At 35.7% G+C, this 128,246-nt stretch overlaps 12 protein-coding genes, 2 long non-coding RNA genes, 2 other non-coding genes and 3 pseudogenes across 19 annotated transcripts; 10 read left to right on the plus strand and 9 right to left on the minus strand.

Moving 5' to 3' along the window:
- The first annotated feature begins 2,389 nt into the window (after positions 1–2,389).
- LOC103444238 (universal stress protein PHOS32) lies at positions 2,390–3,850 on the plus strand. The gene is made up of 4 exons (XM_008383159.4): positions 2,390–2,785; positions 2,921–3,033; positions 3,248–3,366; positions 3,512–3,850. The coding sequence occupies exons 1-4, from the start codon at positions 2,611–2,613 to the stop codon at positions 3,600–3,602; spliced, it is 498 nt and encodes a 165-aa protein (XP_008381381.3). The 5' UTR covers positions 2,390–2,610; the 3' UTR covers positions 3,603–3,850.
- A 4,900-nt stretch (positions 3,851–8,750) lies between these two features.
- GAD2 (glutamate decarboxylase 2 (pancreatic islets and brain, 65kDa)) lies at positions 8,751–16,940 on the minus strand. Its single transcript, NM_001293835.1, is given in 7 exon segments — positions 8,751–9,539; positions 9,767–9,819; positions 9,919–10,172; positions 10,346–10,560; positions 10,846–11,046; positions 16,353–16,557; positions 16,780–16,940. Coding segments are annotated over 7 exon segments (1,506 nt in total). The 5' UTR covers positions 16,866–16,940; the 3' UTR covers positions 8,751–9,047.
- A 2,011-nt stretch (positions 16,941–18,951) lies between these two features.
- On the plus strand, positions 18,952–26,245 carry LOC139187917 (ATP synthase subunit a). Its single transcript, XM_070804540.1, is given in 4 exon segments — positions 18,952–19,127; positions 25,689–25,948; positions 25,950–26,013; positions 26,016–26,245. Coding segments are annotated over 4 exon segments (648 nt in total). The 5' UTR covers positions 18,952–19,033.
- LOC103429406 (uncharacterized) lies at positions 19,552–22,468 on the minus strand. Of its 3 annotated transcripts, XR_011571257.1 has the most exons (4): positions 22,131–22,468; positions 20,567–21,385; positions 20,047–20,450; positions 19,552–19,960 (listed from the first exon to the last, which is right to left on the minus strand). It is a non-coding gene; the product is annotated as an uncharacterized lncRNA (long non-coding RNA). The 3 variants fall into 3 exon arrangements; XR_011571255.1 differs by having other exon boundaries at positions 19,552–20,450; XR_011571256.1 differs by having other exon boundaries at positions 19,552–20,450; positions 20,567–21,389.
- An 896-nt stretch (positions 26,246–27,141) lies between the features above and the next one.
- LOC114827201 (small nucleolar RNA Z103) lies at positions 27,142–27,228 on the plus strand (annotated as a pseudogene).
- A 123-nt stretch (positions 27,229–27,351) lies between these two features.
- On the plus strand, positions 27,352–27,454 carry LOC114827199 (small nucleolar RNA Z103). Its single transcript, XR_003776420.2, has one exon. It is a non-coding gene; the product is annotated as a small nucleolar RNA Z103 (small nucleolar RNA).
- A 3,115-nt stretch (positions 27,455–30,569) lies between these two features.
- Positions 30,570–32,938, minus strand: LOC103421962 (isocitrate dehydrogenase [NADP], chloroplastic-like; annotated as a pseudogene).
- Positions 32,939–33,699: 761 nt separating this feature from the next.
- LOC103444239 (glutamate decarboxylase 1) lies at positions 33,700–40,643 on the minus strand. The gene is made up of 7 exons (XM_029108643.2): positions 40,454–40,643; positions 40,027–40,231; positions 35,652–35,852; positions 35,160–35,374; positions 34,732–34,985; positions 34,570–34,622; positions 33,700–34,342 (listed from the first exon to the last, which is right to left on the minus strand). Exons 1-7 carry the CDS (start codon positions 40,537–40,539, stop codon positions 33,851–33,853), a joined length of 1,506 nt encoding a protein of 501 aa, XP_028964476.2. The 5' UTR covers positions 40,540–40,643; the 3' UTR covers positions 33,700–33,850.
- A 10,905-nt stretch (positions 40,644–51,548) lies between these two features.
- On the plus strand, positions 51,549–51,635 carry LOC114827202 (small nucleolar RNA Z103; annotated as a pseudogene).
- Positions 51,636–51,739: 104 nt separating this feature from the next.
- Positions 51,740–51,842, plus strand: LOC114827198 (small nucleolar RNA Z103). Its single transcript, XR_003776419.1, has one exon. It is a non-coding gene; the product is annotated as a small nucleolar RNA Z103 (small nucleolar RNA).
- A 1,141-nt stretch (positions 51,843–52,983) lies between these two features.
- Positions 52,984–57,284, minus strand: LOC103444241 (isocitrate dehydrogenase [NADP]). Its single transcript, XM_008383162.4, has 16 exons — positions 57,057–57,284; positions 56,155–56,198; positions 55,931–56,040; positions 55,768–55,805; positions 55,571–55,648; positions 55,439–55,492; positions 55,266–55,367; positions 55,028–55,119; positions 54,821–54,924; positions 54,646–54,714; positions 54,430–54,545; positions 54,300–54,334; positions 54,050–54,192; positions 53,825–53,947; positions 53,591–53,704; positions 52,984–53,327 (listed from the first exon to the last, which is right to left on the minus strand). The coding sequence occupies exons 1-15, from the start codon at positions 57,103–57,105 to the stop codon at positions 53,623–53,625; spliced, it is 1,239 nt and encodes a 412-aa protein (XP_008381384.3). The 5' UTR covers positions 57,106–57,284; the 3' UTR covers positions 52,984–53,327; positions 53,591–53,622.
- Positions 57,285–59,496: 2,212 nt separating this feature from the next.
- LOC103444240 (DNA repair protein recA homolog 1, chloroplastic) lies at positions 59,497–66,086 on the plus strand. Its single transcript, XM_029108646.2, has 13 exons — positions 59,497–59,939; positions 60,109–60,200; positions 60,277–60,352; positions 61,086–61,148; positions 61,267–61,396; positions 61,493–61,578; positions 61,660–61,785; positions 62,052–62,156; positions 62,292–62,348; positions 62,847–62,909; positions 62,989–63,065; positions 64,997–65,069; positions 65,511–66,086. The coding sequence occupies exons 1-13, from the start codon at positions 59,703–59,705 to the stop codon at positions 65,616–65,618; spliced, it is 1,293 nt and encodes a 430-aa protein (XP_028964479.2). The 5' UTR covers positions 59,497–59,702; the 3' UTR covers positions 65,619–66,086.
- Positions 66,087–66,434: 348 nt separating this feature from the next.
- LOC103411772 (homeobox-leucine zipper protein HDG11-like) lies at positions 66,435–72,308 on the plus strand. 2 transcript variants are annotated; one of them, XM_029108645.2, is made up of 11 exons: positions 66,435–66,882; positions 68,157–68,277; positions 68,982–69,099; positions 69,199–69,390; positions 69,530–69,979; positions 70,091–70,192; positions 70,284–70,490; positions 70,838–71,018; positions 71,157–71,425; positions 71,519–71,608; positions 71,791–72,308. In XM_029108645.2, the coding sequence occupies exons 2-11, from the start codon at positions 68,168–68,170 to the stop codon at positions 72,160–72,162; spliced, it is 2,091 nt and encodes a 696-aa protein (XP_028964478.2). In that variant the 5' UTR covers positions 66,435–66,882; positions 68,157–68,167; the 3' UTR covers positions 72,163–72,308. The 2 variants fall into 2 exon arrangements, with proteins under 2 accessions (XP_028964478.2, XP_070661246.1); XM_070805145.1 differs by having other exon boundaries at positions 70,838–71,003.
- Positions 72,309–76,099: 3,791 nt separating this feature from the next.
- Positions 76,100–79,919, plus strand: LOC103429383 (homeobox-leucine zipper protein HDG11-like). The gene is made up of 10 exons (XM_008367534.4): positions 76,100–76,308; positions 76,744–76,861; positions 76,966–77,157; positions 77,263–77,712; positions 77,821–77,922; positions 78,014–78,220; positions 78,514–78,682; positions 78,795–79,063; positions 79,149–79,238; positions 79,435–79,919. The coding sequence occupies exons 1-10, from the start codon at positions 76,193–76,195 to the stop codon at positions 79,786–79,788; spliced, it is 2,067 nt and encodes a 688-aa protein (XP_008365756.4). The 5' UTR covers positions 76,100–76,192; the 3' UTR covers positions 79,789–79,919.
- Positions 76,932–81,896, minus strand: LOC139188087 (uncharacterized). Its single transcript, XR_011571258.1, has 4 exons — positions 81,799–81,896; positions 78,042–81,115; positions 77,805–77,842; positions 76,932–77,687 (listed from the first exon to the last, which is right to left on the minus strand). It is a non-coding gene; the product is annotated as an uncharacterized lncRNA (long non-coding RNA).
- Positions 81,897–87,980: 6,084 nt separating this feature from the next.
- On the minus strand, positions 87,981–89,362 carry LOC114826784 (blue copper protein-like). Its single transcript, XM_029107540.2, has 2 exons — positions 89,161–89,362; positions 87,981–88,582 (listed from the first exon to the last, which is right to left on the minus strand). Exons 1-2 carry the CDS (start codon positions 89,360–89,362, stop codon positions 87,981–87,983), a joined length of 804 nt encoding a protein of 267 aa, XP_028963373.2.
- Positions 89,363–109,694: 20,332 nt separating this feature from the next.
- On the minus strand, positions 109,695–111,956 carry LOC103421912 (transcription elongation factor SPT4 homolog 1-like). The gene is made up of 5 exons (XM_008359954.4): positions 111,635–111,956; positions 111,433–111,524; positions 111,271–111,326; positions 110,880–110,941; positions 109,695–110,037 (listed from the first exon to the last, which is right to left on the minus strand). The coding sequence occupies exons 1-5, from the start codon at positions 111,731–111,733 to the stop codon at positions 109,987–109,989; spliced, it is 360 nt and encodes a 119-aa protein (XP_008358176.1). The 5' UTR covers positions 111,734–111,956; the 3' UTR covers positions 109,695–109,986.
- A 627-nt stretch (positions 111,957–112,583) lies between these two features.
- Positions 112,584–118,920, minus strand: LOC103444244 (UTP--glucose-1-phosphate uridylyltransferase). Its single transcript, XM_008383164.4, has 21 exons — positions 118,441–118,920; positions 118,291–118,338; positions 118,048–118,142; positions 117,854–117,944; positions 117,204–117,264; positions 117,015–117,092; positions 116,886–116,936; positions 116,699–116,772; positions 116,174–116,246; positions 116,028–116,085; positions 115,847–115,893; positions 115,701–115,766; positions 115,004–115,036; positions 114,755–114,807; positions 114,607–114,682; positions 114,480–114,536; positions 114,276–114,359; positions 114,095–114,193; positions 113,448–113,552; positions 112,897–112,968; positions 112,584–112,804 (listed from the first exon to the last, which is right to left on the minus strand). Exons 1-21 carry the CDS (start codon positions 118,506–118,508, stop codon positions 112,778–112,780), a joined length of 1,416 nt encoding a protein of 471 aa, XP_008381386.3. The 5' UTR covers positions 118,509–118,920; the 3' UTR covers positions 112,584–112,777.
- Positions 118,921–124,537: 5,617 nt separating this feature from the next.
- LOC103444245 (protein REVEILLE 1-like) lies at positions 124,538–127,776 on the plus strand. Its single transcript, XM_008383165.4, has 6 exons — positions 124,538–125,036; positions 125,344–125,466; positions 125,703–125,814; positions 126,015–126,076; positions 126,256–126,654; positions 126,756–127,776. The coding sequence occupies exons 1-6, from the start codon at positions 125,010–125,012 to the stop codon at positions 127,491–127,493; spliced, it is 1,461 nt and encodes a 486-aa protein (XP_008381387.3). The 5' UTR covers positions 124,538–125,009; the 3' UTR covers positions 127,494–127,776.
- Positions 127,777–128,246: the final 470 nt, after the last annotated feature.

Here is a 128,246-nt window from a genome sequence, read left to right on the forward strand (position 1 = left end):
CAAAAACTCTTTCAGTTTGCATATCCTTGCACATTTAATATTTTGTAATAGATTAGTAGTGTATGAATGTTTGTTTATTAGGCTCTTATTTTCGAGTGTAGATGTAGTACTTAAACGACAAATGTGTTTTAATGTTTTGAAGTAATATTTATGTGGCAATGTGTGGTATGTACAAATTTAAGAAAAAAATATATATTTTTCTTAACGGGTCATAACAGGTCAGGTCACTTTACCCACAGGTAAAGTGACCCGACCTGTTAAGGACCCGTTAAGATAAATGGTGTGACACGACATGACCCGTTAAGATAACAAGTGTTACATGAAAACGACATGAACACAAACACGACAGACACAACCAGTTTTCCAGGCCTAGGTAGTCTCCCTCCGAACTGCTTGACGAGGTAATCTCCATCCATTCCAGCATTGTTGCAGGTTTCAATGAAATGGGCAACATGTTGCTTTGGGTTTCCCTTTCCATCGAACTGCATGAACTTTGGCGGCTGATAATCTCTCAGCATCTTCAAAGAGTCAATCTTCTTGGAGTAGGGCTTTGAGTATAGTATGGAGTCATGCGAGCTTCCTTCGTATTGCGCCTTGATGGTGTTGGTGATCATCTCCTGCAACTGCTGGATAGAGAGAGATCCCATGAATGCCATTGCTTGGTCTGGCTCCGGCTTCTCTTCTACATCGACTTCTTTTTTTAATGGATTAACCATTAGGTCGACTTTCAAGTTGGGCTTTGCATCTAGTTGATTGACAAGTGCGGCGATTTGAAAGTCTTTTTCCTCCACAGTCCGTGTGAGTTTTACGATTGCTTCATTCATTTGAGCTAGCTGCCCCTCAATTGAAGTTGATCCTGTAGCCATGACTTGTATGGTTGTGCTGTCGCTCGAGTTGGCATCGGAAAGCAAGGACTCGGGGTACTTCCTCGGGCTTTCCTCCATTGATGCCTTTAGCGAAGCCAAGGTAATGACGGGCTTGTGCCTCGGGTGCTTTTGTTCCTTCGGCAGAGTTGATGCAGGGGTGGAAGAGACGGCAGAAAAAGCTATTGCCTTGCTTCAAGTTGTGATGCCTGAAGTGACACCGCCTGCGGTAAGGACGCTCTTGTTCTTCGCGTTGGTTGCGGGAACAACTTGAGCCTTCCTTGATGCCATTTGTGCTTTTTACGGATTTGCAAATAGAGATGAAAGGTAGAGATTGTCCCACTGGGCATGCCAAATTTATAACACGAATATTCTTGCAATGAATGAGACAAGAACACGTGTAAAAAATAATATTTATATTAATGATTTAGGGGTTACAATCGCTTCTACAAATTTAACCTCTGATTCGATCTTCGTAATGCGTAGATTTGTGGATTGTGCTATTGATCCAAGGGTCGTTGGGGCTTGATCTTGAAGGTTGACGAATGGATCTTCAATGGGCTTTTGGGCTTGATTTTGAAGAACGGTTGTGCGGATTTCTTCAAGTGCTTTTGGGCTTAATCTTGAAGGTTGATAGGTGAACGGATCTTCAAGGGCTTTAAGACTTGATCTTGAAGAACGGTTGGATGTGTGGATTTTGTTAATGTTGTTGATCCAAAGGGCCGTTGGGGCTTGATCTTAGGATGACCAGACGATGAATGATGAACATTCTCTTCAAGGGCCGTCGAGGCTTGATCTTGAACTAGTGGAAGTTCTTCAAATGTCGTTGGGGCTTGATCTTGAAGGAGGATTTGATGAAGAACGAAGAGAGCTTTCTTAATCTTTCGGGGATTGGCTTGGGAGCTTTAGAGTCTCAAAGCTTCAAGGTTTTGGTGTGATGTGAATTGTTTATGAATTGGTGTCCTCAAATGAATGAAATTGCCTTGTATTTATAGAATTTTTTCAAAGCCTAATTTTGAATATAATATTCAAATGAAATAAATAATTTCTGCCAGGTGTTGACACGTGTTCTTATTTGATGACTTTTCCGATTTATTTTGATTTTTCGTTTAGTCACACGCTACGTGTAAAACTTTATGTGACACGTGAGCGTTGAAATTGCAATTATTGGTCAACATTTATTTCACTGAAATTTCGATGTCTACAAAAAGTATTTGCAAATTGGGTATCAAGTAATTAAGTATTTTACCTAAATAATAAATGGAGTATTTTTGCTTATCACCATTTAGTGTGGTGTATGCTTACCACCTGAATTTCGAGATTCGTGTATTGAATAAGCACAAATCTCAAAATTCAAATTCATCTAAATGTGATAAATAGGATAGTAATCATACACTATACTAAACAGTGGGGAGCAAAAATGCATACAATACTAAAAGAAAGAATCCATGCGTGTTAAAGCAAAAAACAGTGGGCGCACACTGACTAAATGGTGTTTATAATGTACGTAAGACCAACTGGCAGGAGAATTTATGCTAATTTCTTTTTCTGTCTGTTTTCCTATTAATATTGTAAACCTTTGGAAGGACGCCAAATGGCTACTGGCTAGAGCCTTCAAGAACCTACTCCTCCTGCTGTAGCATCCACAGGAAAGGACCAATACCTAAGTATTTATAGATAAGCCGGATTAACCCAGAAAAATAAAAAGAAAAGTTAATCATTGAGAGCGAGAGAGGAGGCGAGATCGATGGGGAAGGAACGCAGTGTAGGAATAGGCATGGATTATTCAGCAACAAGCAAATTGGCCCTAAGATGGGCAGTCGATAATCTCATCGAAGAAGGAGATCGCATCGTATTAATCCACGTTGAGCCACCCAAAGCTGCAACAAGCAGGAAGCAGCTGTTTGAGAACTCTGGATCACGTACGCAGTCTCTCCCTCTATATATACACTTGTTAATTGTCATTAGTTACCTTAATGATTTATTATTAATTCATGACTTATCTATTAATTCATGACTTAATAATTTCTTTAGGTTTTTGGTGTTTTTGATTGCAGCTTTGATTCCTTTGGAAGAACTTGTACTGGAGACTAACGTCTCAAAGCAGTATGGACTTACTAATGATCCAGAGGTGCTTGATATTCTTGATAAAGTTTCAAGAAGTAAAGGGGTATGTTACTTTGTTACATATTAATCTCATTTTTCATATTCCTTTGGATACTTTCTCATATTCTTTTGCATATGCTAGTTATTTATATAGCAATTGGCGTACCAATCTACAGTAATTTGTATATACTATCCTTACGGTCGATATGATAAGCGTCGACATTAATTATTAGATAAGAAACTAGAGTATGATTAATTTGTATGTGGATTGTGATTAGGCCAAGGTTGTGGCCAAGGTGTACTGGGGAGATGCAGGGGAGAAGTTGTGTGATGCTGTGCTAGATCTCAAGCTTGATTCGCTTGTTGTTGGAAGCAGGGGATTAGGCCTTATCAAAAGGTAACCATTATTTGACTAATTATCTCCACTAAATTAATTCACCTTCTCATAAAAACACAAAATTAAAGAGAGAAAATAAAGGTTTTGTGTTGGATTAATTTTTTGTTCCTACAAAATGGATGATTAATATGTGATGAATTTGCAGGGTGCTGCTGGGCAGTGTTAGCAACTACGTGGTGACAAATGCTTCATGTCCAGTTACAGTTGTCAAGGGGGCGCAATCACCCAAACCATAAATCTCAAAGGAACTCCTTCAAATAATAACAAGTAGTTGTGAATTATAATGTGTTGAAATTCAAAGAAATTAGGGCTTGGGGGTATTTTGTGGGTTTTTTCTTCTTTCCTTTTCTTAATTATGCAATGTTTTTATTCTGTCAGCTTTGGATTGATGGGTATTTGTTATGATATGATATATGCTCTTTGGCAAAGATTTTCATTTTTTCTTGTAAAAGCAAATATATTCAATTTAATATCTTCCATTTTACTTTATGCATTCTATTAGAAAATCTAAAGACACATTTTTATTAATTTTTAACACATCTCTGTTAATTATGACCGTTGTTTTCATGATTTATTCAACCTAACCAAAAAAAAAAGTAAAGACGTGTGAGAAGCCTGAAGAAAAGTATGAAAATCACCCTTGTATTATTGTTTCATAGAATCTTATCTACTTGAAGGATTCGGCCCAGTCTTAAACGCTAGGGTGGGCCGGGTATAGGGAGTGGAAATCTAATTATGATGAGTTGTTCTCGTATGGAAGTGGAGGGAAGAAATCTAATTGCGTTATTTGGTGGAATTACTAAGTAGATTCTCACTCCCTCTATGAGAGGGTAGATGTCTCGCACACAATCATTAAGGAAAATCTAATCTCGTTTAATCTTTATTCATTAAAAAAAAAAAAAAAAAAGATTGTTAAGTTGGCCTGAATCGTCCTTCTTGTTTTTTAATGTTAAATATTGATGATTCCAGGTAATTGTTGTTGGCGTTAGTCAACAATAATACAATAGAAATGTAATTGTGTTTCCTAGTTTGGGTATAACTTTCTTTTTATGTCTTTAATAATATTCCTTGTAGTACAAGGATTAAGTATGTATATATATCATATATGTGTTGCCCCCTATGAGAGAAGTATATAGAAAAATATATTGAAACCCTAAAATTAATTTTATATTGGTATCAGAGCAGGTTTTAGCCTGTCTCTTTCTCTAAATCCTATCCCCGTTCACTACTGTTTTCAATGCTTCTCTTTGTTGGTTGTGTAACAGCTATTGAAACCAAGCTCAGGTCTCGAAACAAGAGACCACCAGACCTGTTACAACCCAAACCCCCAAAACATATAAACCTAAACTACCAAACTGTGTGTCTCGAAGCAAGAGACACACCTATTAGAAAAACCAAAAACTTGAAATCTAAAGCAAAGATTGCTTCCATGGCTGACAACCAAATATTGGTTCCAATCTCTAGCGAAAAGGAGCACGAGCTGGCTAATTATGAAGCCCACAAGATAATTGGACAACAAGGTCCATCTGGAATCCACAACCCAATTGTGCAGCAAGTGATTAAAGATGTCTGCAGCAACTTGGGCATAGGCCCGCCTAGCCCACTAGCGAAGACTCATCAAGATTGGAACCCGAACCCAGACAATCCGAGCCCACAACTGTCTCTATTGAATATGATTGCTTATCAAGGGCAATCTGATGATCCAGGTAACTCTGGCACAACTTTGATTGCATCTATTGATCTTGATACAGGTTGGATTATTGACTCTGGAGCCACTGATCATATGACTTATGATCGTACTTTATTTAACTCTACAACACCACCACCTCGGGATAGTATTGTCACTGCTAATGAAGGTGTTACCCTAGTTACACGGGCGGGTTCGATTGCACTCATTCCTACTATCTCCTTGCACAATTGCTTAGTTGTTCCCACACTCTCTAACCATTTGTTATTTGTGGGACAGGTCACCGAGCAATTAGATTGTGTTGTAAATGTTTCCGTCTTTCTGTTTACTTCAAGATATCAGAACTCAGGCGATCATTGGGCGTGGTACTAAGAGGAGGGGGTTGTACTATGTTGATGATGTTACACAAGACCGTGTTCATCAAGTTCAAGGTTGTGATAGTGGAAATTGAAGACTATTTAGTTATGGCATTGTCGTCTTGGTCATGCTTCCTTCAGTTACTTGCGAAAATTACTTCCGTCATTATTTGGTAATAGTTCAGATTCTTTGTTAAAGTGTAATGTTTGCACATTAGCCAAAAGTCATCGAGCTTATTATCCCCTAAGTTTGCATAAAAGAACAATTTCGTTTGAGTTAATTCATTCTGATGTGTTGGGGCCATCTTCGGTTACTACTTAACATGGTGTGCGTTGGTTTGTAATATTTGTTAATGATTGCACTAGGATGAATTGGTTATACCTCATGAAGAATAAAAGTGATGTAGGTGACATCTTTAAAGCATTTTATCACATGGTCTATACTCAGTATTCACTCCTTGTTAAAGTGCTTCGGGGTGGTGAGTATCTTAATCAGGATCTTTCTCATTTTTTTACGGAAAAAGGGCATTCTTCATGAAACTACGTGTCCTCAAACCCCACAACAAAATGGAGTTGCCGAACTAAAAAATCAGCATATCCTTAAGATTACCCGTGCCCTTCTTATCGGTAGTTATGCACCCAAGACATATTGGGCCGATGCAGTGACCTATGCCGTCTATCTCATGAACAGTATGCCATCACTTGTTCTTTCTTTTACAACTTCTTTGGCGGTACTCACTAACCATGTCTAACTTCCTTCCACCCTTCACCTCGAACCACAAATTTGTGGGTGTGTGGCTTACGTACATCTTCACAAAAATCAATAAAGCAAGCTTGATCCATGCGCGGTACGATGTGTTTTCATTGGTTTTAGTCCTCAACAAAAAGGGTATAAATGTTATCATCCTCCTAGTAAACATGTCTATGTTATAATGGACATGACTTTTTCCAAAGACGAACATTTTTTCCCTAGACATAACCTTCAAGGGGAGATGACTGATGTTGAAGATTATGCATGGGTGGATGTTAGCACTCCTGCTGTCCTTGACAACCCATAAAGCCCAAATGGGCGTGATAATCATGTTGTCCTTAACAGTACCGATAGCTCCCAAAGCCCAAATGGACATGATGATTATCTTAGGGTTGCATATTGTAGCGGCCCACATGATGGTGATAATGACGGCAGCCTAAATAGGCATCGTAGCACCATGTCATGCACCGAGTCGTGCACCGAGACAGCAAGTGAGCCTATGTGGCAGAAGGAACCTAGCCCACGTGATTTAGTTCAAAGTCTACAATAGCTCCCGAAACCTCCCTTAGTTCAAGCCCATGATCCTAAGGATATCCTCTCCGAGGTAAGTACTCATTTAGAGTTAGTTAAACCATTTTATGTATTGCCTCCTAGACAGAATCGAGGAAAACCACCATACAGGTACTCTCTGGAAGGGAAGGTACGATATTCAATTGCTAATTATGTCTCCACTCATCGACTTTCATCGAAATATTGCGCATTTGTTCAACAAATGGAAACTATTAAAATTCCTACTAAAGTAGAAGAAACCTTGAGAGATCCAAAGTGGACAGAGGCAATACAAATTGAGATGGAGGTGTTACAGAAGAATAAGACATGGAGTGTGGTTACACTTCTTAGGGGCAAGAAATCAGTAGGGTGCAAATGAGTGTTTACCATTAAGCATAAGGCGGATGGAACAATTGACAGATACAAGGTGAGATTAGTAGCCAAAGGTTATACACAAACCTTTGGTGTCAATTATAAGGAAACATGTGCTCAAGTTGTGAAGATGAATACTAATAGAGTTCTGTTATCTATTGTCCCTAACCATGATTGGCCTCTAAGACAGTTTAATGTTAAAAATGCTTTTCTACATGGTGATTTAGAGGAAAAGGTGTACATGAATATTCCACCAGGTTGCTGCGAACTCCAGTAGGAAAGTGTGTAAACTTCAGAAGGCATTGGCCTTAAACAGTAACCTAGAGCATGGTTTGGGCGGTTCACCCAGGCAATGAAGAAGTATGGGTATCGACAGAGAAACGCAAATCGTACATTGCTAATCAAACGCAAGGATGACAAGGCAACTCTGCTTATCATATATGTAGATGATATGATTGTCATAAGTGATGAAACAATGGAAATCAAACGTCTGCAAGGGCATTTGTCTTCTGAGTTTGAGATGAAAGATCTTGGAGGACTTAAATACTTCTTGGGAATTGAAGTGGCAAGGTCTCAGGAAGGAATATACTTATCTCAGAGAAAGTATGTATTGGACCTTTTGTCTGAAACTGGTATGTTAGGGTGCAAACCAGTGGATATTATGCAGAATCATCATCTAGCAATTTATCAGGATCAAGTCCCAGTGAATAAAGAAAGGTATCAAAGATTGGTAGGGCGGTTGATTTATTTGTCTCTTACAAGGCCAAATATTTCTTACGCAATAAGTGTGTGAGTCAATTTATGCATGCTCATAGTGAGGATCATATGGCAGCAGTAATGCGAATTCTGAGTTACTTAAAATGAGCTCCAAGAAAAGGTTGATGTATAGAAAACATGGGCATATGAAGGTGAAAGGGTATACTGATGTAGATTGGGCTGGAATATCACTGATCAGTGGTCTACATCGAGATACTTCACATTTGTAGCTGGTAATCTTGTGACATGGAGAAGTAAGAAGCAAAATGTGGTGGCAAGGTCTTCGGCCGAGGCTAAGTACAGAGGAATGAGACATGGTATTTATGAGCTTCTATGGCTTCGGATTCTACTCACTGAGATAGGGTTTACACCAAAAATTATATGTTATTGTACTGTAATAATCAAGCAGCTCAGGAGATAGCTAACAATCCGATGCAGCATGGTAGGACCAAACATGTTGAGGTGGATAAACATTTTATCAAAGAAAAGTTGGATGTTAAGTTGGTTGACATTCCGTTCGTGAAGACAGAAGAACAGTTAGCAGATATTCTAACCCATGCAGTTTCTACAAGAAGGTTTCAAGACTCACTCGACAAGTTGGGCCTAGGTGATATCTATGCACCAACTTAAGGGGGAGTGTTGACATGAGTCAACAATAATATAATAGGAATGTAATTGTATTTCCTGGTTTGGGTATAACTCTCTTTTTATGTCTTTAATATTCCTTGCAGTCCAAGGATTGAGTATGTATATATAAGTTTTGCCTCATATGAGAGAAGTATATTGAAAATCATATTGAAACCCTAAAATTAATTTTATCTATTGTTCCTTAATTATACTCCAAGTAATATTTAGTTATTTATGAGACCAATTGGGGTTCGACATTGGATTATTACTTAATACAAGAAACAACTTCAATGAAATGTTTAATCAGAGTTCTTTGCTGATTGCAACTTTAATTAAGTCTAGTCATCAGGATACATACTCAGGAGCCCCTTTTCAACTTTTACAAAGTAAAAGGGGGTTAGCAGCCGGCATCAACTACTTGAGCAAAAGAGATTGTCACACAACAAACAAAATGGAGGCTCACTCCCACCCGAACTATAAGGACAATAGTACAATTACAGAAATAATCCAAACATGGCCATAACACACATAATCTTATAAGATAGGTCAATAATTCATTAGAGGTAGCAAAATGGAGACCTTTCTAACAAACAACATTCATCTTCTGCTTCCTGGCCATAACAAACTTCCTCCAAACTATCGTGATCTCCCTTGTTTTCTCCAAATCACTCTTCTTACTCTCAAGTGTCGTCCCAGGTTTCTCACCTTCTTCATCAGCAGCCTTCACGTTGGAGCTAAGCTTAGATGGAAGCGTGTCAAGTTCTCTCAACACTTTTTTGATGTCATTCACAAGCCGCTCGGCCAAAGTGCGAGAGAAGTCTTCCCTAATGACAACACGTAGCACGGTGATGTGTTGCGCGTCTGGGGGCATAGTGTATGCCGGAACGATCCATCCGAAGCGGCGAAGCAAGTCGGAGATTTCAAACTCGTCGTGGCGATGGTTATCCTTCAAAGAGAAGGCCACCAAGGGTACACCTTCATCTTTGGAGACTATGTTGAAACGACCTGTCTTCTCCAATCCTTCTTTTAGTACTACCATGTTTTCACGACAATTTTCCATGACGTTCCTGTATCCCTAATTTACATATACAAGAATTAACATATTAGTATCACGTTTGAGACTTTCAGGCATATTTACTTGATCACAATTAGATGTCTAAATGATTTTCTATTTGATTAATATTTTATGCAAGATTGACCTATCAGGAAATTGGAGGTGTCCTATTAGCCATTTGACATGTACATATAATTAATAGTAAAATTTTCATGATTATTTCATTTAGAAGTTATTAGTGTACTCACCTCAAAACCCAAGCGAATCAGTTGATAATATTGAGCAATAACTTGGCTGGAGCCTGCATTGTGAAAAACATTTCGAAAGCTTAACATGTACTTAATTAAGTGAATTAATTGTTAATACTATCACAAAATTAAAGAAGTCTTTAAACTAGTACCTTTTGAGAAGTTGAGGGTGAAAGTAGGTTGGTCAGCTCCAAGATAGTTGATATGGAAGATGAGTTCTTCCGGCAAATCTTCTTTGTTCCTCCAGATGACCCATCCAATCCCTGCATACACAAGTCCGTACTTGTGTCCGCTAACATTGATGCTCTTAACAAGGGGCAAACGGAAATCCCATTCCAGTTCTGGGTATAGAAATGGAGCAATAAACCCACCACTTGCTGCGTCTACATGGATTGTAGTATCCCATCTGTGTACCCAAGCCGAAGATGTAAACCAGTAAATAATGTGTCACATCAGTTGGTAATAAAAGTTTAAAATACTACAATTCCTAATCTTGTACAAGTGCACCAAAGTCACAATGTATGTACGTACGCCTACACAGCGAACTTGTAAGAAAGAGATAGAGATAGAGATGCATACCCAGTTTCCTTGTTCTTCTCTATCAAGAGATCGTTCAAGAGCTTAACATCTTCGAACTCACCGTTGAGGGTGGAGCCGAGGATAGCAGCAACACAGATTGTGTTCTCATCAACCATTTCCACTGCTTTCTCAGGGTCCATTACATAGTAGCCATCCCTCAACTTCACCTCCTTCAACTCCACCTCAAAGTACCTTGCAAACTTCTCCCAGCACACCTTAAATTTATACAACAATATATATTTATTTAGTTCAGTATATATGTAGCAGAGGAAAAATGATTCACAGTAGTTTGATTAATTGCAATGCTAAAAGTACCAAATTTTTTGTGCACTAGTACTTAAATCACATTACATTACGCAGCAAGTGATGTTCGAGTACCAACTAGTCATCATAACTAAGGCAACAAGTCGACCACTCATGTCACATACCGTGGTTCATTAATGTAGTTTAAGAATGTGGTCTTCATAACATAAATTGTATAATGATAGCTATATGAATACCTGGACATTGGCTCCGGTGACAATGTTGGGTTTGTCAACGGGTTTGCCCTCAGCTCTCCTCTTGTTTTGCCACTTCCTCTTGAATGCCAAGCCAGCCAACATGATGGCCTCAGAAGAGCCCACCGTTCCCACTCCAATTGCTGCCTCTGAATCTCCCAATGGTGCATTGAACAGATGAGCTATCATGTTTACGCATCGATTCTGTCATGTTTTCATGCGCATAATATCAAAACACACATCAGTTTCATGTATGCACTAACTGTACGTGCACCATTTAGCTTTCAGAATTTATCATAAGGTTGTAAATTAATTCTATGAATTAGTAGAAAACAAATTACAAATTCGTTGTGAGTGGTTGATCGTATCATTCAGATTCTCAGAATGAGTGTCATAGTTGCATTTATCCTTCAATTTTTATTTGTCTCTCTAGATGCATGTCAATTACATTTAACCTTTGATTTTTATTTGTCTCTCTCCTCATGTAAGGCAATGCAATCAGTATAATTATGAGTTGTCCTCCATTAGTTGGTATACACAAAGCTTTAACTTAGAGAAACAAACGCAATGCTACAAAGATGGCAGTTGAAAAATCTAAAAGTTGGAGGTTAAAAGATAAACAAAAAGAAAAAATTCACTGTTCGAATTCTAATTCGATTCTGAAACTTTAAATGTATGACTATGCAGTCAACATTTGGAAATTTCTTGTCTAAGACTGATTCTAATTGTAATTCTAATTCAATTTTAAAACTGATTCTTGCATACTCGATCGTCAATGAAAGTTTGGTCCTTCCTTCTTGACCAAAGTCGAAACATGCATCCAATCTTTCACATCAACACGTTTTACAAAACGGACTGAATAATTTTTATGTAAACCATGCGTGCAATTAATTTTGACGAGTAAATTGTAGTTATGGTCCCTTAACTTTAACTCAATTGGAGCAATAGTCTCTCAACTAAAAATTTATTACCATTGGTCCCTCAACTCATCAAAACGTACAACTATAGTCCCTCAACTAAAAATCCATTATCATTGGTTCCTCAACTTTAATTCAACTGGGGAAATGATCCCTTAACTTTAACCCAATTGTAGCAATGATCCTTCCAACATAACTCATTTTGACAAAAATTTTGACGTAGTTGACAAAAAGGACCATAATTTTACTTTGATGAGTTGAGACATCCTAATTATATAAATGGTTATTCCAACATAACTTATTTTGACGAAATTTTGACGAAATTGATGAAAATGACTATAACTACACACTTTGATAAGTTGAGAGACCAATGGTAATGGATTTTTAGTTGAGGGACTATTGCTCCAATTTGATTAAAGTTTAGGGACCATTGCTACAATTTACTCTAATTTTCACAAAAAAAAAAAAGGTAGTAAAGACAAAACAATAATTTATAGATCTATCTACTATAATCAAATTGGCCTCATCTAAGAGTTTGATATTGTCACTTAGTACTATGGTATTCCTCTTCACTTGTAAGTGAAATGTCTTAGATTCAATTCTCTTCAAAGATGAATTTGAACTACATTATTACTAACTCATTGTGAGACTAAATTTATCCCCTCCCTTACAATGTAGTTTGCTCAAAAAAAAAAAAAGAGTTTGACATTTCGACTCATCCTTTGTGTCTCTCCTTGTGCATTGAAGTGAATCGAAAGAGAAGGACTTTATTTTGGAATCAAGTTTATACTAAATAAATCAAAATCAAAATAAAACAAACATGAAAAAATATATATTTAGTCGTCAAAATTCGCAGTCATTCCAAAAGTATTTTTAATATTCTCTTTGAATAAGACTTCTGAAAATATTGGGACAATAATGTAGGTGAACAAATTAAAATTGTCGGCAAATTGATTGAAAATTTTGCAGTTCATAGGTGCATTATTAAAACCAAATGGTCATAAGGTCTGACTATAAACACATGAGTCCCTTTCTCCTAAACCGTATTGTCCAGGAATATAATTTTTGGCAAAAGTCTAATCAGTGGAAGTTGAAAGCATAACAAGGCCGCAGATGGCCTTTGGTGATAGGCGGCACGGCGGCCCTTTCTTGTCCCCCCAACCAAACTTGTTGACTGATGAACGAAAATAAAGCTAAGAGGCAAGCATGAGAAACCCTACACCACTGCTAAGAATTCATTCCAAAGAATTCAATATCATATTTACCCACTTCCTTTGTGGATTTGTAATAGTGGTCCGAGTTTCCTAGTAACTAACTAAACATCAGAGTCAAAATATTAATTTTAAAACTAGAAAATTACTGAAAAATATAATGAAAAACTGTTATCTGAATTTTTATGATATTAAATACAGATTTGAATCCCATCCGAATTCAAATTGTAGAGATCTTAGAGACCCTCACATCTTAACCGTTCATCGTACATCGTGAGGCCATAAATTATTTTGAATTTTTTTATATAAAATTAAACATAAATAGTACGTAAAGAAAACTGACCACACAATATATGATAAACGGTTAGGATGTGAAGATCCCTAGGATCTCCTCAAAAAAGATCCGGAGAGGTCCTCATCCATTAAATACCACCACTATTGAGAACTCAATCAACTCTTGTTATCGCGTAAGTAGTGAATAAGGTTTTGGGTTTCTACGCATGCATTCCGAGTTCTAAATTCCTTTATTTTCTAAATCCTTGTAATAATTTTGAACATTTTTCCTTCTTTTAATAATAATAATCTTACTAGTTAATAAAACCCTCTTTGTCAACCAAAAGAGGGTGAAAAGATAGATTAGTCTTCTATCACACAAAAAAAATGATGGGCAATAATGTAATTTCACAGTTTTAAATTTTACATTTTTTTATTGAAGCCTCACCTAGAGGTGATGTTAAAATACCTCTAACATTAAAATAAAAAAATAAAAAAACCAAAAACCTCCAACTCCCCAACGTTCTCTCTCTCTCCCTCTCTCCTTCTCATTTTCTAAAAAAATATGTTCATACACACAAAGTGTGTAGGCAAATGCTAGTTTTTTTTTTTAAAGTAGTAATTGTTTTGGTAGTTATGTTTTTTGTTCAATAAATTGCTTATCGAGTTCAAATCGTTATCTTTCTTTCTTAATATAGCTTGGAGTGGTAATATCAACCGTAATTTTTTTTTTTAAAAAACGACTATTTTCATTCTCATTAAAAGAAATCCATTTTTATTTTCGTGTAAGATTTTCACTTCACAAAGCCTTACATGTGGTCCTAAGAGCAATTTTTTTATAACTTTGCAACTTAAAATAATTCTTCTAAATATTTTGGCCACTAAACTAAGTTTATAATTTATAACTTTTTTTAGTGAGAGAGAAAATAATTTTCACACTCTTATTAGTTTCTTACATGCTTTTTTGAATTTTTAGCTGTTAAATTGAATAAATCAAATAAAAGTAACAAACATAATTGAATAAAGGTGTGCAAAAAACCAAAATGAATTTATTTATCATGTTTTTTTCTTCAATAACAAAGACTATTTTCGTTGTTGGGGTACTTTGCGCCCGACACTGCATGACATTGATATATGCGGTGCTGTGAATCGATTTCACATTAGAAGTCCGAGTCCGTGGTTCTAGAAACTGAAATATCTATAAGCATGGCCAATTGGATTAGAATAATTCACGGGTCTCGGTCATATCACTAACACTATTTCTATTTAAATAATTTAACTCACGCCACTATGTAAAACTAGTGATATTCCTCTTTATTTGGAAGTGAGAGGTTTTATATTCAAATCTTGTAGATAGTGAATTTGATATCAAATTAGGTTGCTCATTGTGTGGTTTAATCAAACTTCATCTTTTACTAATGTAAAAATATTAATATACTAAAAAAATAAAAAAATAAAAATTTTAATTCACGAAAATACCTTTACTTTTTTAATGTAGTTAATATTGTTTGTTAAAAAAAATTAAAAAAAAAACTCACGAAAATACCTGCCTCGAGTTTTTCCTTCTTACCCATAAATTACAGATTGCCATGTTATTATCATTTTTCTTATTGGTGTTTTTATTAAACCACTTTAGGCATTACACATGTAAAAACAGAAAAATTCTTTCACGCTACATAATTTCGATGCTACAAAATATGGGCTATCTAGTTTTCCAAAAAAACAAAAAAAAGGGCTAGACTAGTGGTGAGGGTGTGGGTAAAGGGGTGGGGTAGTAAAAATAAAAAAAAATCATGAAAATTATACTAATTCAATGGTTGTGAATACTGATGAAGGTTGAAATTAATGAAGGATAATATTTGAGTATTACCTATTTTACTCGTTAAGTTAGGTGGCCCAATAAAAACAAGACATGTGTTGAATGCAGCGATTTGGTGACCGTTTCGTTAATGCAATACTGCTATGGCTTTGAAGTTTTTCTGTGGGATAATCGGGCAAAGAAGAGAAGAACGAAAGCGAAGAAGAAGAAGATAGACTTTTCAACTGACCAAGACCTTTTCCTATTTTTTCTGACAAGTAGAGAGGTTGTGGGACATAATATTTACCCAGTACCTCCTATCACTTTCTCCAAACCCGCAATTTTAATTAAAAAATAGCATCTAATAGCACAGAACATAGAAGTAAAATAGGTAAGAAACATACTAAAATATCCTTATTTTAAAGTTCTTCATCGAAATCAATTTGTTAATCCACATGAAGTTACCTTATTTGTTGATCCACATGAAAGAGAATAGATCTAGTTGAAGACTAGAAGCCTAGAAGGCATGGTAACTTGGCGAAGGATAGATCGGTCGGCTATCATACAAAAGGCATTTGATTGGAGGAGAAATATTTTTTATAATTTAATTTACTTTCATTTGATTTTTTTATTATTTGAGAAAATCGGAGCAGTAGTTCCTACACTTTAGTCTAATTTGAGGTTTAGTTTTTGAATTAAAAATACGTGAGTACTGGTCTATGAACTTATTATTATGTGTAGCAGTTGTTCTTTTTTTGCTAATTCCATTAGAACTTCCATCCATTTTTCGTCTCTTTAAACCCTTTATTTACTAATTCCATTAGAACTTCCATCCATTTTTCGTCTCTTTAAACCCTTTATTTAATGGAAATTTTGACGTAGTTGGCCAAAATGGTCATTGCTCAACATCATAACAAATTTAGAGATCAATACTCACTTATTGACCAAAAATCCAATTAAGCTAAAGTGCAGAAACCGTCAAAAAATAATATTGCTATTACTACCAATCATGCTCAGCGTGTGGATTATTAAACATCGAACGCAATTAACAACGTCGCAGACATGGCATCTACTTCTAAAACATCTAAGAAAAGATTAAGTCGTTGTTATGATATATAATAACCCTAATTAACGCGCCTACAATTAACATATCCTTACCCATTCCCACTACTAGGACGCACTAAATTATGCTGTTCTTATTACTTTAATATAATAAAAAATTGCTAAATGGGAGTGGATTCAGATTGACGATGAATGATATTGATGAAAAAAAGATGCGACTTTTTAAAAAGAAATGAGTTAATTTATTACCTGGAGCTCAGTGGTGACAGGGTACTCATCCATGTCGACGTAGTTCTTGTTGATGGAGGCCATCATAAGTTTATCACACTCAGGCTCCATCCATGTCGTCACAAACGAAGCCAGATTCAGCCTAGGGTTCCCATCCAACATCAGCTCATCGTTTATAATCTGGTACGCTGCCTCCTTCGGGATCGAATTTTCCGCCATTTTGAACCTTCATGATCAAAATTCATCCATCTCACGATCAAATCAATCGGTACGAATCATGCATATGTGCGTAAAGGGAAATTCGTTTTCATGCAAAATTGTACTATATAGTCCGACTGTAAACCTAAATTATGTAGTAAGAGTTCTTTCGCCAAATATATGATCTAGATTCACAGTACTACCCATGAAGAAAAACCACAAAATGAAGAAATTCAAGTGATATAATTACCTAGGAAGAGAAGTTCGGACGTATCGAGAAGCGAAGGTTGAGTGGACGGAGACGTCCGACTCCGACGCAGTCCTTGAGAGAGCCATGGCGGTGATGATCGATCTAGAGATGTAAATGTGGTATTGTGTGGGAGATTGGGGTTTTGGGAAGGAAGAAGATGGATAGTAGTAACAGAGAGAGACACATATTTATAAGGAAAAACATATTCGATATTTTTTTTTTTTTTAAGCGAGACAACTGATGGCAAGCCACGATTATCTATCATTTTCAGGGGTCAGGAAGACTAACGAGGCATTTCAGCTTCCCCTGACCAGAGTCAAGTAGACTCACCAACTTGGAGCCTCAAACCGTAACCTCCCTGTATTTTTGTACTTTAAGAGCCAAAATCCACGCTCTTACCACCGGGGCACTTCTTGTGGTTAACAAATTCCATATGTTAATTGGTGTTTCATTAAAAATGATTTGTATTGGAAACTGCCAGGTAAGCCTCTACATTTGGTCGGTGCGTTCGTCCTACAATATGGTTATTGAATTAGTATAATAATACATAGCCTAGAAGGAAGGGCATTCATAAAGTTCATGTTGAAATGTATTAGATTATCCTTTTCTCTGTGACCCTCGCCCTTGGTTTTGTACTTTACTTTGGAATCCATTCAAAATCAGTGGCTAGTTTTTCCTTTTCCATTCTTTGTTTCCTAAAACTGAGTAGGGTCAGTAGTTATAGACTTTCTGAGAGCATGTTAACTGACCTGGACTAGAAATTGAAATAATTTTGATTTGAATTTCTTCCGTTTACTAGAATATGGGTATTTGAATCATTTCATTTCTTAATTTTTTCTGTGTTTAGTGACACGTGTTTGATTTTCTGTATTTAGCTTCTTTATTTCTAAGTTCCTCGATTCTTTCATTCTCACATTAGTATAAAGTAAACATGGCCTAAATTCTTTTTTATTTATTCTTCCAACAACAAAAAAAAACTTATTCTTTGTTTTCTTTTAATTATTGTTATTAATATTAAAAACTAGAAATTGTATTAAAATTTTAAAAATAAAATTTAAAAATATAAAAAATATAAAATGATCATTAAAGCTTTTTAGTGACAACCTTCAAATAATTTTTCATCATTGAAGAAGCTATTCATATCTTTAATGATTGGTTCTGGGTAACTATTTCATCACTAAAATTTTATTTATTTGTGAGAAAAATGTGGAAGAAAAAATGTGATCAACTAATATGGTTATCTGGTTGTGAGGCTTTAGAAAGAAAAAAAAAAGTAAAATATTTTGTGTTTAATTAACTAAATTGCCCTATTATTTTTATTTTGGTTATTTTTCTTTAATTTTCTGAATAAATTTGGTCTTTTCACTTTTGTTTTGGTTGACAAAAAGAATTTTGTTAATAGAGTTTAGATTATTTATCTAAAATATAAAGCAATTTGTTATTGGCACTATGAATTTTTTATATTTAGAAAAAAATTATAAGAAGTGAAAAATAAAATTTTTAGAATGAGTACAACATTTCTCAAAGATAAATAGGAAGTGCTATTCAAAGCTCTCCCACAGAGTACCGCAACAGTAGTAGTGCCAAAAAATGGAAAGTTCTATTTGGAAAATTTGAAATAATCAATTTGACTGCGAAACTGAACTAGTCAAAACCCGGAAATCAACTCAAAATTGATGAAAAACGTGTAATGACAAGATTCAAATTAAAAATCAATTTGTGCACTTAATGCACAGGCTCGTTCTGGTAGCTTAGTTGGTGACATGATCCTGTTTGATTCGTCCCCCACCTTTACAGCTTCTCTGTTTGTCTTTTCTTTTGTTTCCTTCTTCAGCCCCTGCTGTCCGCTCTTTTATTATTAAGTTGCATTCTTGCGCGCGGATTCTCATTGTTGAGTTTCAATAATGTTTAGTGGTTAATTTTCACTAACAACTAAGTTTATTATGTTTTCACAAAACTCTATAAATTTGAGAAATTACGCTTGTCAAGCTGATTTTTATTCTGAAGACATATGAGGTCCTTTTTCATATGGGCTTTCATATTAATTTTGCAGGAAATTAAGTCATTAAATTCAATAATCTACATTACATTGAAACACAATAATTATGCAAAGTGATTAAGTTAAAAATGTTTCTTGCGTGAAACCTTATGTCTACCGTCTCTCTCCTCTATACCCCCTTCCTCTCTCCACCTCTCTCTCTCTTGATCGTTCACTCTCATTCTCTCCTCATGAGTTTTTTATTTTTTTATTTTCATGCCTTTTCGCAGAGTACAAGGTGAAGCCCATACGGAGGCTTTGGAGCTAACGGGGCTCGTCCCCAACCTACTTGAGCAATTTGCCAATCTACCATCACTAGTAAAAAAAAACACTTTGCGCGACGCAGGTTCTTCGTCGCACAAAGTCAAAAAACGTCGCGCAAAACTTTGCTCAACGAACCTTCGTCGCGCGCAAACCGTCACGGCAAGGCAGTGACAGAAGGCTTTGCGCGACGAAGGGGTTACATGCGTCGCGCAAAGCGCAGTTATAGGTCGCGCAAAGTGACTTTGCGCGACCTAGGACTGAGTCGCGCAAAGTGGCATAGGTGTCTTTGCGTGACGTAGTCATGCGTCGTGCAAAATGACTTCGTGGTTTTGCACGACGTAGGACATGCATCGCGCAACTTTGCTCGACGTAGGCATGCGTCGGGCAAATCCTTTTTTTTTGTTTTCGTCAAAAATATTTTTTTTTTAATTTTTAATAAATATTGTAATTAAATTCTAAACAATAATGAATTAACCAAGCAAAAGTATTTAATTATAAAATATATGAAAATGTACGTACAAGATGTTCGAACAAAAAAGAAAAAACTACAAGTAGTCTTCTAGGTTTGATATGTCAAGCTACTGGGTATCGACAAGGCAAGGTAGCTCTGAGGTCGAAGGTGGAGCAAAATTAAGTGCTAGTAGTGAGATTTGGAGGCTAGACATGGCTCGTACACAGTCTCTCACCGTCCCGGTATAGGTCCTCATCTCCTCGCCCTGGACCTACATAGTCAAATGAATACAACAGTCTAGGAGATGAAGAATCATCAAATTCAGAACATAGTCAACTAAATTTGGTCCAGTCGCAGACGTGATAGAAACAAGAGGCGCATCAACATCTTTTATGACTTCACTTTGTAATATCATCGCTTGAGGGACCCTGTAAAATAAGAGAGGCTTTCAAGAATTTAAAAAGCAACGTGATCGAAAATCGCCAACCTTAACAGTATTCAAATGAATCTATACCTGGTGGAGTTCATATAGGACTTGACCACATTTAGCTCTTCTGTGATTAAATTCACCCCATGAAATGGGAGAACTTGAGAAAAAGTTTCGTTCATAAAATTAACAAAAATTATCCCAACTGCCCCAGATCTGTAAGCCCCAAGAAATCTAGTGTTCTTCTCACATACAACTATCTTTCCCTTAAGTAAATCAGGGTCCAGGCAACCTTCCCAACATATACTAAAATGCAACAAGAAGTCAGTACTATAGTTTCATTTTTATTCCTTTATATTGTATGCAGTAAAAGTGAAACAGGGACAAGAATTACCAAGCTAGCTTTGAGAGCATTTTGTTCTTGAAGCATCTTTTCCATATATGAGAGGAAAATTTGTTCCATTTAATGTGAACGTGTTCGTAAAGTGCCCCTGTTTGTGATAAGAACATTAAAAACTATTGAAATGAAAACAATCTGAGCGACAGTATATACAAGTATTCATAAAATGTTTTTATTTTGTTGAAAAAGGAAGTGGATGAGACATACGACTAGTTTCTTTCCATTTGCAAGAACAGTGCTGTCAATAATCCGGCGATCTGTGGTACTAGCTGCAACTGTGAATATCCATGGTGCTACACTTGACACAGGACCAACCTTATAACTATTAAATATGGTTCCGGTAGACTGTGAAGTTAGTATCCCTTTCTTCATGGCATGAAAGGCACCAATTGCAATCGGGTCAATATAAAAATGAGGCTCAGAACGAAAAAATCCATTAAGTGAAATTGAAATGATGTCAACTTCATCAGCAATTGCATCGTCAAAAGCAGCCATGATACTATCTGAACTACACCCGAAATCAAGATCACAGACTTTATATGCTGTGATTCTCGCAGCAGGTACACCTCCTCTTGCAGTACCATTTGCTAGTCCGTAAAAGCTTACATCCTTTACAGGACTCCTGGCTACAATTGATGCACAGTGAGTTCCATGACCCCAGAAATCCCTTGCAGAGTCTGTTAAGTAATATCAAGCACCAACGATCTTTGTGCAAAACAAACATTTCTTGATGTTGACTAAATGTTGCAAAGTACAAAGGCAAAACCATTACAAAAGTAGTTTAATTATGAAATTTTGAAATGAATAAACTCAACCAAAAGTTTTAATTCGTATAATTGATAACTTTATGCATGTAAATATTGAGAGACATACTTGTTGCAGGTGAAATTTTTGCCGCCTTCACATACACCTTTCCACTTCTTAGGAGGAGGACCAAAACCTTCATCTTTAAAGCTCTCACCTTCAGGCCAAATTCCAGTGTCCATCACACCAACAATGAAATCACTTTCAGTTGTGGCATTTCGACTGACTTTCACACCAACAATGATATCACTCTCAGTTGCAGCATATAAAGCAGATTCAGAACTAACAATCATCCAATTCAATCAATTATCCGCTACACGACCTACATAGTCATATGAATACAACAGCCTAGGAGATGAAGAATCAAGAGCATTCACTAACATGGAAAAACAATATAGAACTTGCTGAGGTCCTGAAATTCCCAGTAGCATTATAACTACCTTTACTATTTGACAACAGTAGGTAACAACCAGTCTAAAATGCCCTTGGTTATGGAAATCTCAACTCGGTTCAAAAGTCATAGGATGTAGTTAACTATGATTTACGGCTACTAAGTCAAGTTCATTAGTTTTGACTTTAAATAATTCTTAGATTCATACAACTCATAACTCAAATGCAGAAAAATGAAACGGTGGTTGGACGGTATCAACCGTATCATTTCATTTAATATAGCAGCAAAGAAAAGAAAAGGCTCGGATGGAAATTGTGGAATTGAAATCATGATGTTGACAAATGAAATTGGGCCAAACGACAAATGGAAAAATGATCGCATGAAATTTCAACCAATCATCTATAAACATACATAACACCAGCCATCAATCATCAATCTACAAATGCAATTCAAATTTTAGGAAAACCCTAAATGGTGGCAACAGAACAATCATCAATCTACAAATTCTAATTTAAAAACCCTAAAATCCCTACACCAGAAATTCACATTAATAACAAAACCTTAAATCAAAATTACCTAAATTTTAGAGGGATGACGGCGGGGGTGTTGTCGAAGAGGAGAGAATCGACGGCGGGGTGATGGGGTGATGGCCTGGGTTCTCTGGGATGTCGTCGAGAAAGATGATGGGTGGTGCCGTTGTGTTGGTCGACGGCGGTGATGGCTGGTGAGCACTACAAGGAGAAGGACGATTGAGAGTTGGAGAGACGAGGGAAGGGAGTCGAGGGACTGAGAGTCTGAGAGTGATTCTGGTACTCGGGTGGAATTGGCTGAGGAGGATAGTCGGCTGGAGTTAGGAGAAGGATTTGGGTTTGGTTTGGGAAGAGAGACCGAGTGAGAGAGATGAGAGAGCGGAAGGCTTTTGGTTTGGAAAATTTGGGAAATTTTTAAAAAAAAACGCCTATTTTTTACAATTGCCCCGCCAAAATAATGACAAATGGCGCGACGCAGGTATACATTTCGACGTTGCGCAAGGTTTTTTTATTTTTTATTTTTTTTAAATATAAATTTTACTGAAAATTTACTTAATAAATATATATACCTTTGAACTTGATGGAATACGCATTGTACGAAATTAATTTCAACGATCCAACCGTCAAAATTGTTTGTATATATTCCGAGATCACATACGCCAAAAATTGGAAAAAACAAACATCCAAATATCAAGTAACGGGAAAAAACCTTTCGACGGTTATAAACGAAAAATCACGATTTAACGGTTATTTTAACTCCAATTTGATGACTTTTTACAACTACATTCCTTGAGCCTATATCAATACAACGAACCAATTCGATTGTCAATTTAAAATATTTACACAAGCGGATACCACAAAATGTTATGTTAAACTTAATGATAGTATAAATAAACTCCAAGTGTTAGGAAATCTATCGTTTTGATGAAATACGCATTCTACGAAACTAATTTCAACGATCCAACCATCAAACTTGTTTGTATATATTCCGAGATCGCATACGCCAAAAATTGGAAAAAAACAAACATCCAAAGATCAAGTAACGAGACAAAACCTTTCGACAGTTATAAACGAAAAATCACGATTTAACGGTTATTTTAACTCCGATTTTGATGATTTTTTACAGCTACACTCCTTGAGCCTATATGAATACAACGAACCGATTCCATCCTCAATTTAAAATATTTACACAAGCGGATACCACAAAGTGTTATGTTAAACTTAATGATAGTATAAATAAACTCTAAGTGTTAGGGAATCTATCGTTTTGATGGGATACGCATTGTACGAAACTAATTTCAACGATCCAACCGTCAAACTTGTTTGCATATATTCCGAGATCGCATACGCCAAAAATTGAGAAAAACAAACATTCAAATATCAAGTAACGGGACAAACCTTTTCGACGGTTATAAACAAAAACGCACGATTTAACGGTAGTTTTAACTCCGATTTTGATGATTTTTTATAGCTACACTCCTTGACCCTATATGAATACAATGAACTAATTCGATCTTCAATTTTAAAATATTTACACTAGTGGATACCACAAAATATTATGTTATACTTGATGAAAGTATAAATAAACTATAAGTGATAGTGAATGTAATGTTTTGTATGAAACTAGTTTCAACGATCCAACCGTCAAACGTATATGTACATGCTTCGAGATTGCGTACGCCAAAAATCGCAAAAAACAAACGTTCAGAGATCAAGTAACGGGACAAAACTTTTAGACGGTTATAAATGAAAAAGCACGATTTAACGGTAGTTTTAACTCCGATTTTGATGATTTTTTAGAGCTACACTCCTTAATCCTATATGAATACAATGAAGTAATTTGATCGTCAATTTAAAACATTTATACAAGTGGATACCACAAAAGAAAAAGGCATTACAAGAACCCCAAAAGAAGAGCAAAAGAAAAAAAAAAACCACTTTGCGCGACGTAGGTCCACCTGCGTTGCGCAAAGCTGTTTTGCACGACGCATGTGTACATACGTCGCGCAAAGTGTTTTTTTTTTTTTTTTCCTTTTGCTTTTCTTTTGCCCTTTTGCTTATGAGTACAAAATAAATAAATTAAAATGTACTTACTAAATATATATACCATTGAACTTGATGGGAAACGCATTATACGAAATTAGTTTCAACGAGCCAACCGTTAAACTTGTTCGTATATGCTTCGAGATCACGTACGCCAAAAAGCACAATTCAAACTTGTTCGTATATATATACATTCAGAGATCAAGTAACGGGACAAACCTTTTCGACGGTTATAAACGAAAAAGCACGATTTAACGGTAGTTTTAACTCCGATTTTGATGATTTTTTAGAGCGACACTCCTTGACCCTATATGAATACAATGAACTAATTCGCAAGGGCGGAGCCAAGATTTTTTTCTTGGGTGGGCTAGTTGAAAATAGTACCATAAAATCATATGTTTATTTTTTTGCTTATATAAAATATATAATAATCAATATAAAAGAACAACAATATAATATAAACTATTCTCAAAATTATAACCCTAACCGATAAATTCAAGGACCATATAAATAATTAACCTACTAATTAAATCAAGAACAAGTAAATAAAGAGATTAAGAACGTACCAAAGGTGACATTCATTGAAAAATTGCAACGGAAAGTCAGGAATTGCAGAGATAGGGATTTAATTGTGTATTTAAAGAACTTATTAATCTTTTCTTGAGTAAGAAGCACAGATGCTAAATTACATAGGGTAAATGGTCGTTTTCTTTAAAGAATAGAGTAAAGGGGGACTGGAGATAAAACTAATTTATAATTTTTAGCATAAAACTATTATTTATTACCTCTCCTCTACTAAATATACATTAAATAATAATATGTATTGAAATTGAGTAGGCTATAAGCATGAGTTTACAAAAGAATAGATCTATTCACAAACCCATTTTTACTTCCAACACAGCCTTATTCATATTTTGTCAGTGATCATTTTCAATTCATTCGATCTAAAGAACCGACAATTAAGAGAAGTGTGTAAGAAGTAAAAATAAGTACACAAATAACACTACCCTTATAGAAAACCTCCCTGGGCTACAGCCCACCTTAGCCTTGTGGGTGGCTACGCCATTGCTAATTCGATCTTCAATTTAAAATATTTACACTAGTGGATACCACAAAATCTTATGTTATACTTGATGAAAGTATAAATAAACTCTAAGTGATAGTGAATGCATTGTTTTGATGGGAAATGCATTGTACGAAACTAGTTTCAACGATCCAACCGTCAAACTTATTTGTACATGCTTCGAGATCGCGTACACTAAAAATCGCAAAAAACAAACATTCAGAGATCAAGTAACGGGACAAAACTTTCCGACGATTATAAATGAAAAAACACGATTTAACGGTAGTTTTAACTCCGATTTTGATGATTTTTTAGAGCTACACTCCTTAACCCTATATGAATACAATGAACTAATTTGATCGTCAATTTGCCTTCCTTCGTCGTGCAAAGTGCCGTTGCGCAAAGCTACTTTGCGCGACGTTTTATGTTTAGCGTCGCGCAAACATACTTTGCGCGACGAAATTTCCTACGTTGCGCAAACATGTTTTTGTACTAGTGCATTGATTTCTATGCATATAGGAAACTTGTATTTCTCATTGACAAATCCTTCTTTGTTTATGTTGCTATTTCTCAATTTGGTCCCACTTCTGGTTCATTTTGTTACTAAAAACAAAGAAGGAAACTCAGTACCATATGCCTAGCAATCCTTGGTAAAGCTTATTTATGATTTCGTCTTGAACCTAGTAAACGAACAAACAGGTGGTCTTTCCAGAAATGTAAAACAAAAGTTTTTCTCTCGCATCTCGGTCACTTTTACATTTTTTGTTATTTCGTAATCCCTTAGGTATGATACCTTATAACTTTACGGTTACAAGTCATTTTCTCAATATTTGGATCTCTCATTTTCTATTTTATTAGTGTTACCATAATGGGATTCCAAAAAAAAAGGGCTTCATTTTTTAAGCTTTTCATTACCCGTAGAAGTCCCACTGCAGTTGGCACCCTTTTTAGTACTCCTTGAGCTAATTCCTCTTGTTTTCGCAGCTTATAAAAGAGGCAAACTATTTCAAAATTTTCTTTCCCCATCTCTCTACATCAAATTGCGAAAGAAATAACAAAAACCAGAACGAAAGCATATTAATATTGGATTTTCTGTATCGGCCTTTCGAAACAACTTTCTGAAAAAATAATTACCCTTACAAAGGACACAATTACATTTATGAAGTGTGGAAAATAATTCCTAAAAAAAGAAAAAAAAACCTGTGTATAACTAAAAATAGAAAAAAAAATCAATTGCATTAAACATATTATTAAAAAATAAAAAGACAAAAGCCCTATGCATCTTTTTCTCCCCCTTTCAATTTATTTTCTTGACCATAAGCCCTTTCCCCTAGTAACAATCCCCAAATCTTGCAGTGCAGCCACCAAAAGAAGCTTAATTGGGACTCTTTCTCCTTGGCCTAGTTGGGTAAGAATATTAAGTACTCGTTTGAAATTACTTTTAAAAAAAATATAATTGGGACTCTTTCTCCTTGGCCTTGTTGGGTAAGAATATTAAGTACTCGTTTGAAATTACTTTTAAAAAAATATCTAAAAACTTTTTTTGTTACAACATTTTTAGAATCAATTTTTAGTAAAATTGTAAGTGAATTGACAAAGTTGGAAATGGAAGCAGCCACCACAATGGGCTTTGTTCGAAAGTGGATTTAATGGGCTTACATCTAATTGGGCCTTGGGTTACTATCAAGCAACTCCACCGCATTGTCTATACTTGGACCGGGCCTAAAATTCTCAATGAAATTAGGGTTTGAAAGTGACGAGAGCCTATATAATCGAATCGCCTCCTCCAACCCTCTCACTCTACCTCCGCCCCTGACTCTTCACCTTCCTCGAATCTGTTCTATTTCTGCTAAACCCACATTTTGTTTGCCTTTATGTTATTTGATTTTGCCTGCGTGTTTTTTGATTTGTTTTGAAATTAGGGTTTATGTTGGTGGAAGGGGGATTTGGGATTGAAGTGATGCTACTTTCCCCATATGATCGAAGCTGATTCAAACTTGCGCTATATTTTAATTTCCAAGCCAGAACTCTGATCTCTCCCAATTCCCCAAAATCCACCCTCTTTTTTTTTTTTTTTTTCAAATTAATTTTTCTCAATTTCTTGGTTTTTAATTTAGTTATTTTATGAATTTGGTATCGAAAAAAATAGAGAAAAGAAAAGATGAAAGTAATGATTATTTCCCCAAATGATGGAAGCTGAAATAACTGAGCAACTTACATCTCTGTATACCGCAGAGATACGAATCCAGGTGCATCTGATCCATCTTTCTCCACCATATACATATTATACATCTTTTTTTTCTTTTAATTTTTAATTTTCTATAATTTTTTATATTTTATGTTATGCTAATTTCGTTGGTACAATAAAATACAATGCATTTTGTGTATGATTTTATTATTTTTGTCTGTTTTATTGGTTCGATTTATCCTCTTTTTTTATTTTTTTATGGGTTTATTCTCGCGGGAGTTTATACACGCGGCATTTAGACGGAGTTCACAATTGAACAGTGTGAAGGGATATTTAGGTGCATGTGGACATGCAAACGTAATCAGTAATCCAGTCCCTTGTAAAATAAGACAATTTGTATGACACAATTTGTATAATTATTTGAATTTTTTATTTAAAATTAAACATAAATAATATCTGAAGAAAACTGATCGGACGATATACGATAAACGGTTAGGATGTGGGGATTTCTAAAATCCCTACAAAATAGATCCGAAGAGAATTCCTTTCCCTAACCTTTTATCAAAGGTGAGTGAGACAAGTAAAAATACTTCATAAAAAGTAGGAGACTTTGTCACTTCACAATTTAAGGTCAATTTTTATAATAATATTATAAAATATTGTGCAAAAACATGAAATGACATAAGTCCATGTTCTCTTAACATTATTGAAAAAGACTAGACCCTAATGGCAAATTATTCTTTCAAAAAAAGAAATTGAAAATTATCATAGTACTTAATTGAAAATTTGAAGGATTACAAGTTTTAAATTTAAGAGTATTAAACCAAACGTGATTTAATCAAGATTTTAAAAGAGAAACTCCAACTGCATTAAACCAAATTCATCATCTATCCTTCAAAGTTCCGAGAAAATTCACTTAAAAGTCATGTCGAGTCAAGATATCGACATATCTTTGGTGGATATATATCACCAGGTAAGAGATTCTCTCCACCAAACCCATCGGATCAAGTGATCTTGGTCTTCTAAATTTCATCCAACGGTCCACTTGTTTTGATCCCTTAAAAGCTGTGATAATTTTTAGCCGTTAGATAAAATTTGGAAGGTCCGGAACACTTGATCCGATGATCTTGGTAGAAGAGATCCGAAGAGGATCTCTTTCCATATCAATAGGTACGAACCATCTGCCATTATTTTTTGAAATGCATTTGCCAATGAAGAACATTACTCGGGCTTGGTAGTATCGGTTAACAGACTTCAGACAGTGTATCCTAAGATGAACCAAACAAAGATTACAACAATTCTTTTTGTGAAAATGCTTTTAAAACCAATTCTTATTAAAAATCCAAGTAGATCTTAGAAAATCACTTTAAAGTACTTTTTGCAAAAAACAGATATTTGGTGCTTCTTTCAAAAAGCATTTTAAGTTCTTTTTGTAAAAAGCACATAAGTGATTTTGAAATTCAAAATCAATTTCTCTAAAGACGTTTTTCAAAAACAGTTTGCAACGAACCCTGAAATGTTATTCTATAAAGAGAGGAGTCAAAATTTGAGGTGTGTCATGAAGAAGGAAAATTGCTGAAGCTAGCAACCGACGAGGAAGAAAGAACAGGCAAATCAATAAGAGTCGAGAATCCAAATGGTGCACAAGAAACTAACACACTCAAGAAACAGATGAGTCAACAACTCTAACATAACACCAGAGGGGGAAGTTTCCGCCACCCTTGTCTTCGCCTTTTCCGCCCTTCCTGCCATATTTCAAAATACACAAGTCCACAGTTGCCCAGTGGCGGATCTACAGAAGGACCTGGGAGGTCCCAAGACCCCTCGACGACCCTAAATTGATGTTAGAAATTTTCCGGAGGACCCCTCAAACACGAGGTCTGTGCTGCTGTGCAGGTTTCAGATTGCAGGTTGCAGGTTGCAACAGAGAAGAAGACAGCGGGGAAGAAGAAAGAAAATAGGGGTTTTTAACAAAGGAAAACTAATGAAAATGGCTTGAAAATTTTGAGTTTTAATGATAAGAACAAAATAAAGGGTAAAGTGAATAGTACCAGAATTGACTTTTTAGTGTAAAAATGTGGTTTTTCGTTAAAGTGAACAGTACCGGGTGCTTTTCATTAAAGTTCCCTTTTAACAATTGGTCCAAAATGGCAGTGTTTTGGCCAATTGTTTTAAGTTTATAAAAAAAAAAATAGGGAGACAAAAAACACTCTTTTGTCCATGAGTCTTGGGCCATGAATGATGACTCCATATTGTTTTAATTTTAAAGCCCAGCCCCTTAGCCCCACATCTTTCCCTAGAGTTCTCTCTTTCCCCGCTGCTTTTCCCCCAATTCCCCATTATTTGGTTCCCTCCTTCCCCCAATTTCAAAACCCTAAATTTCTAATCCCACCCGTGACCCAATCCTATATTATAATTACATAAATCAAATATCACATGTTTCAATTCTCCACTCCACCACTATTTGGTTCAAAATTAAAGTAAATTTTTTGAAATTCTAATCTAATCTCAATTAAATTATATTAGACATTGATGGAGATTTTTAGTCTATTATTGATATGATTGTTGATATGTTTTATGTTTGTGTACTCATAAAACATTTGCATATGTATATTTGCTTGTTTTTTGTTTTACCGGTTGCAACCGCTTCAGTAGAAAGGACATTTTCCGCTATGAATATCATCAAGGGTCAACTTTGCAACAAAAGGGAGATCAATGGTTGAGTGACACCTTAGTTGTTTACATTGAGAAAGATGTTTTTTCATGTATTGGTAATGAAGCTATCATGGAACATTTTTAGACTATGAAACCTCGTCGTGGACGCTTGAATTAGGATTTTATAACTTGTAATGATGTTTTGCATATGATTTTTGAATGAAATGTATTATATTTAACTTCTCAATATTATTTTTGTCTATAAATTTTTTACCTTTATTATTGGGACCCTCCGAGTTAAAAATCCTGAATCCGCCACTGCAATTGCCTATCCCTGAAACACAACCTAGAATTTATTAACTTCAAAAGATGAAAGAAAATGTTTGCGCTAAATGAGAAAACTATTTCAATAAAACCAAAAAAACGAAGGAGAGGGTAGAATAATTTCTCAAAAAAACATGGGAATCACAAGGAAATGAAGCAAGACATTTAAATTGTGTATTAAAAATTTCCCTATAAACAGGCGGAAAACAGGAAGGAACACTCACCTCCAATGCAAGTCTGAGAACTGCAGTGGTTCCTAGCAAGCAAGCTTAGCTTTCAGTTCCTCGGCCACAGCAACAATGAATTCTTCAGTGTTCAAGTAGTGGTTCCCAGCCAGCCTGCAGCACACGAAAGCATGTTTTAAATAACATCACTGCTCATACAGAGGCACAGGAAAACACAACTCACATGCGCAGAGAGACAAATTCTGAAGATAAAATAAACTATCAAATACTTACTTGGATCCGTGAAGAATTAATGCAAGATCCTTGGTCATTTTCCCCGATTCCACACTTCCAATACAAGCTTCTTCGAGTTTTTGAGTGAACTCCAAAACTCTTGCATTGTCATCCAACTTCGCCCTATTACCGAGACACATTCAAATTCAGATCTACTGACCATTTCAAGGAACATTAAGATATCAAAGAGGAGCGCTAACTTGGAAAACAATCTTTCTAATATACCTGTGTGCAAGTCCTCTTGTCCAAGCAAAGATAGAAGCTATGCTGTTTGTACTCGTTTCGCCTCCCTTCTGGTGAACCCTGTAATGCCGAGTAACTGTACCGTGGGCAGCTTCAGCTTCTATGGTCTTTCCATCTGGGCACACCTGTACCCATGAAATACTCCAGTAAGTGACGGACAAGGATTCACACAAATTAGGGAGTGAGGGATGCAGGGATAGGTGCAAATACACATGAAACAGGTATAACATACCAGTACTGATGTCATCAATCCAAGAGATCCAAACCCTACAATAGAACCACAAGTTAAAAACTGCAATCGCTCAGTATGCAAATCATTGATGAGATGAAACAAAAATTAGCAAATGGGCAGTTGTACAAACCTTGAGCTAACATATCACTTTGCACATCTCCATCATAATTCTTGCATGCCCAAACATACCCACCACCACTTTTAAGTGCATAAGCCACCATATCATCAATGAGACGATGCTCATACCTTCCAATCCAATAGTATACAGTCAATAAAACAACACCATTTGACCTCAGGATCCATTACTATCAAACAAAATCGCCAGGCTTTTCCAATCCTGACTCCTTACCATATTCCAGCAGCTTCAAACTTCGATTTCCAGTTAGCTTCATAAACTTGTTGAAATATGTCCTTGAATCTTATATCATGAACAACAACAAAATATAGATAGGTCAGAAAATGATTAGTACAAATTTTAAATCCTTTTTTTGTTTGTCAAAACAAGGAAATTAGGAATCTGCGTACCTTCCATCATACTGAGTAGTATTTTTTGTGCTAAGATAAAGAAGCCACTTTTTCTCATAAGCTGTGGTCATGGAAGCCTCTGCAACAGCACGGATGGACTGCATACCAAAGACAGATATACAATATAAGGGACAAACCCAGTGACTCACAGCAATCAAGAAATTCTTTCAACAGAAACACGAAAGGAGTAACAAAGTAAACCTCATCAGTGTTGTACATGGCCAATGCAACTCCCCCCTCCCCTGTAAAGTTGTAAACCTCTAGCTCTGTCTTCTCATCCTTTCCTTCTGGCACTGCAAGCATTTATCATGTAATAAGACCAAAAACTAAAGGAATTTAAGAACTATCATCTATCAAGAGAAACTCTGCACGTATAATCCTACTAAACTACAGTGCTGTACACAAATCTAATACTATCAAAGTAAAGATAAAAGTTTACCAAACACCAATTTCAGTTTCCCAGGTCCTTTAATGACTGCATCAGTTGCTCGACTGATCACCAAAAGCATGTCTTCCAATGCATATCGGCTTTGTCCAGCCTGAAAACAGAAACAATAAGCATAGTTCTAATCCGACGAAACTATAGAATCACCATATGACATTATAATACCTGGGATAAGGCGAGGGATGTTTTTGCAAGTAATTGGTTCTCTGAAAACAGTACCTGTAGAAAAAGCAATCATTGTAATTTGAAAAGAATATTGTTCAAAAGATGAAAACGTATAGTTGACAGTTCACTAACCATTCAAAATATTCCTAATAGTCCCATTGGGACTCCTCCACATACTCTTCAAGTTAAACTCCTTCATACGAGCTTCATCTGTCAATTATAACAATAATATCATGAATTTTGTCAATCTCTCGGTGACGACTGAAAATATTAATACAGGATCTAGAGTTAGAAAACAAATGCATGTATAATTGTTCAGTAGTGTATACCTGGAGTAATAGTTGCACACTTGATCTCTACATTGTACCTAAAATACCAAGTGTTAGAGATGCGGAATGAAATAGCAAAATAAAATTTACAAGCAAAAAGATATTCTAAGCGCTCATTGTTCTTCCGTTCTAAGAACTTGAAGTAGAGATACGATAAACGTACTTTCAACAGTAACCTTGTCATCAGTGGCATCCCGATGAGGAAGACCAAGGTCAAAGTATTTGATGTCCAATTCCACAAATGGAAAAATAAGCTGCAGATACAACAAAGAGAAAGAATCATATAAGCAACCACCATCTTGATCACAACAGCATGTAGTTACAAAAAGTAGTATTAGTGAAGCACTTAAGAGTAAGATGTAGAAACCTTGTCCTTAATGGATTTCCAGAAAACGCTTGTCATTTCGTCCCTTGTACCACGTATCAAAAGACAGTATGAACAAGTGTACGGTGAAATTTCTTCGAGTCTCGACCCATGTACACAAGCGTATTAGTTTCGTAAAGTTAGAGTTAAATGAAATCAACAAGTGTGCCATGCGTATTAGATTCTCACTCCTTTTATGAGAGGGTAGATGTCTCACACACGATCATTACGGAAAATCTAATCTCGTTTAATCTTTATTCATTAAAAAAAAAAAAAAAGATTGTTATGTTGGCTTGAACTGCCCTCCTTGTTTTTTAATGTTGAATATTGATGATTCCGGGTAATTGTTCCTTAATTGTACTCCAAGTAATCTTTAGTTATTTGTGAGACCAATTGGGGTTCGACATTGGATTATTACTTAATACAAGAAACAACTTCAATGAAATGTTTAATCAGAGTTCTTTGCTGATTGCAACTTCAATTAAGTCTTGTCATCAGCATACATACTCAGGAGCCCCTTTTCAACTTTTACAAAGTAAAAGGGGGTCAGCACCCGGCATCAACTACTTGAGCAAAAGAAATTGTCACACACCAAATAAAATGGACGCTCACTCCCACCCGAACTGTAAGGACAATAGTACAAGTACAGAAATAACCCAAACATGACAATAACACACATAATCTTAGAAGATAGGTCAATAATTCATTAGAGGTAGCAAAAGGGAGACCTTTCTAACAAACAACATTCATCTTCTGCTTCCTGGCCATAACAAACTTCCTCCAAACTGTCGTGATCTCCCTTGTTTTCTCCAAATCACTCTTCTTACTCTCAAGTGTCGTCCCAGGTTTCTCACCTTTTTCATCAGCAGCCTTCACATTGGAGCTAAGTTTAGATGGAAGCGTGTCAAGTTCAGTCAACACTTTTTTGATGTCATTCACAAGCCGCTCCGCCAAAGTGCGAGAGAAGTCTTCCCTAATGACAACACGTAGCACGGTGATGTGTTGCGCATCTGGGGGCATGGTGTATGCCGGAACGATCCATCCGAAGCGGCGAAGCAAGTCGGAGATTTCAAACTCGTCATGGCGATGGTTATCCTTCAAAGAGAAGGCCACCAAGGGTACACCTTCGTCTTTGGAGACTATGTTGAAGCGACCTGTCTTCTCCAATCCTTCGTTTAGTACTACCATGTTTTCACGACAATTTTCCATGACGTTCCTGTATCCCTGATTTACATATACAAGAATTAACATATTAGTATCACGTTTGAGACTTTCAGGCATATTTACTTGATCACAATTAGATGTCTAAATGATTTTCTATTGGATTAATATTTTATGCAAGATTGACCTATCAGGAAATTAGAGGTGTCCTATAAGCCATTTGACATGTACATATAATTAATGGTAAAATTTTCATGATTATTTCATTTAGAAGTTATTAGTGTACTCACCTCAAAACCCAAGCGAATCAGTTGATAATATTGAGCAATAATTTGGCTGGAGCCTACATGGTGAAAAACATTTATACTCAGTCGAAAGTTTAACATTTACTTAATTAAGTGAATTAATTGTTAATTCTGTCACTAAATTAATGAAGTCTTTTAAAAAAGTACCTTTTGAGAAGTTGAGGGTGAAAGTAGGTTGGTCAGCTCCAAGATAGTTGATATGGAAGATGAGTTCGTCCGGCAAATCTTCTTTGTTCCTCCAGATGACCCATCCAATCCCTGCGTACACGAGTCCGTACTTGTGTCCGCTAACGTTGATGCTCTTCACAAGGGGCAAACGGAAATCCCATTCCAGTTCTGGGTAAAGAAATGGAGCAATAAACCCGCCACTTGCTGCGTCTACATGGATTGAAGTATCCCATCTGCATACCCAAGCAGAAGATGTAAACCAGTAAATAATGTGTCACATCAGTTGGTAATAAAAGTTTCAAAATACTACAATTCTTGATCTTGTACAAGTACACCAAGTCACAATGTACGTACATACGCCTACACCAACGAACTTGTAAGATATAGATAGAGATAGAGATGCATACCCAGTTTCCTTGTTCTTCTCTATCAAGAGATCATTCAAGAGCTTGACATCTTCGAACTCACCGTTGAGGGTGGAGCCGAGGATAGCAGCAACGCAGATTGTGTTCTCATCAACCATTTCCACTGCTTTCTCAGGGTCCATTACATAGTAGCCCTCCCTCAACTTCACCTCCTTCAACTCCACCTCAAAGTACCTTGCAAACTTCTCCCAGCACACCTTAAATTTATACAACAAGGTATATTTATTTAGTTCAGTATATATGTAGCAGAGGAAAAACGAGTCACAGTAGTTTGTAATGCTGAAAGTACCAAATTTTTTGTGCACTAGTACTTAAATCACATTACATTACGCGTCAATTGATGTTCGAGTACCAACCAGTCATGATAACTAAGGCAACAAGTCGACCACTCAAGTCACATACCATGGTTCATCAATGTAGTTTAAGAATGTGGTATTCATAACATAAATTGTATAATGATAGCTATATGAATACCTGGACATTGGCTCCGGTGACAATGTTGGGTTTGTCAACGGGTTTGCCCTCAGCTCTCCTCTTGTTTTGCCACTTCCTCTTGAATGCCAAGCCAGCCAACATGATGGCCTCAGAAGAGCCCACCGTTCCCACTCCAACGGCTGCCTCTGAATCGCCCAATGGTGCATTGAACAGATGAGCTATTATGTTTACGCACCGATTCTGTCATGTTTTCATGCGCATAATATCAAAACACACATCAGTTCCATGTATGCACTAACTGTACGTGCACCCTTTAGCTTTCAGAATTTATCATAAGGTTTGTAAAATTAATTCTATAAATTAGTAGAAAATAAATTACAAATTCATTGTGAGTGGTTAATCGTAACATTCAGATTCTCAGAATGAAAGTTATAGATGCATTTATTCTTCGATTTTTATTTGTCTCTCACCTCAGTCCTCACGAAAGGCAATGCAATCAGTATAATTGTGAGTTGGCCTCCATTAGTTGGTATACGCAAAACTTTAACTTAGAGAAACAAACGTAATGCTACAAATATGGCAGTTAAAAAATCTAAAAACTGGAGGTAGGTTAAAAGATGAACAAAAAGAAAAAATTCACTGTTCGAATTCTAATTCGATTCCGAAACTTTAAATGTACGCTATGCAGTCAACATTTGGAAATTTCTTGACTGAGACTGGTTCTAATTCTAATTCTAATTCAGTTTTAAAACTGATTCATGCATACTCGATCGTCAATGAAAGTTTGGTTCTTCCTTCTAGACCAAAGTCAAAACATGCATCCAATCTTTCACATCAACACGTTTTACAAAACGGACTGAAATTTTTTTATGTAAAGTTGTAAACCATGCATGCAATTAATTTTGACATATGTAATTGATGATTTTATATTTCTTAGAAGGGGAGGGAATAGAAAATAAAAGTAGTCACACCAAAAATAAAAAAAAATAAAAGTAGTAAACGCAAAAAAATAATTTATACATCTATCTACTATAATCAAATTGGCCTTATCTAAGAGTTTGGCATTGCTACTTAGTACTATGGTATTCTTCCTCATTTGTAAGTGAAAAGTCTTAAGTTTAATTCTCTTCAAAGACGAATTTGAACCACATTATTGTTAGCTCATTGTGAGGCTAAGTCAACCCACTCTCTTACAATATCATTTGCTCCAAATAAAAAAGTTTGACATTTCGACTCATCCTTTGTGTCTCTCCTTGTGCATCGAAGTGAATCGAAGGAGAAAGGCTTTATTTTGGAATCAAGTTTACCCTAAATAAATCAAAATCAAAATAAAACAAACATAGGGAGAAAAAAAATTAATTGTCAAAACTCGCATTTAGTCATCCCAAAAGTATTTCTAATATACTCTTTGAACAAAACTTCTGAAAATATTGGGACAATAATGTAGGTGAAGAAATTAAAATTGTTCTCACATTGAAAGTTTTGCAGGCATTTGAATCTCATCCGGATCCAAGTTGTAGGGATCTTAGGGATCCTCACATCCTAGTTGTTTATCATACATCGTGCAATTAAACATAAATAGTATCTAACGAAAACTGACGGCACGATATACGATGAACGACTAGGATGTGAGCATCCATATGATCCCGACTAGGATGTGAGCATCCTTATGATCCCGACTAGGATGTGAGCATCCCTATGATCCCCACAAAGAGGATCAGGAGAGGATCCTCAACCATTAAATACACCACTATTGAGAACTCAATCAACTCTTGTTATCACATAAGTAGTGAATAAGGTTTTGGGTTTCTATCATGCATTCCGAGTTCTGAACCCCCTCATTTTCTAAATCCTTGTAATAGTTTTGAACATTTTCCCTTCTTTTAATAATAATTTTTTTTTAAAAAAAAAGTAGTAATTGTTTTGGTAGTTATGTTTTTTGTTCAATAAATTGCTTATCGAGTTCAAAGCATTATCTTTCTTAACATAACATAGCCTGGAGTGGTAATATCAACCGTAATTTTTTTTGTTTAAAAAAAAACAACTCTTTTCATTCTCATTAAAAGAAATCCACTTTTATTTTCGTGTAAGATTTTCACTTCACAAAGCCTTGCATGTGGTCCTAAGAGCAATTTTTTATAACTTTGCAACTTAAAATAACTCCTCTAAATATTTTGGCCACTGAACTAAGTTTATAATTTATAACTTTTTTAGTCAGAGATAAGATAATTTTCACACTCTTATTAGTTTGTCACACACTTTTTTGAATTCTTAGCCTTTAAATTGAATAAATCAAATAAAAACAGCAAACATAATTCAACAAACATGTGCAAAAAGCCAAAATGAATGTATTTATGATTTTTTTTTCTTCAATAACAAAGATTATTTTCGTTGTTGGGTACTTTGCCCGACACTGCGTGACATTAATATATGTGGTGCGGTGAATCGACTTCACATTAGAAGTCCAAGTCCGTCGTTCTAGAAACTGAAATGTCCATAAGCATGGCGAATTGGATTGGAATAATGCACGGGTCTCGGTCATATCACTAACACTATTCCTATTTAAATAATTTAATTCACGTTACTCAGTACTACCGTCTGATGGTATTCATTTTCAATTGAAAGTGAGAGGTGTTAGGTTCGAATTCTGTAGCTAACGAATTTGATATCAAATTAAGTTACCCCATTGTGTGACTTAGACAAACTCCCCTACTCCTAGTGTAAAAATATCGATGTCCTCAATTCACGAAAATACATTCACTTTTTTAATGTATTTAATATCATTTATTCAACAAAAAAAACAAAAACTCACAAAAATACATGCCTCGAGTTTTTCCTTCTTACCCACAAATTACAAATTGCCATGTTATTATCATTTTCCTCATTTGTGTTTTTATTAAACCACTTTAGGCATTACATATGTAAAAACAGAAAGATTATTTCACGCTACATTATTTTCAATGCTACGAAATATGGACGGTTATCATCAAAATTATACTAATTCAACGGTTGTGAATACTGATGAAGGTTGAAATTAATGAAGGACAATATCTGAGTATTACCTATTCTACTCGTTAAGTTAGGCGGCCCAATAAAAACAAGACATGTGTTGAATGCAGCTTTTAGGTGACCGTTTCTGTAGAGAGATTTTTCAATATGACCGGCACAAGAGATAGTACATCAAATATCACTATACAAATAGTGAGATATGTGTATTAAAATGTTAATAACTTAAAAAAAAAAAATTTCCCCCTACTTATATAAAAACACGTAATATACCACTCATATTGCCGTTACAATGAAAAATTTCTCATTTACGTGGGATAATCAGGCAAAGAAGAGAAGAACGAAAGTGAAGAAGAAGAAGATAGACTTTTCGACTGACCAAGACGGCAAGACCTTTTCATATTTTTTCTTACAAGTAGAGAGGTTGTGGGACCTAATATTTACCCATTACTTCCTATCACTTTCTCTAAATCGGCAATTTTAATTAAAAAATAGCATCTAATAGCACAGAACATGAAAGTAAAATACATAAAAACATACTAAAAATATCCATTTTAGAGTTCTTCATCGAAATCAATTTGTTAATCCACACGAACTTACCTTACTTGTTGATCCACATGAAAGAGAATAGATCTAGTTGAAGACTAGAAGCCTAGAGGGCATGGTAACATAGATCGGTCGGCTATCATACAAAAGGCATTTGATTGGAGGAGAAATATTTTTTATAATTTAATTTGCTTTCATTTGATTTTTTCATTATTTAAGAAAATTAGAGCAATAGTTCCTAAATTTTAGTCTAATTTGAGATTTAGATTTTGAATTAAAAATTTGTGAGTATTGGTTCATGAACTTGTTATAATGTGCAGTCATTCTTTTTTGCTAACTCCATCAGAACTTTCATCCATTTTTCGTTCCTTTAAACCCTTTATTTAATGAAAGTTCTAATGGAGTTAGCCAAAAGGATCATTGCTCCACATCATAACAAATTTAGAGATCAATACTCACGAACTTTTAGTTTATAAACCAAAAATCCAATTGAGCTAAAATTCAGAACCCCTCAAAAAATAATATTGCTATTACTATCCTTGGCTTATGTGGATTATTAAACATCGAACGCAATTAACAACGCCGCAAACATGGCATCTACTTCTAAAACATCTAAGAAAAGATTAAGTCGTTGTTTATGATATATAATAACCCTAATTAACGCGTCTACAATTAACATATTCTTACCTACTCCCACTACTAGGACGTGCTAAATTATGTCCATATTTTATGCTGTTCTTATTACTTTAATATAATAAATAATTGCTAAATGGGAGTGGATTCAGATTGACGATGAATGATATTGATAAAAAAAGATGCGACTTTTTAAAAAGAAATACAAATAAATGAGTAAATTTATTACCTGGAGCTCAGTGGTGATAGGGTACTCATCCATGTCGACGTAATTCTTGTTGATGGAGGCCATCATGAGTTTATCACACTCAGGCTCCATCCATGTCGTCACAAACGAAGCCAGATTCAGCCTAGGGTTCCCATCCAACATCAGCTCATCGTTTATGATCTGGTACGCTGCCTCCTTCGGGATCGAATTTTCCGCCATTTTGAACCTTCGTGATAAAAATCATCCATCTCACGATCAAATCAATCGGTACGAATCATGCATATGTGCATAGAGGGAAATTCGTTTTCATGCAAAATTGTATTATATAGTCCGACTGTAAACCTAAATTGTATTAAGAATATTTTCGCAAAATATATGGTTTAGATTCATAGTACTACGAATGAAAAAAACAAACCACAAAATAAAGAAATTCATGTGATGTAATTACCTAGGAAGAGTAGTTCGGACGTATCGAGAAGCGAACGTTGAGTGGACGGAGACGTCCGACTCCGATGCAGCCCTTGAGAGGGCCATGGTGGTGATGATATCGATCTAGAGATGTAAATGTGGTATTGTGAGGGAGATTGGGTTTTGGGAAGGAAGAAGATGGATAGTAGTATACAACTGGGGGAGGACAGAGATATTTATGAGGAAAAACAAATTCTTAATTGGTGTTTCATTAAAAATAATTTGTGTTGGAAACTGCCGGGTAAGCCCCTACATTTGGTCAGTGCGTTCGTCCTACAATTTGGTGATTGAATTCGTATAATAATATATTTGCCATTTAATACTACATTTCGTGGTATTTCTCTTCACTTGTAACTAAGAGGTCTTAAGTTCGATTATTGTTAAAAACAAATTTGAACCACATTATTGTTAGTCCATTATGATGTTAAGCACACCTCTCTTTCCATAATGTAGATAATCTCGATTGTTCTTAAAAAAAAAAAAAAAATAATAATAATAATAATAATAATAAATAGCCTAGAAGGGAGGGCATTTCCTAAAGTTCTTGCAGAAGATATTATTCTGTTCTATGTGACCCACTCCCTTGGTTTGGAAATTTATTTTAGGATCCATTCAAAATCAATGGCTAGTTTTTCCCTCTACGCACGTAGGAGAAGAAGATGAAATATGAACAATTTTAAGAGCACGTTAACAGACAGGGATTAGAAATTGAAATAATTGTGATTTGAATTTCTTACGTTTACTAGAATATGGGTAGGCTTATTATATTAATATCCCACAAATTGTTGAATAAATCTCACACACTTAATACACCTCACATACTTCCTCATAATACTCTCACACTCCACATTCTCAACATACACCTTACATTTTCTACATAGACCCCAAATTCTCTATACACCCCACATTTTCATACAAACATTGGTTTTTATATCTCATTTCGTTTTCTTTTTCGAACAAAAATTTTGCAGAGTTGCTGCTTTCCATGGAGCAGAAAATGAGATTGAATTGTATTTCCAAATTTGTGGGTAAATTATAAGGTGTCTGGACCTGTAAATATTTTAAAGGCTCTTTGTCCAGTAGGGAGGATCACCTTCGATAAAGTGCATCCATTTTCATCTGTCTAAGCTTGTGTGTTATTTTTCTATTAACAAAGATTTCATAATTCTGATTGGAAATCTTTCTTCTTCTGCTTATGTCATCTTTTTTAGGTGTGTTATTGTGCCATTGTGTTCCCAATTTAACTAGTATATATGGTTGGAAAATACCAGATTCTCTGGTTCTATTTCAATATACAATATTCGTCAATACTTGTCATTTTCTCGGGATGCATTCTCTAAATGATTCTTGCACGCTTTCAGTTTACCTCATGTGAAGCTTTTGAAACACCGATTTCGTGTTCCATTCATCAAAAATAATTTTTCTCAAGCAATGTGTTGTAGTTTCGTTAGTTAGGGTTTTGTTCAACAATGGAAAGTGAAAAGGGGTTTTGATAGTTGAAGAAGATAAATAATACATTAAGTGATTTGGAGTGTATTTAGAACCTAATAAGGTTGAAATTGTCATTCCAGAGTAAGGAATATAAGTTATTTAATATTAAATTTTAATGTATGGTGCATTCAACATTATGTGGGGTGCTAATAAAAAAAGTCTATGGGTATATGAATTATTTCATTTCTTAATTTTTTTTTTCTGTGTTTAGTGACACCTATTGAATCATAACATGTGAGTTTTACCTTGAAATCCAATTTCCTGTACTTAGCTTCTTTATTTCTGAGTTCTTCGATTCTTTCATTATCACATTAGTGTAAAGTAAACATGGCCTACATTCTTTTTATTTATTCTTCCCACAACAAAAAAAAAGCTTATTCTTTGTTTTCTTTTAATTATTATTACTATTACTAAAAATTAGTAATTGTACACATGTTATGAATGTGCTTATTAAAATTCAAAAAATAAATTACAAAGAGAGAAAATATAAAATGATCGTTACAGCTTTTTTTTTAGTGACGACCTTTAAATGATGTTTCGTCGTTGAAAAGCTATTCTTATCTTTAATGATTGGTTCTGGGTAACTATTTTGTCACTAAAAATTTATTTATTTGTGAGAAAAACGTGGAAGCAAAAATGTGATCAAACTAATATGGTTATCAAGCTGTGTGAGGCTTTAGAAAAAAAAACAGTAAAATTATTTTGTGTTTAATTTACTAAATTGCCCCATTATTTTTATTTTGGTTATTTTTCTTTAGTTTTGTGGACTGAATAAATTTGGTTTTTTCACTTTTGTTTTAGTTGATAAAGAAGATTTTATTAATATATAGGTTAAATTATATCTTTAAAATATAAAATAATTTGTTATTGACGTTGCAAACCTTCCATAAATTTTTTAAAACGACAACAACATTTCTCAAAGATAAATAGGAAGCGCTATTCAAAGCTCTCCTTGGTACCGTTTCGTACGTGGGACGGGACGGAATGGAACAGGACGAGCCGTTCCGTCCCACGTTTGGTGCGCCTAAAAACTGTGGAACGGGTTGTCACATGAGACGAAATTTGGCTGATTTTTCGTTCCACCTCTTCCCCTTGGAACGACTCGTTCCACATCCATGGAACACAAATTTATAACATTTTATGACAAAATTTCTCCTTATATTTTTCAATATTTACATCGTCCATTCCATCCTGTTCCGTCCCGTCCCGTCCCGTCTGCGTACCAAACAGTAGTGCCAAAAAATGGAAAGTTCAATTTGAAATTTTGAAATAATCAATTTGACTGCGAAACTGAACTAGTCAAAACCCGGAAATCAACTCAAAATTGATGCAAATTGTGCAATAACATGATTCAAATTAAAAATCAATTTGTGAGGTCTCGTTTGGTATGCAGACGGGACAGGACGAAATAGAACGGGACAAGACGGGACGGAACGAAGAGGGAGCAAAGATGTCCTCGGATGGAAACAAGAAGGAAGAAGAAGGAGACGGAGAAGTTATAATTTTGTGTTCCACAGATGTGGAACGAATCGTTCTAGGGGGTAAGGCGGAACGAAAATTCACCCAAAATTTGTCCCTCGTTCCACCCGTTTTAGGCGCACCAAACGTGAGATGGAACGCCTCGTCCCACTCCATTCCATCCTGTTCCACGTATCAAACGGTACCTTAATGCACAGGCTCGTTCTGGTAGCTTAGTTGGTGACAGGATCCTGTTTGATTCATCCACCACCTTTACAGCTTCTCTGTTTGTTTTTTCTTTTGTTTCCTTCTTCAGCCCCTGCTGTTCGCTCATTTATTAATTATTATTAAGTTGCGTTGTTGTGCGCGGATTCTCATTGTTGAGTTTCAGTAATTTTTAATGATTAATTTTACTCATCACCAAGTTTATTATGTTTTCATAAAACTCTTTAAGTTTGAGAAATTACGCTAACCAGAGCTTAAGATTTCCATTTTGGGGATATGTGAAGTTCTTTTTCTTATGAGTTCTCATATTAGTTGTAGTAGATTAAGTTAGCAAATTAAATAATCTATGTTATATCGAAACACAGTAATTATGCAAATGATCAAGTTAAAAAAAGTTTCCGCGTGAAATTTTCTGTCTTCTATCCCTACTGCCTCTCTCCTCTGGACTCCCTTATCGAAATACATTAATTATGCAAAGTGATTAAGTTAAAAATGTTTCCGCGTGAAACTTTTTGTCTTCTTTACCTACCGCCTCTCTCCTCTAGATTCCCTTCCTCTTTACTCTCTCTTGATCGTTCACTCTTATTCTCTCCTCATGAGTTTTTCATTTTTTTTTTCCGCTTCGAGTGTAAAAGAATGGACCTGTTTCAAAATTTTCTTTCCCATATCTCTATCCAATTGCGAAAGAAAAAACAAAACCCAGAACAAAAGCATGTTCCCCACCTCGACTCCAGCATCTGAAAGGAAAATTTTCAAAGTTTTGGAGAACCCGTTGTGCCACGGCGCAGAGGAGTGGACCTTTTTGGTCGGGACTGAATCTATCGAAAAAATTATTTAGATGGCTTAATCTATGGAAAAAAAATATTAATCTAAAGACTCATAAAAAGAGACATGTCCTCAAAATGAGGACCTTAAGAAAGTAGTTTTGCTACACTAACACTCTAAAGGGGCGTTTGTTTGCTCTCACTAAGTTTCATTGGACTAGACTAGATTAAATATTAGTCCAGTCCATGTTTGTTTCCTAGCTGGACTAGTTTTAATGGGATTAGCCATGACTCGCTTTCACTAACAACCTCACTAGCCGTTCTTAGCATGTCCCTCCGAAAACCATCGGACTAGCTAAGAACTTCTTCATCCAACTCGAATCACCTCCTTGACCTCGATTTCGACGGCATAAGCTTTGAGCGCGGCTTCATCTCCGACGACGAACTCGTCGACTGCTACATCTCCAATGACGAACTCGTCGACTTCTTCATATTTGACAATGACCTCGTCGACTGGGTCATCTTCATAATCTTATTCTCCTTCGTTGCTTCGCTGTTGTCGTGGTTGTGGCTTTGAAGCTATTGATTTTGGCTTTAGCTTCGGCTTGCCTCCTTGTCGACTGGGTCATCTCTGCCATGACTGCTTCGCAATCCCTGTCATCTTCTCTGTATGATTTTTTATATTAAAGGAATGATTTGGCTGTGGTACGATTTTTGTTCTGAATTTATGTAAATAGATCTGCAGGTTCTGGGTTTTTTCTTCTTCTGGGATTTACCCAACTGATTTTTGTTTTGAATTTCTGTAAATCGATTAGCTGGTTTAATTGGTTACTGGAAGGCTTGGCTTTCTTTTTGGAATTTCTGAAGGCTTGGCGAAATGGTTAACCAACAAATTCTCTTAATTGAATAAGAAAAGTAAGAGATTGATGCATAATTTGATAGAGAGAAAATGATGGAGAAGAGAAACGAGGAAGGTCAAAGGAAGGAAGGGGAAAGAAAATGTGCTTGGGTCCATTCATCTCCAGACTTCACTGCCCCTTTATTATTCATTTTTGTTTAATTTTTAAGGTAAATTTGAATTAAAAATCGCAAAAAAAATTATCATATGTGATTTAGTCCGACATTAACGCTTCACTAAGTTAGTCCAATTTAGTTTAGTCTATACCAGTCCAGTTTAGTCCTTGAAGTTAGTCTAGTCCGAGACAGTCTGGTACGACAAACGCACCCTAAGAGGTTTTAATCACTTTCACATCACTCTTGAAAACAAATTTACCTTTATAATTTGATATCATAAAATAAGAAAATTGTTATTAGAACTCTAAAATTTAATTGTGCACTTTAAACATTTTATATTTAGAAAGAAAAGTATACTCATAAAGAATGCACAATTAAACATATTATTAAAAAAAAAACTAATAAAAAAAACTTCAAAACTTTGAATTTTAACCAAAAGCCACATAATAACTTTATTTAATGATAAGGACAAGAGATAAAACAAGAAAAAAAAATTTATTCAACCGAAAGCGCGTGCGCATGCGAGCAGTGTGAAAGCAAGCATCTACTATTTCAACAGAAAACCAACAGCGCAAAAGCAGCACACAAATTACCTTTTAAATATTTCATCTAGAAGGAAAAGGTTCAGAGAGAGAGTGTGTGAGAGAGAGAAAGAGAAGAGAATGTCAACCAAATCCATTCAAACTGACATCAACAAATCCCAAAAATTTCCATAGATAGAGAGAAATTTGAGATAAAAAATATATTACTGATATCAATACATGATTACCACTTAACCCTATACGTGGGGTAGGCTCTCATCATCACCCCCATGTTCAAATTATGGAATTCTTTATTAACTTTAACCCTAACCATCTAAAACCTAAAAATAAAGAATATTAGATTATGATCCTCAATGAAGGCACATTAGCTTTTATGATCTTTCATTTATGCTTTTGTTGTTAATTTTGTATTGAAATAATTAAAGGAAATTCAAATAAATTGTTTGAGAGAAATGTTAAAGAACAATTAGAAATGTGAAAATCATTATTCTAACTCTGTAAGAATATAAGTATTATTGCCAGTGATTCATACGATAATGAGAAGAGAGCTTCAAATTTTGAAACTTTTAGTGTTCAGTTTATGAAATAGTTAGTATTTAATTTAAAAACAGTGATAGTGCTAGTGTTCAATTTTATGAAATAATCAGTGTTTAGTTTACGAAATAGTTAGTTTTTTGTTAAGAAATAGTTAGTGTTTAATTTACGAAATAGTGATAGTACTAGTTTACGAAATAGTGATAATACTAGTATTCAGTTTAAAAAATTGTCAGTCCTTAGTTTACAAAATAGTGATAGTACTATTATTAGGTTTAATAAATAGTCTATTTAGTTTATGAAATAGTGATAGTACTAGTGTTAGGTTTAAGAAATAATTAGCGTTTTGTTTACAAGGTGTTCGGTTTAAGAAATATTCAGTGTTTAGTTTACGAAATAATAATAGTACTAGCATTTAGTTTAACAAAATAGTCAGTGTTCAATTTAAGATATAGTGATAGTATTAGTGTTCTGTTTAAGATATAGTCAACATTTAGTTTAAGAAGTAGTCAATGTTCAATTTAAGAAATAGTGTTCGGTTTAAGAAGTAGTTAATGTTCGGTTTAAGAAGTAGTTAATGTTCAGTTTAAGAAATAATGACAGTATTAGTGTTCATAAAACTGAATAATGAATTTTTTCTTTATTTTTGATCTTGTAATATTATTACTTAGTTTGTTTTAAAAAATTATGAAAGAATAGTCAAATAAACAAACAATAAAATAAAAAAAAATGAGAAAAAAATGTTTATGGAGTGAGGTGAAAGGAGAAAAAAGAGTGAGGAGAGGTGAAAAAAAAAGATGAGAGACAAAGTTGATGTGGATGGGTGACGTAAAAGGAGAGAGAAAAATTGATGGGAATATGTGAAAGAGGGAGACAGAGAAAGAGGTTGAACGATTGAGTGAGGGAGGGTGTGTATGTGTGTGATGTTTTGTTGGCTTTTTTTTTTGTTTTTTTGTTATTATATTAAATTTTTATCCTTTTCATTAAAATTTGAACTTTTTTTATTAAAGTTTAAAGCCCTTTTTATAAAATTAAGTTAGTAGATGATTTTTGGTTAATTAAAAGTTTAGAGAAACCTTTTTAATTAAAACTCCATAAAAAAATAAAAAATAAAAAGGACAAAAGCCCTTTGCATCCCCCTTCCAATTTATTTTCTTAACCACCAGCTCTTTCCTCCAGTAAAGTTATCTCTAACCGAAAGGGCTAACATAGCCTGTCCAGAATTATAGCCCTGCAAAAAAATATTTTTAAATGAACAGTATCAGACTATATTTATATAGGAAAACTAACTAAAATGACTTGAAAACTTTGAATTTTAACCAAAAATCATCATATACGTTTATTTAATGGTTAGTACAAATCCAACGTTAAACCAGCCCAATAAGACTGGCCCAAGCAATTAGTTTTCAATTTTACCCTTGACTTCTAGTCTTCGCCTGTTTAATCTTCTCCCCATTTCTCAATCTCTCCGTCTAATCTCTATTATCGTTTTTATTCTCAATTCAATTCCAATTTCACCATTTTGCAATTGAATCGATCAAATCTCTCTCTTTCTTTCTCTCCCTCCCTCCTTCCTTCCCTTTCTCGATCTCCACCTAATCTCCGTTTTCATACCCTACGACAATTTGAGCCTTGAGGTGCCTAAGCAAATATACGAAGCAACTATTCCATTGTCGAAGAGAAGTGAGCAGATGGACGAAGAAGGACGTCCACCCCTCTGCTCATTAGAAATTGCCATTGAGAGTGAGGATTATGCAAGAATGATCTTTTGACTTTGCCGGAATCTGGGTCTGCTTGTGGTTTGTAGCGCCGCGCTGATGCTGTTGCGTTTAATTAATTTATTTTTTTTCTAAATACCCAAGCCCCTCTGATCTTTCTAGCAAAAATTGTGGTCATCTATAGAGGTTTGCTGCTGCGCTTCAGCAATATGCCGCCGATCAGCGGTAGAAAGTTGAAACTTAGATGGAGAAAACGAGAGAGAGCTAGAAAAAGAAAGAGAACGACCAAGATAGAAAAGGATGATGTATGTAGTGAACACATGGGTTCTAGATAATAATTTTATTATTTTAAAGATGTATATTCAATAAAATATTGTAGTCTAAATAAAGTGATTGATTTGATTTACAATAAAAATAATAATTTTAGAAGGAAAAAAACCTTGTTTTTTGTGTCAAATATTTCTTGGGACACAATTTTTATTTTGTCCAATAAAATAGTGTAAAAATGTAATAGGTTTCACCAGTGCCAACCTTATTCAAATATGCATTGTTGGAAGGTGTGAAAGCTATAAGGTAGTGTATACGCTTCTTATATTGGTTTTAGTATTATTGATTGCAACCACTTTTGAAAACTAAACCAAAATAATATATACTATTTTTGTAATAGAACAAAATAAACACTATTTTTTTAATTATAACAAAATAACCACATTATTTCTGAAAATTGAACCAATATAACCCACATTATTTTTGAAACTATAGCAAAACAATCATACTAATTCTGAAACTGAACTAAAATAACCACACAATTTCTAAAACTAAACCAAAATAACCACACTATTTCCAGAACTCCAGCAAAATAAATCACACTATTTCTAAAACTGAACCAAAATAATCCACGCTATTTATGAAACTACAGAAAAATAACTCACACTATTTATGAAGTTGAACCAAAATATCCCACATTATTTCTAAAACTATAGCAAAATAATCACACTATTTCTGAAACTAAACCAAAATAACCCACACTATTTATGAAACTATAACAAAATAACCAAACTATTTCTGGAACTACAACAAAATAACCACACTATTTTTGAAACTGAACCAAAATAACCTACATTATTTCTGGAACTACATCAAAATAACTCACACTATTTCTGAAATTGGACCCAAATAGCCCACATTATTTCTGGAACTACAACAAAGTAGCCCTCACTATTTCTGAAAATTAAATCAAAATAATCTGCATTATTTCTGGAAGGAAACAAATAAACATTGTTTTGGGAATTACAACAAAATAACCCACATTATTTTGAATCTAAACCAAAATAACCAACACTATTTTTGGAACTGGACCAAAATAACCAACACTATTTTTGGAACTGGACCAAAATAACACACTATTTTTGAAATTGCAACAAAATTACACCTATTTTGAAACTGAACCAAAATAATGAGTTTTAAAACGAGGAGATTTCTATTCTTATGAGCCAAGATTTTCACTACGTTGTGTTTAGATAAGGATTTTGAAGAGCACTAACGAGTTTTAAATTATTTATTTAGTTTTCACAACTACTTAACTTATTTGCCTGTTAATATCATCTCGTTGGCAGATAATTAGCATTATTGTGATAGGTTAGCATGCCTCGACTTCACAAGTCAAGTCATACATCTCATTGACATGTTCCTTTTGAATAATATATTCTGGAGTTTATGAATTAGCCTTATTATTGTTCCCTAGATATTATTATTTTTGGTCAGTAATAACAATTGCATTGATAAGGGAAATACAAATGGAGACAAAAGGATGAGGGTACAAACGTCCAAACCCAAATAAAAGATAGAAAATAAAGGTGATTTGATCCAAAAAAAATAAAAAAGGTGATTTGACCAACATTAAAAAGAAAACAAATGTGACAAGCAGATACATGGATACATCCAACACAAATATTTAATGGGAGTGTGGCCTCGACAAACTTCATGCAGTTCAAAGCCTAATAAAAATATTTAACTTTTTGATGGAATGAATAGACGAAATGAGACTTTCGTTAGGGGCATAGGCTGAAAAATGAAACATTAGTGTTGCATGAGGGCTTCTTTATTATTGATGAGGCTTTAGTTTTTATTCTTATTATATTGTATTTTGTCATTTTTATTAAATTTCAAGTTAATAAAGTTATAGGGTGGTTTTTTGTTAAAATAAACTTATCTCAAGCCCTTTTTATTAAAGCTCTCTATTTATATATAATCTCCAACTGGCTATGTTTAGCCTCTCAATAATATATTATTTTTAAGTTTGTTGAATTAAATTACCATATTAAAACTACAACAACTTAGACATTAATTCAACAATTGAATTTAGCGTGTTCTTTAAATGGCTTGGGTATTTATATGAAAAAAAATGTGAAGAATTGAAATAAAATGAGTTAAGGTAGTATGGAAGGGTGGGAAAATATGTGAGAAATGGTATAAAAATGGCTTAGGTATTCATAGGAAAAAAATTTGAAATTTTAATTTCTTTTTAAAATTTCGTCCTAAAAAAAGAAAAAAATAATTCCAAAAGCTAACGTCAACTGACGTCATGTATCTGTTAGGTGTTGATAGACTGGGCCAGCAAACGGCTAGTTGGCTGGCTAACAATGCACAACCTAATGGCCAAAGGGCTGAAACTTGACCTAGTGGGTTCCTTTTTTCTTTTGGCCCAGCCCTTCATTGGAGTTGGATTGTGGAACATTTCGACCTGAAATATGACCTATGGCCCTATAGCCATCTCCAATGGAGATAGCCTCACAATCTCCAATGGAGATGACCTCACAATCCTCAACTCCTTTAGTTTAGCCACTAAAAGAAGCTTAATTGGGACTCTTTCTCCTTGGCCTAGTTGGGTAAGGATATTAAGTCCTCGTTCGGAATTACATTTAAAATAGTTGAAAGCGCTTTTCGTTTTGGTGATGATGTTTTTAGAATCAATCGTTAGTAAAATGCGAGTGAATTGATAACGTTGCAATTGGAAGGAGCCACCACAATGGGCTCCGTTCGAAAGTGGATTTGATGGGCTTACATATAATTGGGCCTTATGGTAACCATCAAGCAACTCCGCCGCTTTGTCTATACTTGGACGGCGCCTAAAATTCTCAATGAAATTAGGGTTTCCAAGTGCAAGACGAGAGCCTATATAATTGAATCGCCTCCTCCGACCCTCTCACTCTACCCCCGCCTCAGACTCATCACCTTCCTCGTAACATTTGGTTTGCGTTTATGTTCTTTGATTTTGCGTGCGTGTTCTTGGATTATTTTGCGTGTTCAAATTAGGGTTTATTTTGGGAGTTGAAGTGATGCTACTTTCCCCATATGATCGAAGCTGATTCAAACTTGCGCTATATTTTAATTTCCAAGCCAGAACTCTGATCTCTCCCAATTCCCCCAAAATCCACTTTTTTTTTCAAATCTATTTTTCTCAATTTCTTTTTTTTGTTTTGTTTTGTTTTTATGAGTTTCTTATTGAAAAAAGAAGAAGATGGAAGTGATGATTATTTCCCCAAATGATCGAAGCTGAAATAACTGAGCGACTTACATCTCTGTATACCACAGAGACACCAAGCCAGGTGCATCTGATCCATCTTTCTCCACCATATTATAAATATTTTTTATTTTTTATTTTTTATGATTTTATATACGTTTCTGTTATGATAATTCGCGGGTACGATAAAATACAATGCATTTTTGTGTATGATTTTATTATTTGTCTATTTTTGTTGGTTCAAATAAGCATATTTTTCGGCTTCAAATGATGTCCATAACGAAGGACAGAGAGTAGAAGGAATTATCTCCTAGAAATTAATTTCTTTTTTCTAATTTTATGGGTTGATTCTCGCGGGAGTTTAAATACGCCGCATTTTGACGGATGTGAAGGATATATTTAGCTGCATGTGGACATGCAAATTTAATCCAATCCCTTGTAAAATATTGCTTATATGACACGGATTTTTTTATAATTCCTTCACAATTAGCATGAGACGCCACGCATTATATATAATTCCTTCACAAGCCAAAGAATGAAAGCCAAAAAAGACGTTTTTTTTGGTTACCTTCCCAACCTTTTCTCAATGGTGGCTGAGACATGCTCAAAGGACTTTCTAAAAAATGGGACTGTTTGTTATTATACGGTTTTAAGATCAATTATTGTTAAAATATTATGTCAAAAAACATGAAATGACATAAAGTCATTAAGAGTAACACTTTTGAAAGTCCCTTAACATTGTCTCATGCTAATAGTTGAAAGGATAAGATTAGGAATGAGGATATCCAAGGTAAAGTAGAAGTAGTCGAAATTGAAAGAAAGATGGGAGAAAATTGGTTACGGTTATTTGGACATATGCAAAGAAGATCTACTAACGTTCCAGTTAGACGGGACAGAGATCCAGAGCCGAAGGGGTAGAGGAAGACCTAAGAAAATTTTGGAAGAGACTAAGAAAAGATTTAAGAGTACTTGAATCTAACGAAGATCATAACACAGAACCGACCGCAATAGTGTTCTAAGATTCATATAACCAATCCCACTTAATGAGAAAAGGCTTTGTTGTTGTTGTATCATAGTTGAGAATTCGAAGGATTCCACGAGAGTTAAATTCAAGAGTATTCAATCAAATGTGATTCAAACGATTTTAAAAGAGAAAATCGACGTGTCCTTGGTGGATAGAGATCAGCAGGTACGAACCATCGGCCATTATTTTTTGAAATGCATTTGCCAATGAAGGAACATTCAAAAAGCTAGCTTCCCATTGGCGTATGAAATTAAAATGTTGTTCTATAAAGAGAGGAGTCATAAAATTTGAGGTGAGTCATGAAGAAGGAAAATTGCGAAGGCTAGCAATCGACGAGGAGGAAAGAAGAAGCAAATCAATAAGAGTCGAGAATCCAAATGGTGCACAAGAAACAGATGAGTCAACAACGCTAACATAACACCAGAGGGGGAAGTTTCCGCCACCATGTCTTTCGCCTTTTCTACCCTTCCTGCCTTCCCCTTTTTCCGCCCTTCGGAGCCTTCCATTTTTTCCACCCTCCTTGCCTTATTTCAAAATACAAAAGTCCACAGTTGCCTATCCCTGAAACACAACCTAGAAGTCATTAACTTCAAAAAATAAAAGAAAACGTTTGTGCTAAATGAGAAAACTATTTCAATAAAACCAAAAAAAAGAGAGAAGAGGGTAGAATAATTTCTCAAGAAAACATGGGAATCACAAGAAAATTAAGCAACAAATTTGAATTGTGTTTAAAAATTGCCCTACAAACAGGCATTAGGTCACATTACTTTCAATAAGATTGTGATGAAAATTCTAGAAACGGTGGAATACAAGATGGAACTCACCTCCAAAGCAAGTCTGAAAACTGCAGTGGTTCCTAGCAAGCAAGCTTAGCTTTCAGTTCCTCGGCCACAGCATCAATGAACTCTTCAGTATTCAAGTAGTGGTTCCTAGCCAGCCTGCAGCACACGAAAGCATGTTTTAAATAAACTCACTGCTCAAATAGAGGCACAAGAAAACACAACTCACACGTGCAGAGAGACAAATTATGAAGATAAAATAAACTATCAAATACTTACTTGGATCCGTGAAGAATTAGGGCAAGATCCTTGGTCATTTTCCCCGATTCCACAGTTCCAATACAAGCTTCCTCGAGTTTTTGAGTGAACTCCAAAAGTCTTGCATTGTCATCCAACTTCGCCCTATTACCAAGATACATTCAAATTCAGATCTACTGACCTTTTCAAGGAACATTAAGATATCAAAGAGGAGCGCTAACTTGGAAAACAATCTTTCCAATATACCTATGTGCTAGGCCTCTTGTCCAAGCAAAGATAGAAGCTATGCTATTTGTACTCGTTTCACCTCCCTTCTGGTGAACCCTGTAATGCCGAGTGACTGTACCGTGGGCAGCTTCAGCTTCTATAGTCTTTCCATCTGGGCACACCTGTATCCATGAAATACTCCAGTAAGTGATGAACAAGGATTCACACAAATTAGGGAGTGAGAGATGCAGGGGTAAGTATAAATACACATGAAACAGGTTTAACATACCAGTACTGATGTCATCAATCCAAGAGATCCAAACCCTACAATAGAACCACAAGTTAAAAACTGCAATCGCTCAGTATGCAAATCATTGATGAGACGAAACAAAAATTAGCAAACGGGCAGTTGTACGAACCTTGAGCTAACATATCACTTTGCACATCCCCATCATAATTCTTGCATGCCCAAACATACCCACCATCACTTTTAAGTGCATACGCCACCATATCATCAATGAGACGATGCTCATACCTTCCAATCCAATAGTATATAATCAATAAAACAACACCATTTGACCTCAGGATCCATTCTATGAAACAAAACGCCAGGCTTTTCAGTCCTGACTCCTTACCATATGCCAGCAGCTTCAAACTTTGATTTCCAGTTAGCTTCATAAACTTCTTGAAATATGTCCTTGAATCTTATATCATGAACAAACAAAAATACAGATAGGTAAGATAATGATAAGTACAAATGTCAAATCTTTTTTTTGTTCGTCAAAACAGGGAAATTAGGAATCTGCGTACCTTCCATCATACTTCTTCAGAATAGTATTTTTTGTGCTAAGATAAAGAGGCCACTTTTTCTCAAAAGCTGTGGTCATGGAAGCCTCTGCAAAAGCACGGATGGACTGCATACCCAAGACAGATATACAATATAAGGGACAAACCCAGTGACTCACAGCAATCAAGAAATTCTTTCAACAGAAACACGAAAGGAGTAACAAATTAAACCTCATCAGTGTTATACATGGCCAATGCAACTCCCCCCTCCCCTGTAAAGTTGTAAACCTCTAGCTCTGTCTTCTCATCCTTTCCTTCTGGCACTGCAAGCATTTATCATGTAATAAGACAAAAAACTAAAGGAATTTAAGAACTTTCACTTATCAAGAGAAACTCTGCACGTATAATCCTACTAAACTACAGTGCTGTACACAAATCTAATACTATCAAAGTATAGATAAAAGTTTACCAAACACCAATTTCAGTTTCCCAGGTCCTTTAATGACTGCATCAGTTGCTCGATACTGATCACCAAAAGCATGTCTTCCAATGCATATCGGCTTTGTCCAGCCTGAAAACAGAAACAATAAGCATTGTTCTAATCCGACGAAACTATAGAATCACCATATGACATTATAATACCTGGGATAAGGCGAGGGATATTTTTGCAAATAATTGGTTCTCTGAAAACAGTACCTGTAGAAAAAGCAATCACTGTAATTTGAAAAGAAAATTGTTCAAAAGATGAAAACGTATAGTTGACAGTTCACTAACCATTCAAAATATTCCTAATAGTCCCATTGGGACTCCTCCACATACTCTTCAAGTTAAACTCCTTCATACGAGCTTCATCTGTCAATTATAACGACAATATCATGAATTTTGTCAATCTCTCGGTGACGACTGAAAATATTAATACAGGATCTGGAGTTAGAAAACAAATGCATGTATAATTGTTCAATAGTGTATACCTGGAGTAATAGTTGCACACTTGATCGCTACATTGTACCTTAAATACCAAGTGTTAGAGATGCGGAATGAAATAGCAAAATAAAATTTCCAAGCAAAAAGATACTCTAAGCACTCATTGTTCTTCCGTTCTAAGAACCTTAAGTAGAGATGCGATAAACGTACTTGAGAGTAGCCTCGGCACTTTCAACAGTAACCTTGTCATCAGTGGCATCACGATGAGGAAGACCAAGGTCAAAGTATTTGATGTCCAATTCCACAAATGGCAAAATAAGCTGCAGATACATCAAAGAGAAAGAATCATATAAGCAACCACCATCTTGATCACAGCAGCATGTAATTGCAAAAAGTAGTATTAGTGAAGCACTTAAAGAGTAAGATGTAGATACCTTGTCCTTGATGGATTTCCAGAAAACCCTTGTCATTTCGTCCCCTGTACCACATATCAAAAGACAGTATGAACAAGTGTACGGTGCAATTTCCTCTCTCGACCCATGTACACAAGCGTATTAGTTTCGTAAAGTTAGAGTTAAATGAAATCAACAAGTGTGCCATGCAGTGTGAGTATGACTGTGCCGTGCATTCCGAGTTCTTCACACTTTCATGAGTTAAAAAGAATATCTTGGTGAGTTCTGACTGAATACTTCTGTCCAAACATTTTATGCCTCAAACTTTTAACATAATTTCTTTGAAAAAATCATTGATTCATCACAGTTCAATTCTTAGAGGCTGGTAACATATAAAGGTCGTATGCACAAGGCTCCCGCTTTACGCAGCGTGCACAAGGCTCCCGCTTTACGCAGCGTCTGGGAGAGGTGAATGTCGGCTAGCCTTTACCCCATTTATGGAGAGGCTGCTCCCAAAGGCTGGTAACATATAGATGAAACAAAATTTAATTTATAATATAAGATTAAAAAATTCATCAAACAATTCTCCCAATTGAGATCAAGATTATTTTTTGTACAGATCATCAGTAACAAGTTAGACAGTCGTGTTTATTCAATTTTATATTTTTTGGGGAAAACAAATCATTTCAGGCAGGTGGGTTTTCTTCCTACCAACTTTTTACTTGATCAACTATGGAAAAAAGGGAACACAAAAATAAAAGGCAGCACCTTTCCGGAAGACAAAAGCAAACAAACATTTGGTGGACGTCACAAATTCAGCTCAAAGAGTCAAGGGATAAAACCAAAACGAGACACAATTAGCAGATGCATAAGTTGAGATAATCGGCGATGGAAACAATCAGATCGGAGGAAAAATATATGTATAGATGGAAGAGGGATCTCACCGTCCATCTCGACGATGGGGTTGGCGACCTTGATCTTTTGGAAAGCCATTGGTGCTTGTGTTCGTCTGAGAGTGATTGCTTGGAATTGGAAGGGTAGATGTGTAGGTAGGAAGGGAATGGAATCGGCGACTCTTTAACAGTGAGAGGCAGGCAAAATATTGAAGGAAGATGCACACGACACACACTCTTGTTCTTTGTATTTATACCGGGAGTTGTGAACCAATATTTCAACGGACAACTTTTGTTTTTCTTCTCATTTATTATTATTTTTCTTTTGGTGATTTGATGATTGGGAATAAATTTTTCAGACGAGAATACAAATGATACATCACGTGCTTTTATGTAAGTGGTGAAAATTTTTATTTTTTAAGTTATTAACTTTTGAACACATATATCCCACTATTTATATAGTGACACGTGAAGTAACATCCCGTGTACTGGTCACATTGAAAATTCTCTCATTAGGGCTGAATACGGTCTTTAGTCATCAATATTAAAAAGAGAGATTTTAAATACGTTCTTTAGTCATCAATATTGTTTTCACTAAAATCTTATTATTTTGTAATTTTTAACACCTATTATTAGAGCTGGTTTGAAATAGGTTTTTTTTTTTAAAAAAAAAAAACATCAGCTATGCTTCTTCCAATAAGCATTTAAGTAGTTTTTTTAAGAATTTACTTGTATTTTTACTAAGGACTGATTTCAGGGTCATTGTTGAAGGTGACTCGAAAGTTGTTATTGATGTTGTTGCTGTGAGGTGCGAGGTTCCTTGGACAATTAGAAGTATTGTGGAGGACATGCAATGATTAGCTTCCTTTTTGATTTGGTGGAGTGGAACTATGAAGTTTCATTGTTGATGCCATTACCTCTATAGGACATAACTGCGACAATATGTGTATATTTATGATGGTTGTATTGTATTGCCTATCAAACTAGAAATGCGTTGTTGTATGATTCTAGAAGTCTCAGGTGTTTTAGAGGTTTTTCTCTAAATTAATTTCCTTTTGCTCTAAAAAAATTGTAAAATTTGAAACCAACATATAATATTAGGGCTTGTCTGATATCCTATTTGAAATTTTTTATAATTTTTCAAAACATTTCTTAAGACTTTTTCTTGAAAACAATTTTCTTTAAGATTCAAAAACTTGTTTGGTATGCGATTTAAAATTTTTAAATCTTACAACTTAAACTGAATTAAAAGATCCATAAAAAGGGGGTCGAGAGAGAAAGAGGAGAGATGAAGAAAGAAAGTAAGAGATAATTGGAGGAAATAGAAATAAGTGAGAAGATTGGAGGAGATAGAGAGGAAGATGAGTGAGAGAAAGAACCGAAAGAATGAAAAGAGTGGATTGGAAGAGAGACGAAAAAGGTAAAAAAAAAAGAGAAGGGTGAGAGAGAAAGAAGAAAAGAGAGATAGATTTGTAGTGAGAGGGGAGGAGGGAGAAAAAAGAAATGAGTGACTTGTTTAAAAAATTTAAAAACTCACTTTTTGTGTTTTTAGATAATAGACTATATTTTTTAGTTAGCCTTTAGTTCACTTTTTGAAAATAGTTCTATCAAACAAGTTTTTAAAGCCTAAAACTTGAAAATTGTTTTTGAGTTTAAAAAGTTGGATTCAAGTAGAATACAAAATAGACTCTTAGGGCTTGTTTGGTATCTTATTTGAAATTTTTTTATCATTTCTCAAAACATTTCTTAAAAACAATTTTCTTTAAGACTAAAAAACTTGATTGGTTTGCGATTTAAAATTTTTAAATCCTACGACTTAAACTAGACAAAAAGATCTAAAAATAGAGGGTCGCAGGAGAGGGAGAAAGAGAAGAGAGGATGAAAGAAGTTAAGAGATGATTAAAAGAAAGAGAAAGAAGAGAGAGGATCGGAGGAAGATGAGTGAGAGAAAGAACCGAGAGAATGAAGAGACGGATTAGAGAAGAAACTAAAAAGGTTAAAAATAAAAAAATAAAACAGAGAAAAGAGAAAAAAGAAAAGAGAGATAGATTTGGAGTGAGAGGGGAGGAGGGAGAGAAAAGAAATGAATGAGTTTAAGTTTAAAAACTCTAAAAACTCACTTTTTATGTTTTTATAGAATAAACTATATTTTTGAGTTAGTCTTGAGTTCGGTTTTTTAAAATAGTTCTACCAAACAAGTTTTTGAGGCCTAAAACTTGAAAATTATTTTTGAGTTTAAAAAGTTGAATTCAAGTAGAGTATTAAACAGACCCTTAATATCTTGTGGTATTCTTCTTCGTTTGTAATCTCGAGTTCTTAGGTTCGAATCTCGTAGATGACTAATTTGATACCAAATTTCGAATCTTATACATGACTAATTTGATACCAAATTAAGTTATCTATTATCGCTTAACCGAACTCTTCTCTCACTTTAATGTATAATGTAAAATATATCGATGCTACCAAAATGAAACAGAGAATATTAATCTGAGATTTTTTTTTAATTTAAGTATTCATCTGTATTTGGCTAATTTTTTGCCTAACAATTAAGTTTCTCATCGCATTGGTGCGGACAGCGGAGAGCTTGAGCCTTCCCCTTTCTTCATATTATCTCTCTCACTTCTCGCTTTTCACCTTTCACTTTTCGTTTCGGGTGCTGCTGCATCTCTAAAATTGGGTTGTATCAGAGGTTTAGTAATGGGTTTAGCATTCACAGGCAGCAGCGGAGGAAGCATGAGGTACTTGCCCACCCTCTCAAACCCACACTCGCACTCGCACTGCTTACCTTCTCCTCTACTCTTCCACTCTTCTCTCCCGCAGCGCTTCAACCTACACTCCATGGCGGTGAAGCCAATCAAAAGGGTTCGTTGCGAGCTCCAAGCCAAAGTCAATGGCGCTCTTTCCGCCGACTCCGACCCCCGTTTCATCGACCGGGTATGTTTTCGAAAACCCTTTTAGCCTTTTCGCCTCAATCTACGTGTTTGCTTCTCAAAAGCAGGAAAGTGTTTTTACCAGTGATTACCCACAAACGCAAACGCAGAAAGATTAACACTTTGAGCTGAAAGTACTTAAATTCTGATTACCAAAGTGCTTTTAATTTCAGCAAAAAGCACTGGAAGCGGCAATGAATGATATAAATAGTTCATTTGGGAAGGGAAGTGTTACAAGATTAGGAAGTGCCGGTGGAGCTCTGGTGTATGTGCTTCTCGTCTCCTGGTCATATCATATCACCGTCAATGTAGATTATTTAGAAGTCTGTTTATTTTTGCAGTGAAACTTTTCCCAGTGGCTGCTTGACATTAGACCTTGCCTTAGGTGGTGGCCTTCCAAAAGGGAGAATTGTGGAGGTGTGTATCCCATTGTATGCTTTCGTGCTTTTACTTTTGTGTCTATCTCTTTTTCTTTATTTTGCTTGCTAAGTTACACTTGCATCCGTTTGGGATTGGAATTTCGATGGTTTCCCTTCACCCTGTTCCGAATGTGGAGAGGTTTTGTTAGGCCCAAAGACTAATTTCTGCTTCTCCTTCCTTTCACTTTTCATGACCAAAGACAGATTGTTTCATTGGAAAAGAAATCTCTGTAATAGATGATGTATCAAATGAAAGTTTTGTAAAAGATGTAGTATCTAAAAAAATCTTCGTAATTGTAGGAGATTGATCGCATTTTTGGACATTGCTTTTTTACATACTTGGAGTAAACTTCTGCACCAGTTTGGTGTGGTGTGGGGGTTTGGCGTTTTCATTGTTGGTTGTGGATTTTTAATTTTGTGTAAGAGCCAAAAATTTGGTTATTTTATCAACATGTGCAATCATCATGGTTACTTATAGTTTTTAATAAAGATGCAATCACCATATTGCTTAAGCACTATGTGCAAATGATATGCAGTGGGTGAATTTCACATGCTACTTAAGCTTTATAAACATGTGGAAATTTCTCCTGATTACTTTCATTTTGTTAGAGTGATTGGAGTAGTGTAATTAATGGGATTCATGTTGGCCCAAGGAAGTAGTTTAGCACTTTCTTTATTTGTATTAGGTAGTTCTTGCACAAATTGCTTATTTATCTTTGTATTGTTTCTAGATATTTGGACCAGAAAGTAGTGGAAAAACCACTCTAGCACTCCATGCAATTGCAGAGGTGCAGGTATAGCTTCCTCAACTTTTGTCAGGAATCTTTAGTTTCTAGTAACTGAATACTGGCTGCTTCAAAGGATTTAGATCTTTACTGGACCAACATTTAGCTTTTCAATGGTAATATGCAGAAACTTGGAGGAAATGCTATGCTTGTTGATGCAGAACATGCTTTTGATCCAGCATATTCAAGAGCACTGGGAGTAGATGTAGAAAATTTGATTGTTTGTCAGCCTGATCATGGTGAAATGGCACTTGAGAGTACTATTCTGAACTTGTTCAGTCTGTCATAAGCAGGATGCCTAAGTATACATTTAGTATATTCTTAACATAATGATTTGATTTCTGTCATTGCAGTTGCAGATCGTATGTGCAGATCTGGTGCCATTGATCTTATCTGTGTTGATTCTGTCTCGGCTCTCACTCCACGAGCAGAGATTGAAGTAACCTTTTCTTGATATTGTAATTATAAGTGTTCGATATGCAATTTCTCATATCTCACTGTCTGATCTTGCTACGTGTAGGGTGAGATAGGGATGCAGCAAATGGGTTTGCAAGCACGTCTTATGAGCCAAGCTTTGCGCAAAATGTCAGGAAATGCATCTAAAGCTGGATGTACACTAATATTTTTAAATCAAATCAGATATAAGGTAGTTTCAATCAATTTGTTCACATCTTCTCTTTTCCGAATGGCACATACTTGAGCATTAAAGTTTTCAAATATTTATGATGACGCATACCTGGATCCGTTGCAATAAATGATATTGAGTACCTAGGTCTAAGCATCTGTGTCTGAATCAATAATTTTTCATGTGTATGATTGTACTTGTTCCTCAGTTTTTCTTATTAGTTATTTTTCCCCTAAATCACAATTAGTTCACTTCCAGAAACTAATAGCCTGACTCCATGTTGCAAGATCGGTGTATATTATGGGAATCCGGAAGTGACATCTGGAGGAATTGCATTAAAATTCTTTGCCTCAGTTCGGCTTGAAATACGTTCTACAGGGAAGATAAAGTCTGTAAGCACATTAGCCACTTTTTCTCAATTCAAAATAGCGATTTGATAGATTAATTATAATATCTATTTATCTGTGTAAATCAGCAAATAGAGTTTCTATATTGTTTCTCATAGAACATACTTCTATACTGAGCAGGTAAAGGGAGATGAAGAAATTGGGGTTCGGGTTCGTGTAAGAGTAGTAAAGAGTAAGGTAACTTTTAGTACATCAGAATCATTTCTGCATCTGTGAGGCTTGTGCGCCAAGCATAGAAGGAACGCTTCCGTTGTTATCTTTATGATTACTTGAAGCAGTTATTGCAGTTTCACTAGAAACTTCATAACTGGTTTAAAGTATGAAAATGTGATTTTATTTTATTTTATTTTTATATATATATATATATATATATATATATATATTTGGTCTAATTTTTCAGTAGAGTTTTCTGTCAGAAGCCATTTATCCCTTTTGATTCTTCGGATATTATGGAAAATGCTATCCTGTGTTGGCTAAATGATTTTGATATCGTATTTGCATACATTTTAAGAGGACTTTTGCTGACTGCCTCCTGATTCCCAAGTTTTGACAGTATTCCATAATTATTGGCACTGCTCTTTATCACATCCATTCATTTAATTTTCAACTACTTTATTACATTTCTGATTAATATGGCTTTATAAGTGAAAGGATCCTGATGCTAAGTTGTTGTAGGTTTCGAGACCATACAAACAAGCTGAATTTGAAATTGTTTTTGGAGAGGGAGTTAGTAAATTGGTGAGTATTGCAACATATTTGATTTTTCCAGCCCAAAAGGTTGAAACCACAATCTCTTTTAACTCATTCTTTCATTCAGGGTTGCATCTTGGATTGTGCTGAAGCAATGGATGTAGTAGTGAGGAAGGGTTCTTGGTATAGCTATGGGGACCACAGGTTCATACTTGAACTTCTATTTTCAGGTTTTAATTCTTAAATTTGTAGTTATACGTTGAGCGTTCTTAAAGACTGATGCAGTAGACTTCATTTTGGTTGTTGAGTTTAGTTTGGATATTCGATCAAATAGGACTCTCATTCAGAATACTATTCATATTCGGAAAGAAAAGAGTATGCAAACCCATGGATAAGTAGAGTTTGATTATTAAATTGAATGTTTTGTTTAAGGAAGACATGCATTCCTAGGTTTTACTTTTCCTGTTTCTTCTTTCTTAACAATGTTCTCATGCACTGTTCATGCACATTGTTCACAAAATCAGACCAGCATAAGTTTGCATACTTTTCTCAATCCTTTGCAACCCCAAGGGAACACAGATTTCACTTTGGAGAGAAAAGGTTTTGGGTATTGATTAATGGGAGGTGGAGGAGTAAGTTTGGTGCATTAAGGGGTTTGAGACAAGGAGAACCACTCTCAGCTTTCCAATTCACACTAATCGTGGATGTACTTAGTAGATTGATAAATAAAGTTAAGGAGATGCATTAGTGGTATTGCTAATTAGAAGGGAAACTGTGGGCATTTCTCATTTAGGAAACATTTTATGCTTTATCAGGTCTCAAATAAATAAGCCCAGGCACCTTTTAAGTTCACATGAAAGTAAGAGGAGACGGAGGCGCCTTATAATTTCAAAAATAAAAATTAAACCTTCCCAACCCTGAACTGTACTCCAACTTCAAGGTATTGCTAAAAGATCTGCGGCGAAACCCCATGATATCTAGATTGTACTGGGTCCTACCTTAATGGACTCGTGATGCAATAGGGTAAGTTTGACACAGAGGCTGTCTGTCACTTCCCATCAGTCTTCTATTTTTGACTTCCTTCTTTTGTTTCTTGTAGGAAAACAAAGTACAGTTTCTTCAATGTCAACAACTTTTTAATGATCCTCCTTTTAAACTCTAGCAGCCCTGCGCTGATTCTGTCGTGCCTGATCAGCCTAACCCAATTTCCCTTATTACCCACACTGACAACACCCTCAGCTGCCCCGACCCTCTAATTCTGTATGCCCCAAATGGTTGTGGGAACAAAAGAACACAATATTGTTATCAATCCCCAAATTTTTCCAGGTACCCTACTGTTTCTAGTAAAAGTTGCAGATCCATGAGTAGGAGATAGTTCTATCAGCCCTTTTTGCTACAATTTCGTGGTTATGGACTGATGTGGAGCGAGCAAAGGTTATTAAACCTCAAATTCGTTTTCTTCGAGGACAGACCCCCAAACACCCATTCCTTTCTCCAGGGCCACATTTGAAGACATATTAAGCTGGGAGCAGTGTCTTAATTCCCAAAAGGTGGCCAGGGACATACATGATTTATTCTACTACCAAAAGTAATGAAATCAGCAGGCTACTAAATAACCTCCACTTATTTACTTAACAATAATATCCTTTGGAACATTCAACCATTTCCCAGCTTGAACCTTGTTGAGTCCATGAACACGTGAAATGCCACACACCTTGATGTTTTGAAAAGTCTTCTGAACTCACCACGGCCTCTCTTGTCTAGATTTAAATCCTGAACTAAATGGGTTTTCATATTATCAACATAAAAGCAAAGTATTTTATGATTGTCTTGTACATAGGGTTTAGCATTATCAACATACGAGCAAAGTATATATATTTTATTTATCTTTGTCCTCGAAGTAACTCTCATTAACCAGCACTAATGTAAAGATGTTTACTTAAATGGGATGCCCTTAAAATTTTGAATAACTCCTAGGTGAGATGAAAGGGGAAGGTTTATTTTCTTACAAATAACTCAAGAATTCTCTTGTTTATAACTGTAACTCTCTCTCTCTCTCTCTCTCTCTCTCTCTCTCTCTCTCAATTAAAAAACTGTTGCAGCTAATGACTGGCTTTTATTTCTTATTTATAAAGGTTAGGACAAGGAAGAGATAAAGCATTGCAGTACTTGAGAGAGAACCCTCTTCTTCTTGATGAAATGGAGAAGGTGATCTTTTTTATTTTTGTATATTAGTTGGAACTTGATACTACACTCCATTTTTTTTAACTTAGTACATTGTTTCTTATTGTGTATTTCGAGTGGTCAAGATTACCTGCATTGTTTGGATGGTATATTTTGCTTCATTTTCATTCAGTATGTGCACAATGAAAATGTGGTTATCATATGCTGTCAATACTGTGAATTATGAACATAATATGATAATGCAGTCCGACATTTTTCATATTGTCATGAAAATTTGTTGAGGAAAGTTGGTGTTATTTATCTGTTTTGAGGGGCACTAGGGGTAAATGTACAAAACCTCAAAGTTTATCTGTTTTGATGAAAAAAATTCAATGCCTTCTTGCGTGCTTTCCATAATTTTCTTTGACAGTGGGATAAATGGAATGTGCTATTAAGAAACTGAACAATTCTTGAATGCACATGCAGATAGTTCGCTCCATGATGACAGATGGAACTGGACAAGTAGGCTCATTTCAGACAAGTAACTTGTCACTTGCCCAACAGGATGAAGTTGATTTTGAGGATATCCAATGAGGAGAAATGGATTTCAGTGTTTTCACTGTCTTCTGTTCTGGATCAAGGCAAAAGAAGTTATGGAAACTACGAAGAAACAGCACCAGTTTGCTCCACTCTATGCATCAAATGCAAGACCGGGGATATTTGACAAGTTGACATCAGTTTCTGCCTGATCCTGGTTCAGTTCCAGAGGTGGGGCGGGCGATGGCTTTTGTTTCGAACTAACAGGCTTAGGTTATTTCCATTTGAGTTGTTATGTCGTTGATCTGATATCATTCATCAAGTATCGCTTTAACGTTCAAAGCATGCCTTTGATTTCTATTTCTTTGATGCCTAACTTGAACTAGGCATTGGTAATGACTCAAACCTTACCATATTGTATGCAAACTGTCAAGTATACAGTTGATCAACTTCAAACGTGTATATTAGCAGTTGGATTTCAGTCCTCCAAATGCTAATGGAGAACCCAAGTAAATTGTCTACTAAGTAGAACCACGTATTACATTTGGATTCGGTCAAGGGTCTATCTCACACATTCACGACTCATTGACTCCCTCAAACACTCAAAAATCCAGCTCCATCCTCTTTTATGTTATATGTTCATGCCTTGATGTATTGACACGGATTTTCGAATAATTGATGATGAAAATGTTATGTTTTTTCGGGAAATTTACGTACGATTTCTCTTTTTTGATGAACTTTGGATTCGAGAATTGTTTGGCAAACCGCTACCATGGTGAAGGAAGAATATGACAATGACTTATATGTGATGGAAGGCCATTATAGTGACTTACCCATGTCATATAAGTTCTAAAAAAAACAGCCGAACAAAATATTCAATATGAAGTGTTCGGCAGATGGGCTCTGAGCACCTACGGAACAGTTGGACAAGTGACAGCCGAAATTTATGAAATTTTCAGTAAGGTCCCGCCGGAATCCAACGAACATTTCGGCCACCTAGAGCCGAACAATCTTCGCGATCACCTTTTCTCTCTCGTCCGAACTCGAAAATCTTCACGCTTCCCAACCCTCCAAACGTTAAATAATGAATCGGGGACGCTAATCAAGTTCTTTTGCAGTGACATTCTTTCACCTCAGCCGATCGCCGAGGATCCGTCGTACAGGACGGGGAGCCTGCCGTCATCCGGAAAAAGGCACCCAATGCCGCGGCCAAGAATGATGAGAAAGCCGTCAGCGCTGCTCGCCGCGCCGGAGCTGAGACTGACACCTTCAAGAAAGGAACTGCCGGGACAAATGAAGCTGCCCCCAGACAACATTTCTAGTGAGTTTGTCTCTAAATTGTACTACGTATATATGAAATTCTTGTCTTTCATATTATAATTGATATTTCTTTCTTGATTGAGCTAAAATATATTTTCTAGAGTTCATTTAATTGTCAAAGAAAAAAAAAAAACAATGGTGACGAATAATTGGTCATTGACAATATCGATGATTTTGAGTGGTGGATTGCCTAGGTGGATACGGCCTTCCTTTAGCCCACTACGTCTCTGGTTCAAACCCTCGCTCCTCCCTTGGCGTAACTTAAAAGTAGTAGTATCAAACAATTTTCAAGACAAACCAATTTGATTAGTTCTAAACACTGGAAACACCGGCTCACAGTTTTAGATGGCGAATCTCGATCACTGAATGATGTCGTCCCCTCATAAAATTTCTATTTTATCAATTGTTATAGACAACCATGTTTCTATCTCTGTCATCGCGCATTGGTAACGTGGCACACTGATACTTATATTTGGAGGCTCCCTAAACGGTTTCAGAATTTATATAACCTTGATTGACGGGTGTTTTTCGGTGACCAAAATTATTTTGCTTATGTAACTAGTAATACATAAGAAAAATTGTGATAGTTTGGGATTAGATTGAGTGAAACTATAAAATTTAATGATATTTATCCTTAAAAACAGAAAAGAGAAAAGAGAATTCGTTTCTTCTTAAAGGGTAAGTTTGATCATGGTCTTGGAGAATCTGATCATGCAGTCAAGACTCTTAGTGGCCTCACCATTTGGCGAGAAAGTTAGGAAAGTAATGTGCCTCCTATGTTTGTTTGAGAATACCTTTTGCACTTTTAGTAATTTGTTTCAGAGAGCACAGAGCCCCCTCGATTCTCGCTGATATCATCTTTTAATTTAGCTGTTACTTGGCCGTAGTTCATTACTCATTAGGTACTTTCATGTGAAACCAAATTAATTTGAAACTTTTCCGTAAACACAAATTATTAAAGAAGAAATCCAAGACCACCCACAACCATACAAACCAAATTAAGATAGATATCTTTGTCTTAATTTGGTTACTTTGGTATTAATTTCATATCCTTATTTGGATTTGAGCAGCATAAGAAATTCATGTATGTTATCTGTATATTGTATGGATGGCATTTGTAATTAATTTTCACACACACACACTATATATATATATATACATATATATATATGTATATGTATATATGGGTGTGTGTGTTTGTGTTTGGCTGTGTATCTCTTCTTTCTCTTTGCTCTCAGAAAGAGAAGCTTTTGATTTGTGTTTTGTGTTTCTTAGTGTGGTAGAGAATGGAGCTTTCGGGAAATGGTGGAGCTTCAAGTGATGAAGCATCGAATTCCCGCAGAGGCAACAAAAAATATCATCGCCATACTAATGAGCAGATACAACGACTCGAAGAGTAAGAATCAACCTCCAATTATTTATCTTATTTTCCTCAACTCTATTATGTTCATGTGCTGAATGTGGATGAAGGACCAATACATGCATGATTGTTCCTTACAAAAAAATCTACATGGAAATTACTTTTTCTTTTACTAGTGAGTATCCAATTAGATCATTTTCCTTGGTTGTTTTTCTTCTATATCTGTATACAAATGAGAATTTTCATCAGTTCCTCACCGAGGATTTGATTTCTGTGGGATGCGGTTTAGTATGTGTATCAAGTTTGTTGAATTGGATTGCTGTGCTCATATCATCTGATCTGTTTCTCCAACCAAAAAATAAGAAATACTTATGTCGATATCATCTTTTTCGTGAATTAAATTCTCACTTCGAAATCTGTTAATGAAAGACTTCTCTTTTCCAAACGGCCATAAATTGGGTATAGATCCCAGATCAATGCTTGTTTGAAAGGTTCTTTTGAAAGTTATGACTTAGACTTGCTTTTTATTTTTTTATTTTTCATACACAGACTAATCTTCAAGTAATTCTGTCTTTCTTTTACGGTTAACAGTTCTATCATCAATTGAATTTCAATGCATTTGATCGTAGATATTAAACCTTGGTCTCTATTTTTCTCCAATTTGAGGTTGTGTTTTTTCTTTCCACTTCTTAATCTGTCGCACTTGATCTTGAATGATAACGGGGTTCTTTTGGATGTAGATTTTTCAAGCACTGTGCCCACCCGGATGACAGCCAACGTCAACAGCTGGGCAGGGAATTGGGCCTTGAACCAAAACAAATCAAGTTCTGGTTTCAGAACAAAAGAACACAGACCAAGGTTTTCCATATTTCTCAATAACTTACTTGGATGCTTAGCAATTTGTCCTTTTGTTCGTGTATTTTATATTGCATCTATAACTTACTTGGTATTTTTTAGGCTCAAAGTGAGAGAGCAGACAACACTATTCTTCGTCAAGATAATGAAAGGATTCAATGTGAAAACTATGCGATGAGAGAGGCCTTAAAGAATGTCAGTTGCCCAACCTGTGGTGGTCCACCGTTTGGAGAAGAAGAGCGGCAGATCAATCTGCAGAGCCTTCAGCTGGAGAATGCCTATTTGAAAGAAGAGGCAAGTATTTGGAATATAAATAAAATCTCATCCGTAAATTCAATCACTCTCATAAAGATCTCTATTGTTAATTATTGTTCATTGTATTTATATGTGGATTCACTTTGATGATGTCTTCTTAAGGATATTTTTTGTGCAGCATGATAAGGTAGCCAGCCTTCTTTCCAAATATATTGGGAAACCACTATCACAAATTGAATCGCTTGCGTCTGTAGTTGGATCCACACTGGATTTATCACCAGGATGTTCGATCAACCAAGGGATTATTGGAAGTCCACCCCTTGATCTCAATCTTACCAGTCCTACATTTTCTTACCAATTACAAGAAATCCCTGAAATGGAAAAGACACTCATGGCAGACATTGCTGCCAGTGCCTTGGAAGAACTGGTCAAACTTTTTCAGATCGATGAGCCCTTATGGGTGAAATCCACAGCTTATGGACGATATTTCCTCAACCGTGGCAACTATGATAAGATATTTCCTAGAACCAATCAATTCAAAACCTCTAGTGCGCGTATCGAATCTTCAAAAGATTCAGGAGTAGTGACCATTAGTGCAGCAACCTTGGTTGACATGTTCTTAGATTCTGTTAGTTCTTTAACTCATTCTTTTCATTATTTTCCCAATATAAACTGAGAAAGTAATATTACACTGCTGGAATGATCAACTAAGGTGAAGAGAAACGGTTTATTTTTGCAGAATAAATGGGAAGAACTCTTTCCCACAATCGTTACAAAAGCCAAGACAATTGAAGTGCTTGAAAGTGGAATGATAGGAAATCGGAGTGGTTGCCTACTGCTGGTACATATTAAAGCCATTGCTTTGTTGAGTTAGTTAATTATTTTCCTATAGGTTGTCACCATCAGTTATACGTCAAATTGCTTTAATGCAGATGTATGAACAAATGCACATTCTCTCACCTTTGGTGCTGCCACGGGATTTCTACTTTCTTCGTTATTGTCAGCAGATTGAGCTAGGCACATGGGTCATTGTTGATGTTTCCCACAAATTCCCCAAAGAGAGTTCTTCAAATCAATCACGATCTTGGCGGCTTCCTTCGGGTTGTTTGATCAAAGATATGACTAATGGATGCTCCAAGGTGAGTAGCTTCATCACTTTAGCATAAGCATTTATAATAAGATCTGCATGCTTACTGTTACTGAGAATACGCTTGTCAAGCCAATGGGAAAAAGGCAGGAGAATACCTCACGTTTCCAGTTTTCTTAGTTTAATACATTTTCTACAATCTTGCTCTTCTCATGCAGTAACATTTATAATTTCTCGTCAATTATCAATGTTGTTCTGGCTGTGTCAACATCACAATTAATTATTACTCGCAATCACTATCTTCGTGACAGTACATGCTCCATCGATACACTCTTATACAATATTCCAAATTTTATTTTTCATTTATTGTTTCATATTTATTGACTGCAATAATCATAGGTAACTTGGATTGAGCATGTGGAGGTTGATGACAAGACACAAACTCATCGGCTCTACAGAGATCTTATTTGTAGCAGTGTTGCATATGGAGCAGAGAGATGGATCATTACTCTTAAGAGGATGTGTGAGAGATTCGATTGCTTGATGGATGAAGTTGAATCTACTTGTGAGTTTGGAGGAGGCAAGTCTTCCTTAATCCCCTGTTAGAAAATAATACATTGATATTTGCCAAAATGGAAAAGAAACTCTCGTTCCCTTTTCTGTTCGGATCATTTTGTAATGCTTTTGGATTATGATGAGCCTATTGTCCATTGTTTAGTGGTAACTTCGCCTGAAGGCAAGAGGAGTGTAATGAAGCTCTCTCAGAGAATGGTGAAGAACTTTTGTGGAATGCTGAGCATGGCAGGTAAACTTGACTTCCCTCAGTTGTCCGAGGTGAACAACAGTGGGGTTCGAGTCTCTGTTCGTAAGAGTGCAGAATCAGGACAGCCCCATGGCATGATCGTCAGTGTTGCTACTTCTCTTTGGCTTCCTCTACCCTCCGAAACTGTCTTTAACTTCTTCAGAGATGAGAAAAATAGAGTTCAGGTTTCTCACTAACAAGAAGATCCTCCTCATATTGTTTATATCTTCATTTCCAAGTAATTAGAGTTTGATACCTTAATTTGATTTCTCGCCCAGTGGGATGTTCTGTCTAATGGAAATCCAGTGCATGAGATTGCAAACATTTCAACTGGAACGCATCCAGGAAACTGTATATCTGTCATTCGGGTAGTTTCATTTCCTTCTTCCATTTTTTCTTTCAGAATTATTTTATCCCGGAAATACAGGGAAACTAAAGTTGAACTCATGCTACTTTAAATGCTGGAACGATGAGGAAAAGCTTTTCAGCCTATGTTTTTGGCTTTATAAACAGTTCAGTTTGAATTATCTCAATGGTTTCTGTGGAGCAGCCTTTCATCCCCACCGAGAATAACATGCTGATGCTTCAAGAGAGTTACACAGACCCTTTGGGATCCTTGTTCGTATATGCTCCAGTCGATGTACCAGCTCTTAACGTAGCAGTAAGCGGCGAGGACTCTTCCAACATACCTATCCTCCCATCGGGGTTTGTGATATCAGGCGATGGCCGTGCTGAAGTAACTGGGGATTCAGGCCATTCCCCGGCAGGTGGTTCACTTCTCGCAGTGGCTTTCCAGATATTGGTTTCCAGCCCGTCAACTTCAAAGCAGATGAACATGGAGTCAGTGGCAACTGTCAACACTCTCATCAGTTCCACCGTTCAAAAAATCAAAGTTGCTCTCAACTGCTCGAGCTTGGATTAAACTGTTTGCGGTGGAATTGTAATTCTTATGCTAAGAATAAAACTAGCCGTTGGAGAAGGTTGTGAAATTTATTTCTGAAACTGTTTTGAGACTCTGTTTGAATTTCGTTTTGAATAATTGGCTATATACAAGCTGCTATTGCTCAAGCTTGCAAGTTGTTCCGTAGAGTAGGGACGAAAGTCGGCCTTAATGATTTAACGGTGCCGAGTGGAAGGGCCGTCGCTTAACGGATAAAAGTTACTCTAGAGAGTGGTCATCTGATGCATATGGACCATAGGATATATAATCTTAACTACTAGAGCTACAAGCGCGTAACAATTGGATAGAGACAAGCTTGTTAACTTAGTACCTTTTGTATCAATTTTTTTTTATAAACATTTTAGGTAAATGAAGAATCAAGTTTGACCGTAAAGGTTTAACATCTTCTCTTGTAAGAAACAAAAAATAATTTTTCTTATGTAGCTAGAACTTGGTGACACGCCCCGATTCCGTTGTCCCCAAATATCAGGATAGACACGTGATGGCCGACACTTGATGGCGACGAAATCATTTTTAAAACATGCATATGAATAAAATGTGTAATTAGAAAGACAAACCATTGTAGAATCATGTTAAGAGCATACAATTACTTGAGAATAATGAGAACGAATTATAATAAAAGTTACGAGCGAAGGAATGAGTCATACATTTAGGAGACTCGGAGATCTCTACGCGGAAGTATCCTGATGTTGGGATATTGTGCCCCGAACCTAAATCCTGAAGGGGGCGCAAAAACAAAAAGGTGAGTGAACCATAATTTATAATAATATACTAATAATAAGAAAATCATTTTCTTTATGAACATACTAACCCCTTGTTTTGAAATATATATATATATATATATATATATATATATATATATATATATAATACTACATATAAGTTTTATGAAAACCCTAGCATGCCATGTAAAACATTCGTAAATCATGTATGTAAAACAGTGCTCAGAAATAGTAATACTTGCCTGAACGCAAATCCGTGAATCTCGTAACTCAAATCAATAGTATACTTAGCTAGGGGTATCATAGTGGCTCGAAGGCATAACCATCACCAAAGGTGAAGTTGTACGACATTGGGTTACGCCAGTGAAGAAAATCGTGGTCTATCACTCGAAGGTGAAGCTGTACAACTCTGGGTTACGCCAGAGAAGAGACACCATCCTCGCTAGATCAAGCGGCTCTCGGGCAATGGAATACCTGTGAGTGGACCCCTTCTTAACTTACATGTTTTTATAAAATATTAGCCTAGCATGCATATCATATTTCATGATTTGAGCATGTTTTACAATATGTTTTATGGAGAATTTATGATTTCTTTACATTGCTTTTACGGAATATTTATGATTTATCGAATATTACGTTTTACAAATAGTTATGAATTATTGGATTTGCTTATATGAATTTCTATGGATTTTGAATATGACTTATTTTACGGATTTACGAATATGAGATTCCATGGATTTACGGATATGACTTATTATGGATTTATGAGACGAGGTTTTGAGCTCAGATGATTTGGCATGAATTTTCGAGATATGTTTTCGGTGCTTATCTAGTGGGTTATCATACAACACATCCACACAACACGGGTATGTAGACGTCTATGGCCATAGGACACAGTTGAGGATGTTTATGTATATATCTCTTATCTAGCGTAACCTAGAGTCATACAACTTCACCTTCAGGTGATGGACCATGATTTCTTCATTGGCGTAACCTAGTGTTATACAGCTTCATCTTCGGGTGATGGACAAGTATTGCCTTCAGGCGATTATGATGATACCCCTAGCTTCACTAGCATGGGGCTAGTGTCGGTGTGTGATGTTATATATCTATTCTCTAGCGTAATCCAGAGTCGTACAGCTTCACATTCGGGTGATGGACCATGATTTCTTCACTGGCGTAACCCAGTATCGTACAGCTTCACCTTCGGGTGATGGACAAGTACTGCCTTCAGACGACTATGATACCCCTAGTTGAGTACATCACTGATGTAAATTACGGATGTTTTACGGATTTGCCTTTGGGCGACGATACTACCATTTTTGAAAATTGGTTTATACACACATGTTTTATGAACATTTTTCATGGCATGCTAGGATTTTCATAAAACCTACTATGTAGTATTATATATGTGTTTTAAAAACAGGGGGTTAGTATGTTCCGAAAGAAATTAGTTTTCATATATTAATAGTAGTAATATAAACTATGGTCCACTCATCTTTTGTTTTTGTGCCCCCTTAGGACATAGTGACGAGGAGTACGACCCGAGCATCGAGGTATTTCCCTACCAGTGATCCTGTGTCTTTCCACTTGCTTATGGCTTCCTTTCATTAATAATTGTAACTTGATGCCTTACCTTTCTTTAGGACATCTGTTTAGTGGTACGCTCTGGACATATTGCATCTTTTTACTTTGGATTTGTAATCGTTGGATTCTCTGTTTCGTTCATGTGTGATTTGCATCATTATCATTGTCACTTAGCATTTGCATAATCCGTATCATTTTTGTTTATTATTCGATGTTTGGATTATAGGTTCTCTTATATTCTTGCTTGTTCTCTATCCTTCTTGTTGGTTCACATATTTAGGGCTTTCGTCACTCTCGAGTGTCAGCCCGCATGTGCCATCCAGGTGTCATTTGGATATCTGGATTGGGGGGTGTCACTTGGAGTTATTTTAAATTTTTTTTTGTTTATTATTATTAAGGGAGTGAGAGGACTGGAAACTATTACAATAATTTAAGGGAGTAGGAGTTTCGAACCGGAACATATGGGTGAAAACTTAACATCCTATATACTAGAATATTTTACCACATGCAGAACTTGGAGTTATTAATTGGTAAATATTGAGATAATTTGGCTAAGTAAAACTTTCAAATGTAGTGATGTTTATCCATGCAAAAATAAATTGCATGTAGTCCGATATCTAAGTGGATAAGATGTTATGGTTCTACCTATGCGTCTCGACTTCAAAACTCCCCCACTCTTAAATTCATGTAACAATTTTCGTATCCTCTCGTTTCCTGAAAAATGTATAGATTAAAAAAAAATCCATTCAAAAATGAAAATGAAAAGAAAAGAAGAATTCATTTCTTTGTGAAAAAAGTTTTGTTCATAATTAATGCTGTCTCAGAGGAATTCGAGCATGCATAAAAGTCAATTGGCTGGGTAGTAAGGAAAGTAATGTGAAAAACAAAATACATTTGGCATTTTGTTTGCTCCTTGGATTCTCGCTGACCTCATCATTTTCCGTTTTAGTTGTTCGTAGTTAATTACGAATTAAGTACTCTAATGTGAAACCAAAATAAATAAAAAAAATTTCACACAAATTAATAAAGAAATTTAGGACCACTCAGAACCATAAAATGCAAATTAGCATATATATCTCTTTCTTGATTGGGTTTATTTGGTATTAATTTGGGGTCCTTATCTGACCTTAACATAAATTCATATACACCACTTAGTACTACGATTTAGTAGTTTTCCTCTTTTCTTATAAGTGAGAGGTCTTAGGTTCAATTCTCGTCAAAGACGAATTTGAACCACATTATAACTAGCCCATTATTAGGCTAAACCTATCCTCTGCCCCTTTGTGTAGATATATCGTTTGTTAAAAAAAAAAAAAATATCCATATACATTTTTATTTAATTTGTATATTGTGAGGTCAAATCTTTTGCACTCATTTTGTGTGTGCCTTCTCTATGGTCTCTATCATTGGTTGACATATGTCCATAAACTTAACTTTCCTTATATTTGTTGTCATAAACTTAACACATGTCAATCAATAATAAATATCATAAAGATGTCACACACAAAAAAGGTACAGAAGATTTGAACTCGTATATCGTTTGGATGGATTATATGAATTAATTGTCATACTATATGTGTGCGCGCGCTTGTGTCTGTGTTCGTGTATCTCTTTTGTGGTCTCAGAAAGAAAAAAAAAACATTTATTTTGTGTGGCTTTGTGGTTGCTTAGTGTGGAAGAGAATGGAGCTGCCCAGAAATCATCCAACTTCCGGTGATGGACATGAAGCATCGAGTTCCCGCAGGGAGAACAAGAAGTTTCAACGCCATACTTTTGAGCAGATACAACGACTAGAAGAGTAAGAATTAACTTCTAATTAATTTTATTTATATTTTTCTCAACTTTATTATGTTCATGTTCTAAAATTTTAAAGACCAAAACATGCATGATTAATTTTATTTATATTTTTCTCAACTTCCGGTGATTGTTAAAAAAATGTGAACGGATATATATTTTTTCTTTTCTTTCTCCATTGAGTATGAAATTAGATGATCTTCCTATATAAAAAAAAATCTACTATATTTGCATATATACGGGATGCTTTTTTGAATTCATATGGGATGTTGTTTAAATTCTAATCTCTATATGAAATTCGTTGAATTTGATTTATGAGGTCTTATCACCTGATATGATCTGATTCACCACAAAGTAAAAGAAATAACTGCATGTGTGTGTGTGTGTGTATATATTTTTCCACTTTATCTTCGATGATAACGAGGTTCTTTGGGTGTAGATTTTTCAGGAATTGCACCCACCCCGATGACGACCAACGTGAACAACTCCGTAGGGAGTTGGGGCTTGACGCAAATCAAATCACGTTTTGGTTTCAAAACAAAAGAACACAGAACAAGGTTCTCCATTCGAACAAACTTTAGAATTTATTTATTTATTTTTCATCTCTCTTACTTTACACTGAATCTGTTAAGTTGAAATTTCTTTGCATGGTACTCTTCAGATACAAAATGAAAGAGCAGAAAACATTGCTCTTCATCAACTGAATGAAAGTATTCGTCGTGAAAACTGTTTAATGAGAGAAACCTTAAAGAATGTCGTTTGCCCAACTTGTGGTGGTGCATCGATTCCAGAAGAAGAGCGACAACTCAATCTACAAAGACTTCGACAGGAGAATGCCTATTTGAAACAAGAGGTAAATATTTGGAACATAAACTGTTTCTATCTATACATTTTATCATACCTTTGATTTTTTATTCACAACAATGATGTCCGATTGGCATATATATTTTTTGGGCAGCATGATAAAGTAGCCAACCTTCTTTCCAAGTATAAAGGGAAACCACTATCACATATTAAATCGTTGGCGCTAGTAGTTGGATCGTCGCAAAATTTATCACCAGGATGTTCCTTGAACCATGTGATCGTCAGAAGTCCACCTCTTAGGCTCAATCTCACCAATACCGCAATAGCTTACCAATTAAACGAAAATGTTCAGATGGAAAAGGCACTCATGAAAGACATTGCAGCCAGTGCCATGGAAGAACTGATCAAGCTTTTCCAAATCGACAAGCCTGTGTGGATGAAATCCCCAACTGATGGCAGATATCTCCTCAACCGGGACAACTATGATAAGATGTTCCCAAAAGCCAATCATTTCAGAAACTCTTGTGCTCGTGTCGAGTCTTCGAAGGATTCAGGAGTAGTGCACATTAGTGCAGCATACTTGGTTGACATGTTTTTAGATTTCGTTAGTTCTATAACTCGTACTTTTCATTATTTCCTATATACTGACATACAAAATTTAAAATGCTGCAAAGATTAAAGAAGTTTAAGAAAAACCTGCTTCGTTTTGCAGAATAAATGGGAAGACCTCTTTCCTACAATCATAACAAAAGCAAGGACAATTGAAGTTCTCGAAAGTGGAATGATAGGAAATCGGAGTGGTTGCTTGCAGTTGGTACATAAAAAGCAATTGTTTGGTTAAGTATACTAATTATTTACCTATATCTTTTCACAATTATTCATACATTTCAAATTTTTTAATGCAGATGTATGAAGAAATGCACATTCTCTCACCTTTGGTACTGCCGCGGGATTTCTACTTTCTTCGCCATTGTCAGCAAATTGAGCTAGGAACTTGGTTCATTGCTGATGTCTCCTATAACTTCACAAAAGGAAGTTTTACGAGACAGCCTCGATCTTGGAGGCTACCTTCTGGATGCATGATAGAAGACATGCATAACGGATACTCCAAGGTTTGCTTCATCTAATCTTCATCCATATAAATAGGTCTATATGATAAATTAGAGCAGAGATATGCTTGTAATCTAATGGGGAAAAGCCAGGAGAATACCTGGAGCTATATATACTTTAGCATCAATTATCAATGGTTACTTACTTAGAATACATATCAACATCACAAGTAGATAGTACTCGATTATTATTTTCATGGCATTCCATGCTTCATCAAAAAGCATTCATGTACAATATTTCTGGTTTGTTTTTAGTTGGTAGGATCGTTTTTAAGTATTGAGTTGGAAAATTATAGATTACTTGGATTGAGCATATGGCGGTTGACGACAAGACACAAACTCATTGGCTCTATAGAGATCTAATTTGTAGAAGTGTTGCATATGGAGCTGAGAGATGGATTGTTACTCTTCAAAAGATGTGTGAGAGATTCCATTGTCTAATGAACGGTTGTGTGTTTGGAGGAGGTAAGTTTTCATCAATCACCTCCTATGTTTTCCAAAACTAGAAAGTAATAATACAAAGATGGCAAGAGGAGCCTAATTTTGAGTTTTGATGAACATGTTTTCCATTTTTTAGTGGTTACTTTGCCTGAAGGCAAGAAAAGCTTAATGAAGCTTTCCCAGAGGATGGTGAAGAACTTTTGTGGAATGTTGAGCATGGCGGGAAATCTTGACCTCCCCCAATTATCAGAAGTTGACAATACTGGGATTCAAGTCTCTGTTCATACAAGCACAGAAATAGGACAACCGCATGGCACGATCATCAGTGTTGCTACTTCTCTCTGGCTTCCTTTGTCGACGCAAATGATCTTTAACTTCTTCAAAGATGAGAAAACAAGAGTTCAGGTTTATATATATCTTGATTTATCAGTAATATTAAAGGTTGAAATATGACCTTACAAGTAGTAATGCCCTATTTGATTTTTCTCAGTGGGATGTTCTCTCTAATGGAAATCCAGTGCATAAGATTGCCTACATTTCAACAGGAACTCATCCTGAAAATCGTATATCCATCATTCGGGTAATTTTCTTTCCTTCTTCAACTTTTACTTGCACAAATTTTTTTTGACAAGAAAAGTCCAGAAACAAGAGTTGAACTATTGCTAGTTTGAAGTTTGAGGAAAACATCAGTCTTATGGTGTTCATATTAACTAAGTTAAGTTTAATGCCTCATAAACAGTTTAGGTTAATTGTTTGAAATGGTTTGTATTGAGCAGCCTTTCACCCCGACGGAGGACAACATGTTGATTCTTCAAGAGTGCTACATAGACCCTCTTGGATCCTTTGTCATATATGCTCCGGTTGACATGCAAATTCTCAATGTAGCAGTAAGTGGTGAAGACTCTTCTAACATGTCCATACTCCCATCGGGGTTTATGATATCCAGCGATGGTCGTCCTGAGATGGGGGGTGCATGTGGTTCACTTCTTACGGTGGCTTTCCACATATTGGTTTCCAGCCCCACAACTTCAAAGCAGATGAACACGGAGTTAGTGGCAACTGTCAATACTCTTATCAGTTCCAACGTTGAAAAAATAAAAGTGGCCCTCAACTGTTCTGGCTTGGATTAACATATGCCAAGAACAAAACTAGTGTCATAAGACTAAGAAATTTATTTCTGTGACTGTTTTAAGACTCGTTTTGAAAGTTCATTTGGATCATCCGGTATTTTTGTGGGGAAATATTTGTTATTCATCCAAAATTTGTTCATTTTGTTTATATTTTCTTAAGGTTGCTATTTTATTTATTTATTTTGCTAATGTAAACTAGGAAGTTTTTCATTGTTAACATTGTGTTTCAACTCAGGCTGGTTGGGCGTGTTGGATGGTCAACCCAACTCTAACCCAACTTTCACAATTCAAGTTTGGGTTAGGTTCAGATTCATGCGGTTTTAGTCGGACTGAGTTTTAATTAGGTTCGGGTTTATTAGAGTTTATGGTTTAGGGTTGGTGCACTGCACATTAGCATACACTTTGACAAGGCCTTGTTGGAACTATAAACTCATGTAAGACACAATACTAAAGGCTGGTTTGGTATTGCTGTGCTTTGAAAAAAAGCTGTTGTGAAAATAAGCGGCTGTACTGTGAGAATAAGCAGTTGTGAAATAAATCAGCAGAGTGTTTGGTAAACTTTTTTGTAAAAGTACTTTTTGAAGAAAAAAAAAGCAATCTGATAGTGGGTTTTTTCATTAAAGGAGCACTGTAGCTCCGTGTGCTTTGAAAAAAAGCCAGTTTTCCAAAGCTGCAAATAGCTGCTTCAGCTTTTTCGTTTGATTTCAGCTTATTCTCACAACAGCTTCCAATATAAGCCATTTTTTTTAGTTTACCAAACACCTAAAACCCTCACAGCTTTTTTTCATGGGTGCTTTTTTTTTAAGCACCTCACTCCCAAACCATCCCTAAGACAAAACAATAATGGTCACGAGATGAATGAAACTATGTAAGCTGTGTATAAATTTGAGGGTAGGATAATTCCTTTAACAACTTGAGCTACAAACCCATATAATCGCTAATTATGGTTTTTTGAGGGATCAATCATCAACGTTACGGCCTCGCTAGAATTCTCAGAGAAAAGTATATCCAAAGTGCATAAAACAAAGCAATTTACGCAAACAAATAGGAAATCGCAATCAATAGGACTTTTCCCATTTGCTTGACAAGCATATACTCAGCACTACTTAACGTGTAGATCTAGTTATATGGTTGAAGAGACGAACTTACCTTCGAATATCCGTCATGCATGTGTTCAATCATACATACAGATGGAAGCCTCCAAGGTCGGGATTGCTATGCAAACTCTCTTTTACGAAGTTATATGAAACATCCGTGATCACCGATCTTGAAGTAACACTTTGAGTTATCAACCCTAGTAAACATAGATCATGCTTACATAATTAAGCTGAAACATAAGTAAAAGTATGATTAGGATCATAGTTACACTTATTCTACATTTATCCTTAAAAAATCTCATGAAGGACATAACTAATATCCGGAATCCTAATTCATAACAGTGAGTGGGACCCCATTTAAAATTTGTATACAAATAGTATAACCGATTATCAATTGAAAGATCAACACTTGCACAACCAATTCATAAGAGAAATGCAACCAATTTATAAGAGATGCCCAATAGAGTTCCACTTTTGTGTGAAAATCCAATTGTTCTAAATCTCCATTAAAAAAACTCGTTTTCATTGCCTTAGTAAAAGATTTAATCTTAATTTTGACCCAAAAAAGAAAAAGAATTTAATCTCTATTTCTTTAGAAATTTTCCAATTGAAATAGATAAAAATAGATGCAAAACAAAAAATAATCATATATTTACCCATTCAAACCACCAATTAATATTCTTTCATTTTTCAACGCGGCATATAAACAAATACCAAATCAAATCATGAGAAAAAAAAACATAATAGATATGATTTAATCAAATTCATAACAACGCTAAATCAACATCGTAGAAATCATGAAAGTTTTAACCATAACTCTGAGACCACATATAAAGCGGAAATTCGAGATCTCGAGTTTTTTAATTTCCCCAACAATACAAGTGGAAATCAATTGAATATAAAACAGACATACCTTGATCCATGATCAAAATAAAAATTAAAAAAAAAAAAAAAAACTCAATGGAGATGAAGATTTGAGGAGAAATATTTTTGCTCTTCAGCGGCGGTCATAGATATGTTTTCCTCTCTTTACTTTCAAAGTCCAATATTTATAGGCAAAGGAATGACCAATTCCTAATCTTGATGTTGATGTTATATTTGGGCCTCCCAATGGGCCTCACTTAGTCTATAGATGCATTTAAAGTGAGAGGCTTGTCTTCGGCCTATAAAAATGCAACTTCCACATTTAGGATCACTCTCCAATTCAACCCTAATTTTTCTTCACTATCAACTGTACTCTCTCAAAGATAGTCATGCCTCTTGTACAATAAAATCAATCCGTTATATAATGGAACCGAAACTATACCAATGTGAAATCTAACTTTGAATGACCACGCTACATCATTGTGTTTTTGTGTGTTTATGTGATTTACAATCTCATTTGTGTTGGCCCAACATTTAGCATCAAGACACAATATTACCAAAGAAAAATACCTTCTTCCTTTTGACCAATAGAATTCTCCAAATAATACTAATTAAACCTTTTGAATCCTTAACTACTTTATTTTACATCTGATTATTTTTAAAGTACAACATAAGTAGTTTTTTTTTTTTTTTTTAAAGTGCAACAATCTCAAACTAGCCTTGAGGTTGCTATATACCAAGAGTACATTAGAATTAGTCTTGCAAACGTTTTCTACCAGGTAGCTCATATACCAAGAGTTCTGAATTTTGATTAATGCACTAATTTACACCTTATAAGGAGGAAAATAACAAACAAAAACAAAAAGGTTAACCTTAGTTTACTATTCCGAAGTTTTTTTTCGACCCAGTATGGTACCTAAAGTCATAATTTTGGGACACTTTCATACATCTGTTAAGTTTTCCGTCAGAATCTCCATTAACTGATGACATGGCGCCCACGTGGACAATGACTGGGCGCCACGCGTCAATATGGGGCCCATGTTAGACCTGGCATTCGTGTCATGTTTTCCATGTTCGTGTCGTTTTCGTGTCATACCCGATATCTTAACGGGTCGTGTCGTGTAACACCTGTTAAAATAAACGGGTAAAATGATCCGATAATATTAACAGGTAATATGACCCGACCCGTTACCCGTAAGAAAAATATATTTTAAACCAATAAATAATCAAATAAAAAACATAATACTAAATAAGTATATACATACCATATTGTCACATCCAAAACATAAAAACGCAATTTTCTTTTAAGTATATTTTCACTTACCTAAAATCTTTAATAGTTTTTTAATTAATATAGAAGTGTAAAAAAATATAGAAAATATATATAAACACTCGTAATGACAAACTTTACAACTTTCATGAAGAGCTTAACTTCAAAATTCACCACTATAATCATATAAATCATAGATCAAAATTTAACCGTTGATTGTTGTTTACATTTACGCTTCATTGTTCTCATCAAATTTTGTTTTTTCAAATTTTATTTTTTGAAAACTTGATCTATTAGAGGATGCAGGAAGATGAACGGTTTGGATCATTGATCTTATATTCATAGTTTTACGGTTAGTGAAAATATTGCTTGATGTTTATAAAGTTTTTACAAACTATATGACATCAACTCATATTTCAGTAAACCGTAAATATTGAAACGTGATATCAAAGATCTAAACCGTTCATCTTCTTACATGCGCCAGATGATCATGTTTTCAAAAAACAAAATTTTAAAAATGAAATTCAGTAAGAAGAATAAAGCGTAAATGGCAATCGACGGTTAAATATAAATTTAAGGTTTATGAATTATAGTATTGGATTTCGAAGCTGACCCCTTCATGAAAGTTGTAAAGTTTGTCACTATGAGTGATTGTATATTTTTTTTACATTTTTTACACTTCTACAATAATTATTATTAATTTTATTAATTTTTCCCTCAAATAAAAAACATTATTCATGAAGGTTTGGAGGATTTTAAAAATCTAAACAATAATGTAAGTGTAACCATTATCTACTCGTAGAGGAATAATGATGAATCACGAGTGTTTATATATTCTTTCACATTTTTCATACTTGTATGTATGTTTTCTTAGTTCTTGCCTATACAAATACTATATTAGTTTATTTTAATTTTGGACAACAACATGTTAAGTAAAATTTATCCTAGTAATGAAAATACGGAACTCTCATAAAAAAAATAAATAATGACTAATTTTTTTTTAAAACTTATATAGAATAATAATACAAAACTATATATATTTAATATAAAATATATTGTATATATTAATATGGCTATTGTATTTTATAATAAATCTTGTAGTAATTAAACTTTAAAATTATCAAAATAAATTTTTTTTAACGGGTCGAAACGGGTTACCCACGTGTTACCCGCGTGTATACCCGTTATTAACAGGTTCTAACGGGTCACCCGATAATGACCCGATAAGTTATCGTGTTGACCCGAAACCTGTTATTTTCGTGTCGTGTCATCGTGTTGTGTCAGAAACTGTCAAGTCTAGCCCATGTGGATGTTAAAAAATTAAAAAAAATTAAAAAATTTGGACCCACCCGTCTCCTACCTCGCCCCTCCACCCCATCCATCTATTCTCTCATCTGCAACCCACACCCACCCTGCAGGAAGATGAACGGTTTGGATCATTGGTCTTATATTCAAAGTTTTACGGTTAGTGAAAATATTGCTTGATGTTTATAAAGTTTCTACAAACTATATGACATCGACTCATATTTCAGTTAACCGTAAATATCAAAACATGATATCGAAGATCTGAACCGTTCATCTACTTACATCCGCCAGATGATCATGTTTTCAAAAAAGAAAATTTAAAAAATGAAATTCAGTAAGAAGAATAAAGTGTAAATGGCAATCGACGGTTAAATATAAATTTAAGGTTTATGAATTATAGTGTTGGATTTCGAAGCTAACCCCTTCATGAAAGTTGTAAAGTTTGTCACTATGAGTAATTGTATATTTTTTTTTACATTTTTTACACTTCTACAATAATTATTATTAATTTTATTAATTTTGCCCCCAAATAAAAAAAATTATTCATGAAGGTTTGGAGGATTTTAAAAATCTAAACGATAATGTAAGTGTAACCATTATCTACTCGTGGAGGAATAATGATGAATCACGAGTGTTTATATATTCTTTCACATTTTTCATACTTGTATGTATGTTTTCTTAGTTCTTGCCTATACAAATACTATATTAGTTTATTTTAATTTTGGATAACAACATGTTAAGTAAAATTTATTCTAGTAATGAAAATACGGAACTCTCATAATAAAAATAAATAATGACTAATTTTTTTTAAACTTATATAGAATAATAATACAAAACTATATATTTAATATAGAATATATTGTATATATTAATATGGCTATTGTATTTTATAATAAATCTTTTAGTAATTAAACTTTTAAATTATCAAAATAATTTTTTTCTTAACGGGTCGAAACGGGTTACCCACGTGTTACCCGCGTGTATACTCGTTAAGAACCCGTTATTAACAGGTTCTTAATGGGTCACCCGATAATAACCCGATAAATTATCGTGTTGACCCGAAATCCATTATTTTCGTGTCGTGTTAGAAACTGCCGAGTCTAGCCCATGTGTATGTTAAAAAATTAAAAATTTAAAAAAAATTTGGACCCACCCGTCTCCTACCCTCACCCCTCTACCCCTATCCCTCCATTCTCTCATCTGCAACCCACACCCACCCTCCCGCACACCCAGCCCAAAAAAATCCCACCCAAAAGAATCCAAATTCAACAAGAAACCCTTCCAATTTTTGAAATTTATCAAAAATCCTAGTTGACTAAAATCCCTGAATTGGATAAATTCGCACCCTCACCAATTCTTGAGCATTTCTAGCCCCCACCGTCACCCCACTAGACTCCGGCAACGACACAGGCACGTGGTGGCTCCCCAGATTTGGTGCTTCGGTTCTTTTCTCTCATCCGGTGGCTTGCGAACTAGAGTTGCTCCGAATCAGATTTTGGATTCGCGTTCCTTAGATTTTGGGGATTAGGGTTTTTGCAAATGGTGGAGGTGAAAATGGTGGAGGAGATAGAAGGGAGGGGAGGTGAAGAGGGTGGAGGTGGGTTGGGTATGGAGGGTTAAGTAGGTGCATAGGAGAGCAGGGAGGGAGTTGGGGTAAGGTGAGGTAGGAAAGGTGGGTATGCGAGGAGGGTGGGTGCGGGTTGCAGATGAGAAAATGGAGGGGATGGTTGGGGAGGGGGTGAGGAGATGGGTGGGTCCAAAATTTTTATTTTTTTAATTTAAATTTTTTAATTTATAATTATTTAATATCCATGTTATGTGGTGCGCCACATCATTAGTTAATAGAGGTTCTTACGAAAAACTTAACAGATATATGAAAGTGTCCCAGAATTATGACTTTAGGTACCAGATTGAGACAAAAAAAACTTCATGTACCAAATGTTGAAAAAGAAGAAACTTCATGGTAGTAAACTTAGTTTAACCCAAAAAAATATTACATATGCATGTTAGTCACAACTTATTCGAAGGTTAATGACTTATATGCCCTTGTGATATGTGGGACCATGATTTTCAGGGTTGGAATATGGTAAATTGAAATACGCATACTTCAGAAGTCTAATCATAGACTCAATAGCTCCGATCGGATTGAGATGCTCAAACGGACCACATCTTGTTGTACTCCAGAAAATTAGGTGAAGTTTGCTAACTTCGCTAAGATTGACCATTTTTGTTTCGCAAGACACAGAAGTTTGATCCGACTTGTATCCTTAGAGATTCCTACAATCTATGGATTGATGTGCGCTACAAGTAATCACACTCTTAGGAGAACACAATGTCTAATCCCATATATCCTCTTAAATTCTCTTGATTCGGATTCTATAACCTAAAAGGTCTATCCCCCAACTAGTATAAATACTCTCATTTAGGGCATGTCCTTGGTAATGCTTCCGTAATGCATGCATTATTCCCTAACCTACTACTTGAGTCTCAATATTGCTTACTAACTTGATTGTTGGAGAGCTTTCGACCTGTACCATACTAATACCTCGGGTTGACTGCAATTGTTTGTTTTTTTACAGGTAGCTAGACTCGCACACCTTTCTACGTCTGCAGTGGTGCGCATATTTTGTTCCAACACGATGGTTGGATTAGGTATTTTGTCATTTTAACCAGCATGATGACAAAAAATGATATTGTTTTGTCACTTAGTACTATAGTTGAGTGATAGTTCTCCTCACTTATAATTGAAAGATCTTTGGTTAAATTCTAGTAAATGATGAGGTTGATACCAATTTATTCCCCACCTTTTAATGTAAATGTATTATTGTATGAAACAAATATAGCATTTCAATTAAAATGTATTTTTATTCAGTATTTAAACTAAAATCTCCCTTTGCATATTTGGTATTTTGATTCGGACAAGTCCAAGAGGCCCCTCGATTTCTCGCAGACTTCATTTTCAGTTTTAGGTTTTACTTGGTGTAGTTCATTCCTAATCATGTACTTTTGGGTGAAATCAAAATAGGGAAATGCTAAGGAGACTATTTCAGGGACTCTTCAAGGACTTTCCGTCAACTCATGTTTTTGCACAATTCTCGTACCAACTTTATAAAACATTGTACCAAAAACAAGAGATGACGGAGAGTCCATGGAGAGTCTCACTTTAAGTGTAGTGATATTCACACACCTCTTTTTCACCTTTTACACACTTTTGTTAATTTTTGTTCATTGGTCTTTTTCAATTCATTTGATCCGAAATCTGAAAATTGAGAGGAGTGTGTGAGAGGTATAAATGGATATGTGGATGGTACCATCCTAAATTAAAAAGAAAAATTCATTAACACATTAATGAGAAAGAAGTTCAAGGCCGATCCTAGTAACGTTGACTTGTAACTAAGCAGGACCAAGCCTAGTAGCCTAGAAAAAGCTCATGCTCAAATTGAGTCTTCGTGCAGGGCAAAGGAAAAAGAATGTTATACTTTGCTAAGGTTTAGCACTCATAAATGAAGCCTCTAATTGTGTAAGTATTTCAAAATACAACTACCACCAAAATTCTAATAGTCAATAATCATTAGCCAAATTGTAGTAAAGGGCAATTTAGGAACAAACAAAGACAATTATTGTAATTAGTTGACTCTTTAAAGTCAAAAGACTAATCAAATTTCAATCTTAACCCCGACTTTTATGAGAATTGGATCTTTTCCAAGGATGTTAATCAAGTTTTCTACAAGAAATTGAAGAAGAAGAAATGAAAAACCAATGGCAGAATCCAATGGCAGAATCCGAGGGCTGTCAGAAGTTAAGTGTGCATCATCAGTAGTAGTATTGCCTGTAGCATGATCAGGAGGTACATCATCTGTAGAATTAATTGAGTAATTGGAAGCAGATTGCGATGGCGATGGGGAAGGCTGCACATGATCATTTCCCACTGCTTGATCATCTGGACCGTGTCTGCTGCTGTTGTTGTTGGAAATAGGACTAGTAGCATTTGGCGGAGGACTAGTGATCAAGGGGCTGCTGGGTGAGGTTGCATTAACATTGGTACTCATCTGCAGTGCAGGGAGGACAAGCACATGGAGCTTGAGTCCCATGGCACAATGGCCCAGCCTCCCACATATGAAGTACCTGTTTCCTGCTTCCCTCAATGGAATCACCGTCTCCCCATCGTTGTGCATCTCCAGTGGGTCTACTGTGTGACACAAATCATAGTCCGTCTTCGTCACTTCCAGTACATCGTGCACCGGAGTGTACCTGAATACTGCCCACATCACCACCATCACCGTCACATGATCAAACATTAATTATTTCAAATATGTAGATTAGTTCACAACTTAATTAATTCCAATATCCATCCAGACACCCAACTGACCAAACAAATTCACGAACAGCCCTCTAATCCATTAGTCAACCTCTCAGTATTAGCTAATAACAGATTTGCTTGTATGCTAAGCTTCATTGTTTTAGTCGCAGCACCGCGTTTTCTTATTTTGATTAAATTGGTCTTAATCCACCTTACCCCTATCAATCATACATGCTATATGCCCTGTCTCAACTGATCCGTTCAGGCTTAAAAGAGAGCCTAAAATTAAAGAAAGTTATAGAGAAAAAGAAAAGAAAAACCTAATTAGTTGTTCATCTCTAGTTAATTAAGTAATATGATTGCACTGATCAACCTAAGCCTAGCAGTCCTATTCATGGATTTCAACTAAACTGTTACCAAATGCATAATACAAGATTGGGTTAATCAAATCAATTAAGAAAGACGGAGAAATCAATCACCAATTATGGATGAATTGAAGCTAATTAATTAACAAAAAGGATAATCAAATGCCATACCGAGAGAGTCGCCCACACGGAAAGCGGTGCGAGTAGCCCATGCTCGGAGGTTGGAGGAGAGATCCCAACCGGAGGCTCCGCCAACAGAGTGGTTGGTGTTGGTTGCAGCAGCGGTCGCCATAGTACTAGCAGAGACGCCGCAGCGGAATAACATTGATGAGAACATCACCGCCACCACAATGATCTCCTTCATTCCCTGCATTTTGCGATCTTGAAAAACGAGCATGCATGCATGCATTTTCTAATTAGTTAATCGATCAAAGATTTGATACATCACAATTTTCCACAATTCAAGAAAAGGACGGCGAGAAAATTTCTGCCATTTTCTCGGGAAAATGCACAAACACTAGGTAAACACACGATCATGAAAGGAAAGAAACACGAAATTAGCAAGAACAAACAGCGATCCAAGGTCAATGCAAGTCAAAAGGAAGTACGTAGCAGATTAATTATCTACAAACATGTGTGTGTATATATATTTATATATGATTAAAATTAATACTTACTTGCAGTTCTTGATTTCTTGAGTTCGTAAGAAGAAGATCGAAACGAAGACGATAGATCGAGGAGGAAGACGAGAAATCTGTGTAATGAATAAGAGGAGAAAGTAGTGAAATAATGGAGAAGCGAATTGAAACGACGAATTGGTGGAATGGAATGGATCGGAGAAGTTAGCTAAGCGCAGTTCGAGTAGTGTATATAGTCGGTTCTTCCGCAGCTGCAGCCACCTTTTGGTTATAGAGAGAGAAGGTAGTTAGAGAGAGAGAGAGAGAGCGTGGCACAGTATTTCTCGTTAGAATTCTGTTTAAGAAATCCGCCGATGAGCAGATATGGTGCGTGCGCAACAAGACCAAAGCATTTACCAATCATCACCTAAACCTTCTACTTTAATCATTAAATTTTAATTTTTGTATTTTAAAAATCTAACGGTTAAAATATTCGAAGTATAGAGTACCATAGAAAGTGCCACTATTATAAATTTTAGTTTCCATGAAAGAGAATATTTAACAATTAAATGTGTTTTAATAGACCCCAAACAACTACTTGAGCAAACTATGTTTTTTTTGTGAAAGCGAGCGTGCCACACGACCGAGCGTAGTCGGGCAAGTAGAATAGATGTGGTGATGGCAGTATCGAATGCACTGTAGACTTCTACACCTGAGTGACTACGATTGAGGAAGGAACACCTCTCGGGCTCTAGAACCTGAAGACAAGGTTACTTAATTCACTACGAAGTTCATAATCTTCTACATCAAGTTCGACAACTTCAACTATATTCCTAAGAATATAACTGTGTCGAATCAGTATCATGTTGTATGGGCAAAAATACTTAAAGAAAATTAGTGTCTTTATGGTGAACATGGTTAGGCCATCTGAATGTCGAACTATGAAGTGCACCTGGAATTAACCAATCATAGAACACCTCACCTATTTGGGAAGCTAATGAAGTGACCTCTTTAGGCGAAAAAATTGAAAACTCTTCGCCCATGAGATTTGGATAGATAACCAACTAGATGTAGCGTTAATCCAAACTGAAGATGCTCCTAAATTGCTTGATTCTATGGCTCCATGTGTTGTTAATCCAAATTGAAGATATCATCGATTGCCAACACAATGTTGTTTATCCAAACTGAAGGTGTGCTGACGAGAGGGTTAGGATAATTAGTATTTTTCTCAAGGTTGTGAGAATGGTTTCACATAGAGCACGAGTTTTTGCATAAAGCGTTTTGAGTTGTTTCTTGAGCTGAAATGGGTCCCTCATGTTGCAGAACCCTTATATTATAAAAATAGGTTTCGTGATAACCGAGTCTGCCAAGGTAGAGTTCTGATAGGACTATGCCTACACGGCATTCACCTAGATATCCTCTCTTTATCCCTTTAATAGCTTCTTTAATCAAAACCCAATTTTTATCTAGTCTCGAATTTTTTTTACTTAAACTAAGATTCTGAACTTAGCCCCTTTGTGCACTTAATTCATTTTTATCTGATCAAACATAGGTCTTGATCCTTAGAATAATGCAAATCTTATCAAAACATATCCTAATTCTTACCAATCTTAATTCAACTAGGACTGGACCGAGCCACGATTGGACCTGATAACTTAACAATCCTACTTCCATTAGGACTTGATCTAATAAATGCTCTTCTGAGCTAGAAGCCCACTAGTCTAAGGAATCACTATTGGGCTGAGAATCTTGACATTTCAACTCAGGTTATTGTAACAACCCGTCCCAAATAATTTTACAAATTTCAGAACAGAAGGGCATTTTGGTAAATTCATTGGGATGGATTAGAAATTTTCAATTGAGTTGCTTTTGGGTCTTATTATGTATACCTGGTGGGGCCCATTTGCTTTGGTTTTGTCTTATCGGCCCACTTTCCTTTCTTCTTCCTCCTTCCTGTGTGTAACTCTCCCTCACTCTCTTTCTACCCATCACTTTTTCTCTTTCTCTCAAGCACTTCCCGAACCCTCTATCTCATCTACAACTCATCCTCTTCCTCATCTCAATCTTAACAACAACAACAACCCTTCAAAGTTTCGTAAAGACCTTGAAAACCCCAGGCTTGAAGCCGTGTACCCCAACAGTGACTAAGGTACTGTTCATTGTCTTCCCCGACGAGTCACGACGGAGGAAACCACCTCGGAGAGTTTTCCCAATTTCCAACATATACCCGTGGCTTTCAGGCCACTTTCCGACCACCTCTCGACCTCTCACTGGTGCGTTTGTTAGTGGTGCTTCCGTCCACCCTTGTTTGCACGGCTCTTCGCCAACAGTGTAAGGTGAGTGGACCCCTTCCAAAATGCATGTTTTACTATTAGAAATGCATACATGAAAAGTATGATTTAATGGCTACGCTTTATGAAGCATTTATGAGTAAATTAGATTCACACTTTATGATATATTATGATTTATCGACTTTACATTCTTTGTGGTATATATGATTGTTGACTATATACCTACTTATGAGCGTGGTTTTACGATATGACGTTTAGTTACTGAGCTCCGATATGACGTTTTAGTTACTGAGCTTCGATTTGAGATATATATATATATATTAGAAATATTATGTTAATGTTTTTATGTGCTTATTTAGTGGATATTGAATGTCCTGCCTATGGGTGAATGAAATCATTAATTGGATTTGTTCGGGTGATGTAGGGCTTACGGGCGAATGATACTGCCTATGAGCGAAGATACTTATATTGGCTTCGACCGGACGTGTGTAGGTGGCTTCGACCGAGTGTGTGTAGGTTGACACGCCCCGACCCTGATTTTCTCCGTACACCAGGGTAGGCACGTGCTGGCAGACACCCGAAGGTGACGCAAGCCATTTAGGATGCATGAGAATTAAAAATACAAATAAGATAATAGGAATTTAATTATAAATATTATGCAAGTGAGGAACATGTTCAGAGCATACGACTAACTAGAACACTAAATGAAATAATATAAAATTGAATGAATAAAAGAATGGGTCATACGCCGAAAGGACTTGAAGATGCCGATGCGGAAGTGCCTTGACGCTGGAATTGTACGCTTCGATTCTAAGTCCTGAAGGGGGCGCAAAACAAACATGAGTGGACCAGAGCTTATATACATATAATAGAAACAATTATCAACATACTAACCCCCAAGTTTTATGAAAACAATAGCGTAATAGATAATAGATTTTTCCGAAAACCCTAGCATGCCATAAAACATCTCATAAAAGATATCTCGTGTATAGTGCTAACTAGTGGTATCAGTATCAGTAACAGTATCAGAACCCTTCATTTGCCAAACAGGCACATCTATCACTTGCCAAACAAGCATAACAGTATCATTTGCCAAACAAGCCTATCAGTATCAATTGCCAAACATGCATATTCGTATCAATTGCCAAACAGGCAGATCCATATCAATTGCCAAATATGCATATCCATATCAATTGCCAAGCATGTATATAGTGACCATTAGGTGACACACCCCGATCGAGATCAAGGCATGTTGGTCGTCACATGAGAGTGATGTAGCCATGTGCACAGTGCGGAAGCAATAGAGATGAGAAATATACGAATAATTAAAAACCAAATTACTAGAGTGCACTCCAAAATAGGAAGTGATAGGAGTTAGTTACAAAAGTAAGCACTCCTAATCAGAGCATAATAAGTCTAGGTGCAGTCCAGTAGGACAAGTACTAGTTTTACAGTACCAGAAATGTCCTACTATTTTTTAGATAGGTTAGAACTGTCGACGTCCTCAAGCCACCAATAGCAAGCTTACTTAAAACCTGGAGGGACACAAAACAGAAAACGTGAGTGGGCAAAAACAAATGTTTTACAAAACCATTTCATTTAACAACATATCTAACCCCTCGCTGTAAAACATGTATAATTTTTCCCAGAATCAAGATATAAGCATATACATAAATATATATGAAATCATATCAATTCAATTCATACTTCACATAATCATATTCAAATGTATGCCATACCAAGATATAATAGAGTAAGCAATTCAGGTAAGAATAATTATATAGAAATATAACATGTGAGCCGGAACCCCTATGGTAGTCTGTACGGCTGAATTTATAGCTCAAAAGTCACTCTAGCCGAAGTCACTACAATGACCTATACGGCAACATACTGCACAAGAGTCGGAACCAAACAAAAAGGTCTATACGACAATAATGAGTGTAATACAATCATGCTCAATACTACTCTCACATAATAGTTGAGCAATAAATCGCTAGTCACCTACGAGTCGGAACCATAAATAAGGTCTGTACGACAAGACTGTGCACCTAAATTGGATCCAATATGAGCATATGGTGCAGGATGTGACATAATAAACAGGCATGTGCCATAACTATGGCTAAATCACAATCACCCTAAGTGCAGCTTTATGAGCTCAACATTATTCAATCACATATCACATCATCGATGATTCACATAACCAAACACAACTTACCTGAGCTTACCTGAGCGTCCACATCACCACATTTAGATATATATAAAGCCTTACATACCAATCATGTATGAATTATAAACTTATATGCATGGCATTTATGGCATATTATTATTTAAACACATATTTTTGGGAAAATATCAAGTATATAAATATTTACTGAAATCCAAAAGCCCACTCACTAGTAAGTCGAAGGGTCGTAGCCCCTGAGTTGCCCTTAGATACGCTCGTCCTCGGGATAAGTCTCACCTATATGCGAATTAACTATAAAAACATTATTTTAAAGCACATAGGCAAAACTAGCTAATAACTTCTTATACAAAGCTCAAAATGGGTATATGAATATACCACAGTGACCTACACAACCTCAGGATCATCCCCAAATTTTCAGATAAATTTTTGGACCCCTTACGCACCGCCACGCGCCGGCGAGTGCACGGCAAGACGCGCAGGCCACGCGTAGGGAATCCTGACGGATTCCTTAACTGTTGTTAGGAATATTCCATTAAAACCCAACGGTAACCGTCCAACTAACTGACGGCGTTAGCATATTCCGTCAAAACTGACGGAATATTCCCCTTTCTTCTCCGGTGAGTCACCGGTTTCTGGGTAAAACTTTAAAACCACTATTCTCCTTCGTTTCTTCACCATTTTTCATGAAATTGGTACCAAAATGAAGCTAATAACATGTAGAATCACGTTATACAAGTTTCAAGGCTTAAATTCTACTAAATTTTCCTCGAGAAAGGTCGATAGCTCGGCTTACCTAGAAACACGTCAATCTCAGTCATCCGACATCCAAATCCTTCCAACGAAGTACCCTGAGACTCGTGAGGACCTCCTTAAGCTTCCTATGTCCTTAGAATTCCCTGAAACACAAGGTTTTACGTGTGCATGAACAATGCACAAAATCGGGGTTAGGGTTTCTCGGGTTTTCGAAGCATTCACGTCCAAACAAGGGTACCAACATACTCAGGAGGTTACAATGAGCAAGAACCTTACCTTTAAAGCTTCGATCCATGCCTGAAAGGGGGAGTTCGAAGCTTGTCCATACGAAAGAGGAAAGAGAGAGAGAGAAAGTCCGAGAGATGAGAGAGAGGGCACGGGAATGAGAGAGAAGGTAGGTGGGTATGTGTGGTCCAAAAGCCACCAATCACAACTAAGAGAACACTTAGTTCTAATTGGGTCCAATAAAAGAGGAATATAGCTAATTGGTCCACACTCTTAAGTCTAAACCACAACATCCATAATAATTCTCAACGTCCAAGGGTATTTAGGTAATTTCACGTCGTCGATAAATAAATAATACACAACTCCAGGACGGGCTGTGACACTAGGTATGCACAAAACGTTGAACATAATCTTTCTAAAACATAGGTACACATATCTTAAAAGCATCTTCATAGTATAAAGTCATTCATAATCTATATTATAAAGAAGTGTTATAAAAACATGTTCTAATAGTATATCGTCATCCATCAAATATCCTATAAAGAACATGGGTTCGATAGAAAATATGGTATTCCAAAATAAGCTCAATATAGCATGATAACCAATTTCTCATAAAACGTTCACAAAACGTATTCAGCAAATCATGCTTTTCATGTATGCATTTATACTATTAAAATATGCATTTTAGAAGGGGTCCATTCACAGTACTTTTCCGTCGAAAAGCCACACAACCTAGCGAAGAAGGAAACACCATAGATAATTGCCCCTAAGCACATAAAAGGTACATTTAGTCAAACTCTACTCAAACAAATTAATTTGGGAAAACGGATGTCTGAAACGGATTCAGGACGTTGAATTACCCTAAGAAGGGTCATGGGTAAATTTCATAAAAATCAACACATAATATTCCCTGACAAAATATTCCCTAATGGAATATTCCCCATAAAGGGTATGGGCCGGTTAGGGTTTAGGGTTTGAAAGATTAAAGGGTTTAGTAGAGACTTGGGTTAGGGTTAAAGGTAAGGTTAATGGTTAGGGCTTAAAGAGGTTTTGGGTCAAAGGGCCTAAAGGAGTGGGTTTGGGTTCCAAAGCCCAAAGGCTTCAAGGCTGCCCCAAAATGGCTGGCCTTAAAGGGCTTCAAGTTCACGGGCCAAAGGCCCTATTTGAATGGCCCAAGGGCCTTTGGGTTTTAAAAAGGAAATAAACAATTAAATAAATAAAGATAAAATAATTGGGTTAGGCTTGGGTAATCCGACCCAAGGCCTAGACTTAAAAGGATTTGGGTTTGAGGTTTTAGCGGGCCAAGGCCTGATGTTGGTTACGGCCCAAAGGGCCTGAGTTTGGTGGGTCACCGGACCTCAAGAAGAAGAAGGCCGAATTTCGGCCGGAAAATTGGACAAACTTTAAACGTTAATAACTTTGTCAATACTTAACGAAATTGAGTGATTCAAAAATGAAAATCATAGTTCTCGACGAGATGAAGAGAATGGTACCTTTCATGACACTAACTCGCTGTGGTTTGGCCGAAAAATACCTCGAAAGCCTCAGAGGTCGCCGAAAATTGGGTATGAGTCAAATGGATATAACTTCTTCAATACTCAACGAAATTGGGTGATTCAAAAATGAAAGTTGTAGTAATTAGTGAGACGAAGAGATTGATACCTGCATGCCAGCCAACTCACCGTGGTTTGGCTAGAAATTTCCTCGAAAGGGGAAATGCTTGCCGAAAAACTGGGAAAACTCCCCGAGTTGTTTTCACGTCCAAACCTTCACCAAAAACCACTAAGCCTTCTAGACTACTAGGGAGAAGGATGGAAGAATAGTTCGACTTACCTTCGCTAGAAATCACTTGCACAATGACTGTGTACAATGTCAAAGAGAGAGAGACCGGAGAGGTGAGGTATAGAAGGAAGGGTCCGAGTGATGATGATGGTGTGATCGTGGCGATGGCTGCCTGCATGTATGTATGTATGTGTGTGTGTGTGAGTTCGGAGAAGAAGGAATGAGAGAGTTGCAGAGAGTCGAGAGAGAGATAGTTAAGGTAGAGTGAGAACTGAATGAGAGAAAGAGAGCTCGGGGGAGCACAGAGAGGAGAGAGACCGGGGGACACAAAAACAAGGTAGGCCCCCTGGGCACACCTATTAAGGCCCTAAAAACAATTTTTAAATAAAAAAACCCAAAACTACTTTTGAAATCAGGGGTGGGGCGTAACATAGGTGGCTTCGGCTGGAAGATATTTATATTGGCTTCGGCCGGGAGATGTAGTGGCTTTAGTTCGAAGATATTTATATTGGATTCGGCCGGGTGATGTAATGGCTTCGGTCGATTATGATAATACTACTAAGTACATTATATATGATATATGTTTTATGAAAGGTTTTATGGCATGTTAGGGTTTTCGGAAAAACCTATTACTTATTATGCTATACAAGTTTTCTAAACCTGGGGGTTAGTACGTTAAAGATTAATTGTTTTAGTATTACTTATATATCAACTTGGTCCACTCATGTTTTGTTTTGCACCCCCTCAAGACTTAGAATCGAGGCGTACAATCCTGGCGTCAAGGCACTCCCGCATCGACATCTTCGAGTCTTCTTGGTGTAGGACTCATCCCTTTGTTCATTCAATTTTATATTATCCTTTATTTGTGTCTTGGATTAGTTGTATACTCTGAACACGTTCCATAAATGCATATTCATTATGGTTAAATTTACGAGTTTTTATTTATGTCGATTAATTGTTCATAGTTCTCATGCATGTTAGTATGGCTTCGTCACCTTCGGGTGTTGGCCAGCACGTGCCTACCCTGGTGTTTGGAGAATATCAGGGTTGGGCATGTCAGTTATCCTTTCTTGACCCAAACCTTGTATTTTAGGCCCAAACATTGCCTCATTACTTTTGAAATCCTCAACCACGGACCTGGCCTGAGGGTTTTGAAGAAACGAATATTCTTCAACTCCTCACACTAGTTTGCAATAAATTTCCCAATCCTGGTTTACATGCTAACCTTGCCTTGACTAACCATCCACATTACTTCTGCCATGCGTCAAATTTTCATAGTGACTATCCAAATTCAGCCGTTCATAAACCACACTCTCCCACACAACCTAACTATACTATCGAAAAGTCTTGTCTTAATAGCGGTCAGCTCTCAAGTTGAATTCGTTGGCATGAAAACTGGCTCACGTTGTTTCAATTCTCCCAACCGTAATGATTGAAAAACACACCCCAAGATTTTTCGTTGTTCTCTAAAACTTGAAATCTAGAATCTCTTTACAACCTCACCCATATAAAATCCAAACTTTTATTTTATTTTCCCTTTCAAAGCCCAAAAACTTCGAAATTTTAAATTCCAAGAATTCTTCAGCTTTTTCAACCTGCAATCTTTTCTTTTTCACAATGGTACACGCTCAATCTTGTTGTGTTTGGCTCATATACTTATGAGTTGGCAACAATTTTGTAAGTGTAACTTTGTGATTGCTACAAGTAAATGGCAGCAGCCATTTGTGACTTTGTGTTTTGGAAGCAAGAACAGGTCTTGACTTTGTGAGATTGCATGCAATTGTACATTTTTTTTCTTTTCTATGCATTAAATGGCAGGTGGAGTAAAGGGTTGCACTCTATAGGCTAAGTATAGCAATGGGTGTCGAATATGCCATGTGAACCCAAGACTTTTTGGTCTTGGTGGTTGGCATAATTGCTAGTGTATGCCTATAAGTGAAGGCAGCACTCTTGCATTGGGATATGCTTGGAAAGTGGGAGGGTAAGCATCAGAGAAGCATCAAAGGGGGAGAGCATTCGGCTCTCACATGGGGAAGGTTGAACATGGGTTGAGAGAAAATCAAGAGAGTTGTGAAAAGATCTTCTAGTGAAAGAACTTTTGGGGTAGAGTGAAGCTCTTGGGAAAATTATGTGAGTGGGTGTACAAGGGACCCGTGATTGGGTTATGTCGATTTAACTCATATGTAACTTGTTCTGTCATTCTCATAGTGAAGAGCAATATCTCTCCGGGGACGTAGGTAGGTTTTTGCTGAACCTTATAAATTTCTCGGTGTCTGTATTTCTTGTATTTTTATTGTGAGTTGTGATTTGGTGAGGTTGTAATTTAAATCTTGGCTTCGCACTAACCGAACGGGCCAACAATTGGCATAAGAGCATCGTAGGGGGCTTTGGTTCGTTGGAGGTCCAGATTTGTTGTTCACCATGGAATTTTTTGTTCAGCAGTTTAATGGGAGAGGCGGTTTTACTCTTGGCAGGTGAGAGTAATGGAAGCCTGAAAAAATGGAAGACGTGTTCAGGGATGCTTAGATCAACTGCGAAAATTGATGTTGAGGAAGAAACAAAGGGCTCTTTCTTCTTACCTCACTTCTAGATTCGTACGAGAACCTTGTGAAATTTCATTGCATAGAAAGATATAGTAAGTTTGGAGCAGGTGCAGGCTTCTTTGGTGTGGAATGATACAAAAAGGGAGACCATGGATGATGGTAGGCACGAGACTGCTTTAACTGTTAAGGTTGGAATCGTGGAAGAAAATTCTATTTTGATGAGACTTTTGTCCATTGTTTAGTGGTTACCTTGCCTGAAGGCAAGAGGAGTGTAATGAAGCTCTGTCAAAGAATGGTGAAGAACTTTTGTGGAATGCTAAGCATGGCAGGTAAACTTGACTTCCCTCAGTTGTGTTGAGAGTTGTCTCACATCGGTGAGGGATAAGGTTTACTATGTGTTTATATGGTCTTAGGCTACTCCCTATATTGCCAATTGGTTTTATGGTGGAACCCCAATTTCATCATAGTATCAGAGCGGGTTGTTTTCGTGTGAAGCCAAACGGCCAAACGCGCTCCACATCATCCAGTTGTTGTCTACGTGTAGACTTGAAAATCCGCAACATTTGCGAGGGCGTGTTGAGAGTTGTCCCACATCGGTGAAGGACAAGGTTTGCTATGTGCTTATATGATTTTGGGCTACTCCCCATATTGCCAATTGGTTTTATAGTGGAACCCCAATTTCATCAAATTGTCCGAAGTGAACAACAGTGGGGTTCGAGTCTCTGTCTGTAAGAGTGCAGAATCAAGACAGCATGGCATGATCGTCAGTGTTGCTACTTCTCTTTGGCTTCCTCTACCATCCGAAACTGTCTTTAACTTCTTCAAAGATGAGAAAAATAGAGTTCAGGTTTCTCACTAACAAAAAGATCCTCCTCATTTTGTTAGGTTGAAATGTGATATGACTGATACCTTAATTTGATTTCTCTCCTAGTGGGATGTTCTGTCTAATGGAAATCCAGTGCATGAGATTGCAAACATTTCAACTAGAACGCATCCAGGAGATTGTATATGTGTCATTCGGGTAGTTTCATTTCCTTCTTCCATTTTTCCTTTCACAAATATTTTATCCCGGAATAACGGCGAAACTACAGGTGAACTGATGGTACTTTAAATGCTGGAAGGATGAGGAAATGCTTTCAGCCTATGTTTTTGCTTTATAAACAGTTCAGTTTGATCTCAATGGTTTCTGTGGAGCAGCCTTTCATCAACACCGAGAATAACATGTCGATGCTTCAAGAAAGTTACACAGACCCTTTGGGATCCTTATTTGTATATGCTCAAGTCGACATACCAGCTCTTAACGTAGCAGTAAGTGGTGAGGACTCTTCCAACATACCTATCCTCCTATCAGGGTTTGTGATATCAGGTGATGGCCGTGCTGAAATAACTGGGGATTCAGGCAATTCCAGGGTAGGTGGTTCACTTCTTACAGTGGCTTTCCAGATATTGGTTTCTAGCCCCTCAATTTCAAAGCAGATGAACATGGAGTCGGTGGCAACTGTCAACACTCTCATTAGTTCCACCGTTCAAAAGATCCAAGTTGCTCTCAACTGCTCGAGCTTTCATTAAACTGTTTGCGGTGGAATTGTAATTCTTATGCTAAGAATAAAACTAGCCGTTGGAGAAGGTTGTGAAATTTATTTTTGTGACTGTTTTGAGACTCCGTTTGAATTTCGTTTTGAATAATTGGCTATATATACGATGCTATTGTTCAAGCTTGTAGGTGGTGGTCATCGAATGCGTATGGACCGTAGTCTCTATAATCTTAACTGCTTGAACTACAAACCCATCACAATTAGTCGGAGATAAGCTCGTTATTTTGAACTTTTTGTATCAAAAAAAGAAAAAACTTTGAAGCATTTTAGGTAGATGAAGGATCAAGTTTGACAGTAAAGGTTTAATATCTTCTCTTGTAAGAAACAAAACAACAATTTTTCTTATGTAGCTAGAACTTGGAGTTATTTTTAATTTTTTTTAAGTTTATTATTATTAAAGGGACTGAGAGGACTCGAAACTAATACAAATTTAGGGTGAAGAAAGAGTTTCGAACCGGGACGTATGGGTGGAAACTTAACACACCACTAGAATATTTGACTGCATGCCGAACTTGGAGGTATTAATTGGTAAATATTGAGATAATTTGGCTAAGTAAAAGTTTCAAATGTAATGATGTTTATCCATGCAAAAATAAATTACACGTGGTCTGATATCTAAGTGGATAGGGTGTTATGGTTCTACCCATGCGTCTCGACTTCAAAGCTCCCCCTCTCATAAATTCATGTAACAATTTTCGAATCCTCTCCTTCCTTGAAAAATGTATAGATTAAAAAAAAATCCATTCAAAAAATGAAAAATGAAAAGAAGATTTTTTTTTTTTTGTCAAACGATAGGTTTTGTTAGATTAGATATTAGATTAGTCACCGGTGTGATTTGAATCCACGCTGTCATGCAAGGGCTCAACTCCTTTCCATATCTGTAGTAAAGGGCCACTTGCTAAAAAGAATTCATTTCTTAGTGAAAAAGGTTTTGTTCATGATTAATGTTGTCTTAGAAGAATTCGAGCAAATGACTTTTAACAGCTTTGCCATTTGGCAAGGAAGTTAGGAAAGTAATGTGAATTATATATTTTTAAACAAAATATATTTGGCATTTTGTTGGAATTAACTTGGCTACTAAACAATTCAGCAGCCACTCCTGCTTATACCCAATCCCGTGTGGATACGTGTCCAAGTCTTGTCCACGTCTCCACACGAGATTGGGTATAAGCAGGAATGGCTGCTAAATTATTCAACAACCAAGTCTTGTTCCATTTTGTTTGCTCCTTGGATTCTCGCTAACGTCATCATTTTCCATTTTAGTTGTGCCATTGTGTAGTTAATTACTAATTAAGTACTCAAATGTGAAACCAAAATAAATTTAAAAAATTTCACACAAGTCGGTGGCTAATATAACATCTAACATAACAAAATCTTTTCATTGTGCAGTTAATTACTAATTAAGTACTCAAATGTGAAACGAAAATAAATTTAAAAAAATTCACACAAGTCAATGGCTAATCTAACATCTAACATAACAAAATCTATTGTTTAACAAAAAAAAAAAAAAAAAATTTAGGACAACTCTGGACCATAAACTCTAAATTAGCATATTATCTCTTTCTTGATTGGATTCATTTGGTAACAATTTGGGGTCCTTATCTGAACTTAACATAAATTCATATACACCAATTAATATTAATTAAGATTTAGTGGCATTTATCTTCACTTGTAAGTGAGAGGTCTTAGGTTCGATTTTCTCCAAATGCGAATTTGAACCACATTATTACTAACCCATTGTGAGGCTAAACCTATCCCCTGATCCTTAATGTAGATATATCGTTTGTTAAAAAAAAAACATAAATCCATATACATTTTTGTTTAATTTGTATATGTGAGTTCAAATCTTCTGCACTCATTTTGTGTGCGATTTCTTTGGTCTCTATCATTGGTTGATACATGTCCACAAATTTAAATTTCCTTATATTTGTTATCATAAACTTAACACGTTTTCAATCAATAATAGATGTCACAAAGAGGTCACAAAAAAGGTACAGAAAATTTGAACTCATATATTGTTTGGATGGATTATCTAAATTAATTGTCATACTACATGTGTGTGTGAAACCTTAAAGAAACCTTCGTCAACTGAATGAAAACATTCGTCGTGAAAACTGTTTAATGAGAGAAACCTTAAAGAATGTCGTTTGCCCAACTTGTGTGGTGCATCGATTCCAGAAAAAGAGCGACAACTCAGTTTATAAATACTTCGACATGAGAATGCGGATAGAGTTTTTAACGTCTATGTAAATAGGGTCAAAATCACATGAAATACTTGCAAGAATACAAGAATGTTGTAGTATAGATGCTCATGCAAGGTTGTTTTCCTCAAGGACTATTTGGATAATTTATGTAGAAATAATTCCTAATTAAGTACTTAGAATTAAAACTTGAGAAAAGAGAGTTTGAGAGTGGGTAATATTAAAAACGAATTTTAAACAAAAACTAATATAATGGAAGAAAAGAGTTTAAATATCAATGTATAAAGGCACTAGGGTTCCACCATCACCTAGCAATTCTATGTATTTTTACCAATTACTTATAATTTACATATGCCACTTCGAAGGTTAGGTTTTCCTAACACATATTCTCCTCGTGATATGCAAGCAAGAACATATATCTAACATGTAATCCGTCTGTGATATTCAGATCAAATATAAACATGCAAGACTCATTAAGTTTTATGAAAACCCTTTGAAGAACCATGCAACCCCTAAGAACGTGATGTTCGCCTTAGATGAAATTACAATTATTAATCACAAGAAGCAATATTTAATCCTCCGGTGATATTCCGACCGAATTGCATCCAATTAATTGTCTAAACATCCTCATGGTGGCCAATCATCAAGAGAATTAGATAGTTTAAAACAGTGATCAATAATTCAAAGTGCGCATGCAATCAATCATAAGCAATTAAATAAAAATTACATATTCATGCTAAGGCTCAAGGTTTCTCCCTAGCAGGAAGGAATTAGTTATACATATTCATAATTGAAATCATAGAAAATATTATTAAAAATAAAAGGAATGAAAGCACCTTAAAGTAGAAAATCTCCAAGAACCTTAGCCAAGTTCTTTGTCTCTAAAGTTGAATAATAATAAGCGTCCTGTAAAACTATAGACGGCCAAAGCAATATTTTTTCCCAGCCCTTACAAACCCTAAGACATAGGTTTCATATTCCAACTAGGAAACTAAGAAAAATAATAAAAATATCTTAGAAAATAAAACCCTAATTACACTAGGAGAATCTGCCAAGTACTTGTCCAGCCACGTTTTAGCCTCCGATTTCCTCCAAATCCGGCCCAAGATAGGTTGTTTTAAAGATAAGGACGCTCCAAACACATCTCCAGAAGGCCACGAAACCATCCGATGTCATCTTGGGCTCTAAAAACGTAATTTAAGCTCAGAAACGTTATTTTCCAGCACCGCGCATTGCTCCTTTATTTTATCGCCAGAAAATAACCGCTTAATGGAAAAATCCCAATTTTTTATACGATCAAGCTAAGTGACTCACGAACGTCTTCCAACTGGAATTACTCCAAAATTCGTCCATTTGACCACGTTTTGCTCCAGATGAAGTCGAAAGTCCTATATTAAAAATACAATTCAAAGTATCAAAATTCTTCCAAAATATTAACCAGAACATACTAAAAATAGGGTTAAATATATAATATAAAATTCACTTATCAAATGCCTATTTGAAACAAGAGGTAAATATTTGGAACATAAACTGTTTCTATCTATTCATTCTATCATTTAATATAATTTTTTCTTCACTACAATGATGTCTGATTAGGCATATATTTTTTTTGGCGTGTGATATCCACACACCCCATTTTACTTCTCACATACCTTTTTAATTTTCGGCCGTCGGATCGGATGAATTGAAGAAGATCAATGGATAGAAATTATCAATGGATGTGTGAGAAGTAAAATGGGGTGTGGATAGCACACCCTTTTTTTTTTTTTTTGAAGCATGATAAGGTAGCCAGCCTTTTTTCTAAGTATAAAGGGAAACCACTATCACAAATTAAATCGTTGGCGCCTGTACTTGGATCGTCGCAAAATTTATCACCAGGATGTTCCTCGAACCATGTGATCGCCAGAAGTCCACCTCTTAATCTCAATCTTACCAATACCGCAATAGCTTACCAATTAAACGAATATGTTCAAATGGAAAAGGCACTCATGAAAGACATTGCAGCCAGTGCCATGAAGAACTGATCAAGCTTTTTCAACTCGACAAGCCTGTGTGGATGAAATCCCTAACTGATAGCAGATATCTCCTCAACCGGGACAACTATGATAAGATGTTCCCAAAAGCCAATCACTTCAGAAACTCTTGTGCTCATGTCGAGTCTTCGAAGGATTCAGGAGTAGCGCACATTAGTGCAGCATACTTGGTTGACATGTTTTTAGATTTCGTTAGTTCTATAACTCGAACTTTTCATTATTTCCTATTTACTGACATACTAAATTTAAAATGCTGCAAAGATCAGAGAAGTTTAGAAAAACCTGCTTCGTTTTACAGAATAAATGGGAAGAACTCTTTCCCACAATCGTAACAAAACCAAGGACAATTGAAGTTCTTGAAAGTGGAATGATAGGAAATCGGAGTGGTTGCTTGCAGTTGGTACATAAAAAGCAATTGTTTGGTTAAGCATGCTAATTATCTCCTAAATATTAACGTATTCCAATAGGTTCACCCTTACTCTCTCAAAGAAAGTTATGCCTCTTGTCCAATAAAATAATTCCAATCATATAATTGAACTGAAAGTACACTAGTGTGAAACCCAAGTTTGGGTAAGCCGCGATACACATTGTGTTCTTGTGTTAGATTTACGATCCCATTATGTTGGTACACACAATATTATCAAAGGAAAGTGTTTTCTTCCTTTTGACCGATAGAAATCTCCAAATCATATTAATATTAAACCCCTTTAATTGGAAGTAGGGCTAATTATATTTATACTTCTTTGAGGCATTTAATCAAACATATAAGGTGTGTATAAAGACAAGCAAAAGCAGTACGAGATAGATGTAGGAAGACCATCAAACACTTGAGGAGTGATTCATCACCTACCTGTTCCGGCAAATTCAGAAAACATGGGGTTGTTCCTCAATCTCAGTGATTTCTTACACTGAAGATGCGGATGCACCTCCTTACACCTACGGAGCTTCGCCAGTGCCTTGCACCCATATGACTTGGGAACTATAACAGTTTTCTCTTTGATTAAAATTTTTCAAAGGCCCCTAAAGTCACAAGTCACTGCTTCATTGACCCTTGTCGTCCAACTCCCAAGTTACTACATTTTGATGTGGCACTTTGGTGGGCCTATTTTTGCATGGAAAACATATTGATGTCACGTGGCCATTTTTTTAGTTCCTTGTAACTCAATTAAGCTTATTGTTTTCTTAAAATTGATTTTGGCATGCGGTCTTGGATTTAGAGTAGTGCGTACTTTACCATCAGTACTCAAGTTTAAATCTTTTTTCCCATACTTCAGCTAAATTTAGTTTCATTATTCAAACAAATATTTTGGCCGTCTCCTATTCATCCAAATATGCCTTTCAACTTTTACTTTGTGAAATTTATTCCAATAATTGCAAATTTTGTTACCATTTTGTGCTAAAAGCCCGAATGAGATACTTTTCCAAAACAAAATAAGGCTTTTCACTGTTGTTCAGGTGAGTGATACTTACGAGTATAGGAATCAAGTATCCTAAGTTTGATTTTTATAGCACTATTGCTACACTAGTGTGAGCTCAATATATTGATACCACACTTATTAGTTTGATATATTGAACTTGTGAGCCTAATATTTCTAGCTTACTGTAAAAGTGTGATTACTGTATAAGTTTAACATATTAGTATCATACTCACTTTTTCCAACCTACTGTGAATGACCTAACATTACAGGCTGCTATTCTAAGCACATTAGCAGAAAGTTCCTTCACTTCCGGGTTTCAACAACCGTCATTAAAATTAATAAATAAATAAATAAATACTAAGGCATTTGCTTCTAGTCTTGTAAACGTTTCCGACGGGGTTTTGTTCTTTTTTTTTTTTTTTTTGTCCGATCATGAGGTCGCTCATGTACGCTTTGGCGGTACGTATTGCATCTGAGCATCTTCGCACATGGTCTGCAAATATATGAACCAAATAAGTAAATTAAAACAATGGAGACAAAAAAAGTGTAAGAACTTCTAAACATCCCAGTACAAGCAACTTCTATGGATTTGGAAAGTACAATCGAGTAAACAAAGCACATGATGAATAATATCCTCCACACCCAATTTAAGCTCCCAATGCCAAAAATTTGGTGTGAAAAATAAAAATAGCGTGTAGATAGAACCACTCTAAAAGAAACAGCTTTTCATTATATTCAAATATAGATCATATACAAAGAGTTTGAATTTTGATTAATGCACCAAGTTACACTAGACCAGAAGGAAATAAGGCAGAGGGCCTAAATCATTAGGCTACGTTTGGTATGCGGAAAAGAGAGCTTGGGAATGAGAAAGTGTTGTCTTTTGCTTTCTAATGTTTGGTAACTTCAAGCTTGAGAAATGATTTCTTGGCTCATGGGAAAATAGTGGGGCAAGGGAAGCCCTCCACCTTCTTTAGTAATCACTTTCTTTCTCCATGGGAAACCAAAAGATAACATTAATTGCCATCTTTTTATGATAAATATGTCCTCATTAATAATTAAAAATGACCATTATATCTTAAAATGTGGTTTAGAAACAAAATTTCTTAATTCGACATCATTGTAGTGAAGAAAGTTCCTTCACTTCCGAGCTTAAAGAATCAGCCATCTAAGGTAGTTCAATCGAGTAAAGAATCAGCCATCTAAGGTAGTTCAAGATTAAAGAATCCAATGTATTTCAGAGCTTTATGATGCATTCTAAATTAATCTTAATTTCTTTAGAATTTTTTAATCAAAGTTAATAAAAATAGATGCATAACAAAGAATAATTCACATATTTACCATTTAGACTGCGAATTAATATTTTTCAACACCTCAGAAAAACAAGTACCAAATCAAATCGTGCTAAAAGCATAATAGGTATGATTTAATCAATTCATAACGACACTAAATCAACACTGTAGAAATCATGAAAGTTTTAAACATGACTCTAAAACCACATGTAAAGCAGAAATCTCAAATTTCCTAATTTTCCCAAAATATAAAGTGGAGATTAATTGAATATAAAAAATAAATAAAAAATCATACCTCGATCCATGGTAAAACTCAATGGAGAAGAAGATTTAAGATAGAATATTTTTGTTCTTAAGCGGTGGCCATAGATATGTTTTCCTCTTTTTGCTTTGCTTTCGAAGTTCAATATTTATAGGCAAACGACTGACTAGTTTCCTAATAACCCTAATCACAATGATATTATATTGGGAACTTTAACGAAAAGCTTCTCGTACCGTTCATTTTAACGAAAAATCATATTTTTACACTAAAAAGTCAATCCTGATACTATTCACTTTACCTTTATTTTGTCCTTATCGTTAAAACTCAAAATTTTCAATCTCTTTTTATTAGTTTTCCTTATTATATTTGCGCCTCACTTAGTCCATAGAAACATGAAAATGATTGGCTTGCCCTTGGCACTATAAAAAAGCAACCTCACCCTCATTTAGGGACCATTCTCCAATTTAACCCTAAGGCTTCCTCACTATCACCACCTTTACTCTCTTAAAGACACTCATGCCTCTTGTTCGATAAAATCAACCCAATCATATAATGAAACTATATCAGAGTGAAACCCAACTTCAAATAAATCATGATACATCATTGTGTTCTCATGTTAAAATTACGATCTCATTTGTGTTGGTACACACAATATTTCCCAAGGAAAATATTTTATTCCTTTTGACCAATAGAATTCTCAACTAGTATTAAACCCTTTTAATTGGAAGTATTTGCACCACATATGACTTGGGAGCTATAACAGTTTGGCAATTGTCTTTTACTAAGATTTTTCAAATTCACAAATCACTACATCATTGACCCCTTTGTAATCCAACTCCCAAGTTACATGCTATTTTTTCATTTGACACTTTGGTAGGCCCATTTTTGCTATATGGATAACGAATTCAAATTCTCTCAGATCTCGCAATCCGACGTCGACAGATTACGAATTGGACCATTCAAGAGGAAGAGAAAGGTTCGGACCCTTAGGTAAACCAATGGAATGGACTAATAGAGACCATTTGAATTGAATGCTTCGGATTACTCTGTCAGTCAGTTCTGGTCTAAAGAGATCTGGAGAGGATCTCAATTCATAGATAACATATTGATATCACGTGTTGATTTTTTTAGTTCTATGTAACTAGAGTTCAACTTAATTTTTTTCTTAAAAATAAGTAATATGATAGATCTCTTATTTGCTAAACACTCTATAAGTGATTTAGGTTTGTTGACTTGAATTTAGTCAAGTCAACTAGAACTGTGTTCTCAACCATCTGCACCCAAGATCAAATATCTCTCTCGTGCTTCTTAAAAAATAATTTTGGCCCTCTCATAAACATATCAAAATATGCCCTTCGACTTTTACTTTGTGAATTTATTCCAATAAATCAGCCTGCCAAATTTTGTTACCATTTTGTGCTAAAAGCCCGAAGGAGGTACTTTCCCAAAATAAAGAGGATTCTACTCTTAATAAGGCCTTTCACAGTAGTGTGAGTGTAATACCTATATATAGAAATTAGACATCATAAGTTTGATTTCACCACTAAACTAATGCGAGTTCAATACATTGATACCACATTCATGAGTTTGATATATTAAACTCATGAGTTCAATAAATTGGAATCACACCCAAATTTTCAGCCCACCGTAAGTGTGATTCCTATACAAGTTCAGTATATTAATCACACTCAATTGGTCCTTCCTACTGCGGAAGGTCTAAGTACATCACAAGCTGCTATTCTACCCACGTTAAAGTTCCTTCACTTCCAAGTTTTTTTGGTCCGATCATCATCAGGTCGCTCATATACGCTTTGGCGGTACGTATTGCATCTGAGCATCTTCGCATATGTTCTGCAAATATATGAACCAAATAAGTTAATTAACCAAAGAAAAACAATGGAGAAAAAAAGTGTAAGAACTTCTAAACATGCCGATACAAGCAACCTCTACAGATTTGAAAAAGTGCAATAGAGTAAACTTAGCACATGGAAATCGTCCATGAGTACCTCCACACCCAATTTAAGCTCCAAAGCGAACAATAATGTAATGAGACGAAATAGTTTCCAAAAAAAAATGTAATGGGAAGAAACAAGTTTGCCATTGATTTAATTATCCTACTACATCAATCAACGTAACCATCCATGCGAATGGGGTTATCACAGGATTGATCCTCGGGAATGGAACACGAAAATAAAAAAGAGCAGCTTTTCATGATATACCAAGAGTTTTGAACAGGTCACTACGGAATAGATCATATACCAAGAGTTTTCAATTTTGATTAACGCACTAATTTACACCTTATGAGAAGGAAAAGAAGATGGAGAGCCCAAACCATTAAATCTGTTGCCTCCAACAACAACATTGGATCCGAGGATTCTTTCTTCTAAGGACGTGCTAATATGACAATCTACTTCAGGTTCAACCATGCATACACTACACACTCCACAATCTGCAATTTTTTACTCCTAATGTCAATTAGGGCAGACTTTCAAGTTACTTGCAAATTTGTTTGAAATATATGGTGGCAAAACTGGCTATTCGAAAACTATCCCAACCAAAAACAATCATGGCTCAAATGGTATAGTTAACATATTCGACGAAATAACTATAATACAAAAGACTGGCCAGTGTGGCCACTAACCAAATTTATTTGAAATTGTATAACAATAAAATATAAAAAAACATAGTGTTACCTTCATATCCTCCGAAAGAGCCTCTGAAACAGCGAGTGTGTAACAACCAGGGACAAATTTTGCTGCCAAAAAATCAAAATACATGTTAAAATTTCACAGCCAATTTGAAAATCAATGCCAGATTGTAGTACCCATAACGTAGAGCATGTAAAAGTCCGAAAAGTAAACAATTTAAAGCAGATGCCTTTGAGAAAATTGAGAGCAAGCCACTATATTATCAAGTGTTAAAAGAATGCATAGGCGACTCAAACACTCTGGACAAATTCCTAAAGAAAACTGAAATTGCACAAATTACAAAAAATTAAAATTGAAAATGGTTGTCGAAAATCAATGCATCATTCGGTCAATGCAAAATCTTGGTATAAACAAAATTTGTATGAACCATACATACCAATTCGGAGCCACCGCGCAGCCCAACTCCTACTCGGATCCATTACTGAGATGATCCTAAAATACAAGCAAATCAAATTATGCAATTTCCAATAAACAAAAAAAATCACAAATTAAAGAAAAATCAAAATCATCTCAGAGAACGAGAGTAAAGAAGACCAACCCGTTGAAATTAGGAGTGGTGCAATCGGTGATGCGCTCGTTGTCGTCGTTCATCTCGAAGAAAGGGCAGTTCTCGCATCCATGTTCTCTGAACTGCATTTGCATTTGAATATTTACTCAGCAAAAACCCTAAAACCTCTGTAATTTAAAACAAAAATTTTTAAATAAAATAAAAAAAGGAAAACGAGATGTAAAACCCTAACCTGATCGTAGGTCTTGACGAGGCGGCAACGGAGGCAAGCCCTAAGCTCGTGACCGAAGCTCGTCGGAATCTGGGCTGGTTCCGATTGGGCGTTCCTCATCTTCTCTCAGCAAAAATAACAACCACCGGTGTATATTTTTTTTCCGACCCAAACAAAAATCCGTATTTATAAAAATGTATTTAAAGGAATTTGCACAAAAAGCCTGAAGTTTTTTATTTTTGTGCATTAATCCTTCACATTAAATATTGTTTTGAATTAACCACTTATAATTCGAACTATTTAACTAAATGACACCTTTCTTTACTTTCCAATTTCCATCCACAATTCCATTAAAATTACATGATGGCCCCTTTATAAGTGTCCTAGACCTTAATCCAATAATAGATGGTTCTCTAACGTTTGTTGTTACAATTTCTCTTTATTGTTGATTAAGATCAAACGGTTGATGATCACAATTTTCTTGGACCATGGAGTCTAATAGAACACAACTCTTATTTTATTAATTTACCTTAAGAGAAAATATTAAATTTATCTTGCAATCATATTACAACGCTCAAATTAATAACATCATATAACGATGTCACGATTACTCATAAATTTTTCCAACATAAGTGACTAAATCTGGGGTGGAAATAACGGTTCAAGGCTTGGAGTGGAACTTGATTGTAAAACTTCTTAATCTGGGAGTAAAATGCACAAAAGTGAATATTTCAAGGTCTACGTGGAATTTCCTTTTTATATATTATTATTGTAATTTTTTTATGAAAATATGTTTACTCACCACCTTTATTCAGGAGATAATTTGAAATTATTTAATAAGAGCGGTGTTATCCACAAACCTAGACAAACAATTAAAATAACCTTTGGCGACAAATAAAACACAGAAGATTGCCATGACATGGATTAAAGGGACAAAGAACTACAGTCGAACTACGAAGAACCAAAAGCGTAAAACTAAAAGTTTATGCAAACTTTCATTCACAAACAGTAGGGTTTAACATGGAACCTGCAAACTTCACCAAACTCATGCAGCAAAAATACAAAAACTTTTATTTCCCTATCACAGTAACCAAGCACGGCACAACCATAGGGCCCTCGTATTCAACCCGAGGGCACTCTCCGATACATTTCAGGACAAGAAACTTAGAGATCTTCAGGGCCATTGATATCCTGCGCAAAAAGTACAATTAGCACGTATAGAACAGCAACGAATATCAACATAACTTGTAACATATGATGGTGTAGATTGATTTGTGTTTTACCTTGTTTGCAATCACGGCGTTGTCAGGAATTTCTAACTTCACCCCGGATTTTGCTGTGATAGTTACTTTCCCCTTCATTGAATGAAAAATATGGCAGACAACATTACTAGACTTAACAGCACGATAGTATGAAAAAAAGATGCGAAATGAATAATCAAGGTCGAGGTTGGGCATAGACCGAAATAATCCTTCGTGCTTGCCATTGTAATTTGCTGTCTATGTGAAGGGGAATGTGTTTGGTGAAACTTACAACAGGATTTTAAAGGTTTCCAGAACAAATGAAAAGAGATAAATAACGTGCATGGATAGCTAATAATCTATGTTGCAGTCTTGTAGAAATGGACACAAGACGAGATTAATTTCGGCCCACGAATGAGCCAACCAACATGAATTTATATCAAAGTAAACAAATAGTATTTTCCTTTTTTAATCTCCCCATCCAATCTATTGCAACTTAACTAAGATTCAGATATCAATCTCACACTGACGTCAAATTCTTAACCATGAAAAAGACAATTGATGCAAGACAGTTCTTGGCTGTAAGTGCATACCTTGAGAGCAACACCAGCACCGAACCAGACATCACCAGAAACCTTAAGGCTATCAAGCTCAAGGATGCTGGGGATTGACTTGAATCGACTCAAGTAACTGCCAACCTATAAGGAAAGAAATTATCACAATTATCATCAGGTAGTTGGAACCATAAAAAAGGATTAGCTAATTTAATACCCGATAAATTAATAACCTCAGCTAGCCAGTCCGACTTGGGGTTAATGTGCTAAACTAATAATTCGTAAAACTTATAATATAATAAATTATAAAATAATCATATAGGTCCAACGTATATATGAATTAATATTTCCTATTGCTATGGCTTATGTTTGTTTGGTTAAATGTTCACAAAATGGAATAATGTAGTACATTGAACAATGTACAATCTATTTTTGGGAAAAATAAGTAGATTCATGACCTTTACTTGGTTTAACAAATGCATAGAATTGTTTGTTCGTAAAACGAGAAACTAAATACAATGTACAATATTGAATAAAATAAGGAATACCTTGCTGATTAAAGCAAGTTGAGCCTTGTGCAATGGGTACGACTAATTTATCGATTATTTAATATTCTGCTAAATTAATAGATTTCCTTGGTTCCATGGCTATTAATGTATAGATGTTTAACTGTATTAAATATTCACCTTCTTAAATTCAGGCCCCAATTCAATAGAAGGATTTTCTGGATTTTTTCTCGCACTGTTCCGGGTAACAAAGCCGTCTTGTAATGTATAAAGGTCAGACTGCAAAGGAAGATAAATGCATTAGACAAGCCTCAAGTCATTATTAAAGATTCAAAATCGAGTAGTGAGAAAAGGAGGCTACCTGGACAAGAAGCAAATCGGAAGTTGCCTTCACAGGAAGGAATCGAGATCTCGGTACATTGATGCCAATAGCATTATTAAAGAACTGGTCATAGGTACGGATGAGTAAAATTAGTAATTAAATTACTAAAAGATCAATTTCTATAGAAATAGAACTTCAAGCTTTAACTTTTGATAACATCCTAAATGAGTTTTAAAGATGTACCCTGATTGCTGCACCAGCTGCGGTTTCTAGTTGAAGAACTTTGACCCCATCCACTTCCTATAAACAAATCTACGCATCAGAAAACCAGAATCTTGGAACAACCAGGCTTCATATAAAAAAAATATACCTTTGGGTTTGGGATAATTTCCATCTTCAGTGCATCAGCTTCTACTAGCCTTTTAATTGCATTCAAGTTCACCCACCTGAATGTTACTTTGTTAGCACATAATCGTATTCCATGAATGTTCTACAAGATTTGGGTTAATATTACTTACAAATTATTTGTGTTGAAAATTTTGAACTTCTCTATTGACTTGAATTCATTGACCTGTTTCAATGAAAGCACTGCATATCATCAACAACAAACTGTGCAAATGTAATTATCGAAACAGAATGTACTTGTATCTGCAATCTGGGGATTCTAGCTATATTTTACATAGCTGCTATCAGCAGTGAGAACAAGATGACAGGTTAAATATTAAAGGAGGAGGTTGGGGGAGTGAAAGAATAGAAACAGGACTTACATGTTGATCAGGGACTTGAGCAATTTCCAGGAGCTGCACAAGAACATCGGGTAAAAGAAGAAAGGTCATGCATAGAAAAAGTTTTCAAGGATTTAGCTTCGTATGGGAAAGGAGGCGCTTTAACATTGAATTCATTCCATTGTAAAGAAAAAATAGATCAACCAGAAGAATGAGCTTGGTGGCCGATTTGGTTTTCCTTTGACATTCACTTACTCAAAGAAAAAGGTACAAAACAGGGGAACTGGCTTATTCAACCTTGAACTAGGTCAACTAGCTATCCAGCCAGTTCGACTAGTGTCTTGCACATTGACATTGTTTTTGGGTGGTAAGTTTGAAACCAAACCCTATATGTGAAATATAAGATCATTTACAATTTCATACTACCTCTTTATTTCAACCAACTACTTAAAAAGATATGACTTTACTAAGAAGACTAAACTTCTTATTTGAAAACAACGGCTAATTTAAAAAGAAGACAATAAAACACTAATTAAAAATCATAACCACAACTAACCACAGACATAGTTGTCCAAGATAAAAGAACACTTCCTAAAATAAAAGTGGCTTGATAAAGCACACATTATAGAGATGTGAAGTGCCCACCAAAGTTTACAAAACATAGAAAGTTTTCAATATATCATAACCTTATAATTGACACACACAAAAAGAGTACTAGCAATGGATAGAAATCTCATACCTGAACCCTGCCCTCATAAGAAATAAGAGTGCCGCCCTTCACATCGGCCAATGTTTTCGGTGTCACCTGCACAAATAAGAAACATATGTAGAAACAAGTTTAAAAGAGATAAGGTAACTAACCGATACTGGTAACCTTTTATATACCTCCATACAATATTCATTCTTTTTCTGGATCAAATGCTGTAGAATTTCTATTGTAACCAGTCAGGGACAACAACATCCAAAAGGACTTCTTTTCTCAAACAGCGAATGAGGCAATAATATATCATAAAAATGAAATAACTATAATCTAGAAATGTGCCAATCAGAACAAAAAATAGGATACTCAAGTCAACAACAGCACCCAAGTTGTCCGAGTTAGCAATAAACACGTACTCCTTACCCTGCAAAATAGAGACAAATGCACGAAAGAATTATACCTGGGCTATGAGAAAATAATTAAATGATCACAAAAAGCATCAAGTGACAAACCTGTGACAATAACAGATCAAGTTTTCCACTGTTCTTAAGGGATGGAAACACATCACCGTGGCCAGGAGGATACCTTCATGTGCATAAAATAATCATGAGTAGAAAGCAATGGAATTTGCATGAAACTAGATAAAAATTGTATTCCTACGAAGTACAGGGCTTAGGTGTTTTTTATCTAGACCTCTAAACCAGAGTGCCAAGCCAACAGTCACTCCCATGCCTTATAGAATGGTAAAGAAAAATGATAAAATCATACAAGTAGGATGTCAATTAACTGTACAAAAACACATAAAAAAAAGCTAAATTTAAACACAACCATTTGAACAATAGCAGATACAAATTAAAGGAGACCAATAAAAAATGTACACCTAAAATTGTATGTCTGTACGTATATGTCTCATCTATTTCAAATGTATGTCTGTATAGTGTACACCTATTAAAAGTCCTGCAGTCTCCATAGTCATAGCACTAAATCATAAAGAAAAACGAGTAATATCAAAGGAAGAGAAAAGGTATAAGTTATACCATCCGTCCTTGCCAGTCTGTCCTTTGGATGGAAGTGGCGAAAAATCTTCAACAACCAGACGAGGATACTGACTCTGTACACCCAAAAAACATATAGTAAAAGGTATAAGTTCATTGATTTAAGTATTTAATATGCACACATATGAAGTAAACAAGGTGATCAAGATTCAAGAAAGGTGCCACATACCTGGTTAAAAGTATGAATCTGAACATTTGACTTGGAATACTTCTCTACAATCTAATGGAGACAAGACCTAGTTAGTTCACGGTAAAATTTAAGGACAAAAACAAAAACTACAGCAGTACATTCTCAAACCTTTTGAGTATCGTCATGAGTGTTGAATGAGTTCATCAAAAGCAAGGGAACACTGCTACCATATTTGTTATTGAGATTCTGTGACAGAATTGACAGGGTAAGTGGTATAAACACAAACACACATAGAGAGAGAGAGAGAGAGAGAGAGAGAGAGAGAGAGAGAGAGGAAGAAGAAGACAAGAAGATAACCTCAATCTGGATGACAATCAAGTCCAGAAATGTCAACCCATTTCGAACTTCAATGACAGACCTACATGACAATAAAAATGGACCTTAAATCATTGATGTTATTGAAACGAGATGGACAGTCAGCCGTTTATTACATTTTATGTATCTGTCTTCATTAAAAACATATTCAAATACTAACATTGAACCCAAAAAAAAAAATTCACAATCCAAGATTAATTCAGAATACAAATAACATATACACTTTTTCATCTATGATCTGATATAAATAGTAGCTTTTCATTAAAGGCAAAACAAACGTTTCACTTTATATTATCAAACCTTACAGGATAGTTCTGGTCTACATTAAATTACAAAAGTTAGTTTAGTTTGATCAAATTCTAATTGAATCGTGAGAAACGAATTAAAATTTGACATCAGGATACTATATATTTTAATCCAACTATAATCAGGATGGATTTAAATCTTTTGACATGCAGCATTAACAGCCCCATTTTCCACCATCAGAGCAGTTCATCTAGGAATTTGAATTATTCAATGCATTTCTAACAAGATGAACCACTGCAATACTTAAGCAATAGAACAACAAAGCAAATCCGGACAAATAATACAAAAAAAAAAAAACGCGATAACAACGACATTTAAATGCATACTTGGGGCCAGTGCAACCCATTGTTGTTCCCAAACCTCCATTAAGCTTAAGCACGACAAGTTTGTCCAAAAGCTTCTTGATCTCCTCAGGATCTGCATCGATCAAGAATCCAATAAAATCATAAGCATACACAACTTACAATTAAACACTTGAAATCGAGAATTGAAAATAAATCACAATTAAGATTAAAATTACCTTCAGGAGTAGGTGCCAAGCCATCATAAGGAACGACTACCTCGTCAGTAGGAGTCTGGATCTTACCCCACTCCACATGCTGTGCTTCTTCTCCACTGAAACATGCATAGTCAGATCACATTCCATCAAAGTGCCAATCAAGATACACAAATTCACACAGATTTGAGTGCCAAATTTCTCATCATTTTCTCATCAACCAAACAGAAAAATTAAAAACAAGAAATTCGATTCGATTCAGTTTACCTGACGTAGCGAGAGACGAGGCTGATGAATCCGTTCTTCTCATTCTCGCTGCAAGAAAGTAAGAGATAGATCAATCAATCAGGCTCAGATCACACAGAAATCATGGAATTCCAGAAAAATGGATCCAACGGGAAACTCGACCGCCATTACCTGATCTGGCTCAGAGAAGCGACGTCAGATTTGAGCTTGTCGACATTACCGGTAGCCACCGCAGCCATTGGTGAAGCAGCGCGAGAGCTTCAAAGTTCTAGAGAGGGAGAGATGAAGGTGATCTGAACTGTGTGAACGTTGAGGAATGAGAGTGACTCTGAGATTTGGAAATTTAGACAAAGTATTTGTATTTGGGGTGGTGTATTAATAAGTGAGATTTGGCCAAAAACTAAATAAATAATAACCAGGTGGTATTTTTGGAACGGTGAGAGGAATATGCAGGCGAATATGACGGTTTGGTCCAGCTTCGTCAAATCTCGGAAAATAGTGGCGCCTCTTTCACGCAAAGGGAAAAGGGACACCTCACCTCAATTCCCTTCCCCCGACCCACGAGTTTTGGGTTGACGTCTAATCCGCATCTAACTAACCGTCCGAAAGCAGTTGCAAATTCTTAACTCTTCTAAAATCTGTTACTATGACAAACACACCCTCACATTACTCAAGTAGCGTTATAAACTTACGTTATGTAATATGATTTAACTAATACTAATGTTTTTTTTTTTTTTTAAAAAAAGGGACAACTAATGGCAAGTCATGGTTATCCATCTCTTCCCTGCCCAAAGAGGCTATAGGAATTTCACTCTAACTGTGGCCACGGTCAAACGGACTCACCAGCTTGAAGTATCAAACTCGTGACCTCACATATTTTTTTGTTTATTGGGGAGCCACAATTTATGGCATTACCACTAGACCACTTATGTGGTTAACTAATACTATTGTTTAGTTGTATATTTTTCGTTTGTAGGTTTGAGATTTTAAATTTGCCTAAGATGAAGTATTATATTTATGATATTGTTATAAAATAAATCTTTTATATGATATTAATATGTAAAATCATATGTTATGATCCATGTATTTATAATAGTAAGAAATGATTCTCTTAATCACTAGGATTATAAATAAAGAAAACAAACGAAAAGTTAAAAAAAAACTTTAGTTTTAAAGAAAAATGACAAATAATGGTGTATTGAAAGTACCAGAAAAATGTAAAAATATAATTTTTCGTTAAAAATAAATAGTATTAGAAATATTTCATTAAAACTTCCTCAAAAATACCAATAACTTTTGAATTTAATATCAAAATTGAAATTAGTGATGAATCTTTATTCGGCATGCGATGAAGAAAACAGAAGTATGACGGAACTACGATTCTTATTATCCAACGAATGTATAACTTCCGAAACAATTTTGCCACGTCTAAAGTTTTAAGGCTTTTCTTTTGTTTTTCTTTTATTTTGTTTATCGGGGTGTCTTTTCTAAGTTTTGTTTTTTTCTGGGGTTAGAGGACATGTGATGTATTGGTTGTCAATTTATCAGATTCAGATATGGTTGTAGAGAAAATGATAAACTCATCTAACTTCATGGTATCTTGGCCCACCTACTTTATTATACACACCCAACGGGATGAGATGACCATGGGGCCCATCAGCTCCCTTCAAGGCTTCAACGAAGAAGGACCCACAAGTGTATTAGGAGGTTTTCGACCCAAAGACTGTGTTGGAGGCCCAATTGTTTAGCGGCCCAAGCGTCCAACGCGCACAATTTTTTTGTTGTTCTAAAAGTCAAGGCACACTATTTCCCCAAAGTGATGGGAAGGAGATCCGAGGATCTCTTTCACCAAGGCATAGGATTAAGTGATCTGGATCCTTAAAATTTGATTCAACGGCTAAAAACAGGAGTTCCCTTTGAAAGTTATAATAACTTTAGGCGTTAGATTAAATTTTAAGGGTTCGGATCACTTGATCCGGTGGTTTTGGTGGAAAAGATCCAAAGAGGATTTCTTTCCGAAGTTTATATGTTGCATAACTCTTTTTTGAAACAAACAGTATTATCTACACTAAAAGAAAAAGGGCAGACTTAGCCTCACAATGGCCAACAATAATGTGGTTCAAATCTGCCTCTCACATACAAGTGAAAAGGAATATCACTAGATCATAGTATTAAGTGGTTATATGTTTCATAAGTTAAACATAAAAAAAAAAAAATGTATTGATTAGAATTTTTCTTTGTGTCTCATGAACGAATTTAATGAAATCAAAAGGTTCAACTCTATTTTTCACCCGCTTTAGAATAAAGATTTTATTAACAAATTTATTCTTTTAAATGACCATCAAAGACATGTTAATCATCTATGTTTTGCCACATGAATATTAGTTATTAACTCAGGAAAAATAGATAAAATAGAATGCAAAGGACTTGAGTGAAAAATGTCTTATTCCTAATTAATGTTGGTTTCAGTGCTAAAGCTGGACCCTGGATAGTAACCAATCTTGGCAATCCAATTATCAACTCTGTATCAATAACTCAATTATGGGATTTTCAGGGTTGGGATTCCTGATTTCGAATGAGTCCCGCTTGTTTATTGATTCCTAGAGTGGTAGTAAAAATTCGAATCACTTGGAATGAATACAATTTTCATTCATCTTGTTCCATTCTCCTTACGTAAACACGTCATTTGGCTACTAATGATGAGTAAGAAGTCATACTCAAAACTCTTTGTATTCTCATCACATAGTTTTGTTCATATGATCAAAACTATTCATATTATGAAAAATCTATGGGAAAAAAAATAATCAAAAATAAGATTGTTTAGCAAATACATAGATGGTTTATAATACTTTTAATTCATTTGGTACAATAGATTGATTAAACAATCTTTTTTTTTTTTTTTTTTTTTTTTGCAAAGGTAGTCAAGCATATAATATGAACAGTTCTGATCATAAAAACAAAACTTTATAATTCGAACACGAAGAGTTTTGAACTTTTGAGTAGAAGTTCTTACTCATCCATGAATGGGCGAGCATTTATTGGAGTAAAATTCTTTCATCTCCTATTTTCATCCTCTTTCCTTCACTCCTCTCACACTTTGCTCTTGCTGCGGCTGTCGTTGGACTGCCGTGAGAGCGTGGGTCGGATCAATGGACGCCCAACGGAGGGCCTCAGGCTCAAAGGTGAGATCGCGGTCACTGAAGGAGGGTGAGATTGTTGTGTGTTTTTATACTTGTGTGTGGAAGTGTGTGGAAAAGGGCCTTAGACTCCACTCTCCAAATGATCTTGCTTTCTTAGCCTATGTCCCCAATGCCCCCAGTGCTGATGATCAAGCCTCGAAGGATGCCTTAATCAAAGGTTGGAGGAAGACTGAGGTTGAACATGACTTTAAAATTCATTGCATTGGTCGTTTCGCATCTCATTTGTTGAACTTATTAAAATCATATAGTAAATACATATTGCTAAAACATTTACGTCAACAATTGAACTTAACATCACAGAACAGATTTATCAAATAAAAGTGTTTGTTCACACATCTATTTTACTTCACACATTCTTGCTAATCTTTAGTTATCAATTTTTTCGATTCATTTGATCTGACAGTCGAAAATTAAAAAATATGTATAAAAAATAAAAATAAGTGTGAATCACAAGAAAATGTAATGAACTAAAATTTTAAAAATTAACTATTTCAACTTAAGGGCAAGGGCCCATGAAAAACCATTTGAGATGAGACTGTAAGTCGAATCAGTGTGAAATATTAATCTTTCAACAAATTAATATATAGGTGTCTGGAGAATTCGCATAAGGTAGGAGATTCTCTCCAGATCTCTTACAATCCATAAATTAGGACCATTGAAATTTTAACGGCTAAAGTTATTATAACATTTAAATTAACTTTTGTTTTTAACTGTTGGATCAAATTTTAAGAATCCAAATTTATAAATTTGATGAATTTGATGAAAGAGATTGGAGAGGATCCGTTGAATTCAGCCACAGAACGCCTTTTGTGCCAAAAATTGAGCCAAAATCCAATGACAACGTCAGCTGGTAGGCTGGTAGGTTGGTAGGCTGGTAGTCAGTGTGAAAAAACGTTCAGAAAAAGGAGGTCACCATTTTCAGCCACAAAGCGCATATCTAATCGAAAGATCTTGAGCCCCTTGTTGGAATTATGACTGGAGCTTTCCAGCTCTGCGACACCTGGCAAACCTCTATTATTACCAAAACACCCTTCTAAAACTTGTGGACAGAAACGATTTACCGGCTTACTATTATTATACCCATGGGGTGGGGCTCAGCTCGGACACAGAGGCCTAGAAGCATCGTTTGGTTCGTGGACACGTGGCGGTGGACAATGGAACCTTTGGCGGTCAGTGGCGATGACGTGGAGAAAAGCGCAGGAAAGAAAGAGAAAGTGCACCTGCTGAGCTCAATCTCCTACTTTCATCCACACATCTTTGTTCTTTTTTTTTTAATTTTTTTAATTTTTTTAATTTTTGGGATTTTTTTTTAATGTAATCCAGAACTCCTGGCCTACCTTATGTTTTCTCTGTCCTCCTTGCAAGCTATTTTATGGGAAAGGATTGTTCTTTTCTCTTATTTCATTAAGTTAAGGAATTCGAATGGTTGAAATTTGATGAAATGATTAAAATTATTAAAATTTTTAAAATAAACATTTGTTTGTAATTATTAAATTAAATTTTAAAGATTCGAATCCTTAAGCTATAAACAAAAAAGATCCGAAAAGAAACTCCTTCCTATTTTATAGGCTGCCAGATATTTTAACTATTTATCCACACCACAAAATATCATCCGGACTCCGGAGCATTTTTCAATTTGTTTTTGTTTAGGTTCTTGTGCGAGTGGTGAAGTAGTGTACTCGCTTCATGCAATTTCACACATGGAATTAACTTCTTTTTTTTTTCATTTTAAAATTTTCGCTCAGCAGCTTTCGAACTAATATATGTATTTTCTAGGAGAAAGCAGGACCGAAATTTTTTTTAAATGCTCTATAATTTACAAGCGATATAAAATAGGAAAACTAATGAAAATGGTTTGAAAACTTTGAGTTTTAATGATAAGGACAAAATAAAAGGTAAAGTGAATAGTACAATGATTGACTTTTTAGTGTAAAAATATGGTTTTTCGTTAGAGTGAACAATACCTGGTGTTTTTCATTAAAATTCCCTAAAATATTAAAAAGAGGGAGATAATTTGAATCTGAAATACAGTAAATTGAATTAATGCAGTTTCAGAATTATAGTTAATTGTCTTTACTCTTAATATTTGACAAATAATGGTTAAATTTATAAAGAACTATGTAGTGCTAACGAGATTAGATATTAGTTCAAAAATTGTGACAAACAAAATAAGTCTTGTTTTCATGATTACTTGGTGATTGGAGATATATTCTTGTTGGATTTAATATCAAGAGTTGGGACTAAAACATTCAACAAATATTTATTTACTCTCCACTTTTAATATCAAATATTTGAAAGAAAAAAAAAAGTTATGTCACTCAAACATGTAAGAGTTATTATGTTGCGCTCCAAGCTTAGTATGACAAAACAACAATTATGGGGTTGAGACATATTTTCTTGAATACAAGAAAGTTGTAATTAATAAATTATCCTCATAATAGTGTAGAATATCACTTGTAGTAAATAAATTAAATAGAAGAAGATGATTTGGAAATTCTCTTTCTCCAAATTATCCAAAGTGAATGATGATTTGGAAACTTTTGGAGATAGAAGTGAGTTGGCTGATGGAGAACGTGACGTGTGAGCCATTCAAGCGCAACATATTTAGCCAGTTTTCACTGAATTTTCTCGCGCCAAAATAAATCACAAGTGGGGGAAGACAAGACAGACATTCGTCACGCATCGATGACCTTCTTGGTCATGAGCCACATGATTCCATCCCATTCTCGACCTTCCTATTTTCACACAAAACAAAAATAATAAAAGAAGTCCATGGAAAATTCACGTGATAAAATCCGTTAAAATATATAATTTAAATAGAAAATTTCGTTACCTCTGAATGTGTAACAATATTGTCAATAAAATTTTTACAATTGGGGCTATTTTTCAAAGAGTAATGCTAGAGAAATTAAATTTTATAAACTAAATGATATAGAAGTTGATAAGTAGATTATTACTTAAATATTAATAAACATGCTTATTTTTCATTAATAACATACCATTTAGTTTGTAAATATAATTTTTTAATTTTCCAAATACTATTTCAGCACAGGTCATGTATCCAATTCATCAAGGGGGAAAAAAAAAACAACGGCCACAAACCCTACACCTATTCAACTCTCCCTGTCTCTTCCTCATTTGCCTTTCTCTCTCCTCCTCATTTGCTTTCTTCTTCATTTTTTCTGTACTTTTTTTTTTTCACTTGGGTGTTTGCTATTTTTGGCATCCAAGTGAAACCCAGTTTCTTGTTTTTTTTTCGGAAGCAAGAAATCGACTCCAATTTTGGAGGACCGGAGAGCTGAAAGCAAATACGGAGGGGTTGAGATTGGGACAGTGATAAGAAAATGGGCCGGGGTGCGTACAGAACCGGTTGGTTGAACCGAAAGAATGTAAATTTATGATTATTTTCTTGCTGTACGAGTGTGGGGAAGACAGAGACAAGGATTTGCTGTGGTTCTTACAAGCTGAAGGAGTGAGGAGAAACGGTGTCGTAACGGGGAGAGCTGAGGAAGAGGTCAACTTTGCTTGGTGGGTGGATTAATGGGATCTTCAGACATGGCTGCTCAAGTACGTATCCACAAATTACTAAACTTATCTTATAATATAACCTCCATACTCTGTTTTTATTGAATTTTTTTTTTATGGATCACTGAAAATTCCCTTTCTGTTGGGATTTACTTTTTCTACTTTATGAATTTATGTGACCATCCTCTGGATACTTTCTACCTTATGAATTTATTTGAATTTGGACAATTTCTGGTAATTTTTGAAGGGGAGGATGAATTGAAAGAACCCTTTTTCTGATTCTGTACAATTCTTTAAAAAGTTAGAAAATTTAGTGTTAGATTTTTAATTTTGAATTGTTGTTATGTAGGAGCAATTTGGTAGTACTGGATCAGATGGTGTTGTTTCAGCTGGCAATGGGATCTCACCGAGTGCTGGTGGGGTCCAGTTGAAGGATGATCAGTTCTCTACTGGAAATGACTTTACTCCCAAGGTTTCAATCTTTTGCATTCTAATATTTTCAATTTTACTTTGTTCATTTACGTTCTGATGAAGCGATATTCTAAACTACTCGAATCTAATCTACGGGGAGGGAGATTCAAACTCGTGCGAGGGCCAACAAACTGGTCTAACGACCTGCATCTGCATTTTATTATGGTGATCAAAATCATGATTAATTGTTGTAAAGTGCAACGTTCATTCACTTGCCCTCCGTTTCGATTTTATTAGGTGAGAAAACCGTACACAATCACGAAAGAGAGAGAGAGGTGGACAGAGGAAGAGCATAAGAAGTTCCTTGAAGCTTTAAAGCTCTATGGTCGAGCCTGGCGAAAGATAGAAAGTAAGTTTTGCATTAAAAGCATAAAAAAGCAGTATATTAATTTGTTTAGAGTTACTGTAATGGTATCTCAGATGTAAAATGCTGGCTGAGATTGCAGTCGCATGCTTGTTTGAACAGATTCGATTTCTGAGTTTAAAGCTTAAGATGTTAAATAATAGCATCCGTCTTACGTTTACTGAAATATTCTGTTTGAATGACAGAGCATGTTGGCACGAAGACTGCGGTTCAGATTCGAAGCCATGCTCAAAAATTCTTTTCTAAGGTTGACCACTCTTATTTCAGTACCCCCATTTTCAACCATAATATCTATATCCCCCATCTGTTAATGTAAGTTAAACTTAAACTTCATTGAATCAAGGCATGTAAACCATTCGGGGAGGAGGGTTCATGCTTTCTTGCTTGATGTTTTGTTCTGACTCCTCAAGTCTTTCTTTCCTGTAGGTTGCTCGTTACCCGAATGGTGGAAATGCAACCTCGGAAGAGCCTATTGACATCCCTCCTCCGCGACCAAAAAAGAAGCCAATGCGTCCTTATCCCCGAAAACTTGTACACCCTCTTGATAAAGAGACCTCAATTGTAGAGCAGCCGACAAGGTCCGCGTCTCCAAATTTATCTGTTTCGGAGCAAGAAAACCAATCTCCCACATCGGTATTATCAGTTATTGGTTCAGATGCAATGGGTTCAACTGATTCAAATACACCCCGTGATGGTTTATCCCCCGATTCATCTGCTGCTGGTGTCAATAGTGAGAACTTAATTCATTCTGAGCCCAACCCATTACTCGAGGAAAGCGGATCTCCAATAAACAATTGTTCACTTCCTAACAAGCAATTAACAATGGTATATGCTTGTTCTTTGGCATATCTTTCAAATTTTCAAAAAGATTAAGCCTTTTATTTGATATTGATACTCTACTGGTTGTGTGTGCTGATTATATCCAGAAGCTCGAGTTATTTCCCACGGATGATGTTGATGCTAGTGGAGGTTCAGCCAAGGAGGCATTTGCCCGAAGCCTTAAGCTCTTCGGAAGGACTGTATTAGTCACAGACTCCCACAGACCGTCTTCTCGAGCTGCAGGAACTTCTCAATCACTGCCTTCTGATGTGCAGGAGGAGAAACCTGTACAGACATCATTACCATTTAACTTTACGGATATGGAATCTGCATCCGGGAATGTAGAACATGTTTGGGATAATTTTCCCTATGGAGGACATCAAGGCATCTACTTCATGCAATTTCAGAATCAAAACTCAGATGCAGTAGAATCTGGTACTAATGCTTATCCTGTACCGTGGTGGACCATATGTCCGCCTTTTATTCCATTCCATAAGCAGCAGCAGCAGCCAGTGAATGAACATGTTGATTCTAAGAAAGTAGATAGGGAAGATTCTTGTACCGGTTCAGATGCCGGATCGGCCAGTGATGAGGAAAATCGTGACAAAAACGATGAGACGCAGGGCGATCATTATCAACAGGTTTCTGATAAAGACCGAGAGCCAAACTCAGTTCTTCAGTTTAAGGCGAGCGCAAACTCAGCCTTCTCGAAAATAAGAGCAAGCACTGGAAAGTATAGAAAAGGATTTGTACCGTATAAAAGGTGTACGGCCGAGAGAGATGCCAAGTCCTCCACAGTGGCAAGTGAAGACGGGGATGGGAAAAGAATCTGCCTTTCGTTATAGCGTCCTCCTGTGTTAGTCAAGACTCAAGAGGCCCTGCCCTTTTTTCACAGAACAAGTTAGGAATCTGGTCGGGTACCGTCACCGTAGAGTTGAAGACCACCGTTACTGCATAGTTGAAGACGACGTTTATCATTTTTGAGCTGCTGGTACTAATAAAACCTTCGTATTGTTACTTCTCTTTTTTTACTTGTTTGTTTGTAACTCTGAATTTCTTACTTATAGACTCGGTACTGTTAATGTTAACACTAATGAATGAGCACATAGTGAACAAACAATTGTTCTTCATGTTTGTGTGGACAAGCCCTTGATGATGATCCTGGGATGCATCAACACCATATTTTCGCCATACTATTTGGGGCATTGGTAAACAAATGAACCGATGGGCTTCGACTTCTAGCCTACTCAAGTGGCAACACTCACTAGGCACAACCCAACACTCCAACTTGCCCATAATCGTCGCTAGAGCAAACTTGCCTAAAGTGTTCAAAAGGCCTGCTAACGAGATTTTAAATGGCGATCTTGTCGTGCTCTGATATACCCGATATCTTAAAGAATTATGTCGTGTTTGTGTCATTTACTAGACTGTATCCAATATTTTAATGAATCATGTCGTGTCAATCCTATTAAAATCAACGGGTAATATAACTCAACTCGTTAAATTTAATGGGTAACATGACTCAAACCCATTTTACCCGTTAAAGAAAATATATTTTACTTTAATAAATAAACATCATACTAAATTATTAAACATGC

The sequence above is a fragment of the Malus domestica genome, chromosome 09 (assembly GCF_042453785.1).
Source record: "Malus domestica chromosome 09, GDT2T_hap1".
Lineage (NCBI taxonomy): Eukaryota > Viridiplantae > Streptophyta > Magnoliopsida > Rosales > Rosaceae > Malus > Malus domestica.

Coding starts and splice junctions, on each gene's coding strand:
- LOC103444238 (XM_008383159.4), top strand. CDS start 2,611: ATGGGGAAGGAACGCAGTGTAGGAATAGGCATGGATTATTCAGCAACA. Junction 3,034..3,247: donor AAGTTTCAAGAAGTAAAGGG/GTATGTTACTTT, acceptor GATTGTGATTAG/GCCAAGGTTGTGGCCAAGGT. Junction 3,367..3,511: donor GGATTAGGCCTTATCAAAAG/GTAACCATTATT, acceptor ATGAATTTGCAG/GGTGCTGCTGGGCAGTGTTA.
- LOC103444239 (XM_029108643.2), bottom strand. CDS start 40,539: ATGGCCCTCTCAAGGGCTGCATCGGAGTCGGACGTCTCCGTCCACTCA. Junction 40,232..40,453: donor GTCCGAACTACTCTTCCTAG/GTAATTACATCA, acceptor TTTATCACGAAG/GTTCAAAATGGCGGAAAATT. Junction 35,853..40,026: donor CTATCACCACTGAGCTCCAG/GTAATAAATTTA, acceptor AAAACATGACAG/AATCGGTGCGTAAACATAAT.
- LOC103444241 (XM_008383162.4), bottom strand. CDS start 57,105: ATGGCTTTCCAAAAGATCAAGGTCGCCAACCCCATCGTCGAGATGGAC. Junction 56,199..57,056: donor CCCCATCGTCGAGATGGACG/GTGAGATCCCTC, acceptor TATGTGGTACAG/GGGACGAAATGACAAGGGTT. Junction 55,649..55,767: donor GTGTGCAACTATTACTCCAG/GTATACACTATT, acceptor TATAATTGACAG/ATGAAGCTCGTATGAAGGAG.
- LOC103444240 (XM_029108646.2), top strand. CDS start 59,703: ATGGGTTTAGCATTCACAGGCAGCAGCGGAGGAAGCATGAGGTACTTG. Junction 60,201..60,276: donor AGTGCCGGTGGAGCTCTGGT/GTATGTGCTTCT, acceptor TTATTTTTGCAG/TGAAACTTTTCCCAGTGGCT. Junction 62,157..62,291: donor CTACAGGGAAGATAAAGTCT/GTAAGCACATTA, acceptor TATACTGAGCAG/GTAAAGGGAGATGAAGAAAT.
- LOC103411772 (XM_029108645.2), top strand. CDS start 68,168: ATGGAGCTTTCGGGAAATGGTGGAGCTTCAAGTGATGAAGCATCGAAT. Junction 69,391..69,529: donor ATGCCTATTTGAAAGAAGAG/GCAAGTATTTGG, acceptor TTTTTTGTGCAG/CATGATAAGGTAGCCAGCCT. Junction 70,491..70,837: donor TGACTAATGGATGCTCCAAG/GTGAGTAGCTTC, acceptor CAATAATCATAG/GTAACTTGGATTGAGCATGT.
- LOC103429383 (XM_008367534.4), top strand. CDS start 76,193: ATGGAGCTGCCCAGAAATCATCCAACTTCCGGTGATGGACATGAAGCA. Junction 76,862..76,965: donor ACAAAAGAACACAGAACAAG/GTTCTCCATTCG, acceptor GGTACTCTTCAG/ATACAAAATGAAAGAGCAGA. Junction 78,683..78,794: donor CGGTTGTGTGTTTGGAGGAG/GTAAGTTTTCAT, acceptor TCCATTTTTTAG/TGGTTACTTTGCCTGAAGGC.
- LOC114826784 (XM_029107540.2), bottom strand. CDS start 89,362: ATGCAGGGAATGAAGGAGATCATTGTGGTGGCGGTGATGTTCTCATCA. Junction 88,583..89,160: donor CCGTGTGGGCGACTCTCTCG/GTATGGCATTTG, acceptor TGATGTGGGCAG/TATTCAGGTACACTCCGGTG.
- LOC103421912 (XM_008359954.4), bottom strand. CDS start 111,733: ATGAGGAACGCCCAATCGGAACCAGCCCAGATTCCGACGAGCTTCGGT. Junction 111,327..111,432: donor ACCACTCCTAATTTCAACGG/GTTGGTCTTCTT, acceptor CTTGTATTTTAG/GATCATCTCAGTAATGGATC. Junction 110,942..111,270: donor TGCGCGGTGGCTCCGAATTG/GTATGTATGGTT, acceptor ATTTTTTGGCAG/CAAAATTTGTCCCTGGTTGT.
- LOC103444244 (XM_008383164.4), bottom strand. CDS start 118,508: ATGGCTGCGGTGGCTACCGGTAATGTCGACAAGCTCAAATCTGACGTC. Junction 118,143..118,290: donor CTCGTCTCTCGCTACGTCAG/GTAAACTGAATC, acceptor TGCATGTTTCAG/TGGAGAAGAAGCACAGCATG. Junction 114,683..114,754: donor ATTTTCAACACAAATAATTT/GTAAGTAATATT, acceptor AGTAACATTCAG/GTGGGTGAACTTGAATGCAA.
- LOC103444245 (XM_008383165.4), top strand. CDS start 125,010: ATGGGATCTTCAGACATGGCTGCTCAA. Junction 125,037..125,343: donor CTTCAGACATGGCTGCTCAA/GTACGTATCCAC, acceptor GTTGTTATGTAG/GAGCAATTTGGTAGTACTGG. Junction 126,655..126,755: donor CTAACAAGCAATTAACAATG/GTATATGCTTGT, acceptor GATTATATCCAG/AAGCTCGAGTTATTTCCCAC.